This window comes from Melanerpes formicivorus, unplaced genomic scaffold (assembly GCF_026170545.1).
Source record: "Melanerpes formicivorus ecotype bairdi unplaced genomic scaffold, bMelFor1.0.p_v2 SCAF_80, whole genome shotgun sequence".
Taxonomy (NCBI): domain Eukaryota; kingdom Metazoa; phylum Chordata; class Aves; order Piciformes; family Picidae; genus Melanerpes; species Melanerpes formicivorus.
The window spans coordinates 1296393-1435547 of record NW_027142432.1 but is presented as its reverse complement, the minus strand read 5'-3'; the positions used below and the strand labels follow the sequence as shown (position 1 = coordinate 1435547).

The following is a 139155-nucleotide window of genomic DNA, read 5'->3' as shown; positions in this document are numbered from 1 at the left end:
CACACCAGCCCCACACCTCACCGAGCCCTCCTCAAGCCCAGCTCCACGGCCATCCCAATGCCAACCCCACGAGCCGCTCCCCCAAGCCCCAAGGGATCCCCACACCAGCAGCCCCCACTCTGCCCCGCACCTGCCCACACCTACCCCACAGCCCAGGCCAAAGGGGCGCACAGCAGCAGGAAGAGGAAGGACCAAGAGCTCGGAGCAGAGGCAGCTGCCGACTGCCGTCCCCTGCAGCCTCCTGGCAGCCTGGGCGAGCAGAGAGCGATGCAATGGAGGCCCCGAACCGCCCACGTTGCAGCCCAGCCCAGGCGGGGGCTGGGGCCGCAGAGGAAGCCCCGCCCACGCCCGGGCAGCCGCAGCCAATCAGAGATGCCGGATTACCCCAACCACGCCTCCAAGACCCAGCGGGGAGCTGCGGCCCTGGCTCCGCGCGGGGCATGCCGGGAGGTGCAGCTCTCAGCCAGGGCGGCGCCGTCTGGGCTGAGCTGCGCTGCGGGGGCAGGGCTGGGGCACAGCAGCTGCGCAACAGCTCTGACCCAGCAGCTGCGCACAGCTCCCAGGAGCTTTGGCTCAGCTCGGAAAGGCTGCGCAGAGGTTTCCAGGAGCTCTGCAGAGCTTCGGAGAAGTTTTTTCGCTGAGGATTCTCTGCAGGTTTGGGAACCCAAAACCTCCTCCCAGTCTCCCCCAAACTCTTGCAAAGAGATTTCGATGTCTCCCGAGGGGGCTTGGGGCAGCTCCAGGGGATCTGAACGGCTCGGGAAGAGCTTTTCTGTCACCTTCCAGAGTTTCCAGCAGGTGCTGAGGACTTTTCCGGCAGTTTTCAGCCTTTTGCAGCATTTCGGAAGGATGTTGAAGACTGCAAGAAGCCAGAGCCTGGCTGAGAGCTCTGCAGAATCAGTTTGCAGGAGCTTGGCAGCCATGGGGATGAGGTTCTGGAATTGGTTTAGATTGGTTTTGGCACTTTTAAGCATTTCCCGAAGCTCTGGGGATTATTTCCAGCCCCTTTTCCTTCCTTTTGAAGCGACTTGCCTTATCTTGGGATGATTTTGTTGGGGTTTGGGGAGACTTTGCTTAGCCTCAGACATTTTGAATGACTTTGAGTCATTTGAGTATTTTAATCTTATTTTTGATGATTACTGAAGACATTTTGATCATTTTCAGGCCTTTTCAATGATTTTTTGGGAGATATTTAGACCATTTTTAGGGTTTTTCTAATGATTTTTGAGGTATTTTCATTATTCCCAGGCCCTTTCAATGATTTTTGAAGTATCTTTATTCATTCCAGGCCCTTTTAGTGAGTTTTGAAGACATTTTGATTATTTTTGTGGATATTTGATTTTTTTTTTAACAAGATTTTGATTCTTTTCAGGCCCTTTGAATGATTTTCAGAGAGATTTGCATCATTTTAAAGCCATTTTTTACAAAGCATTTTGAGTGCCAAAGAAAACTCCTTCAAATCCTCAAGTCTTCAAACAGAGCTTTTAAAGCATGTTTAGGGAGGTTTAGGAGGTTCTAATAGTTTGGGAAATGTTAAAATCTTCTCCAAGTGCTGAAACAGGAATCCAGAGGCACAAAGCTGTCAGCTCCCTTGCAGCTCCCTTGAGCTGCAGCTATAGAATTTGGGGGGTTTGAGATGTGAAGCATCAGGACTGTGGAACCTGCTGCTCCTGGCAGAGTTGATCCAATCAGAGAAGAGTTTGGGTTGGGAAACCCCCAAATTCAGCTGGCAGCTGTGGGCAGGAGGAACATTGCCCTGCTTGAAGCAGAGCCTTTGAACTGCAGCTGAGGGTTCAGAGCTGCCTTAGGAGGAGACTTGAGCCCTGGGGATGTATCCCAATGGGAGTTGTGTTCTCAGTCCCTGAGTGCTGCTGGTATGCCACAGGGTTTCACAGACAGACTCACTAAGGTTGGAAAAGACCTCCAAGATCATCAAGTCCAACCTTCTACCCACATCTCCATGACCACCAGACCATGGCCCAGAGTGCCACCTCTACTCATTTCTGGAATACATCCAGGGACAGTGACTCTCCCACCCCCCTGGGCAGCCTGCTCCAATGCCTGAGCACTCTTGAAGCAAAGAGATTTTTCCTCCTCTCCAACCTAAATCTCCCCTGGTACAATTTCAGGGCATTTCCTCTTGTCCTGTCATTGGTTTCTTGGGAGCAGAGGCCAATATTGGCCTCACTGATTTCTTTTCAGGTCCATGTAGAGATCAATGAGGTCTCCTCTCATCCTTCTCTTCTTCACAATAAGCAATCCCAGCTCCCTCAGCCTCTCCTCACCAGACCTGCTCTCCAATCTCCTCACCAGCTTTGCTGCCCTTCTCTCTCCCTGCTCCAGCACCTCAGTGACTTTCTCATACTGTGATGCCCAAAGCCAAACACAGCACTTGAGATGCAGTCTCCCCAGTGCTGGGGCCAGAGAGACAATCACTTCCTGCTGCTCACAGCCCTTCTGATCCAGGCCAGGATGGTGGAGGTCTTCCTAACCACCTGGGTACACCCTGGCTCATGCTCAGCTGGCTGTCTGCCAACACCCCCAGGCCCTTTTCTGCTGGGCAGTTTCCAGCCACGCTGCCCCAAGCCTGCAGCCTTCACGGGGTGGTTGTGATGCTGGCACAAGAGCCAGTGCTTGGCCTTATGAAACCTTCTGGAACTGACCTGAGCCCAGCAGCCCAACCTCTCCAGACCTCTCTGCAGAGGCTTCCTACCCTGCAGCAGATCAAAACTCCCACTTCATGTTGTCTGCACCTTGCTCACTCTTTAATTGCTTGCTGTTTATGTGGCAGAAGATGCAGTCAGAAATCACCTGGAGTACCACCACCATCAGGGTTTGTCTAGTGAACATTGAAAGGCTTAGTAAATACAGACCAGGGGAAAAAAAACCCAAACCAACAAGAACACACCTAACAAACACTAAGGTGAGCATTAAAACTCCAGTTGAGTTCTAGCCACCCTGGGTTTCAAATGTTTCCATGAGCAATCATAGAATCGTTTCTGGGAGCTCTGTGCTTTGCCTTGGCAGGGAGGTGAGGGAGACAAATATCTGCTGCTCAGCACTGACTAGGTCCAGCCCATGGCTGTGGTCATAGCATCATAGTATCAGTCAGGGTTGGAAGGGACCACAAGGATCATCTAGTTCCAACCCCCCTGCCATGGGCAGGGACACCCCACACTAGATCAGCCTGGCCAGAGCCTCATCCAGCCTGGGCTTAAACACCTCCAGGGACGGGGCCTCAACCACCTCCCTGGACAACCCATTCCAGGGCTTCACCACTCTCATGGGGAAGAACTTCCTCCTCACCTCCAGCCTGAATCTCCCCACCTCCAGCTTCATTCCATTCCCCCTAGTCCTATCACTGCCTGAGATCCTGAGCAGTCCCTCCCCAGCCTTCCTGTAGCCCCCTTCAGATACTGGAAGGCCACAATGAGGTCACCTCAGAGCCTTCTCTTCTCCAGACTGAACAGCCCCAACTCCTTCAGTCTTTCCTCACAGGAGAGGAGCTCCAGCCCTCTGCTCATCCTCCTGGCCCTGCTCTGGACACCTTCCAGCACCTCCAGATCCCTCTTGTAATAGGGTCTCCAGAACTGGACACAGTACTCCAGGTGGGGTCTCCCCAGAGCTGAGCAGAGGGGGAGGATCACCTCCCTTGCCCTGCTGGCCACACTTCTCCTGCTGCAGCCCAGGATCTGATTGGCTTTGCGGGCTGCAAGTGCACACTGAGAGCTCCTGGTGAGCTTCTCCTCCCCCAGCACCCCCAAGTCTCTCTCCTCAGGGCTGCTTTCCAGCCAGTCACTGCCCAGCCTGGATTTGTGCCTGGGATTGCCTCGACCCAGCTGCAGGACCCTGCCCTTGGTCTTGTTGAACCTCCTGAGGTTGGCTTGTGCCCACCTCTCCAGCCTGTCCAGGTCCCTCTGGATGGATCCCTTCCCTCCAGCTGTCTGCTGCACCACACAGCTTGGTGTCAGACAGCTTGGGGTCATTGCATCATAGAATGCTGGGATGGTAGGGGCTGGAAAGGACCTCTGGAGAGGAGGTTCAATCCCCCTGCCAGAACAGGATCCCCTGGGGCAGGTCCCACAGGAACGCATCCGGCTGGCTCTGGAAGCTCTCCGGCAAGGGGCACTGCAGGGCCTCTCTGGGCAGCCTGCTGCAGGGCCCAGCACCCTTCCAGCCAAGAAGTTTCTCCCCATGGTGAGGTGGAGCTTGCTGTGTCCCACCTTGCATCCATTACCCCTTGTCCTGTCCCAGGACACCATTACAGAGAGCCTAGCACCACCTTCTTGACAGCCACCTGGATGTTTTTCCAGGCCTGGCCCTTCCCAGCCTAAAGGAGTAAGAATCAGAGAGTGCCTGTGGCTGGAGAAGACCTTTCAGGTGCAGGTCAGCCATGCCCTGACCCTGGCACTGTGCCAGAGCTGAAGAGGTCCTTTGGTCAATAGTATTTTGTTGTGGGCTGAGGACCATAGAGAAGATTCCTCCAGCAGTGCCAGAGAGCAGCAAGGGGCTGGGCAGTGCCCAGAGGGTGGGCACAGGACATGGTGAATTGTTCTGCCATCCCATAATCCCTGCAGCTGCCCTGGAAGCAGAATGCACAGCCAGCTCCTCCCCTCTGCTCCCTCATCTCTCCCCTGGCTGGGTGGCAGCTGTTGGCTCTCCTGGTTGGTAGGAGAGGGGTAGGAGAGGGGTAGGAGAGGGGTAGGAGAGGGGTAGGAGAGGGGTAGGAGAGGGGTAGGAGAGGGGTAGGAGAGGGGTAGGAGAGGGGTAGGAGAGGGGTAGGAGAGGGGTAGGAGAGGGGTAGGAGAGGGGTAGGAGAGGGGTAGGAGAGGGGTAGGAGAGGGGTAGGAGAGGGGTAGGAGAGGGGTAGGAGAGGGGTAGGAGAGGGGTAGGAGAGGGGTAGGAGAGGGGTAGGAGAGGGGTAGGAGAGGGGTAGGAGAGGGGTAGGAGAGGGGTAGGAGAGGGGTAGGAGAGGGGTAGGAGAGGGGTAGGAGAGGGGTAGGAGAGGGGTAGGAGAGGGGTAGGAGAGGGGTAGGAGAGGGGTAGGAGAGGGGTAGGAGAGGGGTAGGAGAGGGGTAGGAGAGGGGTAGGAGAGGGGTAGGAGAGGGGTAGGAGAGGGGTAGGAGAGGGGTAGGAGAGGGGTAGGAGAGGGGTAGGAGAGGGGTAGGAGAGGGGTAGGAGAGGGGTAGGAGAGGGGTAGGAGAGGGGTAGGAGAGGGGTAGGAGAGGGGTAGGAGAGGGGTAGGAGAGGGGTAGGAGAGGGGTAGGAGAGGGGTAGGAGAGGGGTAGGAGAGGGGTAGGAGAGGGGTAGGAGAGGGGTAGGAGAGGGGTAGGAGAGGGGTAGGAGAGGGGTAGGAGAGGGGTAGGAGAGGGGTAGGAGAGGGGTAGGAGAGGGGTAGGAGAGGGGTAGGAGAGGGGTAGGAGAGGGGTAGGAGAGGGGTAGGAGAGGGGTAGGAGAGGGGTAGGAGAGGGGTAGGAGAGGGGTAGGAGAGGGGTAGGAGAGGGGTAGGAGAGGGGTAGGAGAGGGGTAGGAGAGGGGTAGGAGAGGGGTAGGAGAGGGGTAGGAGAGGGGTAGGAGAGGGGTAGGAGAGGGGTAGGAGAGGGGTAGGAGAGGGGTAGGAGAGGGGTAGGAGAGGGGTAGGAGAGGGGTAGGAGAGGGGTAGGAGAGGGGTAGGAGAGGGGTAGGAGAGGGGTAGGAGAGGGGTAGGAGAGGGGTAGGAGAGGGGTAGGAGAGGGGTAGGAGAGGGGTAGGAGAGGGGTAGGAGAGGGGTAGGAGAGGGGTAGGAGAGGGGTAGGAGAGGGGTAGGAGAGGGGTAGGAGAGGGGTAGGAGAGGGGTAGGAGAGGGGTAGGAGAGGGGTAGGAGAGGATTAACCAGGTTGGAAGAGCCCTTTGAGATCATCAAGTCCAACCTCTCACCCAGCACCATCTGATCAACTAAACCATGGCACCAAGTGCCTCATCCAGGCTCTTCCTAAGCACCTCCAGGGATGGAGACTCCACCACCTCCCTGGGCAGCACATTCCCATGGCCAATCTCTCTCTCTTTCTGTGAAGAACTTCTTCCTAACATCCAGCCTAAACCTCCCCTGGCACAGCTTGAGACTGTGCCCTCTTGTTCTGGCTGCCTGGGAGAAGAGACCAACCCCCACCTGGCTCCAGCCTCCCTTCAGGGAGTTGTAGACAGCAATGAGGTCTCCCCTGAGCCTCCTCTTCTCCAGGCTCAGCAACCCCAGAGCTCCCTCAGCCTCTCCTCCCAGGGCTGTGCTCCACCCCCAGTGCCAGTGCCAGCCCCGCCTGGTGCTGAGTGCGGGCAGCAGGGCTGGGATGAGAGTTGCACTCTGGACCCCGTCCCTCCCGGCCGCTCTCTGACACCTCACCGCCCCCCCCCCATTGCTGTCCCAATGCACATCCTGCACAGCACAGACTGCAAACAGCCAAGAGCTTCAGGAGCCAACCCCGCGGCCCCCAGCCCCGCCGGCACCCCCCTGCCCCTGGCCAAAGCCAAACAGAACAATTCCTCACCCTCCCCGAGCCTGCCCCAGCCCCACGGAGCCCCCTGCCCCCCGCGCCCCTCCCGACCCCCAACTCCATACACGCCCCCGGCAGCCCCACGCAGCCAGAGCCTTCCCCGCTGCGCTGCCGCCGCCCTCAGCGCTCCCCGGCCCCCTCAGCCCCTCCCGCCCCGCCGCAGCTCACCAGCCGGCAGCTGCCGCTCGCCCGCCAGCACCTCCGGCACTTCTCCCGCGCTCCGGCCCCGCTGCCGCTCCCCACGGGGCAGCAACAATGGCGGCCGCGGCCGGCAGGGGCAGCTCCTGGCTGGGCCTCGGCAGCGCCCAGGGGGAGGAGCTGCCGCGCTCCCGCCGCCTCTCATTGGCTAAGGCTGCCCGGCCGTGGGCGGGGCTTCCTCTGCGGCCCCAGCCCCCGCCTGGGCTGGGCTGCAACGTGGGCGGTTCGGGGCCTCCATTGCATCGCTCTCTGCTCGCCCAGGCTGCCAGGAGGCTGCAGGGGACGGCAGTCGGCAGCTGCCTCTGCTCCGAGCTCTTCCTCCTTCCTCTTCCTGCTGCTGTGCGCCCCTTTGGCCTGGGCTGTGGGGTAGGTGTGAGCAGGCGCGGGGCAGAGTGGGGGCTGCTGGGGTGGGGATCCCTTGGGGCTTGGGGGAGCGGCTCGTGGGGTTGGCATTGGGCTGCGGTGGGGCTGAGGGCTGTGTCCTGGAGCTGGGCTTGAGGAGGGCTCGGTGAGGTGTGGGGCTGGTGTGGGTGGGGCTGTGGGGGGTGGTTGTTGGGGGCTGTGGAGTTGTGGGGGCGTGTGTAAGGTTGGGTGGGGGCTTGGGGTCCGAGAGGGGCGTGTGAGGGGCTGGTGAGGAGCCCGTGGGGCTGTGTGGGTTTGGTGGTAGGAGTTGGTGGTGGTGGGGGAGGCTGTGTGTGGGTGTGGTGTGGGTCGGGGTGGTGAGGCTTGGAGTGGGGAGTGGTGGGGTGGTGCGAGGGGGTGGGTGGGGTTGTGGGGAGCTGTGTGTGTCTGTGGGCAGTGTGTGGGGAGCTGTGGGGGTGTGTGGTGTTGGGGGTGGTGTGGGGAGTGCTGGGGAGGGTGTGTGGGGTTGTGGGTGCGTGGGTGGGGTCGGGGTGGGGTTGGGGGTTTGTGGGTTCGTTGTGGTGCTGTGCTGCTGCCTCCCCCTGGTGGGGGCAGCTGCAGGCCCCCTTTGGCTGCTGCTGTGTTGCAGGCGGAGCCATTGGTGGGCTGCAGGGGCTGTCCCTGGCCCTGTGTCCCTGTGTCCCTGTGCTGGGGGCTGGGCTGGCAGCAGAGCTGAGGTGGCAGCGGCGCTGTGGGGGCTGCTGTGTGCAGGAGAGGTGGTGGTGAGCGTGGGGTGTGGCTTGCAGCAGAGGCTGCTGTGGGGGTGTGTGGGGGAGCCCTGGGGGTTTGGAGGCTTTGTGGTGGCAGGTGCCGGGCGGCTGCTGTGCTGAAGGGCAGCGGCTGGGCTGAGGGCCAGGCGCGGGGGGGAGCTGTGGGCAGGCTGTGTGCTGGGTGCCGTGGGGGTGTCAGGCGTGGGTGCTGTGCTGAGCCTGAGCTTGGGAGCGCCTGGGGCTGGTGTCAGCTGTGGGGCGGTTTGGCTGTGCTGGGGGTGGTGGCATCCAAGGCCTCTGTGCTCTGCAATCTCTTGAGGCACAAAGATTCCCTGGGGGGTTGCAGAGTGGTTCTCAGTTTCTCTGCAGGCCTCCTGAGCACAGAAAGGCTCAGGGCAGGAGGAGCTTTTGCTGTGTGGCTGCAGGCTGAGAGCTGTGCAGAGCTTTTATCAGCTGTGCTGGCAGGAAGCATGGTCAGAAGCAGACTGCTGTGCTGCAGCTGCTCTGCCCCTGGGGAAATGCTTGCTGGCAGGCAGCCAAATGAGGCTGAGCTGTTGAGTGTCTGCCTGTGGCTGAGGAACTGCATTGAATTGGACTGAAAGGTTTGGCTTGGGCTGGGGGCAGCCTGTTGTTGATGGTTTTGGTGGTGAGAAGTCCTGCAGCTTCCTTGGAGGAGCTTCAGCAGCAGACAAAGCAATTCCCTTGCTGCTCTTTGCTGTGCAATGAGCTGGGAAGGGAAGGAAATGATTGCTGCAAGTGAGCAAAGCAATTGCAGTGCTCTGCAAGTCTCAGCAGTGCTGTGTCCAGCAGGACCAGGGCAGGGATTGTCCTCCTGTCCTGGGCCCTGGGGAGGCCACCCCTGGAATGCTGGGGTCAGTTTTGTGCCCCTGACTCCAAGAAGGACTTTGAGGGTCTGGAGCAGGTGCAGAGAAGGGCAATAAAGGTGGGGAAGGGTCTGGAGAGCAGGGCTGGTGAGGAGCAGGTGAGGGAGCTGTGGGTGTTTAGTGTGGAGAAGAAGAGGCTGAGGGGAGCCCTCCTTGGCCTCTGGAGTTCCCTGCAAGGAGGCTGCAGTGAGGTGGGGGTTGGGCTCTTGTGCCTAGTCTTAGGCGCTAGGAGGAGAGCAATTGGCCTGAAATTGTGGCAGGGGAGGCTCAGGTTGGAGAGGAGGAGGAATGAGTTTGGTGCCAGAGTGGTCAGGGCCTGGCAAAGGCTGCCCAGGGAGGCAGTGGAGTGGCCATGGCTGGAGGTGTTGCAGCAAGGTGTGGCCATGGGGCCATGGTTTGGTGTCCCTGGTGGTGTTGGGGCTGGCAGTTGGCCTCAGTGCTGAGAGAGGTCTTTTGCAGGCCAGGCAATTGTGTGGCTGTGTGAGGAAGCTGCCCCAGAGCAAATGCCTCTTAGGTGCTGGAGGTGCTGGGAAGAATGGGAAATGGGAGAGAGTCCTGTGGAGAGGGGAAAGGTTTGGGTTTTGCCTCTGGGCTCCTAGTCTGCCCTTGGAAGTGCCTGGGATTCTTGCAAGCAGTGCTGTCAGCTGGAGCCTTTTGGGGTTAGTTGGTGGTGTGCTGAGAGGGCCCAAGGGAGGTGAGGCTTGGGAAGAGAAGTGGTGAGCAGGAAGCTTGTTGGGTTGTGGGTGGCCAAGGGGTGTGGGTGTGGCTGAGAGGTGTGGAGTGCAGGAGAGCCTTCAAGGCCTTGTGGTGTTGCTGGAGCTGTGGGCTGAGGAAGTGCTGCTGCCAGGCAAGGGCTTGAAGAAGGTTGAAAGTCAAGTGGTGTGGATGGCTTGGTGTGGGGAAGTGTTTGGTTTCTTGTGGGCAAGTGAAGCTTTCCTTGTGCAGGAGGAGAGTGAGAGCCTGGGCTTTGCCTGGGGCCCTGGAGCCCTTCTGGAGTGGTTTTCTTCTGCAGAGCTTTGCAGCCCAGCTGCAGGTCTGCTGTTGCTTGAAGCTGTTGCTGGTTGTTTTGTGCAGCCTTGGGTGTTGGATCAGTGTCTTGGCTGAGTTTGGTCCTTTCTCTTGTGGCCAAGTTGAGGTCCCTTTGGTTTTGGCAGGTGAGCACAGCTTGAGGCTTTTGCTGCAATGGTTTTTGTGCTGGCAGCATTGTGTGCTGCCAGCTGGAGTGCTGTGTGCAGCTGTGGTGCCCCCAAGAGGGGCAGGAGGTTGAGCTATTGGAGGGGGTGTATAGGAGGTCATGGGGGTGGTGGGAGGGCTGTGGCAGCTCCCCTGTGGGGGTGGTCTGCGAGTCTTGTGTCTGTGGAGGGTGGAGAGGAGAAGGCTGTGGGGAGAGGTTGGAGCAGCCTTGTGGTAGCTGTTGGGGTCTGCAGGGGAGCTGTGGAGGGACTTTGGTGAGGGGCTGGGAGTGATGGGCTGAGGGGGACTGGATTGAATGTTGAGGAGGGCAGATTTGGAGTGGAGCTTGGGAGGAAATAGTTTGGAGCTGGGGTGGTGAGAGCCTGGAGCAGGTTGGGCAGGGAGGTGCTGGCTGCCCCCTCCCTGGAGGTGCTGAGGGTGAGGTTGGATGAGGGCTTGAGCAGCCTGGTGTGGTGGAAGGTGTCTGTGGGCATGGCAGGGGGTTGGAGCTGTCTGCTCTTTGGGGTCCCTTCTAGGCCAAAGCATTCTCTGACTGCTTCAATATGGACACTTAGCAGAAGTGCAATGAAGGGAACTTGAAATAAGCAAAGTTGTGAAACTGGCTCTGAGCCTGGGGCCTGGGTTTGAGGTTGTTTGCTGGTTCTTTGCTTGGGAGCTGCATCTGAGCTTGGGATCTGGGTCTGCACTTTTGATCTGGGCCTGACCTTGAGGACCTGTTCTGAACTTTGGAGCTGCTGGAGTGCTGTGTGCAGCTCTGGTGCCCCCAAGAGCTTGGGAGCTGGGTCTTGAGCTTGGGTGTGGGTCTGAGTTTGGGGGCTGGGTGTGGTGTTGGCTGATGATTCCTGAGCTTGGGAGCTGAGTCTGCACTTTTTATTTGAGTGTGAGCTCGAGGTCTGGTTGTTAAGCTCGAGAAGTGGTTCTGGTCTTAGTTGCTGGTTCTTGGGCTTGGGGGCTGGCTCTGGGCTAGGGAAGTGGTTCTGGGCTTGGCTGCTGCGTTTTAAGCTTGGGGGCTGGCTCTGACCTTGGGAATGACTTCTGACCTTAGTTGCTGGTTCTCAAGCTCAGGGCCTGGGGCTGGGCTCGGGATGTTGTTCTTGAGCTCTAGGCTCGGGGGCTGGCTCTGGGCTTGGGATGTGGTTCTGACCTTAGTTGCTGGCACTGAGCTGGGGGCTGGTGTTTGCACACAGGGACTGGCTGTGACCTTGGGAAGTGGTTCTGGCCTTAGTGGCAGGCTCTCGGGCTCGGGGGCTGGGTCTGAGCTTGGTGGCTTATTCTTGAGCTAGGGGGCAGCTTCTGAGCATGGGAGCTGGTTCTTGAGCTTGGGAAGTGGTTCTGACCTTAGTTGCTGGCTGTGAGCCTGGGTGCTGAGTCTGCACTTTTGGAGTGTGAGTTTGGGGTTTCTGACCTTAGTTGCTGGTTCTTGAGCTAGGGGTACTGGTGCTGGGCTTGGGAAGTGCTTCTGGGCTTGCGGTCTGGGTCTGATCTTGGGTACTGGCTCCTGAGCTTGGGAAGTGGTTCTGACCTTAGCTGCTGGCTCTGAGCCCAGGAGCTGAGTCTGCATGTTAGATTTGAGTGTGAGCTTGGGGGCTGGTGGGCTGGTTCTTGATCTGGAGAAGTTGTTCTGACCTTAGTTGCTGGTTCTAGAGCTTAGGAGCTGGCTCTGAGCTTGGGGGCTGTTTCTTGAGCTCAGGGATCAGGCTCTTGGTTCAGGGGCTGGCTCCTGAGCTCAGGCTGGGAAGTGCTTCTGACCTTAGTTGCTGGCTCTTGAGCTCACAGGCTGGTTCTGGGCTTGAGGGCTTGAGGGCTGGCTCTGGGCTTGGGAAGTGGTTCTTGAGCTAAGGAAATTGGTTCTTAACCTGGGGGTTGGCTTTGACCTTAGTTGCTGGCTCTTGAGCTTGGGGGTCAGGCTCTGGGCTTGGGAACTGCATCTGAGCTCAGGAAGTGGTTCTGGGCTTGGGGGTTGGTTCTTGAGCTTGGGAAGTAGTTCTGACCTTGGTTGCTGGTTTTAGAGCTCAGGGGCTGGCTCTGAGATTGGGAAGTAGTTCTGGGCTTGGGGTCTGGGTCTGAGCTCAGGAGATTGTTCCCTAAGCTCCGGGCTGCTTCTTGGGCTTGGGGGCTGGCTCTGGGCTCGGGGGCTGGTTCTTGAGCTTGGGAAGTGCTTCTGACCTTAGTGGCTGGCTCTAGAGCTCAGGGGCTAGTTCTGAGCTTGGGAAGTAGTTCTGACCTTAGGTGCTGGTTCTCAAGCTTGGGGGCTGGCCCTGAGCTCAGGGGCTGGCTGTCAAGCTTGGGAAGTGGCTCTGAGCTTAGTTGCTGGCTCTGAGCCCAGGAGCTGAGTCTGCATGTTAGATTTGAGTGTGAGCTTGGGGGCTGGTGGGCTGGTTCTTGATCTGGAGAAGTTGTTCTGACCTTAGTTGCTGGCTCTTGAGCTTGGGGGCTGGCTCTTGAGCTGGGAAGTGGTTCTGACCTTAGTTGCTGGCTCTTGAGGTTGCAGGCTGGTGCTGGGCTTGAAGGCTGGTGCTGGGCTTGGGAAGTGGTTCTTGAGCTAAGGAAATTGGTTCTGACCTTACTTGCTGGTTTTGGGTTCAGGGGTGAGGCTCTGGGCTTGGGGGTTGGTTCTTGAGCTTGGGAAGTAGTTCTAACTTTGCTTGCTGGTTCTAGAGCTTGGGGTCTGGGTCTGAGCTCAGGAGCTTGTTCCCTGAGCTCAGGGCTGCTTCTTGGGCTTGGGGGCTGGCTCTGGGCTCAGGGGATGGTTTTTAATCTCTGGGGCTGCCACTGAGCTTGGAGATTGGTTCTCGAGCTTGGGAAGTGGTTGTGACCTTAGTTGCTGGCGCTGAGCTTGGGAGCTGGCTTTGAACTTGGGAAGGGTTTCTGACCTTAATTGCTGGTTCTCAAGCTGAGGGGCTGGTGCTGAGCTTGGGGTCTGGTTGTTGAGCTTGGAAAGGGTTCTGACCTTAGTTGCTGGCTGTGGGCTTGGGGTGTGGTTCTTGACCTCAGGGCCTGTCTCTGAGGTCAGGGGCTGGTTCTTGAGCTTGGGGGCTGGTTATGAGCTTAGGGGCTGGCTCTGAGCTTGGAAAGTAGTTCTGACCTTACTGGCTGGCTCTTGAGCTTGTGGGGGCTGGCTCTGGAGCTTGGTTCTGACCTTTGTTGCTGGTACTGGAGCCTGGGGGCTGATTCCTGAGCTTGGAAAGGGTTTTGACCTTAGATGCTGGCTTGGGAGCTTGGGAGCTGTTTCTTGAGCTTGGGGGCTGGGTGTGAGCTTGGGAAGTGGTTGTGATCTTAGTTGCTGGTTCTGAGCTTGGGAGCTGAGTCTGCACTTTTGATCTAGGTTCTGAAGCTTGGGTGCTGGTTCTTGAGCTTAGGAAGTGGTTCTGACCTTAGTTGCTGGTTCTGGAGCTTAGGGGCTGGCTCTTGAAATTGGGGGCTGGCTCTTGAAATTGGGGGCTGGCTCTGAGCTTGGGAAGTGGTTCTGAGCTTGGGGGCTGGCTCTGAGCTTAGCTGCTGGTTCTTGAGCTTGGGAAGTGGTTCTGATTTTATTTTCTGGCTCTTGAGCTTGGGGTCTGGGTGTGAGCTTGGAAAAGGGTTTTGAGCTTAGTTGCTCACTCTGGGCTTGGGGTCTGGTTCTTGATCTCAGGGCCTGTCTGTGAGGTCAGGGGCTGGTTCTTGAGCTTGGGAAGTGATTCTGAGCTTAGTTGCTGGCATGGGAGCGGAGTCTGCACTTTTGATCTAGGTTCTGGACCTTAGTGGCTGACTCTTGAGCTTGGGGGCTGGCTCTTGAGCTTGAAATGTGGTTCTGACCTTATTTGCTGGCTTGTGAGCTTGGGGCCTGGGTGTGAGCTCTGGAGGTGGCTCTCAGCTTGGGAAGTGTTCTGACCTTAATTGCTGGTTCTTGAGCTCAGGGGCTGGCTCTGAGCTTGGGAAGTGTTCTGATCTTAGCTGCTGGTTCTTGAGCTTGGGGCCTGGATGTGAACTTAGGAGCTGGCTCTGAGCCTGGGGGCTGGCTCTGCATTTCTGATCTGGATTCTTGTACTTGGGAGCTGGCTCTGACCTTAGTTGCTGGTTCTTGAGCTTGGGGGCTGGGTGTGAGCTTGGCCCCTGTCTTGAGTTTAAAATGTGAGAGTTCAGGCAGTTGGAAGTTGAAGCTGAGCTGCTTTGCACTGCAGTGCTTCAGAGTTTGTGGTGCTCCAAAGGCAGATCTCAAAGAGCTGCTGCAAGAGTTGAGCTGAAGTGGCACAGTGCCCTGCAGAGGCAAAAGCTTTTCCCTGCCAGTCAGCCATTGGAATCCTCTCCCCAGGGCAGTGGTGGATTGCCCTGCAGGGCAGAGTTGGAAGGCTCAGCTTGGCAGGGGGCTGGGCCAGCTCCTTCCCAGGCCAGTGTCAGCTGGCAAGGTTGGAGCAGCTGAGCCTTGGGGTCCCTTGCAGCCTGGCATTGTGTGGCAGCAGAGCTGCGCTGCTGGTTTTGAGGGCACTTGGAAAGCTTCTGGAGCATTTGTGCAGAGTGTGCAAGACATCCCTGAGCCTAGCAACTCCCTCAGCTCTCTTCAGAATGAACTCTGCAGAGCTGGAAGAGCTTTCCAGGAATTTGGCAGAGTTTGGGAGGAGTTTGGAAGGGATTTTGGTTCTCCTCCTCCTTGTCCTCCTCCTTGTCCTCCTCTGCCTCCTCTTTTTCCTGCTCTCCCTGGAGGCTGCCCTTAGACTCCTAGAATCCTAGAGTGGTTTGGGTTGTCAGGGAGCTGCAAAGGTGCTGCAGTCCAAGCCCCTCTGCAGTCAGCAGGGACATCCTGCACTAGCTCAGGTTGCCCAGAGCCCTGTCCAGCCTCACCTTGAACCTCTGCAGGGCTGGGACCTCAAGCCCCTCCCTGGGCAACCTGTTGCAGTGTTCCAGTAGCCTCCTGGTGCAGAACTTGTTCCTCACCTCCAATCTCAATCTGCTCTGCTCTAGTTTGAAGCCATTGCCTCTGGTGCTGTCCCTGCAGGCTTTGCAAAGAGTCCCTCTGCAGCCTTCTTGTAGCCTCCTTCAGGTACCAGAAGGTCACTCTTAGGTCTCCCCAGAGTCTTCTCTTCTCCTCTCCAGTCTGAACACCCCCAGCTCCCTCAGCCTGTCCTGGGAGCAGAGCTGCTCCAAGCCCCTGATCATTTTTGTGTCCCTCCTCTGGGCCCTCTCCATCAGGTCCATGTCCTTCCTGTGTTGATGGTTCCAGAGCTGGCTGCAGTGCTGCAGGTGAAGTCTCAGCAGAGCAGAGCCAAGTGCCAGGATGGCCTCTGTCCATCTCTGGCCATGCTGCTTTTGGTGCAGCCCAGGCTGCCCTTGGCCTTGTGGGCTGCAGGCTCCCCCTGTCTGTTCCTGTCCAGCTTCTTGTCCAGCAGCACCCCCCAGTGCTTTTCTGCAGGGCTGCTTCCTATCCCCTCCTCCCCCAGCCTGTCCTGATTGTGAGGATTGTGCCAGGCCAGGGGCAGGACCCTGCCCTTGCTCTTGTTGAAGCTCAGGAGGTAGCCCTGGGCCCCCTCTGCAGCTTGTCCCCTTGAGCTCCTCCAACTTGTTCTGCAGGGTATTGCCTTAGGTTTCAGGAGGCAGAGAAGCTCTCTTTGAGCCTTGTGAAAGGAGTTGATGCCAAGCTGCGGCCAGAGGGTTGGATAGAATTGGGCAGTTTCCATGGCTGTGCTGTTCAGAGCTGCATCCTACAGTGCAAAGCATCCAATCCACAACAATCCATAGTGTGCCTGGGCCACGGGAGCCAAGCAACCTCCCTAGGCCAAAGCTTCCTCCAGAGCTCCACCAAAGCAGGCCAGAACCCCAGGCCCCAAATGCCTTCCCCCTCCCCCATGCCTCTCTGCCCCTCCTCCCCCCATCCCCAAGAGCTGCAGTTACAGTTCTGGTAGGCAGCTCCCAGGTGAGCCAGGCCGCTGCAGGCCGCAGTTGGCAGCATTGCCAAGGCCTCAAAGCTCCTCTGCAGAGAGAGATCCCAGAAGATGTTGCTGGGAGCAGAGAGGAAGGGCAAAGGAGGTTGGAGATCCTGTGCTGTTCCTTTGTAGAGAGTGGGTGCAGGCCTTGTGGGAATGAACTAAGCTAGATGGCACTTTGTGGTGTCCCTCTGGACTCTGCTGTCCCTGCTGGCAGTCTCTGATCTCTGCTGTAAGACATCCCAGTGCCTTACTCCGACAACAAGGATCCTCATCCATGCTCTCATCCAGGGGCTTCTGTTGGGCCCTGATGGATGTGTAGATCAGCCCTGGAGACTTGGTGGGGCCCTGGGGACTCTGAGAGGGCAGCAAGTGAGTGGAGATGGAGCACTGGATGGAGAGATGGAGGGTGAAGGCTGCAGGGGTGGGAGGGCTTAGTTCAGCAGCTGTGTGGCTCTGCCTGGCTCCTGCCTCCAATGGTGCTGGCAGCAGCTGACCTCTGAAGCTCAAAGCCCCAAATCCTGCCTGGCTCAGGACAGTCCCCTGACCCCTCCTGACATCCAGCACAGCCCAAGCAGGCACTCAGGGCTCCTAGCCACACAGCCCAGCCATCCCCCATGGCAGGAGTCACCTGAGGTCTCACTGCCTCTCTGTCCCCCTTGCTCTCATCAGTTGCTGCCTGAGGTGTCTGCAGGGTCCCTCCCCAGCCCCCATCTGTAACCCCCCCTTGGCTTGGTGCTGTTGTTTCAGCCCTCCAGCTGATCCCAGCCTTTAGTCTCAGGCCCCTTCCATACTTGTGCTGCTGCTTCCAGCCCAGTTCCTTAGGTGCTTCCTCAGCCACAGCATTTCCCACTCCACCCTTCCAGCTGCAGTGGCAGTAGAGATGAGGGACCCAGGGCCATGGGACACCCAAGGCAGCAGGGCCATGGATGTGGTGGGAATGAGGGAAGGGCCTGGGAGTGGTCAGGCAGGAATTAGGCCTTGTCCCCCCAAAAAGGGGAGAGGATCCAGGGCCCAGGTAGCAAATGAGTGTGCAGGGAATGGCAGAATCTGGCAGCATTTCAGGAGGTGAAAGGAGTGAATTGTGCTGCAGCTCTGCATGTGTCAGCTGGGAGATGAACAGCAGCCCATGGGCACTGTGCCCTCCCACCAAACCTCATTTTCTCTTGGGGATGTGGAGTGGCAGCTCCAGGAGAACTGCAAAGAGCAAGCTGAGAGAAATGGTCAGGGACAGAAGGAAGCAAAACTCTTTCCAGTGAGTCTCTTTGGACTGCAGGTGTGTGAAGGGTGCTGGAGGTGTGAGGTTTGGGCAGGAACCAGAGACTCCTCCAGCATTCCAGTGAGGGCTGAAGAGGTTTAGCAAGAAGCTGCCCAAGTCCCTTCCCCCTTTGATGCACCTTCAGAAAGCATGAAGCTCCCTTTGTGTGTGTCCTGAGGGCTGCTGTTATCTTCTCTTGGGGAGTGGGCAGCAGAGAGGTGTGTGCAGGGCAGAGCTGAGCACAGAGTGGGTGTGGTGGGTGCCTGGGTAGGCAGTGGGAGGAAGCTTTAGGCAATGCCTGGGAGAGGCTGTGTGGAGGCAGCTGTGTTGTGGTGCTGGCCTGCAGCTGCAGCAAGGAGCTGAGTCTGCACTTGTTGAGGCCTCCCATCTTGAGCAGCCCTGTCTGTGTGCTGTGGCTGTGCTGCTGGGCTTGGGAGCTGCCCCCAGCAAGGCTGAGCTGTGCTGCCTGGTCCTGGGCAGTGCTGAGCCATCCATTGCAGGTCAGTCCTCTCTGAGACCTTTGCTTCTCTGTGGCAGGAGTTGTGTCCCTCTCTCTCCATCATCCCTGCCCCTGTGTGCTGTGGAAAAGCAGAGTTTGCAGATCTGTCCCTTGGAGCAGCCCTGCAGATAAGAAACCCAGAGTGGGGCAACAGCAGGACCCCAGCCCCCAGAATCCTAGAGTCCCAGGGCACCTCCCAGCCTCTTCCACCTCCTCCTGCCCACCACATTACATCCCTCCAGGGGTCCTGAGGCACATCAGGTGTTGGAGTTTAGGAACTCCCCAGGCTTGTGGGGGTCAGTTGTGTGGCAGGAGGTGACTGGGGTTCGGATGTGGTGGGTGGTGGGAGAAGGTTGAAGGTGGTTTGTTCTTCCTTGGTCAATGCTGCTGCCTCCATTGCCTGAACCAGGAGAGATTGGGCCAGGATCCCCCCTGCCAATGCCACCAGGCTCGAGGAGAATGGGACCACTGGTAAGCCCCAGGGAACCTCAGGGCACTGATCACAGGAACCTGGGGTCTCAGTACAGGTATTAAAGGTCTGAACCCACACTGTGGCAGAAACTGAGGGTTTGAGGTCCCCTCTGCATTCTCTCCTCTAGCTGGGTGTTGGGAGTCAGGGAGTGTCATGACCCAGGCAGGATCTGAGGGTTTGAGGTCCTGGGCTCAGGTGCTTCCATCTTCCCTATTGCAGAGCTGTGACCCCTTCCTGCCACAGCATGGCCTCACAGAAGGACCCAGACAAGAGCTGGGAGGAGAAGCAGCACCCAGAGATCAAGTTGGAGAAGCCAATGTGCAGTGCCAAGGTAGAGGAGGATGAGGAGGAAAAAGAGGAGAAGATGGAGGATGATGCTGAGAATGACAACTATGAAGAGGAGGATAATGATGATGAAGGTGACCAGGATGAGGGGGAGGAATGTATGGAGGAGGATGAAGCCAGAGCAGGTCCCTCAGTGTCACCCAAAGAGCTGAATCAGTGCCCTGAGTGTGGGCAGAGCTTCCCAGGTAGCTCAGAGCTAGTGAAGCACCACTGCCCGCAGCCTGGCACCCGGCCCTTCGTTTGTGGTGACTGTGGCAAGAGGTTCCGCTGGAACTCTGAGCTCATCCAGCACCGCCGCACCCACACTGGAGAGAAACCTTTCACATGTGCTGACTGCGGCCAGAGCTTCACCCGGCGCGGCACTCTCACTCGGCACCGCCGCACCCACACTGGAGAGAAGCCCTTCTTCTGTGTGGACTGTGGCCAGAGCTTCACCCAGCGCGGTCATCTCACCCAGCACCGCCGCACCCACACTGGAGAGAAACCTTTCACCTGTGCTGACTGCGGTCAGCGCTTTACCCTGCGCGGCGAGCTCACCCAGCACTGCCTCACTCACACTGGAGAGAAGCCCTTCTCTTGTGACAGCTGTGGCAAGCGCTTCAGACAGCTCTCTCATCTTAGGCAACACCACCTCACCCACAGCAGTGAGAAGGCCTTCACCTGCAGGGACTGCGGCAAGAGCTTCAAACACAGGTCCACTCTCACCATCCATCGCCGCATCCACACTGGAGAGCACCTGTTCCCCTGTGCTGAGTGTGGCAAGAGCTTCACCACGAGTAATCGATACATCCGGCACCAACTCATCCATAATGGTGAGTAGCCATACAGCTGTGCTGACTGCGGCAAGAGCTTCACCCAGGCGGCAGGCTTCATCGATCATCGTCGCGTGCACACTGGTGATAAGTCTTTCAGCTGTGCTGAGTGTGGCCAGGCCTTCAGACACAGGAGCACTCTCACTGAGCACCACCGCACCCACACCGGTGATAAACCTTTCACCTGTGCTGACTGTGGGAAGAGCTTCAGATGGCGCCAAAGTCTCACTCGGCACCGCCGCACCCACACTGGTGAGATGCCCTTCACGTGTGGCGCTTGCGGTCAGTTTCACCCAGAAGCGATCCCTCAGCAGTCACCGCTGCACCCACAACTGAGAGCAGCCTGCACTGGAGGGGAGGCATAAATCCACCTAAAATCTGTTGGGTAATCGTGACCCATCTTTGAGGGCCTTTCCAGCATCAAAATCATCTCTTTTTCCTTTGCAGTTCTCAGGGACTGGGGACACCAGCAGCAACAAACACCTCCTGCCCTTCTGAACACCAATTGTTGCTAATGAGAACAATTACAGTGCTCAGTTGGCTCAGCTGGAGCTCCCAGTGAAGCTGGGAAGGGCTTTGCCAGGGTCTGTCTGGTTCTTCCCCAATGCTTTGTGTCTCCCTGGGGTAAGAAATCCTCTCTGTATATTCACCAATCATGTCAATAAAACCCAAAAGTTACCCAAATCCTGTCTGTTTGCTTTTATTTCAGATATCCCTGCCTCAATGCCTGAATTTTGGGGGCATTTCCTCCCAAGGGATGGGGTGGAGCTGTGTGCCCTGTTCAGGGAGGGGAAAATGAAGCTCTCAGAGAAGTCTTGAGGGGCATCTCAGAGGCATTCTTCAGGGGCTTTCAGGTGATCTTAGGTGTTTGGGATTTGGATGGTCCTAGGACTGACTCTAGGGATCTTTGGAGGGTGTAGGGGGAAGCTCATGGAGATCTTTGGAAGAACTCAGAAAGCTTCTGTTGGCTTTCCACTCGGGCTGGAACAGGTTGAAGAGCTGAGAAGAGGTTAAGCTGCCTGTTCCCCCCCAAAACAGAAGGAAGGGAAAAATAACACACATGAATCAAAAAACCCTCTGGGCTGGGATAAGGACTTGAGATAAGATCAAAAGAGTTGAATCCAAAGGAGATCCCATAATACACACTGACCTGAGGCTGTTTGCAGAAAGAAGCACAGCAGTGAGCAGCAGCAGCCAGGAGTTAAACCCCTGCAGCCCTGCCCCTCAGCAAAGAATCAGCACCTGAGAGCCAGAACCCAACAGCAGCAAACAGAACAGGAAGCCTCTCATGTTGCCATCTGAACTTCAAGCCCTGTAGTCCTTTGCTCCAGCCAGCACTGTCCCTGTGAAGGTGACATGAGGCAGGATGGAGTAATGGCAGCAAATTTTCAACTTAACCTTTGATATTGCCAAGCCCTCATTCTGTGCCACCTGCACCATGCCCAGCAGCAATCAACAGCACACCTCAGGCACTGTCCATTCTCACTCCACAGGAGGTTGCTTTGCAGTACCCAGAGGGCTGCTCACTGCAGGTGCTCTGCAGTTCCACTCTGTTCCAGGACAGTCTGGATCAGTCCATGCCCAGTCCAAATGCTGCAAATGTTGGAGCTGTGTTTCCAGCTCTGGGACAATCGAGCCCAGTGACTCCTTTCATGCCTCCAAGTGAAAGCAAACTGTGGCTTGCATCCCAGTACTCAGCTTCCAACACATCCAGGTGTGGGGATCCTCCTGTCACATCAGAAACACAGATGGGTTCCACCCCTCATGGTATGGTGGTGTCAGAGCACTCTGGGCACCTGTATCTACTAAAGCTTTATCCTCTCATGGGTTCAACTTGCCAGGCCATTGGTTCTGTACAGTCCAACAAACCAATTTGTCTCTCCATTCCATCTGCTTGGAGGCAGAGCCCCTCTAATTCTGCCTTGGGTCCCTTGTATCTTGTGAAGATGCTTTGGGAGTCCCTTCAGGAGGACCAGAAGCAGTTTCAACTTCCCTGCTCTTCTTAGGCCATTTCCCACTGGAAACTGAGGCAGCATCTCTGGGGGGACAATTCCCTTGTAAGTCACAGACTCCTGCAGCCAGGACTGGATTGGGTTTTCCTTTCCACTTCCTCACATCCTCCCCATGGTCACACAAGTAAAGCAGAGGGTGTGCTGTGGTGTGTGCCTCCCAGATTCTCTCCCTTGGACAGGGGAGCAGCTGCTCCTCCTGGCTGAAACACAGGACTGTACAGGTGGGGAACAAAAACTTCTTCTGGAGCTGATGGAACTCCTGGGACAGTTCCTTCACAGCTGAAACACAGGCCTGGACAGAGGAGCAGAGATGTCCTTTGCCTTGCTGGGGCCTGCTGCTTGTTTCATCCACTGTTTGTCCTTGGTCATCTTCCAAAGCCAGAGATAAGAACCAAGCCAGCAGCCGTGGCTCTTTCTCTTGTTCCCATGGGAACCCTGATCCCTCCTGGTCCTTTGCAGGATCAGCTGCTTTCCTTGTAAACTTCTTTTTCCCTACAGGAGTGTTGCAGATGTGCCCTGGGGAATGAGCAGCAAGGATATCAATGAATAGATATATTGGTAGTCTATTGATATACAAACTATGCAGCAGGGGATTTAGTTTCTATTCACAGGCAGCAGTATTGGGTTGGTGGAACCACCTCTGCAGAACGTTTGTGCCTGGGCACTTCAGAGGAACCAAATGAGTTCTAGAATTTAGAGTTGAAACTGATTGGAAAAGCAGCGGGGGAGGGGTTGGTCGGTGACCGGCAAACCCTCAACCCAGGACAGTTTCAGCACTACCTGAACCCAAATTCTATAAAGCAAAGGTTTGGCTTCCTCACGAGCTGAGAACCTCATGAAATCTTTCCTTGGTGATGTGTTTAGAGTCCTGACAGCGCAGCACGGCTGTGCCCTCATGAGGAACTAGAGAACGGCGCCGACCGCGTGGCTGTGCCACGGGGTTGCTGCTTCTCCCAGAGCACAAAGGTCCTGGAGCCTCCCAGGGGAAGCTTCAGAGGCTTTTGCCGCTGGCTCCACGACGCGCAGCACCTGGCAAAGGTTCCCCGCTCTGGGGGCTGGAGCGCTTCAGGACCGGTGGTGCACAGGGGCTGCCATGGTTTCCTCCCGTGGCGATGGCTCATGCGGCAGTTGACCCCACGCTCCACGGCACTGCCCCCAGCCGGGCAACAGTGGCAATGTGCAGCGAGGCCTTCTGGAGCTGCTTCAAGTCCTGTGCACGAGCACCAGCGTGGGGGGCACTTGTTTACCAAACAACTCCTATTTACCATTTGCCCCAAAGAATACTGCTCCAGTCAGCACCCACTGCTAACACAATAATTAACCAATCAGCTGATACTTTGCCAAATGAGCATAAGCACATGCCGTAAACAGGGCAAACAAACATGTAGCCTGGGCCTTGTTTGCCACAGGGGTGGAAACATGCCCAGGCAGATTGTTGACCTGGACTCAGTGGTGCCAAGGTGCCCCCGCCCAACTCCAGAAGGGAGGGAGGACAAAGGGGGTTTGAGTCACACACACAGAAGCATGTTCTGGTAATATTTGGGGCACAATCCTGGTCATAAGCACCATTCACTATGAGGGGCAGCTGATCCTGGCACAGGCTGCTTCTCTGACACAGCTGCCATGCCTGTGGCACTGTCTGTAGGTCCAGAGACCTTCTCTTGTCCCTGAGCCCTCTGCACAGTGATGAGCAGGGCTTGAGAGGCATGGGCCAGGCCCAAATACATTGCAGTGATTTCTGTCTCTCAGGAACAACAGGCTTTCCCCAAGCCTTTCCCCAGGTGGGGAGGATTTTGCACTTGCTCAGGGCTGAAATTCCAAAGCATCAGAGGTGACCACCAGCCTAAGAATTTGCCCCTTCCCTCCCCCACCCCCTGTCACTCCTCAGCATCCAGTATCTGGGCAGATCTCACAGTGGTTTCCTTGGGAGTGTCCTGTATTGCTTTGGATGAAACCAGAGCAAGCTGCCCAGCAGTGGACAGCACAGCTCTGAGCCATTGCCCTAAGCTAATACTCAGCACCATCAACAGTACAAACAGGACTGCAGCTCATCAGACCCCCCAAAGAAAATCCATCAACAAAGTGAACACACCACAGGAAAGAAAATTTCTTTCTAACTCTGTTGACAAGCCTCAAGCCTTAATTGAATCCTCTTCTCTTCTCCTCTCTTTTTGTTGCCTCAATCCTGCCAAAATCTGTCCTCATTAAGGCAGCTGCTTTCCTGCCCAACGTTGGGCTCCAGAGAAAGAATGTAATGGGTTCAGCTGAACCAGCAGCTTAAGCTCTCTGCCTCCCCCAACACAGAACTGGGGGGAAAGAACACCACACAAAACCTCTTTGTGTTGATACAGAAACAAATGAGAGAAGAGTTTCCTGAGCAAATCAGATCATCAGAATACAAAAGTACAGTGACCTCAGCCTGTGTGCAGAAAAGGCACAGTGGAAAGCAGCGGCAAGCAGCAGCAAGCAAGGCAAAAGCCCAAACCAGGGAGCTGCTCCCCTACCCCTCCCTGTCCCACTGCCATCCCAGCAGAGCAGCCAACACCCAAAAAATCCCAGGACCCAGAAGCAGCAACTGGAACAGGGAGCCTCCCATGGTGCAATCTGAACTTCAAGCCCCATCATCCTTTGCTCCAGCCAGCACTTTCATTTCTGAGGCTGGCATGGCTGCAGCATGGTCTGGATAACAGCAGCAGAGTCAACTCAACCCATGACAATCAGGAGCCCTCCAAGTGAAATGGAAAGAGCCTCTCAGCTTCTGTGAACAACTTACACTGCTTTGAAGGCAGCTGGACTTGCCACATGGATGCATTAGCTGAGAGCCCAGAAGAGCCCAAGGGGGCAGTGGAAGGTGACTTCAGAAGGATCCTTGAAGATGAAGCTCAGACAGACTTCATGATTTGTAGCTGGAGCCTTGGTATTTCCTACTGGGATCTCCTTTGGATTCAGAGCCCTGTGACAATTCACAGGGTCACAGGTGACAGGATGTTAGGGGTTGGAAGGGACCTCTGGAGATCTCTGAGTCCCCCTGCCAGAACAGGACCATAGAATCTAGTGCAGGTCTCACAGGAACACATCCAGACAGGGCTGGCAAGTCTCCAGAGAAGGAGACTCCACAACCTCTCTGGGCAGCCTGTTCCAGGGCTCTGTCAGCCTTACAGTAAAGAACTTCTTCCTGCTGTTGAAGTGGAACTTCCTGTGCTGCAGTTTCCATCCATTGCCCCTTGTCCTATCCCAGGGCACAAGTGATCAGAGGCTGTCCCTGCCTCTTGCCTCCTGACCCCCAGCCCTCAGATATTGATAAACATTGATCAGATGCCCTCTCAGCCTTCTCCTCTCCAGATTAAACAGCCCAAGGCCTCTCAGCCTCTCCTCATCAGGCAGTGCTGCAGTCCCTTCAGCATCCTCACAGCCTCTGCAGCAGATCCCTGTCCCTCTGGAACTGGGGAGCCCAGAACTGGATGCAATATTCCAGGTGGGGCCTCCCCAGGGCAGAGTAGAGGGGGAGGAGAACCTCCCTGGATCTGCTGACCACACTCTTCCAAATGCATCCCAGGATCCCATCGGCCTTCTTGGCCACCAGGGCACATTGCTGTCCCATGCAGAACTTGCTGCCCACCAGAACTCCCAGGTCCTTCAAGGGGCTGCTCTCTAACTATTTCGTCCCTTGAGTGCTGTAGGGTTCACATTGCTCTGGACATTGCATGGTGCAGATCACCTCTAGTGAATCTGAGGCTCCCCAGAAATTGCCAGTGGGTTCCTCTTAATCACAGGGATCCTGTCCCAGCAGGCACTAGTGCAGGAGAAGGAACACCAGACTGAAGAGAAGGAGAAAGGGAACTGAAAATCTCATCACCTGAATCTAGAAAGAAAGCCCTTGGTAGCAAATGTCCATTCTGGATGGACACAGAACACAACAGAGAGAGCTGATGAGAGCAACTGCTGGGGGTGCACCAACTGCCCTGAGAGCCCTAAGGAAGGGCTGGAGGGGGGAGGGCATTCACTGGAATTCCAGTACCTGATAATACCTCTTGGACATACTGAGAATCACAGAATTGTCAGGGTTGGAAGGGACCTCAAGGATCATCCAGCTCGAAGCCCCCTCCCATGGGCAGGGACACCTCACACCAGATCAGGTTGCTCACAGCCACATCCAGCATGGCTTTCAAAGCCACCAGGGATGAGACTTCCACCACCTCCCTGGGCAACCTGTTCCAGTGTCTCTCCACCCTCATGGGGAAGAATTTCTTCCTAACATCCAATCTGAATCTCCCCACTTCAAGTTTTGCTCCATTCTCTCCCAGTCCTATCCCTACCCAACACCCTAAGAAGTCCCTCCCCAGCTTTCTTGTAGCCTCCTTCAGATACTGGAAGGCCACAAGAAGGACTCCATGGAGCCTTCTCTTCCCGAAGCTGAACAGCCCCAACTCCTTCAGTCTGTCCTCATAGCAGAGCAGCTCCAGCCCTCTACTCAGCCCCATGGTCCTTCTCTGGACACCTTCCAGCCCCTACAGATCCTTCTTGTAATAGATGCTCCAGAACTGGACACAGAGCTCCAGGTGGGGTCTCACCAGGGTGGAGCAGAGTGGGAGAATCACCTCCCTGGCCCTGCTGGCCACATTGCTCTTGCTGCAGCCCAGGATACAGTTTGCTCTCTGGGCTGCAAGTGCACACTGGTGGCTCCTGTTGAGCTTGTGGATGAACACTTCCCTTAAGGATAATCCAGAATTAGAAGCACAGGATGGGGATGGAAGAGGCTCCTGATCCAAAGAAGAGACATTCCAAATGTGTCCAGAGATGCAACCTAACTGATTAGCAAACATTGACTGCCTGAAGTCAAGGCACCTCTGTGGGAAAAACACTCAGGCTGTGCATCCATCCAGGCAGTCCCCATCCAATAATAAGGAACAAACACACAGGGTGGGCAGCACCAGGAGGAAGGGAAAGTCTTGGAGATGTGGCAGAAAAGGCAGGAAAAGATTAACCCTCAGCTGGTCAGGAATCTGTGCCCCTGGGGCTGTGCTCCCAAATACAACTGTGGCTGATCAGTGAGAGACTCAAAGTTGGGTCCAAGGAGATGTGAAATGGCACAAATGAAACAATGCTGCAAAGGAAAGGGCCTCTGCTTGGCACAGCTTAGCTTGATGGTTTCTGCCTTGCTCAGGAGAAAGTGAAGCAGAAAAGGCCATGGTGAAGATCTCTGCTCTCCCAGTCCTCTGGAATAGGACTGCAGGTGCAGGATCAGCTTCCCAGGGAGGAGGGAAACAGGTTGCAGAAAGAGCTGCTCAGGAGGAAATGGCTCCAGGCATGGTCTTTGCCTCAGAAGGAGGAATGGGCACAGCACTGAACACAAGGTGTTGTGTTTCCATGGATCAGAGAGGAAGGAGATCCATAGACATGGGTGAGAGATGGGAACAAAGCAGGATTGTGCAGGAAGGAGGAGCCAGCACAAGTTCTGCCCCATGAGGGTAATGGAACACTGGAACAGGTTGCCCAGGGAGGGGGTTGGGGTCCCATCCCTGGAGAGATTCAAGGTGAGGCTTGACAGGGCTCTGGGCAACCTGATCTAGTTGAGGATGTCCCTGGGAAGGTTGAACAAGATAACCTTTGGAGGTCCCTTCCAGCCCAGCCCATTCTGTGATCAGTGAGATATGGGAACCAAGCAGATTCTGCATGGAGTGCAAAAGGAAGACACCACCTGGGGCTTCTCAGAGCTCTGGGCCTGGCTATGGTTGTGGATTCCTGACTTGGGCTTCAGTCTCAAGAAGTTGGTTGGAGCACTAACCCTGAGCTTGTTCCCCTTTGTTTACATGGCTGTTATAGTGCAGGGCATGTGTGAGTGCTGGTCTGCTTGAGGGAGCAGAACAGGGGACAGCAAGGACCTCTCTGGGAAGAGCTGGGGCAAATGTTGCCTTCAAGAGCAGGCCCTAAGCCTCTGTATTCTCCTAAGCTCCCATTTCAAGGACCAGGCCTAAGGCCTGTCTGCATTTCATAGAGCAATACTGAGCAAGACTTTCCTGAGGTTCTTCTCCCTATTCCAAATGCCCTGGGATGGAACAAACCCTGCACACAGGGAAGAAGGCCAACTGCAGATGGGTTGTGGCAGGAGAAAAGTGGCCAGACACAGGAATTGTCCTCCCCCAGACTCAACATTGCTGTGGCCACATCTGGATTCCTGGTATCTGGGTGCAGAGTTCAGAAGTCCAAAGGGGAAGCCAGGAACTGGGGAGGCTGCAGAGGAGATTTCCCAGGATGGGGATTGACATCTCTGTGGAGAGGCTGAGTGCTGGGCTGCTTCAGCCTGCTGAATGGAGGCTCAGGGCACTGCCATAGCAGTGTGCACATGGCTGAAGGGTGGTTTCAGAGAGGATGGAGCTCTTCTGGAGAGTGGAAAGAGACCAAAACCTTCAGAAAGTGCAGCTTGGAAGGTTCAGAGTGGAGAGGAGGCCAAAGAAATGTCCCTCAAAGGGCAGAGCTGCTATGCATGAGGCCATCCAGAGATGTCAGGAAATGGCAGGGAGAGCTGAGACAGCTCAAGGAAGGGATGGAAATAGCAGGGGCAGAGCTGGATGGGGAAGCAGGATTGGTGTCAGCAGCCTGAAGGGAAAGAGCTGCAGGCATGGGACAGTGTAGGAGAGGCTGCAGTAGGGATGGCCAAGGGCCCTGGCAAGGCTGAGAGGCTCAACAGGGCCAAGGTCTTTATTCCCTTGGCTCTGGCAGGTGCCTCTGCCACCAAGGCCTGTGAGGAGAAACTTGGCTTTGAGGCTATGAGGTTCTTCTAGTCCAAGGGCAGTGGTCAGGGCTTGGCCTTTCTGCTTCCTAGACCAAAGGCAAGTTTTTCTCCCCTGCACTTTGCCTTTGTCTCCCTGCAATCCTGGCCTCTAACAAGCTGCTCTAACGAGTCCCTGGGGAGCCTTTGTCAGTAACCAGCCTCAGTGAGGCCAATCAGTGCTTCAAGGTACTTTGGAGTTTGCTTCTGACTTGGACTTCTTGAGAGGCTTCTTGGCAGTACCTTGGCAGAGTCTCCTGGCAGTACCTAAGGATGATGTAATCAGCCCCAAATACTCCATGGGGCTCATTAAATACTGCTGAACCTCTAATTATTGTCAAAGTTTTTGCAGCTAATTGGAGAGGTTTTTATTGCACAAAGCATCTGATGAAAATTATTTCACAGGGTGAATCAGAGACCTGAGCCACAGGTGAGGGACAGGATCTGCCTTGCCAGGGGCTGGGGGTCAGGGCTTGGCCCTTTGGATCAGTGAAACCCCTCCAGGTTTCCTCAGCAGCAGAGCCACCTTGAGCTGCTTGTCCTGACCTGTCAGCACTGCCTCAGTTCTCTGCTCTCACCACAGCCTGGAGATGCTTCAATGCCTCCAGTGATGCTTCCCTTGCATCCACTGTCTCCTTCTGCTCTAACCAGACCCTGGGGACCCTTTCCCAGTATGCTTCACTGGGACCCATTAAGAGTAGAAGAAACTTCAGAGTTTGAATCTGACTTTGACTTCTGGAGAGGTTTCATCAGCTTCTCAGTCTCTGAGGTTCATGGACATGGCACCAAAGCCACCAGAGGGCTCCTTTAAATACCTGGGCTGGTCCTTTTGTGCTGAGCCAGGCCAGGCTCCTGGGCTGGAAGGTGTTGCTGGCAAGCAGGCAGCGCTGCAGAGAGACAGGTCTGTCCAGGAGCAGCTCCTCTGCACAGCACAGTAGGACTGATGACACTGCCAGAGGATCTCAGGGAGATGAGGAAGGCAGAAACTGCTTTGAGGTGTCCAGGACTGGAAGAGTGACTGAGAGCTCGCTGGAGGAAAAGTCACTGCTGTAGCTCCTGCAGGCATTTCCATCTCAGCAGCTGACATTCAGCGGAAGGCTCCTGGAGTGTGCACACAGAAGGATGACCAAAGCCCTTCAGTTCCATCCTGTGAGCAGCAGTGAGCAGAGCTGGGTAAGGAGAAGGCTTCACCCCCAGCCCCTCTGCCTTTCTCTCTTCCCTTCACTGTCCCTGTAGCACTGCAGGCCTGCTCCCTGTTTCTCCACCTCTCCATGTGACTCTTATTACCTGGGATTGGGCTGTTGGTCACTTGCTGTTCTGACACCAGAGGAATCTTCATGGCAATTCTGGGTCCCTGCTGTGTTTGAAGTTGTCATGAATTCTGCCATTGGGTTGGTAGTGATGGGGAATGAGTTGATCCATTCCTCATGCACCTCAGGGACAGGGCTTACAATGAGGTTGAGAGAAGTGTGCCCTAACTTGTCTCTGTCTTTCCCTCCTTGCACAGGTCTCCATGGCCAGAGGCAGCAGATGGCCAACAGCAGCTCCATCACCCACTTCCTCCTCCTCCCATTCCCAGGCACAAGGCAGCTGCAGCTCCTGCACTTCTGCCTCTTCCTGGCCGTCTACCTGGCTGCCCTGCTGGGCAATGGCCTCATCATCACCACCATAGCCTGGGACCACCACCTCCACACCCCCATGTACTTCTTCCTCCTCAACCTCGCCCTCCTTGACCTGGGTACCATCTCCACCATTATCCCCAAATCCATGGCCAATTCCCTGAGGGACAGCAGGGACATCTCCTATGCTGGGTGTGTTCTTCAACTGTTCTTTATAGTATTCCTAATTGATGCAGAGTATTTTCTCCTCACCACCATGTCCTACGATCGCTACATTGCCATCTGCAGACCCCTGCACTATGAGACCCTCCTGGGCAGCAGAGTTTGTCTCCACCTGGCAGCAGCTGCCTGGGCCTGTGGCTTTCTCTTTGCTCTGCTGCACACAGCCAATACATTTTCCTTGCCCCTCTGCCAGGGCAATGTTGTGGACCAGTTCTTCTGTGAAATCCCCCAGATCCTCAAGCTCTCCTGCTCCACATCCTACCTCAGGGAACTTTGGCTTCTTGTGGCCAGTGTCTGTTTAATCTTTCTCTGCTTTGTGTTCATTGTGGTGTCCTATGTGCAGATCTTCAGGGCAGTGCTGAGGATGCCGTCTCAGCAGGGACGCCACAAAGCCTTTGCCACCTGCCTCCCTCACCTGGCTGTGGTCTCTCTGTTTCTCAGCACTGGCTCCATTGCCTACCTGAAGCCTTCATCCGTCTCCTCCCTGTCCCTGGACCTGGTTTTGTCAGTTCTGTACTCAGTGGTGCCTCCAGCAGTGAACCCTCTCATCTACAGCCTGAGGAACCAGGAGCTCAAGGCTGCCCTGAGCCAACTGATCCCTGGATGGTTTCAGAAGCAATAAACTCTTTGTCTTCTCCTGCAGAGCAGTTCTGATGTCACTCAGTGCAGGCCCAGCCTGGTTGTTCAAGTTCTGGCTGCTGTTGGTGCTGTTCCCCTTGTGAGAATGTTGTTTCCCCACAAATATCTCTCTTCAGACCATTTCTGGTTCCTTGTTGGTCTGTTTGATGTGACCCAGAGACTGTGTATGTGAGGAGCTGTGCTCCCTGTGTGTGCTGAACATAATAAAGGACCCTGCAGGGAGTTGTTTCTCTGAGTTCCTTCCTCCAAGGCTTCTGTGGAAATCAGGGCAGTGCCTATGTGTAGAGGTGGAGGGGCAGAGTCCCAGCACAGCAGCAGTGCCAGGGAGCCCCAGAGCTTGGGCTGTCCTCAGCTGTTCTTCCTTCCCTTCCACCCTCTCCCACTGTGCCTCTGTGCTGGGACAAGGCCTGGGTGCTCTGGCAGCTTGGGCACTGTGCTGCTGTGTGGCAGTGCTGGCACTCCAGGCAGGCACAGGTCTGGGCTGCTTGTGGGACAGAGCTGGGCAGCACTGCCATCCGAACAGGAGGTCTCCTTATGCCTTCATGCCCCAACCCCCTCCCATTACACACTGCACCTCCTCAGAGTCCAAACTGGATACCCTGACCCTCTTCCAGTATAGACTCAGCCCAAACATGGTTCCTTAAACCCCTCCCAGTACAGATGTGGCCTCATCCCAGCAGAAATTGGATCCTACTGTCCTCTAGCACTGCAGCCTGGGTCCCATCCCAGCACAGAATATATCCCCTGGCTTCCTTCCCAGTGCCATCTGCATCCATCCCTGTACAAACTGCACACCCTCATGCCCTCCCAGTACAGCCTGGGCCTTGTCCCAGTCCAAACAGGATCCCTTTAATCCATCCTACTACACATTAGGCCATGTCTCAATGAAAACTTGATCCCCTTATGCACTCCCAGTACAGCCTGGATCTCATTCCAGTACAGTCTGGTCCCCACACAGTACAATTGGGAACCATTTGTCCCCTCCCAGTACAGACCTGGTCACATCTCAGTACAAACTGCATTTCCTGAACCCCTCCCAGCTCAGATGTGCTCTTATCTCAGTACAAACTGCATCACTTTGCCATCTCCCATACAGTTTCCTGTGCCACTACAAAGTGCATCCTTTGGACCCCTTCTCAGTTCCTAATGCATCCCTCCACATGTTAACTGTGTACTCCTGTTACAATCCAGTACAGACTGGGCTCACTCCCAGTACAAACTGCATCTCCTGACTCCCTCCCAGTACAGACTAGGCCCTGTCCAAGACAAACTGGTGCCCTGATCCCAGCCCAGTAAAGTGCAGGTCCTGTCCCGGAGGAAATGGATCCAATGGCGTCACCCAGTACAGACTGGGAACCTGCCCAGTGCAAACTGCATCTCCTAATCTCCTCCCAGTACAGACAGGGTCTCATCCCACAGCAGAGTTGAAGCTCTGACCTCCTCCAAGTACTAAGTGCTTCGCTCCCACTGCAAACTAGAGAACAGGACTCCTTCCCAGTACAGACTATGCCTGCTTCCAGGAAAAGCTGCACCAGCTGAACCCCTCCCAGGACAAGACTGGAACCACTCCCAGTACAAGCTGTATTCCTTAACCACCTCCCAGACAGACTGGCCCCATCCCAGTACAACCTGAGTCCCCTGGACACATCCCAATACAGTCTGGGACTCATCCCAGTACGTATTGGGGTCCTTAATACCCTCCCACCACAGGCTGTGCCCTGTCACAGTCACAATTCCATACCCTAATCACACCAGAGTCCAGTCTGGGCCATCTCCCATTTCAAAGTGGGTCCCATTACATCTCCAAGTACAGCCCAGGCCTTGTCCCAGGAAAAACTGATTCCACTCATCCCATCCTGTGCTGGTTGATATTTTTATCAGTGCTATAGACAGAGGGATGAAGACACCACCAGCAAGTGTGCAGATGGCACCAAGCTGAGTGGTACTCTTGATATGCCAGAGGGCCAGGATGGTATCCAGAGGGCCCTGGACAAGCTGGAGAGGTGGTGCCCAGGTGACCCTCATGAAGTTCACCAAGCGCAAGAGCAGGGTCCTGCAGCTGGGCTGGAACAATCCTCACTTTCAATACAGGCTGGGGGAGGAGGTGATAGAAAACAGCCCTGAGGAGAAGGTCTTGGGGGTGCTGGTGGGGGAGAAGCTGGACAGGAGCAGGCAGTGTGAGCTTGCATCCCAGAAGGCCAATGGGCCTGGGCTGTATTCTAAGCAGCATGGCCTGAGATGGAGAGAGAGGATCCTGCCACTTTGCTCTGGTAAGACCTCCCCTGAAGCCTTCAACACAGGAAAGACATGGAGCTGATGGAGCACATCCACAGGAGGGCCACAGAAATGATCACGGGCTTGCAGCAGCTCTGCTATGATGACAGGCTGAGGGAACTGGGGGTGTTCAGCCTGGAGAAGAGGAGGCTCTGGGGAGACCTAATAGCAGCCTTCTAGTACCTGAATAGGGATACAAGAAGGATGGAGAGGGACTGTTTGCAGAGGCCTGCAGGGACAGGATGAGAGGCAATGGCATCAAGCTAGAAAAAAGTAGATTCAAATTGGATATGAGGAAGAACTCCTTCATTATGAGGGTGGTGGAACACTGAAACAGGTGGCCCAAGGAGGTGATTGAGGCCTCTTCTTGGAGATATTCAAGGTGAGGCTCCCACTTCAGACTTCCTGTGTTCTGACCCTCACCTGCATCCCCTCCCACCCCTGAATGACCCTGATTGGCACCTGACACAGGGCAGGAGCTGGGAGCTGCCAGAGGAAGAGGAGCAGGAGGTGGCCTATGGCTTAGAAGCTCATGGACACCAGGAAAAGATGGGTGGCAATGCCATGGGCAGCTCAGCTCTGCCTCAGGATCTCCTGCACAGCAGCAGGCACAAGGCTGGGCTGGGGCTGGGAGGTCACCGCTGGCTCAGCAGCTGAGAGGGCAGCAGCAGGGAGAGGGCAGGAAAGGGACTGGGAGGTCACTTCTTGCTGCAGCAGCTGAGAGGGCAGCCCCTGGCTCCTGTCTGGCCTATGTGCTTTTGGCCTCCCAGCTGCCAGAGTCCCCAGCAGGGCATCAGAAGGCATGTGGTGGACAAGGGACTTGTGTGACTCCCTGTCCCTAAGCACCTGGTTGCCCCTGCAGGAAGAGCCTTGGAGCTGGGTTGTCACCTCCTTGACACCTGATGGCCTGAGGCGACAGCAGCAGGGACAGGGCTTGGCTGTGGCTGCTGGAGAAGCTGAGAGGCAGCAGCAGGGACCTGCCCTGGAAGGCCCTGGAGAGGTTTCTTGTGGCTGTTCAGCTGCCAGGCCACAAGCAGGCTGAGGCCCTGGGCCAGCATTGGGACATCAGGGATGGCTGAGAAGCTCCTAGGGCAGGAGGAGCCACATGGCCATGAGGTGAGTGTGAGGTCACTGCAAACGTCAATCCCTTTATGCCATTGGCCAGCAGCAGGCCGAGGGCTGGGCTGGGGACTGTGCCATCCCTTGTGCATGCCAAACTGAGCGGCAGCATCAGGGAGGTGCCTTGGGTGCTGGTTTAGAGCTGGAGGTTTTGCTCTGTGCCCAGGCAGAAAGGCCTCTGGCAGGGACCATTGCCACTGCCCTAGGATGGAGCAGAGCCTGAGCAGAGTGCAGAAGGCCAAGTGCAGCTGGGCTGTGGTAGGAGGAGTGTGGCCACCCAGACAGAGGAGTTGTCCTCCCCATGCACTCAGCACTGCTGTGACCACATCTGCAAAATTGGTGTCTGGCTGGGGAGTTCCTTAGTCTGGAGGAATGGAGAGGTAATGGAGAAGCTGTGTCGGAGATCTGCCTGGAAGGAGTTTGGAGTCTCTATCTAGAAACTGAAGCTGCTGAGCTTCGTTAGCCTGGTGAAGTGAAGGCTCAGGGGTGATGTGCACCTGCTTGAAGGGGGGTGTCAGGTGATGGAGCTTTTCTTGCTTGTGGACACAGAAGGAAGCCTTCAGAAGGTGCAACTTAAAGGCTCAGACTGGAGGCCAGGAGAAAGAAATGTCACTCAAAGTGGAGAGCTGTGGTGCAAGAGGTGATCCAGAAGGAGTCTGGACAGCCCATGTCTGCCTTTGTGTGTCAAGGAACAAGCAGCAAGAGTGGAGAGCCCTGAGTGAAGGTGTGGAAATGTCAGGGGGAGAGATGGCTGGGGAAGCCAGATGGATGTCAACAGCCTGAAGGGAAAGAGCTGCAGGCATGGGACAGGGTAGCGCAGCCTGCAGGAGGGATGGCCAAGGGCTCTGGCAGGGCTGAAAGGCTCAACAGGGACAAGGTCTTGATCCTCTTCCTTCTGGCAGCAGCTTCTGCCACCATGGCTGCTGAGACGAAGTTGTAGTTGGAGGCTCTCAGGATCTGCCTTTCCAAGGCCTGAGGGTCAGAGCTTGGCCTTTCTCTTTCAGAAACCAAGGCCAGGGTTTGTTCAGCTGCACTTTGCCTTTGTCTGCCTTCAATCATGACCTTCATTGAGCTTCTCTAACCACCCCTGGGAGGCTTTGTTGCTAATGGCCCTCAGTGAGGCCAATTAATACTTGAAGGCACTCTTTGTTTTTCTTCTGACTTCTTGAGCAGATTCCTTCAGTCTCCTCTCAGTGTGTGAGGCTCAGGCAATGATCCCCAAGTGCCCTAAGAGCTATTTGTGTCTTTGTGGTTTTCTTCAGGATTTCAAAGTGCTCCTCACAAAGCTCCTTTATTATTTACTTCATATCAGAGGTAGAATATTCTGTTAGCTTTCAGTTCAGAGCAGAGATGATAATTCACCAAATGACAATGACCCAGGCTGCCTCACCAGGACATCTGCACTTGCAGGGAAATCTGTCCTTCAGGTCTGACATTGAATGGACAACTTTGCTCCTCACCCTCCCCAGCCTCCCCATTGCTGTCCCTGCCCAATCCCAATCCCATCCAAGGCTTCCCAGGCATAGAAGCCTCTGGGTTTTGCCAATATCATGGGCACAATGCCAAAGGACAGAAGCTTCACTGGTACAGGTTGTGCTAGGGATTTACTCCTCTGTCCATCAGGTCCATGGGCAGTAGCCATGGGACTAAATGATTGAATTTTGGGGCTTCCATATATTCCTCATCAGCTGCTGACAGTAAAAACTGCTTCTGCCAACTGTGTGTCCCAGCTGTGCCTTGAGCTATCAGCATGTCTTGTAATAAGACCATTGGTCTGTTCAGCTACACCATTAGCCTGAGGATAATATGGGGTAGGGAACACTCCTTTAATTCATTCTCCTTGCACTCAGTCTTGCACTGTGCTCACTGTGAAGTGTGATCCATTGGCACTTTGGACACACTCAGACATAGGTAGAATGCTGAACCATTTCTCCAGAGCTTCAATCCTTTGAGCTCCTGTGGCAGTACTGAGAGCTGTGGCCATGGTTCCTCCTGAAACCACTTCTGCTCCTACCAGGATATAAATTTTCCCAGGAGAGGTCTTCAAAGGGCCAACATAATCAATTTGCCAGGGGCTCCACAGAGTCTTCTGGTGTCTGGAGTGTTGAGTAGAGACTTGGTTTGGGTGGTTGGCCTTAAGCCTTACCCAACATTGTGGATAAGATATAAGAATTGTTTCAAACTGACTATCCTTGAGGCTGACACTCAGAATAGAGGTTGGCCTTCCCTGGGTGGCCTCTTCAGATATGCAGCCACTCAGCCAATCTTGCTCAATCTTTCCCTTCATTGTTCACCACAGGAATTTTTGCTGGGTGAGCTGCCTGCTGGTTCCAATTTGCAGCAGCTCTTCCCTTCTGTGCATGGCCATTGACCAATCCTACCTTTGAGGGGCTTGACTGACCTATTTCTCAGAATCATGGCCAGTCTCCAGCTCTCCAGATTGATTAGATTCCCCCTGACACATCCATTCAGTGGCACCCTTGTAGGCTGCACAGGAATCAGTGTGAATAGCAGTGGCACCATTCTCTGCTGCCAACATGAGTGCAGGGCAATTCTTCTACCTGTGCACCACCTTCCTCTGTCACAGTCTTCCCAGTGCCAACCTCCAGCACTGCAGCTTGCTGTTGCCATTTGCATCCCATACAGTAGGTGAATGCAGCTGTGAACCACACTCCTCCTGCATTTGAGTCTGTGGTCAGCTCAGTTGCTGCCTTAGTTGCAGACAGTTCATAGGGCAGACCTAACAGCACTGTGTCTGCAGTCCCAGGCTGTGGTAGGTTGGAAACTTCTGCTGGAGGCTTTTTCATTTTCCAGTGACTGTCCAGTGAGCAGCACTCAAGCCAAGAAAGACAAGGCAAAAAGAAGACATCAGGAATCTATTCAAGATCCATTCTTGGCCAGCCCTGCAGCTTGCTTCTCATCAGGGGATCGTTGTCTTCCTTCACCAGGCATGGGTGCGGGGCTCCTTGGCAGGAAAGTGTATCCCTCCCTCCCCACCCAGCCCTCCTCCACTGTGTGGGGGACTCCTCAGGGTCTGAATTGAAGCTGACACACCTCCCATTACAGACTGAATGCTTTTATCCCCTCCCAGTGCATGCTGGATCCTAGGATGCACTCCCAGTACAGCCTGGGCCCCTCCCATCCTCTCTACTCAGTCCTATGCTCCAATGCAGTGGAGCAGAGCCAATTCCTCACCTCCCCCCTTACAGTTCAGCACTTCCCAAACCCACTTCTAATAAACAGCACAAGGACCCCCCCAGCCAAGGACCAGGGGAAGATACTGGCTTCTCCCTCCCTGGCTCCCCCTTATCCCCCTGCACAAAAGGGACAAGAGAAAGGAGCAGATAAGTTAGGCTTAGCCAAGGTCAGCCAGAGCACATTATCTCTCCTGAGTGAAGCAAAACAGCCAAGAGAAGAGGTGGTGGAGTCACCATCATTGGAGGTGTTCAGGAGGAGACTTGATGGGGTGCTTGGTGCCATGGTTTAGTTGTTTAGGTGGGTTGGACTGGTTGATGGGTTGGACACGATGATCTTGATAGTCTCTTCCAATCTGGTTTATTCTATTAAATTCTATTAAGAGAGAAGAGAGAAGAAAGAGAGAAGAGAGAAGGGAGAAGGGAGAAGAGAGAAGGGAGAAGGGAGAAGAGAGAAGGGAGAAGGTAGAAGAGAGAGGAGAGGAGAGGAGAGGAGAGGAGAGGAGAGGAGAGGAGAGGAGAGGAGAGGAGAGGAGAGGAGAGGAGAGGAGAGGAGAGGAGAGGAGAGGAGAGGAGAGGAGAGGAGAGGAGAGGAGAGGAGAGGAGAGGAGAGGAGAGGAGAGGAGAGGAGAGGAGAGGAGAGGAGAGGAGAGGAGAGGAGAGGAGAGGAGAGGAGAGGAGAGGAGAGGAGAGGAGAGGAGAGGAGAGGAGAGGAGAGGAGAGGAGAGGAGAGGAGAGGAGAGGAGAGGAGAGGAGAGGAGAGGAGAGGAGAGGAGAGGAGAGGAGAGGAGAGGAGAGGAGAGGAGAGGAGAGGAGAGGAGAGGAGAGGAGAGGAGAGAATTTTTATGATACAATGAATTTGTTTAGAATAATCTTTTGTTCTCCTTTTAACACCCAATAGTGATTTATTTCTATTTTTCTACTTTTCTGCTCAAAATCTGTAACTAAATTTTAAAGGCATAAAACCACCACACATGCGTGCCAGGAACAACATCCTGTTGCAGTTTGAGCTGGGTGCCCTCTGCTGTGTTTACTTCCTGTGTCCAGAAGTCCAGCCCAGAGGGGTGGACACAGGAAATTAGGTATTTCCTACCATGATTCTTTGCACCACTATAAGATCCAGTGCGGGGTCTAGCACTTCCTCTTTCTTCCTCCTCTATTAGCAGGTAACTGGGGGAGATGTCTCCTCGCTTTGGGCCTGGCTAGGCCCAAGGCCACAGGGGGATGGGCAGTCTCAGACCTGGCCAGCTGAGACTAGCTTAGCGGGGGGGGGGGGCACGAAGAAGGAGCTCTGGGGGTTTTGGGTGTACCCCCAGGTGGGGATGGGATCTCTCTGGGTCTATTTTTGGGATCTTTCTTTGTCACTGTGCTTTTCTGGTTCTCTGTAAACATTCACTGCTTTTCTATTTAAACTTTCCATCACTTTTGCAATCCGTTTTGTCTGAGTTATTATTTCTGCCCATCGTGGGGGCTGCCTCAACCCAGCACACATCCTTACATCCTTTGATTGGAACAGGCTGCAGAAGACACCTCCTTGACACACTGGCACCTCTTATTGGGAAATGCTTTTTAGCTTATACATGTGGTTAGGTTTTATTGGTTAAGTTATTGATAAGAAAGAGAACTGAAGCAGCTACTCAGAGCAATACTGGAGATTGGGGGTTAGGGATATACTGCTAGGGAATATTTGGGACTTCTGCTTTGCTTAGCTACTTTGTTAAGGGCTTCTGGGACTTCATCTGATAAAGACATTCTGAAACTCTAATGCTGGGGATTCTACAACACAGTAATAAAGAACTTCTGGGAGGACTTCTAAGATTCTCTGCATTTCTGGAATTCTGCTTGAAGCAGCAGCAGGGTTCATGCCCCTGTATTCATCACCCTAAGAGACCTCGTTATAAGGGGCTACTACTACTACTATGGAAACAGGGGGAGCAATAACCACACCTCCCAATACAGACTGAATATCTTGAGCACCTCCCAGATCCTATGATGCCCTCCAACTGCAACCTGAGCCCTTCCCATCCTCTCTACTCTGCCCCCTGTTCTAACAGTGAAACTGAGCCCATGTCTCAGCTAACCCCTTACAGTTCAGCTCCTCTCAAATCCACCACTGATCCTGACTCTGCCCCCATTGCTCAGCCTGGCTCCAGCCTTTACCCTTGGCATTGACCCTTGGGTGTTAACCCCAGGCCTCAACCCAGCCACAACCCAACCTCTCAGAACTGACCTTCACCTCAGCCCTTCCCAGAACACTCAGCAGGACATCTGATGGAAGGAGACTTCTGAACTTTCTCACTAACTGGTAGAAACTCTCCCACTGGTTCAGAGCTTAGCTTTCTGACATCAAGAAAGTAAACCTGGAGCTTGGGAGAACAAATGGAGATAGAGCAGCAGATGGCAGCTCTAGACAGAGAGAGAAATAAGGCTGAGTCTGGAAAGCAGGCTGGGTTCTCATACCCCTGGGCCTCACTAACAAGAGAAGGACAGTTCTGTGGGATTGGCAGAGGACCAACAGGAACAATACAAGACAGAAGCCATGGGGACTGCAATGTTGTTAAAAGGACAGGAGGTGGTAGCAAAGACCAAGACATGGAAGGACATTATCAAATAAGATTTTATCCTTCGAATGCCTGTGTGTTACTGAGTCCTAGATGAGGACCATGGTTAACCTTTTCAGCACAGGTACATTTTGGAGCCATCATTCCATGTCAATGCAGGTTAGTGAAGGATACTGCTGTATGGCTGTGGGAGGCACTGAGTTTGAGTTCCTCACTTCACATTCAAGATCCTCCCAGGACCCCTCAAGGACAGCTCCCTGCAGTGAGCACATGGCTTCATCCCTGGCCCTGGGGAAGAAATATCCCCAAAAGTGGCCTTTTGGGACAGAAATATCAAAGAAAAACCAACCAAAGACAATACTTTATTAGGGTTGGGGTTTCCATTCTAATTAGGCATTATCCTTGGGATGAGTTTTTTCTTTTCCCTCTAGGAAACCCAAAGTGTTGGGGGGAAAGCAGCAAATCCCAGTCCAGCTGCAGAGGTGGCAGTGGCTGTGCTGACTCAGCACTGTTATTACTCTCCTCAGCACTGGCTGGTGCTGAGAAGGGCAGGAGCACATTTGCTTCTGAGGAAAGAAGGTGTAAAAGAGGAGATTTCAGTTCAATCTGCTGGAAAAAGCTCCCCAGGGGGGTCACATTTGGCCTGGCAGAGCCAGAGTCAGTGTATTGCTGTGTCCCCTGGGGCATGCTGGTCACTGGTGTGGGGGTGAATATGCCAGGTGAGGGAGGAGCTGTGGCTGAAGCCCTTGCTGAAGCCTGTGCAGATGAAGGGCTGGCACCCTTGTGGGTGCAGCAGTATTGTCTGAGAGAGGCCATCTGAGTGAAGCTCTTGGCTCAGGCAGCTCAGAGGAGCAGCTGCTTCTGGCTTTGGATGCAGCAGTGCCGGGTGAGGTTGGAGCTGAGGGTGAAGCTCACAGCACAGTCACCACAGACAGAGGGCTGGGCACTGGGCTGGGGGCAGTGGGGCTTCACCAGCTCCAGTAGCTGGGTGGGAAGCTTTGCCCACCCTCAGGACACTAATGTGGCTGCATGTGTGGCACAGAGGGGCTGATATGGGTTTCCCATCTTCCTCCTCTTCATATTCCTCCTCCTTCTCTTCTTTGTCCTATTCCATATCATCCTCCTCTTATTCCACATCATCCCCTTTGTCCTCATAATTATTGTCATCCTCCTCCTAATCCTCATATACTTCATCCTTGCTATCCTCATCCATCTCTTCATCAACCACTTCTCCTCTTCCTCAAGGCCAAGATTTGTCTCCTTCAAATTATTCTCCAGGAAATTCTTCTTCTCCAAGATCTTGTCCAGATCCTTCTGGGAGTCCATGCTGATAAGAGGAATGGTCACCCCTGGGCTCTTGGGCAAATACTTGGGGACCAAGTGACTGAGAAGTAAGGACACTGTGTGTGACTTCTTGCAATGGAGGGATCAGAGCCCTAACTCCTGTGCTGAGTCCCCTGGTTGTAGTGCTGATGGGGCTGACACCCCCAGGATGTAGTCATCCCAATCATCCCCCTCTGGCCATGCAACTTATACCTGACCACCTGGGGTTCAGGGAGATGAAATCCTCAATTCTCATCACAACCAATGACCCTCAAAGCTCTACAAGTGGTGAAGTGTGGTTTGGGAGGAGGGTCTGGAGAGGGTAGGGAGGTGCTTAGCAGTCATCAGGAGCCTGGGACCTTGTTGCTGCTCCAAAGTTGGGTTCTTTACCTTCTGGCCTGTTCCAAGGAGCAGATCTGCAAACTTTCCTCCTGCCCAGCACAAAGGAGCAGGGCTGATGGAGAGAAGAGAAGGATATGACCCCAGGCAGAGAGAAGCAAAGGCTTCAGAGGAGAGGACTGATCTGCAAGGAATGGCTCAGTGCTGACCAGGGCTCTCCCAGCCTTGTTTTTCTCTCCCTGTGGCTTGGGGGTTTGTCACCTCCTGCCAGCTCAGTGCATCTGTGCTTGGATCACAGCCAACAGGGAGCTGATAGAAAACTCTGAAAGTCAAAAACTTCAGGGTCTGTGCAAGTGGCAGAAGATCCCAGGATGATTCAGCATCCAAGGTTCCCCAGATCAGAGAAACACCTGATGAAAGTCAAGGATCTCCACCTCTAAATACAGTGACCCTAGAGTCAGAGCCTTGGAGCTCTCCTGGATCACAGCAGCTGTGTCCAGCATCTCCCCCAGTGAGACATCTCCCAGGCACAACCTGCACCAAGGGCCAGCACCAAGTCAGACTTCTCCAGGCTCAGTTCTCATCCTCTGAGAATGTTGAAGCTTTGTGAGTGTTTGCCCTGATCTCCAGCAGAAGGAAACTGAACTCCAGGGCAGCCTCTCTGCCAGCCACCTCTCCACCTCTCTGTGTCTTTGGACAGACACCTTTGCTGTCACCATGTTGGGGGGCTCTGTGTGGTGCACAGCCATAGAAAGAGATTTGAATTCAGGATTGGTTCATGAGGAAGGGCGACTTGGATCCAAACTTTTCATCTGCTCACTCTCAAGAACTCTTGACTGGCTGAGAAATCACAGCTATGTCAGAACTTGTTGGCTTTGCCTCATCCTTGTGGACAGGCAAGCTGCTGAGAGACAGCTTGTGCTGAGCAGATGGTCCCAGAGGGCTTGGATTGCTGAGGGAATTTTCTCAGCCATGGCTTTGCTTAGCATTGAAAGAGCAACAATTCTTCTGTGGCTGTGTGCAGGCAGCTCTCTAAGGAAAGCAGGGGGCAGGTGTGCCATGGAGCTGTAAGCTCCAGCTGCAGAGAGCAGTGGAGAAGTCTGATGCAAAGAGCAGGGATGTAAGGCCCAGGTGGGCAGTGACAACAACAGGGAGGTTGGGGAAAGTGAGGAGCAAAGATGTCCACTCCATGTCAGCCCTCAAAGGACAGCTTCTCCTCCCAGTCCAGACCTCCTGAGCAGACAGCCTGCATCATTCTGGCTTGGTGGATGCTGCTGTCACCTCTGCCCTCATCTGAGAAAGAATCAAATAGCTTACCATCAAAATCTGAGCTTTGTGAGGTGCACTTGGAAAGCTTGAAGTCAACAACAAAGACACAAAGAGCTCCTTAGGGCACTTGGGAATCATTCCATGAACCTCAGGTACTGAGAGAAGAGTGAAGAAACTCTGCAAGAAGCAAGAAGCAAAACACAAAGTACCTTGAAGCATTGATTGGCCCCACTGAGGCTTGTTACTGCCAAAGCCTCCCCAGGGACTCGTTGGAGCAGCTCAGGAGAGGCTGTGATTGCAGCAGACAAAGGCAAAGTGCAGGAGAGCAAACTCTGGCTCTGCTTTCTGCAGCACAAAGGCCAAGGCCTGGCCACAGCCCCTGGGCAGGCAGACCCTGTCCCACATGTGTGGGTCAAGGCTCTTCAGGTGCAGTGGGGGTGGGGTGTGGGTTTCATAGCAGCATAGCATGGCCTAGGTTGGAAGGGACCTCAGAGCTCCTCTGCTCCAACCTCCCTGCCATAGGCAGGGATGCCTCTCCAATAGACTCAGCTGCTCAAGGCTTCATCCAGCCTGGCCTTCAACATCCTCAGGAGAGGGCATCCTACCTGGGTAGCCTATTCCAGAGTCCCACAACCCTCATACTGAAGAACTTTCTTCCTGAGACCCAGTCTAAACCTCCTTTTCCTCACCTTCAAACCTTTTCCTCCTGTCCTGTCACCAGACACCCTCATGAAAAGTTCCTCTCCAGCCTTCCTTTAGGATCCCTGCAGGGTTTGTGATGCTGAGTGGAGGACAAGGGCCTGACAGTCCCCAGCCTTCCTGGGGCTGTGGAAAGAGGCAGTGAGTTCCTCCCAGTACCTTAGGACAACATCTCCTCACAGGCCTCAGGGGCAGAGTATTGCCATAGTCAAGAGGGCACAGCCTTGGCTTCTCTTCATCACTCCCACCACTGCCATTGCCCTTTGCCAGCTCTCCCACAGCTTTGTCCTGCACTGTCTCACAGCTGCTTCTCCTGCCCTGCAGGCTGCAGACACTCATCTCACTTCCCCACCTTGGCCTTTCCATGCCTTCACTGACACCTGCCCACACTCACACTCTGCTCCTTGGGACACAAAGAGAAGGGCTGATCCCAGACTCCTGCTGAAGAACTTCCCAGGCCACAGCACTACCCTTTGAGAGAGGTTTCTTGCTCCTCATGGCCAGGCTGCACCATCTGGCAGTGTTCCTCTCTCCTGCTCTTTCCTACCTCACCAGGAGCTCGCAAGGCTGCTGGCCTTGCAGTTTCTTGCAGAGACAGCACCAAGCCCTGTGCCTGTTGCTGTCCCATCAGGTACTCAGGCAGCAGAGACACAGCAACCAACCCATCAGCCCCTTCCTGCAGTCAGCCCAGGCCCTTTGGCAGAGGGCATCTCCCAGATCACTGTGCCCATCTGCCAGCCATGAGCCCAGGGCTGCCCTATCAGCTCCTGCAGACACAGCTGACCTCACAGTCCCTTTCCCAGCTGTGTTCCTGCTGTTGGCCAATCCTCTCAGGAGGCAGAAGTGGCCTCCCCTCCCCCTTCACAGTCCTTGGCTTCCTACTGAATGATGAGTTCCTGAGACACAACTGAGCACAGGATTGCACACTCAGCCCTCAGCCTTCTTGTGGCCAGAGCCTGAGCAGATCAAAGTTTCACCAGATCCATCTGGGAGATTTCCTACCAAGGCTTTGAGTGGAGGAGCTGCTGGCTCTGTCCTGCTGCATTTGTGGAGGAGCCTCCTGCACATCCTCTTCTCCAATGATCCTGCTCAGGGCAGGGTTAAGCAGATGAGGTCCCTCAAGGGCTCTGCCCAGTTTGGCTTCATCTCCAGAGGATCTGCAAAGGCCCTGGGTCAGATGGTGCGGGGAGTTCATGAAGACATTGCACAGTTCTGGCCCAAGGGCTTGCCCTGAGGGATGCCACTGGGAAGTGTCTGACAGGAGGACTCTCCACTGATGATATTTGGGCTTCCTCCACCACCCAGCCACCACCTCACCCATTTCTGCTCTCCAGCTCTCAGCAGTCTGGCTCTAAGGAGGCTATGGGGGACCATGGCAAAGCTCTGGCTAAGGTCCAGGGACAAAACCTTCCCTTTTTGCCCCTACCCATATGGCTTCAGCAATACCTCTCTTGTCCTGCAAGGGCCTGCAAATGGCTGCAGAGGTGTTTGAGCCTTCACCTTCCCAGGGACTGTGATGAGGGTGACCAGCCTGCAATGTTCCCCACCCTCCTTTTTGGTGTTCTTGAAGGAGGCCTTTTCCAAGGAGCCCAGAACCTCTGGGATGGCTCTGTGCACATCTCAGGGCACAGTCCAGAAAGGATGATGTGAGCAGACAGCAGCCTGCCCAAGACATCTGAGATGAATCTCCCTGGGCCAGTAGGGTTTGTTCTGGAGTGACACACAGCAATGTCCCAGCTCTGTCAGGTGTCCACAACTGAGCTGGCCTCACAGACCCCTAATGGAGTGTGGGATGTTCAGAGACAGAGTCTTTCCCCATCACTCACACAGACCCTGCCCTGCAGCAGTCAGACAGTCTCCCTGGCCTCCTGCTGCCCCTGCCAGAGGCTGGGAGGCTTCTCACACCTCCAGTGCCCTGGTACCTCCAGCAATAGCTGATGATGTATGCTCACTCAGATTCACCTCACCTCATCTGCTGACATCTCATCTGCACAATGCAAACAGGCACTGCTGACCTCCTGAGGCCATGTCCTCCTGTGGAAGGACACAGAGTCTATCCAAGCTGAGGTGTGAGGCTGCTGCTGGAAACAGTGGTTGTGAAGCCCAGTCTAGGATGACTGCCCTGGGACAGCTTCCCAGGGTGTCCAGTGAACACAGACACAGTCCAGACCCTTCTCTGCTGATCCTTCAGGTCACTTGCAGGAGGCCTGGCTGTGTGAGGACACTGCTGTGTGCCCCAGCCCTGCACACTCACACACTTTAGCTGTTCCCTGCTGTTTGCATCTGGTGGACAATTTCTTGGGCATGCTCTTGAAGGAAATTTTGGAAGAAGGCCTAAGCCTTCAGGCACTGCCCCAAGCAGATCAGCTCTCTGTGTGGAACTGCTCTTGTGGAGGCCATCTGAGCCAAAGAAGTTCCCATGGCCTGTGTCTACCTGTGGTCATGGGACTGCCACACAGCAGGATGGTGCCCAAGCTGCCAGAGCATTCAGGCCTTGCCCCAACACAGGGGCTCAGCAGGAGAGTGTGGAAGTGGAAGGAGAAGAGCCCTGGCAAAACAAGTGGCCAATGGCCAATGGGCACTGTCGTAAACAACCGGCTGCAGCCTATGGGAGGTGTGAAGCTGGAATTATGCCATGCTTGGCATCAGCACCAGCATCCAATGCCATGGGTGTGTGCAGGGGTCTGTACCACCTGGTTCACACCTTGGCCTTTGCTCTCCTCATGAAAGGAGGGGGAACTTGTCCATGTGCAGGGACAAGTTTCAGTATCTGGGCATAATTCTGGGCATAATGTGCCTTCCCCACATGGGGTCAGGAAGGCCAAGCTATGGCTGGAGCTGAACCTTCCTAGGCATGCAAAGAACAAGAAGCAGATTCTCCAGGCCTGCCAGCCAGAGAAGGAAAGTCAAAGGAAGGATGTTCTTTGTGATGAGCCAGACTGGACAGCTGGTAGCAGCACATGAGGAGAAGGCTGAGCTACACAAACACATTTTGCTTCAGTCTTCCCTGGCAGATTCTCTCCTCACATCTCCTCAGCTGTTGGACCTCAAGTCGGACTGTGGGTCAAAGCCTGTGGAATCCTGATCTAAATCCCTGCATTGATTGTAACCAGCTGTTGGGGTTTGACTTGTGAAGTGCTGCTATGAAATCCCACAGCCTGAGCTCATGATTCACCAGAACTGTTGAAAGGATTTCAAACTGCTGCTGCTGCTACCTTCAAGTTCTACAGGAGCCACAGTGCCTTGGGAAAGCACTGCCCCTGAAATCCCTGCACCCAAACTCTGAGTCATAAACCAGGGACTAGGAATGGATTTAACCTCAGACAGGCTTCTCTCTCAAGTTGTTTAGAGAGTGAGGGAGTCCATTAAAAACCTTGTGAGTCAACAGAAGGGCTTCCTTGAGGCCTTTATTCTCAGGCTCCATGTAAAATCCTTCCAGCCCCAGGAGATTTTCCTTTCACAGTCTTTCTAATCCTCCCCCAAACTGATTTTCCTCTGCAGGATTCTCCCATGGTGAAGGTGAGAGAGTGAAAACTTGACACCAAACTGAACCTGTTGACATCTCTGTTCCCTTTGCTGAATTCCATCCAATTCATTCCAATGTCTCAGATGCTCCTCCTGCCTCAGCAGAACTCATTGCTGCTTTCCCTTCTGAGGGAGGTGCCTTTGAGATTGGATTGGATTTGCCCAAGCCATTGCCATTCATGGCCAGGAATGGCAACAATTTCCTTTGTATGGGGATGCAGGGGCCTAGGGGAGATGCAAACACCCCCATGGTGTAGGGGGGTAGCTGCAGCCCTGTGGAGAAGGGGTTGGGGATATTGGAATAAAAGAATCCTGGAATGGTTTGGATTGGCAGAGATGGAACAGAGCATTGAGTCCAACACCCTGACCATGGCCAGGGACATCTCCCACTAGGTTGGGCTGCTGAAACTCCTGACTTTGGAGACTTCCAGGGATGGACATCCCCTTCTCTGGGCACCCTGTTCCAGTGTCCTGCCACCCTCCTTGCAAAATGTTTCTTCCTTCTATCCAATCTCAGTCTCCTCTTTCAGTTCAAAACCACTTCCCCTTGTCCACCCACTACAGCACTTGGTCAAAAGTCTCTTTGTTGTCCTATGAGCACCACATCTCCATCTGCAAAGACCTTGGAGAGTGCCCAGAGATCTCCCAAGATGTGCTTGGGAGGCCTCAGGCACATGACCAGTAGATAGAGGCTGAAGGCCATGGGCTCAATGGTGTGAAGAGTGAGGACAGGAGCAGAGTAGCCTGAGAGTGCTTGGGGAGTGGTTTGAGACACGGAGAAACTTTTCCGCACAGTGACAAAGTGCAAGAGAAAGAAACAAAGCCACAAAGTGCAGCTGGGGAGGTCCAGACTGGGCATGAGGAGAAAGAAATGTCACTGCAAGACATCCCCCAGCTGCAGCCTGGAGCACTCCAAGGCTTGGAGTCTCAAGGAACAGCCAGGGAGGATGGAGAGAGAGCAACAAAGGAAGGTGCCAGCAAGGTGGGGCAGCTGGCTGGGTGACTACAGCCTGCAGGGAAAGAGGCTCAGCTGATGCAGCAGCAGAGGACAGCCTGAGGGGCAGATGACAGAGGGCTGTGGGAGAGCTGAAAGGCTCATGGCAGAACCAAGCTCTTCATGCCTTTGGTTCTGGCTGTGGTCTGTGTCACTGATGCCTCTGAGGAGACAACTCCTCCTTCCAGCCTTGGGGCCTCATTGCCTCCTTTTCCATCCTCAGGAGCCTGGGAGGGGTTGTGCCATAATCCTGCCCTTGATATCGGTCCTCTTCACATCTCACTGCTCCAGGAGTCACCCTGAGGGACAGGATCTGCTAGTGGAGGAGCCAGGGGTCAGGGCTTGACCCTTTGCATTAATGAAACACCTCCAGGTTTGCTCAGCATCAGAGACATCTTCCTCTGCTTCTCCTGACCTCTCAGCACTGCCTCCACTTCTCTGCTCCAACCACAGCCTGGAGACACTTTCCCAGCAGTGTCCTCACTGGGACCCTTCAACAAGAGAAGAAACTTTAGAGTTTGAAAGTGACTTCAACTTCTGGAGAGGTTTCATCATCTCCCTCTCAGTCTCTGATGTTTACATGGCACCAAAGCCACCAGAGGGTCACTAAAATGCCCTTGGGTTGGTCCTCTGCTGCTCAGCTGGGCTGAGCTCCCTGGCTGGAGGGAGCTGCTGGAAAGTAGGCAGCAATGAAAAGTGTCAGCTGTGCCCAGGAGCAGCTCCTCTGCACAGCACAGCAGGGCTGAGGGCGCTGCCAGTGGATCTAAGCGAGATGAGGAAGGCAGAGAGAGCTTGGAGGTGTCCAGGAGGGTGACTGAGAGCTGACAGGAGGAGAAGTCACTGCAGGCACTGACACGGTGAGTCTGTGGGGGCAGGGCAGTGCAGGTGCAGCTCCTGGAGGCATCTCCTAAAGCTGGCACAGCCACAGCTGGTGGGGGCTGGAAGGAAATCTTCCTGTGCAGAGGCTCTTTTCAGGCTTTTCTGAAGAGCTGTGGAGCTCTGGGGTGCAGGCAGGGGTGGTCAGGGCTGTCCTTCAGAGCAGGGTCCCTGCAGCCCAGGGTCTGTGTGCTGGGGCAGGGACTCTGCTGCCTGCCAGGCTCAGGTCTCAGCCTGCCCAGAGAGCTCCACACAGTGCTGTGGGGAGAAGCTGTGAGTGGCAGGAGACAGCCCTGGCATAGCAGGGCAGGGCAGGGCAGGGCAGGGCAGGGTCCTTGTGCTGTGGGGAGGGAGCTATGTTGGCCAGAGCTGCTCACAGTTCTAGCTCCCCCCTGGGCATTTCTGAGGAGGCTTTCCAGAAGAGCATCAAGGCAGCATTTTGCTGGAAGGGAAGGAGTCTTGGCTTTGAATGTTGACCTCCTTGGTGTGCTGGGTGGGCTGTGTGAGACTAGAGCTTGTTTCTCCACTCTGGAGAAGACTTTCATTAGCCTTTGAGCTGCTTCTGAGCCCCTGCACACTCAGAGCTGGCCCTGGGCAGTGTCCTGCTGCTGGGAGGGGTCTGCAGGGCAGAGCTGAGCACACAGCAGGTGGGATGAGCTCTGTCAGCAGGGACAGGGAGGAGAGCTGGGCACAGAGATGCAGCTTCTGGCAGGGACAGCTGCAGGCAGCAGGGACTAGGGCAGCGGGAGGAGAGGGATCTTGTGGCAGAGATGCCCTGGCAAGGGGGATCAGGCACCTCTGTGCCATTCTCTGCACTGCAGACACATTTCCCAATGCAACCTTTTGCTCTCCTCTCCTACCCAGCAGAGGCAGTGCCCTCAAAGCTATGGGCTCCAGGTCAGGAGTCACAACCTTGGCAGCTGACATTCATCTGAAGGCTCCTGGAGTGTGCACCCAAAAGGAGGACAAAAGCTCTGCAGTTCCATCCTGTGTGCAGCAGTGAGCAGAGCTTGGTAAGGAGAAGGCTTCACCCCCAGCCCGTCTGCCTTTCTCTCTTCCCTTCATTGTCTCTGCAGCACTGCAGAGCTGTTCCCTGTTTCTCCACCTCTCCATGGGACTCTCATCCCTGGGATTGGGCTGTTGGTCATTTTCTGTTCAGACACCAGAGGAATCTTCATGGCAATTCTGGGTCCCTGCTGTGTTTGAAGTGGTGATGAACCATCACTGGTTGGGAGTGATGGGGAATAAGCTGATCCATTCCTCATGCAGCTCAGGGAGGGAGGTTACAATGATGCTGAGAGAAGTGTGCCCTAACTTGTCACTGCCTTTCCATCCTTGGACAGGTCTCCATGGCCAGAGGCAGCAGATGGCCAACAGCAGCTCCATCACCCACTTCCTCCTCCTGCCATTCTCAGGCACAAGGCAGCTGCAGCTCCTGCACTTCTGCCTCTTCCTGGCCATCTACCTGGCTGCCCTGCTGGGCAATGGCCTCATCATCACCACCATAGCCTGGCACCACCACCTCCACACCCCCATGTACTTCTTCCTCCTCAGCCTCGCCCTCCTTGACCTGGGTACCATCTCTACCACTGTTCCCAAATCCATGGTAAATTCCCTGATGGACACCAGGGACATCTCTTACACAGGATGTGTTGTCCAGGTGGCCTTTTTCATATTCCTAATTCAGGCAGAGTATTTTCTTCTCACCACCATGTCCTACGATCGCTACATTGCTATCTGCAGACCCCTGCACTATGAGACCCTCCTGAGCAGCAGAGTTTGTGTCCACCTGGCAGCAGCTGCCTGGGGCTGTGGAGCTCTCAATGCTCTGCTGCACACAGCCAATACATTTTCCCTGCCCCTCTGCCAGGGCAATGCTGTGGAGCAGTTCTTCTGTGAAATCCCCAGATCCTCAAACTCTCCTGCTCCACATCCTACCTCAGGGAACTTTGGCTTCTTATGTTCAATATCTGTTTAGTCTTTGTCTGTTTTGTGTTCATGGTGGTGTCCTATGTGCAGATCTTCAGGGCAGTGCTGAGGATCCCCTCTCAGCAGGGACGCCACAAAGCCTTTGCCACCTGCCTCCCTCACCTGGCTGTGGTCTCCCTGTTTATCACCACTGCCATCTTTGCCTACCTGAAGCCCTCCTCCATCTCCTCCCCATCCCTGGACCTGGTGGTGTCAGTTCTGTACTCAGTGGTGCCTCCAGCAGTGAATCCTCTCATCTACAGCTTGAGGAACCAGGAGCTGAAGGATGCCTTGAGCAAACTGATCACTGGATGCTATCAGAAGCAATAAACTCTTTGTCTTCTCCTGCAGAGCAGTTCTGATGTCACTCAGTGCAGGCCCAGCCTGGCTGCTGGAGTTCTGGCTGCTGCTGGTGCTGTTCCCCTTGGGAGAATGTTGTTCCCACACAAATATCTTTCTTCAGGCCAGTTCTGGTTCAGTGTTGTCCTGTCTGGTGTGACCCAGAGGCTGCAGACATGAGGAGCTGTGCCCCCTGTGTGGTCAGTAATAAAGGACCTTGCAGGGAGTTGTTTCTCTGAGTGCCTTCCTCCTAGGCTTCTGTGGAGCTGCAGGGCAGTGCCTGTGTGCAGAAGTGGAGGGGCAGACTCCCAGCACAGCAGCAGTGCCAGGGAGCCCCAGAGCTTGGGCTGTTCTCAGCTGCTCTTTCTTCCCTTCCACTCTCTCCTGCTGAGCCTCTCTGCTGGGGCAAGGCCTGAGTGCTCTGGCAGCTTGGGCACTGTGCTGCTGTGTGGCAGTGCTGGGACTGCAGGTAGGGACAGTCCAGGGCTGCTTCTGGTACAGAGCTGTGCTCCAGAGCAGCACTGCCATCAGAACAGGAGGTCTCCTCATGCCTTCATACCCCAACCCCCTCCCATTACAGACTGCACCTACTCAGTCAATATTGGATGCCCTGACCGCCTTCCAGTATAGACTCAGTCTAAACATGGTTCCTTTAACCCCTCCCAGTACGGATGTGGCCTCATTCCAGTTCAAACTGGATCCTACTGTCCTCTAGCACTGCAGCCTGGGTCCCATCCCAGCACAGAATATATCCCCTGGCTCCCTTCCCAGTACCATCTGGATCCATCCCATTAGAAACTGCACACTCTCATGCCCTCCCGGTACAGTCTGGGCCCTGTCCCACTCCTTTTAATTCTTCCAGGTACACATTAGGCTTTGTCCCAATAAAAACTGAATCCCCTTGTGCCCTCCCAATGCAGATTGGAACTCTTTCCAGTACAAGCTGCATTTCCTGGGCCCATTCCAGTGCACAGTGGACTATTGATGTCTGAATGAGGTGACACCACCACTGAGTGCTGCTGTGCCAGACATGCTGGAGCTCCAGGAGGAGCTGGAGTCAAAGGCAGCCAAGAGGTTCTCTGCAATCAACATTGCCAATGCTGCCTTGTCAATTCCATTGTCAGAAGAGTGCAGGCCACAATTTGCTGTCACCTGGAGGGCTGTGCAATACACCTGGAATTGACTGCCCCAGGGGAGGAAGCAGAGCTCCACCATTTGTTGTGGACTAATCCAGACTGCACTGGGAAGGCTGATGCCCCTGAACATCTCCAGTACATCCATGACATCATTGTGTGGGGCCACAAGGCAGAAGAAGTGTTGGAGAAGGGAGAAAAAATTATTCAGATAGTTCTGAAGGCTGAATTTGCCATAAAGAAAAGCAAGGTCAAAGAACCTGCACAGGAAATTCAGTTCTTGGCAAGAAAATGGCAGGCTGGATGCTGTCATGTACCTATGGACATGGTCAACAGGATAGCAACCATGTCTCCACCATCCAACAAGAAGCAGACACAGTGTGTCCTAGGCCTTGTGGGGCTCTGCAGAATGCCTGCCCCAGGCTGTGGTCAGCCTGTGAGCCCTCTCTATCGAGTAACCTTAAAAAAGAATCATTGTGAGTGGGGCAGTGAGCAACAAGGCTTTGAGCAGATCAAAGAGGCGGGAGCTGTGCAGTGGCACTTGGGCCTATCTGAATAGCACCATTGGTGCAGAATATCCTCTACAGTGCAGCTAGGGAGTGTGGAGCACTTGGAATCACTGGCACAAGGCATCAGGTGAAACCTGAGGTCAGCCACTGGGGTTTTGGAGTAGGAATATGTGGTGATGCCAGCAATGAGCAGTGTGAGCAATCTGGCAGTGTAGGCCTAGAGCCTGACATGGTGGTAGGCCATTCTCAACATAAGTGCAGAAGTGGCTAGCAGTGTAGCAGAACAGTGCTGTGCCTGCAGCATTTAACTAAAGCAGGGCTATAAACACAGAGTGTTATCTGGGAATAATAGGATGCACACCTGCATCAACAACCTTGCGTGTCATTAGTAGTTTGACCAATAATCTATAATAGTGCGATGTGTGGTCACTCGTGGGGAACCAATGAAGCTATGCCAACGATGCTCTCTGAGTCTATATAAACTGTAGAAGTTCCATTAATAAAGGACCAATACTAGATCACATTGGTCGTTCATATTGACTCCGTCCTCTGTGGCCGACATCTGACACCTGAACTCATGATGGGATCCTCAGACTACGATGCTGCTCAACTCAGCATAAGAGCTACGCTCCAAGAGATATGGAAAGCCGCTCGAACCAGCACTGCCCCAGTGCTGAGAAAATAAGCAGCACGCGCTCAGAAAAGGAAGCGAATCTCATCAGGATCCGGTGAAGCAGCCAGGGAGGGTACGGGGACGCACTCCGCAAACAAGAAGAGGCTGTGCTAAAAGCCCTCCAAGGTATCCTCTCCATGAGAGGTATTCCTTACGATTCTGGAATTTTAAAGGGGCTGTTAGCCTGGGCCCGGGATCATGATTTTATCCCCACAGCAACTGAAGCTTTCACTTACAAAGCATGGGACAAAATTGCAGCCCAGCTGTGGGATGAGGTGCCTAAAGGCTCAAAAAGAAGCTTTTCACTATAGCACCGTGTGGCACATTGTCACATACACTGCAATCTATAAAAGCAGAGCAGTCTACTCTCGATTCAGCTCCTGTGGTGTAGGTTCTAACCCAGATGAAAAAGGGAGATTCAGAAGGCTCTGCACCCTCCGGCCCCCCTCCCTCCCTGCAGCGTCTGCCGCTTCATCAGCATCCTTGTCACCATTCCTATTTCAATCACCTGCTATCCCTCCTCCTACGTGAATCACAGCTCCCTATTACCATCCTCTTCCAAGAAAAAATCTCTTGCCACTGCATCAGTAGCGACAGAGGCAAATTCTGACCTGCCTGAGGAGATGTCAACAGAAAAAATGGAGGCCACAACGCATGAAAATTCAACGCAAGAAGATGCCAGGCCCGCCATCTTGGCAAACACACTGCGTTCACCAGACATCACGGCTGCTGTTTGTCCCAAGCAGAAGAAAAGCGATAAAAAGGCAGTGAAACCTGTGGTTCAGTGTCTTCAATCCCCTTCTTCCTCTAATACTGTCGAGGGTTGGGGGGAAGGCCAGGCCTTCTCCCCACCCTGTAAAGTGAAGGGAAGAAAATTGAAAGGAACAAAAACCCACAGCTGGATTAGCAAAGGGCTTGTGTGCTGTATTTACAAAGCAGTTTAGGGAATGCAGGTTTATATACAGAATTTACAATATTTACAATATATACACAGAAATATACAACAAAGTAACACAGAATGAGATTCCCTTCCCCCATCTGGAGGAAGGGTTTCCCCCTGTACCCCCTTCTCTCCCCTTTTTCCCCAAAGAGGGTTAGAAAGAGAGAAAAAAGAGCAAATGTTAATTAAAAGCAGTTACGTGTCGGAAGAGGCCTTATCTGCTCCAAGGTCAGCCTGGCCGAAAGCCCAGAAGCTGTGAGCTGCAGGAAGGAGGGGAAAAAGTGCAAGACTGAACTGAGGGCAGTGCTTCTGCTTCTCCACCAATGAAATTAGTTTAGACCTGTCTTGTTTATAAAACATTCAGCCATGGTGTCCCCTTGTTAAAGGCACTGCCTCAAACGGTCACAAATACCAACAGTGATGGCTCGGATTCAGAAGACGAAAAATACTACCCTAAGAAATCTAACAGTACCGACTCTGTTTCACACCTCCTCTTAGGAAAAATGGAGCGCTTGGAGGCTCATGATTATGGCATCTTTATGCCCAGACCCCTCTTGCTAGCCCCGGCAGCCCCAGTGGCCCCGACCAGGGCGGCCTGGACCAACACACCACTGACACCGGCAGCACAAACCACGGCAGCGGTCCCCCCAGTGCTGGCCCCCACAGTGGTGGCCCCCACAGCAGTGCCCCCCCCAGCGGCTCCAGCTGCACTACCCTCCTTGCCCCTTAGATCCCAGGCATTATCAGCAGGTGATATCACTGTGATGGAGGCTACAGTCGAATTATGAAGGGACAATAGTGTAAGGGATCGAGAGGTGGGAGGGACAGGGAGATGCTCCGCTGCACCGGTGGAAAGGCATTGTGAGAAATGCAGTAATAGATGGAGAATCTGTAGATTTCCTGTGGTATTAGAAGGTCAACAAAGAATATGGCAATCTCTGGACTGGAAAATGTTAAAAGAAGCTAAACAAGCCATAACTACCTACAGGTCAAAGTCAGGATACACAACTGCTATAACTGATCATTTGTTTTCAGCACACACTTGCTAACATCTGGAGGATTCAGAAAAGTTTGCATTTACTGGGCCATCAATTAACAAGGGAGAACCTGCCCAATGATATCAATGGGTAACCTTGCCTCAAGGCCTGCAGAATTCTCCCACCCTGTGCCACATGTATGTGGCTTGGGCTTTGTCCCTATTTAGACAGACTCGTAGTGACTTTGTCACCTATCATTATGGAATAGAATGGAATAAACCAGGTTGGAAAAGACCTTTGAGATCATCAAGTCCAACCCATCATCCAACACCATCTAATCAACTAAACCGTTGCACCAAGCACCCCATCCAGTCTCTTCCTAAACATCTCCAGTGATGGTAACTCCACCACCTCCCTGGGCAGCACATTCCAATGGCCAATCTCTCTCTCTGGGAAGAACTTGCTCCTCACCTCCAGCCTAAACCTCCCCTGGCACAGCTTGAGACTGTGATGGATGATATGGATGATATTCTAATTACAAAAAAAGTTAGATCTTAAGACAATTCTCTCTGAGCTTCAACCCATGTTGGAAAGCAGAGGGTTGAAAATAGCACCACAGCAGAGCTTGCAATTTCTAGTCTGCAAATGGTTAAGACCCTAGTGCAGAAACAATTGCAATTAGGGCACAACTAGCCATCCTCCCCCCTCAGCCCCCCGCCCCCCTTCCCTTTTATGGTATGACTCTAGTCTACCAAAGCTCTGTTCTGATTTAAAGCAACAGTGCTAATTTAGTAGTTTCTGATTGTAATGTCTTTCAGAGATTTGTTACTTAGAGTTTTGCTAAGTCTTCCTGGTAAGAATAATGAATAGTAAGCATTTGGTATTTACAGGTGCTTAGTATGCAATAATTGCAGTAAGGTGTAAGTACTTAGCAATGAGTTCACACTGTAAGATTTTCTTTTGGTTCCAACCTGCTTAGTTGTGTGCCATGGCATTTCAAAGGAGCTCCATGTCATATAGTTAAGGTTTGTAATAAATAGGTATTCATTTTTAAAACTATTCCTTAGCTAATGAAATGTCTTTCTATTTCCTTCTTAGACATTGACGAGAAAAAATGAAAAATACAAAAAGAAAAAAGTAAACTTAAAAAACAAAAACCAAACAAAAAAATTACAAATTAGATAAAAAATACCATAAAAAATAAAAAAATGACCAAAAAAATTAGATACAAAAAATAAAGTACAAAACAACAAAATAATAACAATAATAATAATAAAAAAACAAAATTAAAATAGGAATATAATAAAAACAATAAATAATAAATAATCAAACAGAATAATAATTGAAAAAAGCAAAAAAAACAACAAAATAAGGATTACTAACAAAAAATAACTATAAACAAAACCCGTAAGGATTATTAGCAAAAAAAATTATAAGGATTATTAAGATAGGGATTACTAGATTAAAACAAAATACATAAATATATAAAAAAATTTAAAAATTTAAATGAAAAATAAGGACAAAAAATTAAATGCAAAAAGGGTTTTAAAAAATATTAAAAAGGGGAAAAACTAAAACAAAAAACAATTAAAAATATTTTTAAATTAAATTTAAAAAAATTAAAAAGTCAGATTACAAAACAAAATAACATAAAAATAATTAATAAAAATTCAATCATATTAAATAAAAATCAAGGCATAAATAAACAGATAAATAATAGATTAAAAAAATTAAATTTAAAAAAAAAAATTAAAAATTATAGACCAAAAAATACATATAATGACAAAAGGAAAATATTTAAAAGGCATATTAAAAATTAGTTGAATTAAAAATTAGATTTAAAAATTAAATGAAAAAATAATTAAAATAAATTCTTTTTAAAAATAAAAATAACAATGAAAATAAAAATTATAAAAATGTAAAATTAAAATTAGATTTAAAAAATAAAATAAAATAACAAAAACAAAACAAAATTTAAAAAGAAATAAATTGATTAAATAAAAAGATAAAAAAATTTAGAAATTCGTTAATTTTTTTTGTTAAATTGCAATAAAAATATTACAATTTTTAAAAAAATAGATTAAACAAACATACAAAAAATTAAAATAATATTTAAAAAATATAAGATAAAAATATTTGTTAAAATATTAAAATTAAGAAGAAATACTAAAAGACATTTAAAAAATAAATTAAATTAAAAAATTTAAAATAATAAAATTCAAAAAGAAAAAAAATAGTTAAAAATATGTCAAGGAAAAAAATAACAAAAAAAAGAAGAGGATACATATTGTATAGCTAAGGGGGTTTAGTGATAGCAGTCAGAGATAACTAACTGCATGTCAGCTGCAACCATCGCAATAAACAAGGGCAGAAGAATCAAGACTATGAAGGAACAGCATTTCCCATGCAGCCGAACATCCATCACAATAACTGTTAGGATAATCTGAGGTCAAAAGCATCAGTCAGAAAAATGTACCAAAAAAAACAGACATCTGAATTAGGACTGAACATTATGGTGGTTTGATTGTTGTGTGATTAGAGGAAATGTTCACATGGATTTATTTGTCACCTCACCGGTTTGCCATAATCTTAGATAGTTAAAGGGAAAGTCAAAATTAATTGTAACACAACATACATTTTCATCTTAGGTAAAAAACAACAATGGTGCTGGAGATGCTCTGCTCCATGCCCTGCCCTGCTACCCAGCTCACACTGCCAGCTCTGTAGTTTCCTGGGTCCTCCTTTCTTCCTTTCTTGGAGCTGGGTGTCACATTTGCTCCTCTCCAATGCCCTGGGACCTCCCCAGTGAACCAGGACTCCTGGTCAACAATGGATAGTGGCTTGGCCACAGAGATGTTTGAGTCCCTTCCTCATCCCCATAGCCTCTGGTGGACTCTCTCCAGCAGATCTCTTGACCTGGGGAGCCCCAAACTGAAGGGATCCAGTTTGGACAGGAAGGGCCCAGTCTGTGCTGGGAGAGGATTAGGGTTTCAGAGTGTCCTGGTATAAGGCCCAGTGTTACTGGGAGAGGCCATGGGGTCAGCTTTTACAGGGAGGTGTCCAAGACTTTACTAGGAGGCACCAGGGGCTCCTGTTAGTACTGGGAGAGACCTCAGTCTGTACTGGGAGTGGGACAGGGGTGCAAGTTAGTAGTGGGAGAGAGCCAAGTCTGAACTGGGAGGGGCAAAAGCAAAGCAGTTTGTGTTGGCACATGGCCCAGTCTAGACTGAGAGGGGACCATGAGATCTGATTTCTACAAGAAGAGGTTGCAGAGTGAACTGGGATGGGTCCAGTTTGTGCTGGGAGAGAGCACAGTGTGTGCTGACAGGAGGGCTGTGGATGCATTCTGCACTGGGAGGGAGTTCAGTCTGTCCTGCACCCATTTTGCCCTTGGAGAGATCCAGGTGGTGCTGAGAGGGGGTGAGGGGATCCAGTTTTACTTCATTGAGGCCCAATCTGTACTGGGATCATAGAATCATAGAATGGTTTGGGTTGAAAGGGACCTCCAAAAGTCATCCAGTACAACCTCCTGCAGTCAGCAAAGGACATCCTCAACTAGATCAGGTTGCCCATAGTCCTGTCCAGCCTGACTTTGAATATCTGCAGAGAAAGAGCTGCAACCACCTCCTTGGGCAACCTGTTGCAGTGTTCCACCACCCTCATGATAAAAAACTTCTTCACATCCAATCTAAATCTGCTCTGCTTTATTTTGATGCCATTGCCTCTGTCCCTGTCCCTACAGACATTTGCTGCAGGACTCTGCTCTTGCTCTTGTTGAACCTCATGAGGGTCACCTGGGCACCACCTCTCCAGCTTGTCCAGGGCCCTCTGGATGCCATCCTGTCCATCTGGTGTCTCAACAGCACCACTCAACTTGGTGCAATCTGCACACTTGCTGATGGTGTCTCCATCCCTCTGTCTATAGCACTGATAAAAATATCAGCAGCACAGGATGGGATGAGTGGAATCAGTTTGTACTGGGACAGGGCTGGGACTGATCTTGGAGATGTTAATGCGAGACAGTTTGAAATGGGAGATGGCCCAGACTGGACTCTGGTGTGCTTAGGGTATGGAGTTGTGACTGTGACAGGGCCCAGTCTGCACTGGGAGTGCATAAAGAGATATAGATTTTGCTGAGAAAAGGCCCAGTGTACATTTGGAGGGATGAAAGGGATCCTGTTTGGACTGGGACAGGGTGCAGGCTGTAATGGGAGGGCATGAGGGTGTGAAGTTTGTACTGGGATGGATGCAGATGGTACTGGGAAGGGAGCCAGGGGATACATTCTGTGCTGGGATGGGACACAGTCTGTAGAGGAAGAAGACAATATGATCTAGCTTGTCCTGGGATGAGGCCACATCTGTACTGGGAGGGGATAACGGAACCATGTTTGGACTGAGTCTATACTGGAAGGGGGTCAGGGTATCCAGTTTGGACTCTGAGTAGGTGCAGTCTGTAATGGGAGGGGGTTGGGGTATGAAGGCATGAGGAGACCTCCTGTTCTGATGGCAGTGCTGCTCTGGAGCCCAGCTCTCTCCCACAAGCAGCCCTGGCTTGTCCCTGCTGGCAATCCCAGCACTGCCACACAGCAGCACAGTGCCCAAGCTGCCAGAGCACTTAGGCCTTGCCCCAGCACAGAGGCTCAGCAGGAGAGGGTGGAAGGGCAGAAAGAGCAGCTGAGGACAGACCAAGCTCTGGGGCTGCCTGGCACTGCTGCTGTGCTGGGAGTCTGCCCCTCCACCTCTGCACACAGGCACTGCCCTGCAGCTCCACAGAAGCCTGTAGGAAGAAGCTCAAAGAAACAACTCCCTGCAGGGTCCTTTATTGTGTTGAACACAAAGGGAGCACAGCTCCTCATGTCTGCAGCCTCTGGGTCACACCAGACAGGACAACACTGAACCAGAAATGGTCTGAGGAAAGATATTTGTGTGGGAACAACATTCTCACAAGGGGAACAGCACCAGCAGCAGCCAGAACTCCAGCAGCCAGGCTGGACCTGCACTGAGTGACATCAGAACTGCTCTGCAGGAGAAGACAAAGAGTTTATTGCTTCTGATAGCATACAGTGATCAGTTTGCTCAGGGCAGCCTTGAGCTCCTGGTTCCTCAGGCTGTAGATGAGAGGGTTCACTGCTGGAGGCACCACTGAGTACAGAACTGACATCCCCAGGTCCAGGGATGGGGAGGAGATGGAGGAGGGCTTCAGGTAGGCAAAGAAGGCAGTGCTGATAAACAGGGAGACCACAGCCAGGTGAGGGAGGCAGGTGGCAAAGGCTTTGTGGCGTCCCTGCTGAGAGGGGATCCTCAGCACTGCCCTGAAGATCTGCACATAGGACACCACAATGAACACAAAGCAGACAGATGCAAAACAGACACTGGCCACAAGAAGCCAAAGTTCCCTGAGGTAGGATGTGGAGCAGGAGAGCTTGAGGATCTGGGGCACTTCACAGAAGAACTGGTCCACAGCATTGCCCTGGCAGAGGGGCAGGGAAAATGTATTGGCTGTGTGCAGCAGAGCATTGAGAAAGCCACAGGCCCAGGCAGCTGTTGCCATGTGGAGACAAACTCTGCTGCCCAGGAGGGTCTCATAGTGCAGGGGTCTGCAGATGGCAACGTAGCGATCGTAGGACATGGTGGTGAGGAGAAAATACTCTGCATCAATTAGGAACATGAAAAAGAAGACCTGGAGTACACATCCTGCATAGGAGATGTCCCTGGAGTCCCTCAGAGAATTGATGATGGATTTGGGGACAGTGGTAGAGATGGCACCCAGGTCAAGGAAGGCGAGTTTGAGGAGGAAGAAGTACATGGGGGTGTGGAGGTGGTGGTGCCAGGCTATGGTGGTGATGATGAGGCCATTGCCCAGCAGGGCAGCCAGGTAGATGGCCAGGAAGAGGCAGAAGTGCAGGAGCTGCAGCTGCCTTGTGCCTGAGAATGGCAAGAGGAGGAAGTGGGTGATGGAGCTGCTGTTGGCCATCTGCTGCCTGTGGCCATGGAGACCTGTCCAAGGAGGGAAAGGCAGTGACAAGTTAGGGTTCACTTCTCTCAGCCTCATCGTAACCTCCCTCCCTGAGCTGCATGAAGAGTGGATCAGCTCAGTCCCATCACTACCAACCCATGGCAGAGTTCATCACAGCTTCAAATGCATCAGGGAGACAGAATTTTGCCATGAAGATTTCCTCCGGTGTCAGAACAGAAAGTGACCAACCGCCCAATCCCAGAGAACAAGAGTCCCATTGTGGTGGATTGAAATTTCCCCCAAGCATTAGCATTGCCAGAGCAGCTCAGTTAGAAGCAAATGAAGCTGTATTGACAAGCAAGTGCTACACTCTACAATGGAATGCAATGAACAGGTACAAAACATCCAGGAGTGACAATATGAGACAGGTATTTACAATTACCAAATGACATGAAACCCCCCTGGTCAGAGACCAGGGAAGCAGTGGAACAGCTAAACCCTAATCCCCTGTTCCAAGAGAGAAAGGAGGAGTGGAGCAAGAAAAAAGCAGTGGGTTAGACTTAGCCAAGGCCAGCCAAAGCAGGTGATCGCTCCTAAAGAGAAGCAAAACAGCTGAGATGAGAAGAGAAGAGAAGGGAAGAGAGAGAATTGTTATGGTACAGCTCCTCTGGTTCCAGAGATTTATCCAAACAATTTGTTTAGAATAATCTTTTCTTTTCCTTTTTACAACCAGGAGTGATCTATTTATTTTGTTTCTACTTTTCTGCTCAAAATCTGTAACTAAATTTTAAAGGCATAGCCTAAAACCACCACACCCATGGAGAGGTGGAGAAACAGGGAGCAGGTCTGCAGTGCTGCAGAGACACTGAAGGGAAGAGAGAAAGGCAGAGGGGCTGGGGCTGAAGCCTCCTCCTTACCAAGCTCTGCTCACTGCTGCCCACAGGATGGAACTGAAGGGCTTTTGTTCTCCTTCTGTGTGCACACTCCAGGAGCCTTCAGCTGAGCATCAGCTGCTGAGATGGAGATGCCTCCAGGAGCTACAGTTGCAGTGTCCTGCACCCACAGCCTCACTGTGTCAGTGACTGCAGTGACTTCTCCGCCAGCGAATTCTCAGTCACCTTCCCAAGTCCTGGCCACCTTGTAGCTCTCTCTGCCTTCCTCATCTCCCTGAGATCCTCTGGCAGTGTCCTCAGCCCTGCTGTGCTGTTCTGCTCCTGGCCAGAGCTGTCTCCTGCAGTGCTGCCTGCTTGCCAGTAGTTCCTTCCAGCCCAGGAGTCCAGCCCAAGGTGTTTTAATGACTCTTCGAGTGGCTTTTGGTGCCCTGTAACCCTTAGAGATTGAGAAGAAGCTGATGAAACCTCTCCAGAAGTCAAAGTCAGATTCAAACTCTGAAGTTTCTTCTACTCTTAATGGGTCCCAGTGAAGCATACTGGGAATGTGCCCTCAGGGTCTGCTTAGAGCAGAAGGAGAGAGTGGATGCAAGAGAAGCATCACTGGAGGCACTGAAGCATCTCCAGGCTCTGGTGAGAGCAGAGAACTGAGGCAGTGCTGACAGGTTAGGACAAGCAGCTCAAGGTGGCTCTGCTGCTGAGGAAACCTGGAGAGGTTTCATTGATCCAAAGGGCCAAGCCCTGACCCCCAGGCCCTGGCAAGGCAGATCCTGTCCCTCACCTGTGGATCTGGGCTCTACTGGGGGCAGTAGGGAGTGAGGATGAGCAGTGACCAGGGTAGAACCTTGTCAGGTTTTGCTGTGGTTTGCTTGCAAAGAGACAACTCCTGCTGAAAAGGAATGGAATGTACCTTTAAAAATAATTTTTATCAGATGCTTTGTGCAATAAAAACCTCTCCAATTATCTGCAGAAACCTTGGCAATAATTAGAGGTTCAGCAGTATTTAATGAGCCCCATGGAGTATTTGGGGCTGATGACATCATCCTTAGGTACTGCCAGGAGACTCTGCCAAGGTACTGCCAGGAAGACTCTCAAGAAGTCCAAGTATGAAGCAAACTCCAAAGTACCTTGAAGCACTGATTGGCCTCCCTGAGGCTTGTTACTGACAAAGGCTCCCCAGGGACTCGTTAGAGCAGCTTGTTAGAGGCCAGGATTGCAGGGAGACAAAGGCAAAGTGCAGGGGAGAAAAACTTGCCTTTGGTCTAGGAAGCAGAAAGGCCAAGCCCTGACCACTGACCTTGGAATAGTAGATCCTGAAAGCCTCAAAGCAAAGTTTCTCCTAACAGTCCTTGGTGGCAGAGGCAACTGTCAGAGCCAAGGGAATAAAGGCCTTGGTCCTGTTGGGCCTCTCAGCCTTGCCAGAGCCCTTGGCCGTTCCTACTGCAGCCTCTCCTACACTGTCCCATGCCTGCAGCTCTTTCCCTTCAGGCTGCTGACACCAATCTTGCTTCCCCAGCCAGCTCTCCCCCTGCCACTTCCATCCCTTCCCTGAGCTGTCTCAGCTCTCCCTGCCATTTCCTGACACCCCTGGATGGCCTCATGCATAGCAGCTCTGCCCTTTGAGGGACATTTCCTTGGCCTCACCTCCAGTCTTAACTTTCTGAGCTGTGCTTTGTGAAGGTTTTGGACAAGTCTGAACACAGCTGGTGACCAAACCAATGTCATGTGATAAAACCAAGAGATTCCAAAACAGGCAGTGAAAGGTGAGGAGAACTTCTCCTGGCTAGCTGATGGAAGGGAAAACTCAAGGTTCTCCAAACCAACAACAGGAAGAAGGGACTCAGAGAACTGGAAAAACACAACAGCTAAGGCTGTGCAGTGTTGGTGGCCAAGAAAAAGGATGACACCAAGATGTGCTCAAGCACCAGCCCCCAGCAGAGGGCACTTGATTAATGCACATCATGGCTTATATCTTTTTCTTTCTGTGTCCATGTGCCCTTTGTACTCAAGTGATTGGTTTAGGCTTGGTGTCCAGGCACCTCGCTCCCCCTTTTGGTAGCCTGGGAAGGTCTCTCTGTTTCTTCCTTTGCTGTTCACAGATCTTCCCTGGAGTTGTTTACATTCCTGATTCAAGGGCAGAGCTCTGCTTAGTTCAAGGTTAAAGCTGCCCATGGCCACCTGCTTTATCTACAATTCCTCCTTTTTGCCCAGGGCTCATTCTCTTCTGCAGGGCCCTTTGCAGACATGAGAATGAACAGGACACTGCCAACACCAGGATTAATCCAATCAGCAATATTCACAGCCCAGTTTGTAATACTCTTATGTCTATGTTTAGAATGATCACTTCAGTGTGTACCACACAGACCATCAAATTCTGCCCAGCCCTGACTGTGAGCTGATAACAAAGAACCAACAGCAGCTCAATTTTGCAGCCTGGCAGGGCTGACACTGTCCTCATCAGTGGCTCATTCAAGCAAGACTTTTGATGTTTCCTTGTCTTGTTTTGCAACCCAAGATGCCAGTTCCCTTAGCTGAGCTGGTGCTTTGCTGTAGCAATTTGAAGCAAGATTACCCTGGCTGCTATGTATTCAGCTTTGTTCTTCATACCTCCATGATCATCTCATTCAGCTGTTAAGCTAAGCCTGCATGGCTTTAAGGCAAAGGGAGTGTGGTTAAAGATCATAGTACTAGATCAGCTCCAGATCTATGCTGCAGGTACACACAGCTTTCTGTTTGGAAAGTCCCTGAAATATCTAATTCTTGAGGCTCTAATGGGGCCAAGAGCAAATTATCATCCCACATGTCCTGATGCTCAAAACACCTTACTGTTGTGTTACAATTGAATTTTGACAGGCATTTAAATTCCAGGTTTGATTTACTGCATGCAGCAGTGCTGCCCAAATGTTTTGTTATCCCTTGGAGTTAGTTGGTGTGGGCTGAGGGCGTTGTTTCCATTGATCATGCTCTGGAGTAGGCCAAACACAACAAGCAGAGACCTGCTGGACCCTGGCACCTGTAGAAACACAAGCATAGCCATGGCCCCCGGTCACAAGATCCCAGGGGCCTTCCCAATCAAGGGTCTGTAAATTGCAGACCCACACTGGGGCCTTATATTGCCAAAGGATTGCTCACAGACTGCGATGACAAGGAATGAGTTACTGTGAGAGGGTTCATACCACTCAGAGAGATGGTTAAAGAATTCAGGGTATAGACAGCTTTCCATAGCCTGCTGTGTGGTGTCTCCCCCAGGATTCCCCCTTTCTGTTTTTCAAGCATAGTTTGAAGAGTGTGATAGGCAGGTTCAGATATGGCCTGGCCTGTGGGGCAGTGGGGTGTGCTGGGAACATGAGGAACCCCCCACTGGCATACAAACACTTGTGATCTAGAGGCGATATAGCTGGGACAAACATCAGCTCTGATTTGCTGTGGAATGCCTGAGGCAGAAAAAGCTTTTCTCCAGTGCATAATTCCATCTCAGGCCTTTTCACCACCATGTGGTGTAGCCCATATCCCAGCAGAGAATGTGTCAACTGAGACATGGACATATTGCAAAGGCCCAGACTCGGGCATGTGAGTAACATCAGATTGCCATAGCTGTAGGCTCTGTAATCCCCTGGGATTGACACCAGCTGGCTGGGTGGGGGAGAAATGTTGACAATCTGCACAAGAGGCCACAATATCTCTTGCTCAAGACAACAATATGCCAAATTGCCTCTGCAGTGTGTGAGTCCCTTGGTGAAAAAAGGCATGGGATTGAGCTGCTTGCTGCCACAGCAGGCTTAGGTGCAGGCCAGGCAGGCACCATCAGGGCATCAGCTGTGTTGTTTCCCTAGGACACAAATCCTGGCAGCCCTGTGTGGCTATGAGCATGCAGCACATAGAATGGTTCTGTTTGACTTTGCAGCACAAGCCATAGGCCTTTTAGCAAATTAAACAAAGATTTGTTGTTAACCTCCCTCAGCAGTGCCTGGTCCAACCACTGCACAAGGTTACAAGCACACAGTGAGTCAGTGACAATGGTTATGGGCTTGTTGGGCCACTTAGTAAAGGTTATTGCCACAGCTTTTAACTCCAGGAGCTGAGGTGAACCATCCTGATAGGCTAGGAGCTCCTGCCATTTCCCCTTTTGTTTCCAGGCAGCAACTGCTTTCCCTGTTTTCCCTGAGCCATCAGTAAAGATTGTCTTTCCTGGGACTGGTGTCAGAGAGAACCAAGTTGGTTCCACTCCTTGCAGCCCTCCACGTAGCTGCAAAAATTGATGTGCCTAGCATGCAGCAAAACCTTCCCTGGGGAATCTATCAGGGCCATTTGCAACTCAGGGCTGTGTGCCATACACCAGTCCAGATATTCTGACATTAAAGACAATGTCAGAGTGGCAGGGTCTGGTCCTAAGAGTTGAACACACCGTTGCCTGACTTTGCACACAACCCCAGCAACCAGCTCCATTTGAGTGCTCACTGTTTGCTTTGGGTGAAATGGTAAAAATACCCAGTCCAGAAAATGCAAAGGATGTGGCCAGTGTTCATTCCACTGTGCTGTGAGAGCTAGAGGATGACCTTGGGAGATAAGCACATAAATGCTGAGAGGTGCTGCTTCTGCTACCCGATGGGCTTGTTCCCATGGCGATGGTGAGCTCCACTTGCTTCAGTGCAGGTTGTGCTTTTGCAGTCAAGCGTCGAGGAGATAAAAGGGCAGGGTCTCCCTTCAGTAAGTCAAATAAGAGAACTAGCAGAGTTGTGCTGAGACCTAGCAAGGGTCTTACCCAGTTTATGGTTCCCAGTAATTTCTGGAAATCATGAAGGATGGTCACAGATTGCCGAATTTGTATCATTTGTGGATGAATTGCTTGATCTAAGAGCTTGCCTTTGGCTCAGAGAGGGCTAAGGGCCTCTCATATGCTCTGTTGCCAGGCTGTAGCCTCTTCTGGGATTCAGTTCTCTTGGAGCTTTTCCCATTTCTGTCTTGGTCCAGGTGTGAGGCCTGGGTGTAGTTGCTGCCTGTTGGTGCAGGCTCTTCAGCTGCAACTCTGGCAGCATTTGGCTCTTGGTGCTGTCTGGGTGAGAACAAGGCAAGTTGTCTAACTCCTTGGCTGGTTTAAATATTGTCCCAAGGCAATTCATTCCCTTTGGTAACACAGAACCCTGAAAACTGCATCTATAGGATGGGGCATAACCAGGCATGGCCAGGGGCACACAGATTTCACAGCTGTCTGGGCTAGGGCCTGTTCTGGGGTTTGACTTTCAGGACACCCTCCAAACACCTAGCATCCCTTGACACCCCCCTGAAAAAAACCCTCTGAGATACCCCTGAGACTGCCACTAGCAATACACTCTCAAGACTCTTCTGAGAACCTCACTTTGACCTCCCTGAACTGAGCACACAGCTCCAGCCCCATTCCTAGGGAACAAATGTCTAAAATAAAAGCAAACAGACAAGATTTGGTGAGTTTGGGATTTTTATTGACACAACTGGGCAATGGACAAAGAGGCTTTTACCCCAAGGAGACACAAAGAAAGGGGGAAGAACCATTCAAACCCTGGCAAAGCTCAGCCCAGCTCCAGTGGCTGTGCCAACTCAGCACTGCAATTGTTCTCATCAGCACTAATTGGTGTTCAGAAGGGCAGGAGGTGTGTGTTCCTGCTGGAGCTCCCAGCCTCTGAGAAATGCAGAGGGAAAAGAGGTGATTTTGGTGCTGGAAAAGCCTTCTCAGGGGATCATGATTACCCCAGTAGACCCTGGGTAGATCTATTTGTACCTCCCCTGCTCCTGGGGCTGGTCACTGGTGTGGCTGAGGCGATGCTTGGTTAGACAGGGACTGCTGCTGAAGCTCTGGCCTCAGTCATCACAGGTGAAAGCTTTCTCCCCCGTGTGCACACGATGGTGCCTGGAGAGGTTGTAGTTGCAGGTGAAACTCTTGCCGCAGTCGGCACAGCTGTAGGGTTTCTCAGCGCTGTGGATGAGTTGATGCTGGGTGAATCCAGTGCTCGTGGTAAAGCTCTTGCCACACTCAGCACAAGGAAACAACTTCTCTCCGGTGTGGAGGCGGCAGTGGATGGTGAGGCTGGAGGTGGTTTTGAAGCTCTTGCCACAGTCCTTGCAGGTGAAGGCCTTCTCAGTGCTGTGCACACTGCGGTGCCGGGTAAGGGACGATTTCTGAGTGAAACTCTTGCCACAGTCAGCACAGCTGTAAGGTCTCTCACCCGTGTGGGTGCGGTGGTGACTGGTTAGGTCGGAGCTGCGGCCGAATCGCTTGCCGCAGTCAGCACATCGGTACAGTTTATCGCCACTGTGGATGAGTTGGTGCTGGATCAAGAGAGTGCTCGTGGTGAAGCTCTTGCCGCACTCAGCACAGGGGAACAACTTCTCTCCAGTGTGAATGCGGCGGTGGATGGTGAGGGAGGAACTGTGCCTGAAGCTCTTGCCACAGTCCCTGCAGGTGACGGCCTTCTCTTTGCTGTGCACACTGCGGTGTTGCCAGAGGGAAGACTTGCGAGTGAAGCTCTTGCCGCAGTCGGCACAGTTGTACGGCCTCTCACCGCGGTGGGTGCGGCAGTGGTTGGTGAGGACAGAGCTATGTCTGAAGCACTGTCCGCAAGCAGCACAGCTGTAAGGCTTCTCCCCGGTGTGGATGCGGCGGTGGATTGTGAGATCAGCGCATCGTCTAAAGCTGTGGCCGCAGTCAGCACAGGTGAAAGGTTTCTTGCCAGTGTGGGTCAGGCAGTGTCGGATGACGCTTGAGCTCTGTCTGAACTTCTTGCCACAGTCACCACAGACAAAGGGCCGGGTGCCAGGGTGGGGGCAGTGGTGCTTCAGTGTCTCTGAGCCAGCTGGGAAGATCTGCCCACACTCAGGGCACTGATTCAGTTGCTTGAGTGGCACAGAGGGACCTGCTCTGGCTTCATCCTCCTCTACATATTCCTTCTCCTCCTCATCCTGGTCACCTTCCTCCTCATCATCATCCTCATCCTCATAGTCATCATTCTCCTCCTCATCATCATCCCTCATGATGCCCTCCTCCTCATCATCATCATAGATGTTGCCCTTCTCCTCCTCCTCCTGTCCCTTGCGGCTGCAGTTTTTCTGCTCCAACTTGTATCTTTGGGAACTTCTTGTCCCAACTCTTGTCTGGGTCCTTCCAAGAGGCCATGCTGATGGGGGAAGAGGTCACAGCTGTGATATAAGGACCATGAAAGCACTTGAGCCTAGGAGTTCAAACCCTGAGATCCTGCCTGGGTCATGATGGCCTCTGACACCTCCCGATACTCAGCACCTGGATGGGGCAAGCAATGGAGAAAGGCTCTCAAAAACTCCCAGTTATTGCCATGCTGGGGGAGTCAGATCTGTAATACCTGTGCTGAGACCCTGGCTTCCTGTGCTGGGGGTGCTGAGACACCCTGGGACTTATGGAGCTCTCTCACTCACCCTGTTCCCAAGCTCTGCAACACTGGCAGGGTGGTTCCCAGCCCAGGCCCTTTCCTTCAGTCCCTCATGGCTCAGACAGCAGAGGCAGCAGCACTGACCCACACAACCAACCCTCACCTGCCTGTGGGGCCCCAGACTCCCACCACAGCTGATGTCACTCAGAGCCCCCAGAAGGCTGAAATGTGCTGGGTAGGAGACTCTGGAGGAGGTTGGGAGGCACCAAAGGAGTCACTGTGGGGCTGTGGTCCCAACTGTTGACCCAGTCTGTGTTCTTCACTTGCTGGGCTGTCCCAAGGAGCAGAGCTGCAAACTCTGCAGTTGCTCAGCCCCGAAGTGGAGATATGATGGAGAGAGAAGAACCACTTGAAGCATTCAACACCCATCAAAAATGCTTCACAATGCTCACAACCACCTGCAAGATCATCCAAATCTCTTCACAAACTGTTCAAAGCTCTTCAGGAGTCATTCAAATCTGTTCAGAACTCTTCCAACTCATTTCAAAGAGATTTTGGGGAGTCTCCCAGCTCCTTTCATGCTTCAAAAACACTGAGAAATGTTTAAAACTGCCTGAAACCTCTCCAGAATCTCTTCATTACTCCAAAAAAACTCTGCAGGAGTGAAGAAAATCTCTTCAGAGCTCAGAAAACTCCTTGGGTGGAGATTTTCATGAGTTCCTGCCCTGCTTTAGCCTTCAAGACTCTAGAAAAAGTCTTCAACAGGCTTCAAACTGCATTAAAAATCATCAACATCTCTCTGAGCTTCTTAAAGGCAGCTAAAAATCATTAAAAACTCTTCCTACCTCCTAGAAGTTCCCAAAGCCACCCAGAGAAGCTTGGGACTCTCTCTTTCAAGATCAATGGAGAGATTTAAATGATGTTTGTGGTCTCAAAACTCTTCAAATATGCCTGAAGAAATCATCCAAATGTATTCAAAACTCCCCCAAATATCTTCAGAAGTCAATAAATGCCTTCAGGACTGTTCAACACTTCTGGAAATGTCATGAAATCTCTGACAGACTCTTAGCAACTCAGAGGAGTTTTGATATTGATCTGTTTGTGTTAATCTGTTTAGAATCATAGAACTGTTGGGGTTGGAAGGGACCTCAAGGATCATCTGGTTCCAAACCCCTGCCATGGGCAGGGACCTCAGAGTAATTGGAGATTTACCTCCAGTAAAACAAGGGATTAAAGCAGAAAGCAGGAGCTGGAGCGAGGGCCGGGAGCAGCGCTGCGGGGGCTGGAGCAAGGGCCAGGAGCCTCAATAACAGGAACTCAATGAACGTATGGAAGCCCAGAGGTCTGAGGGACAGGACTTGGATCCTGATGTGCTTCTCATCTGAGAGCTGAAAGAAGGCAAGACAGGAACCTTGCACTGTGTGTTTAGAGGCTCCAGGGCTGCTTGCCCTGCAGGAAGGAAGCTGTCAAGCACAAAGGCAATGCTCAGAGGCAGGCAGTGCTTATCTAAGACCATGGACAGACAACAGGAAACAGGCCAGGGACAGCTCAGCATCTTCCTGCAGGAGTGAGCAGAGGAACAGGACAAAAACAACCATAAGAGGTTTTAGCCAGGTGGGGGTTGGTCTCTTCTCCCACGTAATCAGTACCAGAACAAGAGAACACAGGCTCAAGCTGTACCAGGGGAGGTTTAGGCTGGAGGTGAGGAGAGAGTTCTTCACAGAAAGAATTCTTAGCCATTGGGATGTGCTGCCCAGGAAGGTGGTGGAGTCACCATCCCTGGAGGTGTTCAGGGTGGGATTGGATGTGACACTTGAGGCTGTGGTTTAGTTAGTTGTGAGGTATTAGGTGACAGGTTGGACTTGATGATCTCTGAGGTCTCTTCTAACCTTATGGATGCTGCAAAAACAGGCCTAGTTTCTGTGATAAGAGCAGAGGTGGAGAGCAAAAATGCAAGTAAGGAAGAGCCTCCCAAGCTCATTGCAAAAGCCACTGCCAGGGGTGGGCAGGAGGAGCCAATATAAATGGGTCTTGCTTTAAAGAGAAATAATTTGACTCCCAAAGGAAGTAAAATGAAAAGGCTCTACAGGAATTGGAAGAGAAATGCAGAGCTGGATCTAAACATCCAGCAGAGCCCAGTTGGGGGACACACAGAGGCCTGCAGAGAGATGGATACAGCCCTGTGCCCGAGGGCAGGCAGAGGAACCCCTGCCACAAAGGCACAGCAGAGCCCCACAGGAAGGGGCTGGGGGGCACAGAGGCCTTGGATGCCACCACCCCCAGCACAGCCAAACCGCCCCACAGCTGACACCAGCCCCAGGTGCTCCCAAGCTCAGGCTCAGCACAGCACCCACGCCTGACACCCCCACGGCACCCAGCACACAGCCTGCCCACAGCTCCCCCCCGCGCCTGGCCCTCAGCCCAGCCGCTGCCCTTCAGCACAGCAGCCGCCCGGCACCTGCCACCACAAAGCCTCCAAACCCCCAGGGCTCCCCCACACACCCCCACAGCAGCCTCTGCTGCAAGCCACACCCCACGCTCACCACCACCTCTCCTGCACACAGCAGCCCCCACAGCTCTGCAATAGGGAAGATGGAAGCACCTGAGCCCAGGACCTCAAACCCTCAGATCCTGCCTCGGTCATAACAGTCCCTGACTCCCAGCACCTCCCAGCAGCCAGCTGGAGAGAATGCAGAGGGAACCTCAAACATTCCGTTTCTGCCACAGTGTAGGCTCAGACCTCTAATACCTGTGCTAAGACTCCAGGTTCCTGCGATCAGTGCCCTGAGATATCTTGGGACTTCGAAGTGGTCTTGTCCCACTCTCGAGCCTGGCGGCATTGGCAGGGTGGTTCCTAGCTCAGACTCTGTCCTTTGATCTCCCCTGGCTCAGACAATGGAGGCAGCAGCACTGACCAAGGAAAACCAAACCACCTTCAACCTTTGCATCAACTCCTTTGACAGGGCTCAAAGAGAGCTTCTCTAACTCCTTAAACTTAAAACAATACCTTGCAGAACAAGGTGGAGGACCTCAAGGGGACAAGCTGCAGAGGGGGCCCAGGGCAACCTCCTGAGCTTCAACAAGAGCAAGGGCAGGGTCCTGCCCCTGGCCTGGGACAGTCCTCACAATCAGGACAGGCTGGGGGAGGAGGGGATAGGAAGCAGCCCTGCAGAAGAGGACTGGGGGGTGCTGCTGGACAAGAAGCTGGACAGGAACAGACAGGGGGAGCCTGCAGCCCACAAGGCCAAGGCCAGCCTGGGCTGCACCAAAAGCAGCATGGCCAGAGATGGACAGAGGCCATCCTGGCACTTGGCTCTGCTCTGATGTGACTTCACCTGCAGCACTGCAGCCAGCTCTGGAGCCCTCAACACAGGAAGGTCATGGACCTGATGGAGAGGGTCCAGAGGAGGGACACAAAAATGATCAGGGGCTTGGAGCAGCTCTGTTACCAGGACAGGCTGAGGGAGCTGGGGGTGATCAGCCTGGAGAGGAGAATAGAAGGCTCTGGGGAGTGCTAAGAGTGACCTTCTGGTACCTGAAGGGGGCTACAAGAAGGCTGCAGAGGGACTCTTTGCAAAGCCTGCAGGGACAGCACCAGAGGCAATGGCTTCAAACTAGAGCAGAGCAGATTGAGATTGGAGGTGAGGAACAAGTTCTGCACCAAGAGGCTGCTGGAACACTGCAACAGGTTGCCCAGGGAGGGGGTTGAGGTCCCAGCCCTGGAGAGGTTCAAGGTCAGGCTGGACAGGGCTCTGGGCAACCTGAGCTAGTGCAGGATGTCCCTGCTGACTGCAGAGGGGCTTGGACTGCAGCACCTTTGCAGCTCCCTGCCAACCGAAACCACTCCAGGATTCTAGGAGTCTAAGTGCAGCCTCCAGGGAGAGCAGGAAAAAGATGAGGCAGAGGAGGACAAGGAAGAGGACAAGGAGGAGGAGAACCAAAATCCCTTCCTAACTCCTCCAAACCTCTGCCAAATTCCTGGAAAGCTCTTCCAGCTCTGCAGAGTTCATTCTGAAGAGAGCTGAGGGAGTTGCTAGGCTCAGGGATGTCTTGCACACTCTGCACAAATGCTCCAGAAGCTTTCCAAGTGCCCTCAAAACCAGCAGCACAGCTCTGCTGCCACACAATGCCAGGCTGCAAGGGACCCCAAGGCTCAGCTGCTCCAACCTTGCCAGATGACACTGGACTGGAAAGGAGCTGGCCCAGCCCCCTGCCAAGCTGAGCCTTCCAACTCTGCCCTGCAGGGGAATCCACCACTGCCCTGGGGAGATGATTCCAATGGCTGACTGGCAGGGAAAAGCTTTTGCCTCTGCAGGGCACTGTGCCACTTCAGCTCAACTCTTGCAGCAGCTCTTTGAGATCTGCCTTTGGAGCACCACAAACTCCGAAGCACTGCAGTGCAAAGCAGCTCAGCTTCAACTTCCAACTGCCTGAACTCTCTCATTTTAAATTCAAGGCAGGGGCCAAGCTCAGACACAGCCCTCAAGCTCAAGAACCAGCCACTAAGGTCAGAGTCAGCTCCCAAGCACAAGAATCCAGGTCAGAAATGCAGAACCAGCCCCCAGGCTCAGAGCCAGCTCCTAAGTTCACATCCAGGCCCCAAGCTCAAGAACCAGCAATTAAGGTCAGAACACTTCCCAAGCTCAGAGCCACCTCCAGAGCTCACACCCAGGCCCCAAGCTCACAAGCCAGCAAATAAGGTCAGAACCACATTCCAAGCTTAAGAGCCAGCCCCCAAGCTCAGAGCCAGCAACTAAGGTCAGAGTATTTCCCAAGCTCAGAGCCAGCCCCCAAGCTCAGAGCCAGCCACTAAGGTCCAGAGCCTAGATCAAAAGCGCAGACTCAGCTCCTAAGCCACCAACTAAGGTCAGAATCACTTCCCAAGCTCAAGAACCAGCCCCTGACCTCAGAGACAGGCCCTGAGATCAAGAACCACACTCCAAGCCCAGAGCCAGCAACTAAGCTCAAAACCCCTTTCCAAGCTCACATCCCAAGCTCACACTGAGATCCCAAGCTCAAGAGCCAGAAAATAAAATCAGATCCACTTCCCAAGCTCAAGAACCAGCAGCTAAGGTCAGAACCACATCCAAGCTCAGAGCCAGCCCCCAAGCTCAGAGCCAGCAACTAAGGTCAGAGCATTTCCCAAGCTCAGAGCCAGTCCCCAATTTCAAGAGCCAGCCCCCAAGCTCAGAGCCAGCAACTAAGGTCAGAACCACTTCCTAAGCTCAAGAACCAGCACCCAAGCTTCAGAACCTAGATCAAAAGTGCAGACTCAGCTCCCAAGCTCAGAACCAGCAACTAACATCCCAACCACTTCCCAAGCTCACACCCATCCCCCAAGCTCAAGAAACAGCTCCCAAGCTCCCAAGCCAGCACCTAATGTCAAAACTCTTTCCAAGCTCAGGAATCAGCCCCCAGGCTCCAGTACCAGCAACAAAGGTCAGAACCAACCTCCAGAGCCAGCCCCCACAAGCTCAAGAGCCAGTCAGTAAGGTCAGAACCATTTCCCAAGCTCAGAGCCAGCCCCCAAGCTCAGAGCCAGCCCCAAAGCTCACAACCAGCCCCCAAGCTCAAGAACCAGCCCCCAAGCTCAAGAACCAGCCCCTGACCACAGAAACAGGCCCTGAGGTCAAGAAGCAGACCCTAATCTCAAGAGCCAGCAGCTAAGATCAGAGCCAGCAGCTAAGGTCAGAACACTTCCCAAGCTCAGAGCCAGCTCCTAAGTTCACATCCAGGCCAAAAGCTCAAGAGCCAGCAGCTAAGGTCAGAACCACTTCCCAAGCTCACACCCAGACCCCAGGCTCAGAGCCAGTTTCACAACTTTGCTTATTTCAAGTTCCCTTCATTGCACTTCTGCTAAGTGTCCAAATTGAAGCAGTCAGAGAATGCTTTGGGCTGGAATGGACCCCAAAGATCAGACAGCTCCAACCCCCTGCCATGCCCACAGACACCTTCCACCACACCAGGCTGCTCAAGCCCTCATCCAACCTCACCCTCAGCACCTCCAGGGAGGGGGCAGCCAGCACCTCCCTGGCCAACCTGCTCTAGGCTCTCACCACCCCCACTCCAAACTATTTCCTCCTAAACTCCACTCCAAATCTGCCCTCCTCAACCTTCAATCCACTCCCCCTCAGCCCATCACTCCCAGCCCCTCACAAAAGTCCCTCCCCAGCTCTCCTGCAGCCCCCAGCAGCTGCCACAAGGCTGCTCCAACCTCTCCCCACAGCCTTCTCCTCTCCAGCCTCAACAGACACAGCTCATACAGCCAACCCCCACAGGGGAGCTGCCACAGCCCTCCCACCACCCCCATGGCCTCCTCTGCACCCCCTCCAACAGCTCAACCTCCTGCCCCTCTTGGGGGCACCACAGCTGCACACAGCACTCCAGCTGGCAGCACACAATGCTGCCAGCACAAAAACCACTGCAGCAAAAGCCTCAACCTGTGCTCAGCTGCCAAAACCAAAGTGACCTCAACTTGGCCACAAGAGAAAGGACCAAACTCAGCCAAGACACTGATCCAACACCCAAGGCTGCACAAAACAACCAGCAACAGCTTCCAGCAACAGCAGACCTGCAGCTGGACTGCAAAGCTCTGCAGAAGAAAACCACTCCAGAAGGGCTCCAGGGCCCCACGGATTGCAAAGCCCAGGCTCTCACTCTCCTCCTGCACAAGGAAAGCTTCACTTGCCCACAAGAAGCCAAACACTTCCCCACACCAAGCCATCCACACCACTTGACTTTCAACCTCCTTCAAGCCCTTGCCTGGCAGCAGCACTTCCTCAGCCCACAGCTCCAGCAACACCACAAGGCCTTGAAGGCTCTCCTGCACTCCATACCTCTCAGCCACACCCACACCCCTTGGCCACCCACAACCCAACAAGCTTCCTGCTCACCACTTCTCTTGCCAAGCCTCACCTCCCTTGGGCCCTCTCAGCACACCACCAACTAACCCCAAAAGGCTCCAGCTGACAGCACTGCTTGCAAGAATCCCAGGCACTTCCAAGGGCAGACTATGAGCCCAGAGGCAAAACCCAAACCTTTCCCCTCTCCACAGGACTCTCTCCCATTTCCCATTCTTCCCAGCACCTCCAGCACCTAAGATGCATTTGCTCTGGGGCAGCTTCCTCACACAGCCACACAATTGCCTGGCCTGCAAAAGACCTCTCTCAGCACTGAGGCCAACTGCCAGCCCCAACACCACCAGGGACACCAAACCATGGCCCCATGGTCACACCTTGCTGCAACACCTCCAGCCATGGCCACTCCACTGCCTCCCTGGGCAGCCTCTGCCAGGCCCTGACCACTCTGGCACCAAACTCATTCCTCCTCCTCTCCAACCTAAGCCTCCCCTGCCACAATTTCAGGACACTTCCTCTCCTTCTACCACCTGAGACTAGGCACAAGAGCCCAACCCCCACCTCACTGCAGCCTCCTTGCAGGCAGCTCCAGAGGCCAAGAGGTCTCCCCTCAGCCTCCTCTTCTCCACACTAAACACTCACAGCTCCCTCACCTGCTCCTCTCAGCCCTGCTCTCCAGACCCTTCCCCAGCTCTCTTGCTCTTCTCTGCACCTGCTCCAGACCCTCAAAGTCCTTCTTGGAGTCTGGGGCCCAAAACCGACCCCAGCATTCCAGGGGTGGCCTCCCCAGGGCGCAGGGCTGGAGGACAATCCCTGCCCTGGCCCTGCTGGACACAGCACTGCTGAGACTTGCAGAGCACTGCAATTGCTTTGCTCACTTGCAGCAATCATTTCCTTCCCTTCCCAGCTCATTGCACAGCAAACAGCAGCAAGGGAATTGCTTTGGCTTCTGCTGAAGCTCCTGCAAGGAAGCTGCAGGACTTCTCACCACCAAAACCATCAACAACAGGCTGCCCCCAGGCCAAGCCAAACCTTTCAGTCCAAGTCAATGCAGTTCCTCAGCCACAAGCAGACACTCAACAGCTCAGCCTCATTTGGCTGCCTGCCAGCAAGCATTTCCCCAGAGGCAGAGCAGTTGCAGCACAGCACTCTGCTTCTGACCATGCTTCCTGCCAGCACAGCTGACAAGAGCTCTGCACAGCTCTCAGCCTGCAGCCACACAGCAAAAGCTCCTCCTGCCCTGAGCCTTTCTGTGCTCAGGAGGCCTGCAGAGAAACTGAGAACCACTCTGCAACCCCCCAGGGAATCTTTGTGCCTCAAGAGATTGCAGAGCACAGAGGCCTTGGAGGGGTGTTCTGGGCAGGGGGGCTGTGGGTTTGGGGTGGTTCTGACACCTCTCTGCCCAGCTCTGCAGAAGGCCCAGCACCAGAGGCAGGCATTTTGCTGCCAGCCCAAGGGCTGAGGCAGGAGCACCCCTGGCTGCTGGCCCAGCACAGCCAGATGCAGACATTGGCATTCTGGGGCGGGATAAAGCCCTGAACCCCCCAAGCAGCCTCCCCCAACTCCCTGTACCACCCCAGGCAGCCCATGCTGGACCCTGCTAAAAGCACTAGGAGCCAGAGTCCAGCCCAAAATGTCCCCAGGGAAACCACAACAGCAGCCTGAGAGTTCAAAATGCCTCCCTGGGACCCTCAGTTACCTCCCTGCACCCCAAAGCTCTCCCAAAGGAACCAACAATGGTCCCAAACACCCAGGCAGCAGGAAAGGACTCCCCGACCCCCAAGGGACCCAGCACTGGGGTGTGTGGGGGGGGTGTAGAGGGATTCTGGGGGTCAGGGCCCATGGCTGTGCCATTTGGGACCCTGCCTGACCTGGGGGCAAAGAAGACTTAGGGGGGCAGCAACATTTGGGGACCCTCCTGTTCTTCCCTCCCCACTCCAGCTGGGCACTCCTCCAGTACCACCCAAGGTCGGGACCCCATTGCCCTGGGGGTACCCCCCCACACCTCCAGGCCTCCTCTCACCAGTAGCCTTTCTCTCCAAATGGGGGCTCCTGCCCAGGAGGCCACCCCAGCCCCAAGCCCTGGGCTCACAGACCAGGCCAGGCCAGGCTCTGAGGTGCTCTATGGCCAAGCCAAGCTGAGTCCAGCACCAAGCCACTGCTGGACCCCACTGGACTCTTCCTTGGACCCCCCCAGCAAGGGCAGCGCTCAAGGAGATGTCCTGCAGCTTGTGCAGGGATGAGAGCAGCTGAGGAGAGAGGGGAGAAGGCAAAGAGAGGGCAGAGAATGACCAGCAGAGAGCTCAGCACCACCCCAGGCTCCCATCCAGGCTGCCAAGGCGCTGCTGGGCACCCACCAGGCTTGGCTGGGGGCAGGGCACCACTGCCAGCTGCAAGTAGCCAAAGGGGCAAGCTGGGCACACTGGGCATAGAGGCTTAGCTTCCTGAGGGCAGGGACAAAAGGCAGAGCCCAGCTGGGGTCAGAGAGAGGCCTGCAGAGAGATGGACACAGCCCTGTGCCCGAGGGCAGGCAGAGGCACCCCTGGCACAAGGGCACAGCAGAGCCCCACAGGAAGGGGCTGGGGGGCACAGAGGCCTTGGATGCCACCACCCCCAGCACAGCCAAACCGCCCCACAGCTGACACCAGCCCCAGGTGCTCCCAAGCTCAGGCTCAGCACAGCACCCACGCCTGACACCCCCACGGCACCCAGCACACAGCCTGCCCACAGCTCCCCCCCGCGCCTGGCCCTCAGCCCAGCCGCTGCCCTTCAGCACAGCAGCCGCCCGGCACCTGCCACCACAAAGCCTCCAAACCCCCAGGGCTCCCCCACACACCCCCACAGCAGCCTCTGCTGCAAGCCACACCCCACGCTCACCACCACCTCTCCTGCACACAGCAGCCCCCACAGCGCCGCTGCCACCTCAGCTCTGCTGCCAGCCCAGCCCCCAGCACAGGGACACAGGGACACAGGGCCAGGGACAGCCCCTGCAGCCCACCAATGGCTCCGCCTGCAACACAGCAGCAGCCAAAGGGGGCCTGCAGCTGCCCCCACCAGGGGGAGGCAGCAGCACAGCACCACAACGAACCCCCAAACACACCCACCCCGACCCAGACCCACACACAGCTCCCCACAACCGCACCCACCCCCCTCGCACCACCCCACCACTCCCCACTCCAAGCCTCACCACCCCGACCCACACCACACCCACACACAGCCTCCCCCACCACCACCAACTCCTACCCCCAAACCCACACAGCCCCACGGGCTCCTCACCAGCCCCTCACACGCCCCTCTCGGACCCCAAGCCCCCACCCAACCTCACACACGCCCCCACAACTCCACAGCCCCCAACAACCACCCCCCACAGCCCCACCCACACCAGCCCCACACCTCACCGAGCCCTCCTCAAGCCCAGCTCCACGACACAGCCCTCAGCCCCAGGCCATCCCAATGCCAACCCCACGAGCCGCTCCCCCAAGCCCCAAGGGATCCCCACCCCAGCAGCCCCCACTCTGCCCCGCGCCTGCTCACACCTACCCCACAGCCCAGGACAAAGGGGCGCACAGCAGCAGGAAGAGGAAAGAGGAAGAGCGGAGCAGAGGCAGCTGCCGACTGCCGTCCCCTGCAGCCTCCTGCCAGCCTGGGCGAGCAGAGAGCGATGCAATGGAGGCAATGGAGGAGAGAGACTTGGGGGTGCTGGTGGACAAGGAGCTCAACAGGAGCTCTCAGTGTGCACTTGCAGCCCGCAAAGCCAATCAGATCCTGGGCTGCATCAGGAGAAGTGTGGCCAGCAGGGCAAGGGAGGTGATCCTCCCCCTCTACTCAGCTCTGGGGAGACCCCACCTGGAGTACTGTGTCCAGTTCTGGAGCCCCTATGACAAGAGGGATCTGGAGGTGCTGAAAGGTGTCCAGAGCAGGGCCAGGAGGATGATCAGAGGGCTGGAGCACCTCTCCTATGAGGACAGACTGAAGGAATTGGGGCTGTTCAGTCTGGAGAAGAGAAGGCTCTGAGGTGACCTCATTGTGGCCTTCCAGTATCTGAAGGGGGCTACAGGAAGGCTGGGGAGGGACTGCTCAGGATCTCAGGGAGTGATAGGACTAGGGGGAATGGAATGAAGCTGGAGGTGGGGAGATTCAGGCTGGAGGTGAGGAGGAAGTTCTTCCCCATGAGAGTGGTGAAGCCCTGGAATGGGTTGTCCAGGGAGGTGGTTGGGGCCCTGTCCCTGGAGGTGTTTAAGCCCAGGCTGGATGAGGCTCTGGGCAGCCTGATCTAGTGTGGGGTGTCCCTGCCCATGGCAGGAGAGTTGGAACTAGATGATCCTTGTGGTCCCTCCCAACCCTGACTGATTCTATGATACTATGATGCTATGACCACAGCCATGGGCTGGACCTAGTCAGTGCTGAGCAGCAGATATTTGTCTCCCTCACCTCCCTGCCAAGGCAAAGCACAGAGCTCCCAGAACCGATTCTATGATTGCTCATGGAAACATTTGAAACCCAGGGTGGCTAGAACTCAACTGGAGTTTTAATGCTCATCTAAGTGTTTGTTAGGTGTGTTCTTGTTGGTTTGGGTTTTTTTTCCCCTGGTCTGTATTTACTAAGCCTTTCAATGTTCACTAGACAAACCCTGATGGTGGTGGTACTCCAGGTGATTTCTGACTGCATCTTCTGCCACATAAACAGCAAGCAATTACAGAGTGAGCAAGGTGCAGACAACATGAAGTGGGAGTGTTGATGTGCTGCAGGGTAGGAAGCCTCTGCAGAGAGGTCTGGATAGGTTGGGCTGCTGGGCTAAGGTCAGTTCCAGAAGGTTTAATAAGGCCAAGCACTGGCTCTTGTGCTAGCATCACAACCACCCCGTGAAGGCTGCAGGCTTGGGGCAGCGTGGCTGGAAACTGCCCAGCAGAAAAGGGCCTGGGGGTGTTGGTAGACAGCCAGCTGAGCATGAGCCAGTGTGTACCCAGGTGGTTAGGAAGACCTCCACCATCCTGGCCTGGATCAGAAGGGCTGTGACCAGCAGGAAGTGATTGTCTCTCTGGCCCCAGCACTGGTGAGACTGCATCTCAAGTGCTGTGTTTGGCTTTGGGCATCACAGTATGAGAAAGTCACTGAGGTGCTGGAGCAGGGAGAGAGAAGGGCAGCAAAGCTGGTGAGGAGATTGGAGAGCAGGTCTGGTGAGTGGACAGCACAGCTCTGAGCCATTGCCCTAAGCTAACACCCAGCATCATCAGCAGCACAAACAGGACTGAAACTCATCAGCCCTCCGAAAGCAAATCCTTCAACACAGCAAGTGCAGCGTCCTGCATCTGGGTCGAGGCAATCCCAGGCACAAATACAGGCTGGGCAGTGACTGGCTGGAAAGCAGCCCTGAGGAGAGAGACTTCGGGGTGATGGTGGACAAGAAGCTCAACAGGAGCTCTCAGTGTGCACTTGCAGCCCACAAAGCCAATCAGATCCTGAGCTGCATCAGGAGAAGTGTGGCTATCAGGTCGAGGGAGGTGATCCTCCCCCTCTACTCAGCCCTGGTGAGACCCCACCTGGAGTACTGTGTCCAGTTCTGGAGCCCCTATTCCAAGAGGGATCTGGAGGTGCTGGAACATGTCCAGAGAAGGGCCACAAGGATGATCAGAGGGCTGGAGCACCTCTCCTATGAGGACAGACTGAAGGAGTTGGGGCTGATCAGTCTGCAGAAGAGAAGGCTCCCAGGTGACCTAATTGTGGCCTTCCAGTATCTGAAGGGGGCCTACAGGAAGGCTGGGGAAGGACTTCTCAGGATCTCAGGTAGTGATAGGACTAGGGGGAATGGAATGAAGCTGGAGGTGGGGAGATTCAGGCTAGATGTGAGGAGGAGGTTCTTCCCCATGAGAGTGGTGAGACCCTGGAATGTGTTGTCCAGGGAGGTGGTCGAGGCCCCGTCCCTGGGGGTGTTTAAGCCCAGGCTGGATGAGGCTCTGACCAGCCTGATCTAGTGTGGGGTGTCCCTGCCCGTGGCAGGGGCGTTGGAACTAGATGATCCTTGTGGTCCCTTCCAACCCTGAATGAAACTATGAAACTATGAAACTATAAGTGTTCTGACTTTAGTTGCTGACTCTGGTCTTAGCTGCTGGTTCTTGAGCTTGGGAAGTGGTTCTGATTTTATTTTCTGTCTCTTGAGCTTGGGGGCTGGGTGTGAGCTTGGAAAGGAGTTTTGAGCTTAGTTGCTCACTCTGGGCTTGGGGTCTGGTTCTTGATCTCAGGGCTTGTCTCTGAGGTCAGGGGTTGGTTCTTGAGTTTGGGAAGTGGTTCTGATCTTACTGTCTGGCTCTTGAGCTTGTGGGGGCTGGCTCTGGAGCTTGGTTCTGACCTTTGTGGCTGGTACTGGAGCCTGGGGGCTGGTTCTTGAGGTTGGAAAGTGGTTCTGACCTTAGTTGCTGGCTTGGGAGCTGTTTCTTGAGCTTGGGGTCTGGGTGTGAGCTTAGGAAGTGGTTCTGACCTTAGTTGCTGGTTCTGAGCTCAGGGGCTGGTCCTTGAGCTTGGGAAGTGGTTCTGATTTTATTTTCTGGCTCTTGAGCTTGGGGTCTGGGTGTGAACTTGGAAAGGGGTTTTGAGCTTAGTTGCTCACTCTGGGCTTGGGGTGTGGTTCTTGATCTCAGGGCCTATCTGTGAGGTCAGGGGCTGGTTTTTGAGCTTGGGAAGTGATTCTGACCTTAGTTGGTGGCTTGGGAGCTGAGTCTGCACTTTTGATCTAGGTTCTGGACTTTAGTGGCTGGCTCTTGAGCTAGGGGGCTGGGTGTGAGCTCTGGAGGTGGCTCTCAGCTTGGGAAGTGTTCTGACCTTAATTGCTGGTTCTTGAGCTCAGGGGCTGGCTCTGAGCTTGGGAAGTGTTCTGATCTTAGCTGCTGCTTCTTGAGCTTGGGGCCTGTATGCGAACTTAGGAGCTGGCTCTGAGCCTGGGGGCTGGCTCTGCATTTCTGACCTGGATTCTTGTGCTTGGGAGCTGACTCTGACCTTAGTGGCTGGTTCTTGAGCTTGGGGGCTGGGTGTGAGCTTGGCCCCTGCCTTGAATTTAAAATGTGAGAGTTCAGGCAGTTGGGAGTTGAAGCTACGCTGCTTTGCACTGCAGTGCTTCGGAGTTTGTGGTGCTCCAAAGGCAGATCTCAAAGAGCTGCTGCAAGAGTTGAGCTGAAGTGGCACAGTGCCCTGCAGAGGCAAAAGCTTTTCCCTGCCAGTCAGCCATTGGAATCCTCTCCCCAGGGCAGTGGTGGATTGCCCTGCAGGGCAGAGTTGGAAGGCTCAGCTTGGCAGGGGGCTGGGCCAGCTCCTTTCCAGTCCAGTGTCATCTGGCAAGGTTGGAGCAGCTGAGCCTTGGGGTCCCTTGCAGCCTGGCATTGTGTGGCAGCAGAGCTGTGCTGCTGGTTTTGAGGGCACTTGGAAAGCTTCTGGAGCATTTGTGCAGAGTGTGCAAGACATCCCTGAGCCTAGCAACTCCCTCAGCTCTCTTCAGAATGAACTCTGCAGAGCTGGAAGAGCTTTCCAGGAATTTGGCAGAGGTTTGGAGGAGTTAGGAAGGGATTTTGGTTCTCCTCCTCCTTGTCCTCTTCCTTGTCCTCCTCTGCCTCATCTTTTTCCTGCTCTCCCTGGAGGCTGCACTTAGACTCCTAGAATCCTGGAGTGGTTTCGGTTGGCAGGGAGCTGCAAAGGTGCTGCAGTCCAAGCCCCTCTGCAGTCAGCAGGGACATCCTGCACTAGCTCAGGTTGCCCAGAGCCCTGTCCAGCCTGACCTTGAACCTCTCCAGGGCTGGGACCTCAACCCCCTCCCTGGGCAACCTGTTGCAGTGTTCCAGCAGCCTCCTGGTGCAGAACTTGTTCCTCACCTCCAATCTCAATCTGCTCTGCTCTAGTTTGCAAAGCCTGCAGAGACAGGACCAGAGGCAATGGCTTCAAAGAGTCCCTCTGCAGCCTTCTTGTAGCCCCCTTCAAGTACCAGAAGGTCACTCTTAGGTCTCCACAGAGTATTCTCCTCTCCAGGCTGATCACCCCCAGCTCCCTCAGCCTGTCCTGGTAACAGAGCTGCTCCAAGCCCCTGATCATTTTTTTGTCCCTCCTCTGGGCCTTCTCTGTCAGGTCCATGTCCTTCCTGTGTTGATGGTTCCAGAGCTGGCTGCAGTGCTGCAGGTGAAATCTCAGCAGAGCAGAGCCAAGTGCCAGGATGGCCTCTGTCCATCTCTGGCCATGCTGCTTTTGGTGCAGCCCAGGCTGGCCTTGGCCTTGTGGGCTGCAGGCTCCCTCTGTCTGTTCCTGTCCAGCTTCTTGTCCAGCAGCACCCCCCAGTCCTTTTCTGCAGGGCTGCTTCCTATCCCCTCCTCCCCCAGCCTGTCCTGATTGTGAGGATTGTGCCAGGCCAGGGGCAGGACCCTGCCCTTGCTCTTGTTGAAGCTCAGGAGGTTGCCCTGGGCCCCCTCTGCAGCTTGTCCCCTTGAGCTCCTCCAACTTGTTCTGCAGGGTATTGCCTTAGGTTTCAGGAGCCAGAGAAGCTCTCTTTGAGCCTTGTGAAAGGAGCTGATGCCAAGCTGTGGCCAGAGGGTTGGATAGAATTGGGCAGTTTCCATGGCTGTGCTGTTCAGAGCTGCATCCTACAGTGCAAAGCATCCAATCCACAACAATCCATAGTGCGCCTGGGCCACGGGACCCAAGCAACCTCCCTAGGCCAAAGCTTCCTCCAGACCTCCACCAAAGCAGGCCAGAACCCCAGGCCCCAAATGCCTTCCCCCTCCCCCATGCCTCTCTGCCCCTCCTCCCCCATACCCAAGAGCTGCAGTTACAGATTCTGGTAGGCAGCTCCCAGGTGAGCCAGGCACTGCAGCCCACAGTTGGCAGCATTGCCAAGGCCTCAAAGCTCCTCTGCAGAGAGAGATCCCAGAAGATGTTGCTGGGAGCAGAGGGGAAGGGCAAAGGAGGTTGGAGATCCTGTGCTGTTCCTTTGTAAAGAGTGAGTGCAGGCCTTGTGGGGATGAACTAAACTAGATGGCACTTTGTGGTGTCCCTCTGGTCTCTGCTGTCCCTGCTGGCAGTCTCTGATCTCTGGTGTAAGACATCCCAGTTCCTTACTCCGACAACAAGGATCCTCATCCATGCTCTCATCCAGGGGCTTCTGTTGGGCCCTGCTGGATGTGTAGATCAGCCCTGGTGACGTTGTAGGACCCTGGTGACTCTGAGAGGGCACCAAGTGAGTGGAGCTGGAGCACTGGATGGAGAGATGGAGGGTGAAGGCTGCAGGGGGTGGGAGGGCTTAGTTCAGCAGCTGTGTGGCTCTGCCTGGCTCCTACCTCCAATGGTGCTGGCAGCAGCTGACCCCAGAAGCTCAAAGCCCCAAACCCTGCCTGGCTCAGGACAGTCCCCTGACCTCTAGTACTGCCCAAGCAGGCACTCAGGGCTCCTAGCCACACAGCCCAGCCATCCCCCATGGCAGGAGTCATCTGAAGTCTCACTCCCTCTCTGTCCCCCTTGCTCTCATCAGTTGCTGCATGAGGTGTCTGCAGGGTCCCTCCCCAGCCCTCATCTGTAACCCCCCTTGGCTTCCAGCCCAGTTCCTTAGATGCTTCCTCAGCCACAGCATTTCCCACTCCACCCTTCCAGCTGCAGTGCCAGTGGAGATGGGGTCCACAGGACCGTGGGACAGTCAAGGCAGCAGGGCCATGGATGGGCTGGGACTGAGGGAAGGGCCTGGGAGTGGTCAGGCAGGAATTAGGCCTTGTCCCCCCAAAAGGAGGAGAGGATCCAGGTCCCAGGTGGCAAATGTGTGTGCAGGGAATGGCAGAATCTGGCAGCATTTGAGGAGCTGAAAGGAGTGAATTGTGCTGCAGCTCTGCCTGTGTCAGCTGGGAGATGAACAGCAGCCCATGGGCACTGTGCCCTCCCACGAAACCTCATTTTCTCTTGGGGATGTGGAGTGGCAGCTCCAGGAGAACTGCAAAGAGCAAGCTGAGAGAAATGGTCAGGGAGAGAAGGAAGCCAAACCCTTTCCAGTGAGTCTCTTTGGGCTGCAGGTGTGTGAAGGGTGCTGGAGGTGTGAGGTTTGGGCAGGAGACAGAGACTTCTCCAGCATCTCAATGAGGGCTGAAGAGGTTTAGCAAGAAGCTGAGGAAGTCACTTCCCCCTTTGATGCACCTCCAGAAAGCATGAAGCTCCCTTTGTGTGTGTCCTGAGGGCTGCTGTGGTCTTCTCTTGGGGAGTGAGCAGCAGAGTTGTATTCAGGGCAAAGGTGAGCACAGAGTGAGTGTGGTGCGGGTAGGGCTAGGGAGGAGATCTGTGGCCAGAGCAAGATCTGCTGTCAAATGCAGCTGCAGGCAGCAGAGCCCTGGGCAGGCAGTAGGAGGAAGCTTTAGGCAAGGGCTGGGAGAGGCTGTGTGTAGGCAGCTGTGTTGTGGTGCTGGCCTGCAGCTGTGTGCTGGGGGCTGTGTGCTGGGCAAGGAGCTGAGTCTGTACTTGCTGAGGCCTCCCATCTTGATCAGCCCTGGCTGTGTGCTGTGGCTGTGCTGCTGGGCTTGGGAGCTGCCCCCAGGAAGGCTGAGCTGTGCTGCCTGGTCCTGGGCAGTGCTGAGCCATCCCTTGCAGATCAGTGCTCCCCTCTGAGCCCTTTTCTTCTCTGTAGCAGGAGTTGTGTCCCTCTCTCTCCATCATCCCTGCCCCTGTGTGCTGTGGAAGAGCAGAGTTTGCAGATCTGCCCCTTGGAGCAGCCCAGCAGGTAAGGAACCCAGAGTGGGGCAACAGCAGGACCCCAGCCCTCAGAATCCTAGAGTCCCAGGGCACCTCCCAGCCTCCTCCACCTCCTCCTACCCACCACATTTCGCCCCTCCAGGGCCTCTGAGGCACATCAGGTGTTGGTGTTTGGGAACTCCCCAGGCTTGGGATCAGTTGTGTGGCAGGAGGTGATGTTTGTAGTTGGCACGTGGAGGGTGGTGGAAGGTTGGAGGTGGTTTGGTCTTTAATTGGTCAATGCTGCTGCCTCCATTGCCTGAGCCAGAAGAGATCAAAGGACAGAGCCTGGGCCAGGAACCACCCTGCCAATGCTACCAGGCTCGAGGAGAGTGGGACCAGACCACTTTTAAGTCCCAGGGTACCTCAGGGCACTGATCACAGGAACCTGGGGTCTCAGCACAGATATTAGAGGTCTGAGCCCACACTGTGGCAGAAACTGAAGGTTTCTGCATTCTCTCCTCCAGCTGGGTGTTGGGAAGTGCTGGAAGTCAGGGACTGTCTTGTCCCAGGCAGGATGTGAGGTTTTGTGATCCTGGGCTCAGGTGCTTCCATGTTCCTAATCTCTCTGCTGTAACCCCTTCCTGCTACAGTATGGCCTCACAGAAGGACCCAGGCAAAAGCTGGGAGGAGAAGCAGCAGCCAGAGATGAAGTTCGAGCAGCCAAAGTGCAGCCTGGAGGGTGTTGAGAAGGAAGAGAAAGAGGACAAGATGGAGGATGGTGATGCTGAGGAGAAGGATGACTATGATAATGATGAGTATGAAGAGGTGGATAACCATGAGGATGAAGGTGATCAGGATGAAGAGGAAAAGGAATTTGAAGAGAATGAAGCCAGAGCAGGTCCCTCTGTGCCACCCAAGCAGCTGAATCAGTGTCCTGAGTGTGGGCAGAGCTTCCCACCTGGCTCAGAGCAGGTGAAGCAGCACTGCCCCCACCCTGGCCCCCGGCCCTTCATCTGTGGTGACTGTGGCAAGAGGTTCAGCAAGAGCTCTGAGCATATCCAGCATTGCCGCACCCACACTGCTGAGAGGAAGTACATCTGTGCTCAGTGTGGCAAGAGCTTCTCTCACAAGACTTCCCTCACCCGGCACTGCAGTGTGCACAGCACTGAGAAGTCCTTCCCCTGCGGCGACTGCGGCAAGAGCTTCAAACACAGCTCCTATCTCACTATCCACCGCCGCATCCACACTGGAGAGCATCTGTTTCCCTGTGCTGCGTGCGGCAAGAGCTTCACCAGGAGCAATGGATTCATCCAACACCAACTCATCCACAGCGGTGAGAAGCCGTACAGCTGTGCCGACTGCGGTAAGAGCTTCACCCAGAAGGGAAACCTCACAGAGCACCGTCGTGCGCACACTGCCGAGAAGTCTTTCAGCTGTCCGGAGTGTGGCCAGGCCTTTAGTCATAGGAGCGCTCTCATTCGCCACCACCGCACCCACACCGGTGAGAAAGCTTTCAGCTGTCCTGACTGTGGCAAGCGCTTCAGCCGCAGAGACAATCTCATTGATCACCTCACGAGCCACACTGGTGAGAAGCCTTTCACCTGTGCTGATTGTGGCAAGAGCTTCAGCCACAGGAGCACTCTCATTGCTCACCGCCGCACCCACAGCAGTGAGAAGGCTTTAAATTGTGCTGATTGCGGTAAGAGCTTCATCCAGAAAACACTCCTCAGCAATCACCGCTGCACTCACACCAGAAAGCATCTTGCACTGGAGGGGAGGCATAAGCCCACCTAGAATCTGTTGGGTAATCGTGATCTTTCTGAGAGGGCCTTTCCAGCACCAAAATCATCCCTTTTTCCTTTGCACTTCTCAGGGACTGGGGACACCAGCAGCAACAAACACCTCCTGCCCTTCTGAACACCAATTATTACTAATGAGAACAATTACAGTGCTGAGTTGGCACAGCTGGAGCTCCCAGTGGAGCTCTGTCCATTGACCTATTGTGTCAATAAAACCCAAAAGTTACCCAAATCCTGTCTGTTTGCTTTTATTTCAGATATCCCTGCCTCAATGCCTGAATTTTGGGGGCATTTGCTCCCAAGGGATGGGGTGGAGCTGTGTGCCCAGTTCAGGGAGGGGAAAATGAGGTTCTCAGAGGAGTCTTGAGGGGCATCTCAGAGGCATTCTTCAGGGGCTTTCAGGTGATCTTAGGTGTTTGGGATTTGGATGGTCCTAGGATGGACTTTTGGGATCTTTGGAGGGTGTAGGGGGAAGCTGATGGAGATCTTTGGAAGAACTCAGAAAGCTTCTGTTGGCTTTCCACTCTGGGGCTGGAACAGGTTGAAGAGCTGAGAAGAGGTTAAGCTGCCCGTGCCCCCCAAAACAGAAGTGAGGGGAAAATAACACACACAGGAACCAAAAACCCCTCTGGGCTGAGATAAGGACTTGAGACAACATCAACAGAGCTGAATCCAAATGAGATCCCATAATGCACACTGACCTGAGGCTGTTTGCAGAAAGAAGCACAGCAGTCAGCAGCATCAGCCAGGAGTTAAACCCCTTCAGCCCTCCCCCTCAGCAAAGAGCCAGCATTTGAGAGCCAGAACCCAACAGCAGCAACCAGAACAGGAAGCCTCTCATGTTGCCATCTGAACTTCAAGCCCTGTAGTCCTTTGCTCCAGCCAGCACTGTCCCTGTGAAGGTGGCATCAGGCAGGATGGTGTGGAGTAATGGCAGCAAATTTTCAACTTAACCTTTGACATTCCCAAGCCCTCATTCTGTGCCACCTGCACCATGCCCAGCAGCAATCAGCAGCACACCTCAGGCACTGTCCATTCTCACTCCACAGGAGGTTGCTTTGCAGTACACAGAGGGCTGCTCACTGCAGGTGCTCTGCAGCTCCACTCTGTTCCAGCACAATGTGGATCAGTCCATGCCCAGTCCAAATGCTGCAAATGCTGGGGCTGTGTTTCCACCTCTGGGGCAATCGAGTTCAGTGACTCCTTCCACACCTCCAAGTGAAAGCAAACTGTGGCTTGCATCCCAGTACTCAGCTTCCAACACATCCAGGTGTGGGGATCCTCCTGTCATACCAGAAACACAAATGTGTTCAACCACTTGTGCTTTGATGGTGTCAGAGCACTCTGGGCACCTGTATCTACTAAAACTTTATCCTCTCATGGGTTCAACTTGCCAGGCTATTGGTTCTGTGTGGTCCAACAAACCAATTTGTCTCTCCCTTCCATCTGGTTGGAGGCAGAGCCCCTCTAATTCTGCCTTGGGTCCCTTGCATCTTGTGAAGATGCTTTGGGAGTCCTTCAGGAGGACCAGAAGCAGTTTCAGCTTCCCTGCTCTTCTTAGGCCATTTCCCACTGGAAACTGAGGCAGCATCTCTGGGGGGACAATTCCCCTGTAAGTCACAGACTCCTGCAGCCAGGACTGGATTGGGTTTTCCTTTCCACTTCCTCACATCCTCCCCATGGTCACACAAGTAAAGCAGAGGGTGTGCTGTGCTGTGTGCCTCCCTGATTCTCTCCCTTGGACAGGGGAGCAACTGCTCCTCATGGCTGAAACACAGGACTGTACAGGTGGGGAATAAAAGCTTCTTCTGGAGCTGATGGAACTCCTGGGGCAGTTCCTTCACAGCTGAGACACAGGCCTGGACAGAGGAGCAGAGATTTCCTTTGCCTTGCTGGGGCCTGCTGCTTGTTTCACCCACTGTTTGTCCTTGGTCAACTTCCAAAGCCAGAGATAAGAACCAAGACAGCAGCCGTGGCTCTTTCTCTTGTTCCCATGGGGACCCTGATCCCTCCTGGTCCTTTGAAGGATCAGCTGCTTTCCTTGTAGGCTTCTTTATCCCTACAGGAGTGTTGTAGATGTGCCCTCGGGAATGAGCAGCAAGGATATCAATGAATAGATATATTGGTAGTCTATTGATATACAAACTATGCAGCAGGGGATTTAGTTTCTATTCACAGGCAGCAGTATTGGGTTGGTGGAACCACCTCTGCAGAACGTTTGTGCCTGGGCACTTCAGAGGAACCAAATGAGTTCTAGAATTTAGAGTTGAAACTGATTGGAGAAGCAGTGGGGGAGGGGTTTGTCGGTGACCAGCAAACCCTCAACCCAGGACAGTTTCAGCACTACCTGAACCCAAATTCTATAAAGCAAAGATTTGGCTTCCTCACGAGCTGAGAAGGTCATGAAATCTTTCCTTGGTGATGTGTTTAGAGTCCTGACAGCGCAGCACAGCTGTGCCCTCATGAGGAACTAGAGAACGGCGCCGACCGCGTGGCTGTGCCGCGGGGTTGCTGCTTCTCCCAGAGCACAAAGGTCCTGGAGCCTCCCAGGGGAAGCTTCAGAGGCTTTTGCCGCTGGCTCCACGAAGCGCAGCACCTGGCAAAGGTTCCCCGCTCTGGGGGCTGTAGCGCTTCAGGACCGGTGGTGCACAGGGGCTGCCATGGTTTCCTCCCGTGGCGATGGCTCATGCGGCAGTTGACCCCACGCTCCACGGCACTGCCCCCAGCCGGGCAACAGTGGCAATGTGCAGCGAGGCCTTCTGGAGCTGCTTCAAGTCCCGGGCGAGGCGGACCATAGCGGCACAGAGACGCACGCAGGCATAGGCATGGACACCAGCGTGGGGGGCACTTGTTTACCAAACAACTCCTATTTACCATTTGCCCCAAAGAATACTGCTCCAGTCAGCACCCACTGCTAACACAATAATTAACCAATCAACTGATACTTTGCCAAATGAGCATAAGCACATGCCGTAAACAGGGCAAACAAACATGTAGCCTGGGCCTTGTTTACCACAGGGGTGGAAACATGCCCAGGCAGATTGTTGACCTGGACTCAGTGGTGCCAAGATCCCCCCACCCAACTCCAGAAGGGAGGGGGGACAAAGGGGGTTTGAGTCACACACACAGAAGCATGTTCTGGTAATATTTGGGGCATAATCCTGGTCATAAGCACCATTCACTATGAGGGGCAGCTGATCCTGGCATGAACTGGTTCTCTGACCCAGCTGCCATGCCTGTGGCACTGTCTGTAGGTCCAGAGAGCTTCTCTTGCTCCTGAGCCCTCTGCACAGAGATGAGAAGGGCTCGAGAGGCATGGGCCAGGCCCAAGCACATTGCAGTGATTTCTGTCTCTCAGGAACTCCCAGGCTGACAACAGACTTTTCCCAAACCTTTCCCCAGCTGGGGAGGATTTTTCACTTGCTCAGAGCTGAAATTCCAAAGCACCAGAGGTGACCACCAGCCTAAGAATTTGCCCCTTCCCTCCCCCACCCCCTGCCACTCCTCAGCATCCAGCATCTGGGCAGATCTCACAGTGGTTTCCTTGGGAGTGTCCTGGATGAAACCAGAGCAAGCTGCCCAGCAGTGGACAGCACAGCTCTGAGCCATTGCCCTAAGCTAACACTCAGCACCATCAACAGTACAAACAGGACTGCAGCTCATCAGATCCCCCAAAGCAAATCCATCAACATAGTGAACACACCACAGGAAAGAAGACTTCTGTCAAACACTGTTGACAAGCCTCAAGCCTTAATTGAATCCTCTTCTCTTCTCCTCTCTTTTTGTTGCCTCAATCCTGCCAAAATCTGCCCTCATTAAGGCAGCTGCTTTCCTGCCCCACGTTGGGCTCCAGAAAAAGAATGTAATGGGTTCAGCTGAACCAGCAGCTTAACCTCTCTGCCTCCCCCAACACAGAACTGGGGGGAAAGAACACCACACAAAACCTCTTTGTGTTGATACAGAAACAAATGAGAGAAGAGTTTCCTGAGCAAATCAGATCATCAGAATACAAAAGTACAGTGACCTCAGCCTGTGTGCAGAAAAGGCACAGTGGAAAGCAGCAGCAAGCAGCAGCAAGCAAGGCAAAAGCCCAAAGCAGTGAGCTGCTCCCCTATCCCTCCCTGTCCCACTGCCATCCCAGAGGAGCAGCCAACACCCAAAAAACCCCAGAACCCAGAAGCAGCAACTGGACCAGGGAGCCTCCCATGCTGCAATCTGAACTTCAAGCCCCACAATCCTTTGCTCCAGCCAGCACTTTCATTTCTGAGGCTGGCATGACTGCAGCATGGTCTGGATAACAGCAGCAGAGTCAACTCAACCCATGACAATCAGGAGCCCTCCAAGTGAAATGGAAAGAGCCTCTCAGCTTCTGTGAACAACTTACGCTGCTTTGAAGGCAGCTGGACTTGCTACATGGATGCATCATCAGAGAGCCCAGAAGAGCCCAAGGGGGCAGTGGAAGGTGACTTCAGAAGGATCCTTGAAGATGAAGCTCAGACAGACTTCATGATTTGTAGTTGGAACCTTGGTATTTCCTACTGGGATCTCCTTTGGATTCAGAGCCCTGTGACAACTCACAGGGTCACAGGTGACAGGATGTTAGGGGTTGGGAGGGACCTCTGGAGATCTCTGAGTCCCCCTGCCAGAACAGGACCATAGAATCCAATGCAGGTCTCACAGGAACACATCCAGACAGGGCTGGAAAGCCTCCAGAGAAGGAGACTCCACAACCACACTGGGCAGCCTGTTCCAGGGCTCTGTCACCCTTACAGTAAAGAAGTTCTTCCTCCTGTTGAAGTGGAACTTCCTGTGCTGCAGTTTCCATCTTTTGCTCCTTGTCCTATCCCAGGGCACAAGTGAGCAGAGGCTGTCCCTGCCTCTTGCTTCCTGACCCCCAGCCCTCAGATATTGATAAACATTGATCAGATTCCACCTCAGTCTTCTCCTTTCCAGACTAAACCGACCCAGGGCTCTCAGCCTCTCCTCATCAGGCAGTGCTGCAGTCCCTTCAGCATCCTCACAGCCTCTGCAGCAGGTCCCTGTCCCTCTTGAACTGGGGAGCCCAGAACTGGATGCAATATTCCAGGTGGGGCCTCCCCAGGGCAGAGTAGAGGGGGAGGAGAACCTCCCTGGATCTGCTGGCCACACTCTTCCAAATGCACCCCAGCATCCCATTGGCCTTCTTGGCCACCAGGGCACATTGCTGTCCCATGCAGAACTTGCTGTCCACCAGAACTCCCAGGTCCTCCATGGGGCTGCTCTCTAACTATTTGTTCCCTTGAGTGCTGTAAAGTTCACATTGCTCTGGACATTGCATGGTGCAGATCACCTCCAGTGAATTTGAGACTCCCCAGAAATTGCCACTGGGTTCCTCTTAATCACATGGATCCTGTCCCAGCAGGCACTAGTGCAGGAGAAGGAACAGCAGACTGAAGAGAAGGAGAAAGAGAACTGAAAATCTCATCACCTGCATCTAGAAATAAATCCCTTGGTAGCAAATGTCCATTCTGGATGGACACAGAACACAACACAGAGAGCTGATGAGAGCAACTGCTGGGGTTGCACCAACTGCCCTGAGAGCCCTAAGGAAGGGCTGGAGAGGGGAGGGCATTCACTGGAATTCCAATACCTGACAATACCTCTTGGACATACTGAGAATCACAGAATTGTCAGGGTTGGAAGGGACCTCAAGGATCATCCAGCTCCAACCCCCCTGCCATGGGCAGGGACACCTCACACCAGAGCAGGTTGCTCAGAGTCACATCCAGCCTGGCATCAAAACCCTTCAGGGATGAGACTTCCACCACCTCCCTGGGCAACCTGTGCCAGTGTCTCACCACCCTCATGGGGAAGAATTTCTTCCTAACATCCAATCTGAATCTCCCCACTTCTAGTTTTGCTCCATTCCCCCCAGTCCTATCCCTGCCCAACACCCTAAAAAGTCCCTCCCCAGTTTTCTTGTAGCCTCCTCCAGATATTGGAAAGCCACAGGAAGGACTCCTTGGAGCCTTCTCTTCTCCAGACTGAATGACCCCAACTCCCTCAGTCTGTCCTCATAGTAGAGCACCTCCAGCCCTCTGCTCACGCTGGTGGCCCTTGTCTGGAGACCTTCCAGCACCTCCAGATCCTTCTCGTAACAGATGCTCCAGAACTGGACACAGAGCTCCAGGTGGGGTCTCACCAGGATGGAGCAGGGGCTGAGAATCACCTCCCAGACCCTGCTGGTCACATTTCTCTTGATGCAGCCCAGGATGCAATTGGCTCTCTGGGCTGCAAGTGCACACTGGTGGCTTCTGTTGAGCTTGTGGATGAACACTTCCCTTAAGGATAACCCAGAACTAGAAGCACAGGATGGGGATGGAAGAGGCTCCTGATCCAAAAAAAGAGAGATTCCAAATGTCTCCAGAGATGCAACCTAACTGATTTGCAAACACACGGGGTGGGCAGTACCAGGAGGATAGGGAAAGTATTGGAGATGTGGCAGTAAAGGCAGGAAAAGATTACCCCTCAGCTGGTCAGGAATCTGTCCCCCTGGGGCAGTGCTCCCAAATGCAACTGTGGCTGATCAGTGAGAGACTCAAAGTTGGGTCCAGGGTGATGTGAAATGGCACAAATGAAACAATGCTGCAAAGGAAAGGGCCTCTGCTTGGCATAGCTTTGTCTGATGCTTTCTGCCTTGCTCAGGAGAAAGTGAAGCAGAAAAGGCCATGGTGAAGATCTCTGCTCTCCCAGTCCTCTGCAATAGGACTGCAGGTGCAGGATCAGCTTCCCAGGGAGGAGGGAAACAGGTTGCAGAAATAGCTGCTCAGGAGGGAATGGCTCCAGGCATGGTCTTTGCCTCAGAAGGAGGAGTGGGCACAGCACTGAACACAAGCTGTTGTGTTTCCATGGATCAGAGAGGAAGGACATCCATAGACATGGGTGAGAGATGGGAACAAAGCAGGATTGTGCAGGAAGGAGGAGCCAGCACAAGTTCTGCCCCATGAGGGTAGTGGAACACTGGAACAGGTTGCCCAGGGAGGGGGTTGGGGTCCCATCCCTGGAGAGATTGAAGGTGAGGCTTGACAGGGCTCTGGGTAACCTGATCTAGTTGAGGATGTCCCTGGGAAGGTTGGACAAGATAACCTTTGGAGGTCCCTTCCAGCCCAGCCCATTCTATGATCAATGAGATATGGGAACCAAGCAGATTCTGCATGAAGTGCAAAAGGAAGACACCACCTGGGGCTTCTCAGAGCTCTGGGCCTGGCTACGGTTGTGGATTCCTGCCTTGGGCTTCAGTCTCAAGAAGTTGGTTGGAGCAATAACCCTGAGCTTGTTCCCCTTTGCTTGCATGACTGTTATAGTGCAGGGCATGTGTGAGTGCTGGTCTGCTTGAGGGAGCAGAAGAGGGGACAGCAAGGACCTCTCTGGGAAGAGCTGGGGCAAAGGTCACCTTCAAGAGCAGGCCCTAAGCCTCTGTATTCTCCTAAGCTCCCATTGCAAGGACCCGGCCTAAGGCCTGTCTGCAGTTCATAGAGCAATATTGAGCAAGACTTTCCTGAGGTTCTTTTCCCTTCTTTCTGTTGCCTTTTTGAGACTCTTGAGTTTCTCATTCCTTCATCTGGGCAGGAGATGTTCTCCTCACCTTTCACTACATGTTTTGGAATCTCTTGGGTTTGTCACCAGACATTGGTTTGGTCACCAGCTGTGTTCAGACTTTTCCCTCCACCTTCTAATCACAGAAACAGAGAATCAACCAGGTTGGAAAACATCTCAGAGATCAAGTCCAACCTACCACCAAACACCCCCTGACAGCTAAACCATGGCTCCAAGTGCCACATCCAATCTTTTTTTGAACACCTCCAGGGATGGTGACTCCACCACCTCCCTGGGCAGCAAATTCCATTGGTCAGTTCCTCTTTTTGGGAAGAACTTTCTCCTCACCCTGAGCCTAAACTTCCCCTGGTGTGGCCAATTATTAAATATTAATAACAACCATAACAGGACTCCTTCCCAGTACAGATTGTGTCCATACCCAGCAAATGCTGCACCACCTGAAGCCTTCTAACCACTTCTCTGGGACTCCTCCCAGTACCACCTATATTCCCTTTCCTACTTCATGACAGATTGGGACCCATCCCACTACAAACTGTCTGCCTGTTGTTTGGAGCTGGAGGTTCTGGTGTGTCCCATTCCCAGTCAGAAAGGCACTACAGGGTTTGAGAGGAACCATTCAAAATAACTGGGATGGACAAACACTGCACACAGTGAAGAAGGCCAACTGCAGCTGGGCTATGGCAGGAGGAGTGTGGCCACCCAGACACTGGAGTTGTCCTCCCCGAGGACTGAGCGCTGCTGTGGCCACATCTGGATGCTTGGTGACTGGGTGTGGGAATGTCCAGTCTGAAGGAATTGAGAGGAACTGCAGGGATTGCAGAGGAGATCTGCCAGGATGGGAGCTGACATCTCTGTGGGGAGGCTGAGGGACCTGGGCTGCTTCAGCCTGTGGAATGGAGGCTCAGGGCACTGCCAGTGCAGTGTGCACATCACTGAAGGGTGGTTTCAGAGAGGATGGAGCTCTTCTGGGGAGTGGGAAGAGAACAAAACCTCCACACAGTGCAGCTTGGAAGGTTCAGAGTGGAGAGGAGGCCAAAGAAATGTCCCTCAAAGGGCAGAGCTGCTATGCATGAGGCCATCCAGAGGTGTCAGGAAACGGCAGGGAGAGCTGAGACAGCTCAGGGAAGGGATGGAAATGGCAGGAGGAGAGCTGGCTGGGGAAGCAAGATTGGTGTCAACAGCCTGAAGGGAAAGAGCTGCAGGCATGAGACAGTGTAGGACAGGCTGCAGGAGGGATGGCCAAGGGCTCTGTCAGAGCTGAGAGGCCCAACAGGACCAAGGGCTTTTTGCCCTTGGCTCTAGCAGTTGCCTCTGCCACCAAGGCCTGTGAGGAGAAACTTGGCTTTGAGGCTTTGAGGTGGTTCTATTGGAAGGGCAGTGGTCAGGGCTTGGCCTTTCTGCTTCCTAGACCAAAGGCAAGTTTTTCTGCCCTGTACTTTGCCTTTGTCTCCCTGCAATCATGGCCTCTAACAAGCTGCTCTAACGAGTCCCTGGGGAGCCTTTGTCAGTAACAAGGCTCAGTGAGGCCAATCAGTGCTTCAAGGTACTTTGGAGTTTGCTTCTGACTTGGACTTCTTGAGAGGCTTCTTGGCAGTGCCTTGGCAGAGTCTCCTGGCAGTACCTAAGGATGATGTAATCAGCCCTAAATACTCCATGGGGCTCATTAAATACTGCTGAACCCTTAATTATTGCCAAGGTTTCAGCAGCTAATTATCATAGTATCATAAGATCTGCCTTGCCAGGGGCTTGGGGTCAGGGCTTGGCCCTTTGGATCAGTGAAACCCCTCCAGGTTCACTCAGCAGCAGAGCCACTTTGAGCTGCTTGTCCTGACCTCTCAGCACTGCCTCAGTTCTCTGCTCTCACCAGAGCCTGGAGATGCTTCAGTGCCTCCAGTGATGCTTCCCTTGCATCCATTGTCTCCTTCTGCTCTAAGCAGACCCTGGGGACCCTTTCCCAGTATGCTTCACTGGGACCCATTAAGAGTAGAAGAAACTTCAGAGTTTGAATCTGACTTTGACTTCTGGAGAGGTTTCATCAGCTTCCTCTCAGTCCCTGAGGTTTACAGGGCACCAAAAGCCAACAAGGGAATTGATCAAGAGAATTAATCAAGGGAATTAATCAATTGATCAATGAAACTGATCAAGGAAATGAATCAATGAAATTGATCAAGGAAATTGATCAAGGAAATGAATCAATGAAATTGATCCAGGAAATTAATCAAGGAAATTAATCAATGAGATGTATCAAGGAAAGTAATCAATGAAATCAATCAATGAAGTTAATCAATGCAATTAATCAATTAAGGAAATTATTCAAGGATATTCATCAATGAAATGAATCAAGGAAATTGATCAAGGGAATGAGTCTATGGGGTTAATCTATTAAATTAATCAATGAAATTCATCCTGGACATGGATCAATGAAATTAATCAAGGAAAGGAATCGATGAAATTGATCAAAGGAAGTACTCAATGAAATTAATCAATTAATCAATGAAATAATCAATTAATCAAGGAAATTAATCAACAAAATTAATCAATGCCATTAATTGGGGAAATCAATCAATTAATCAAGGAATTAATCAATCAAATTGATCAGGGAAACTGATCAAAGGAATTGATCAAGGGAATTAATCAATTAATCAAGGACATTAATCAAGGAAATTAATCCCGGGAATTAATCAATGAAATTGAGCTAGGAAATGAATCAATTAAGTTGATGAAGGAATTTGATCTAGGAAATTGATCAAGAGAATCAATCAATTGATCAATGAAATTAATCAAGGACATTAATCAAGCAAACTAATCAAGGAAATTGATCAATCAAATGAATCAACATGATTAATCAAGGAAAGGAATCAATGAAATGAATGAATGAACTTAATCAATTAATCGAGGAAATTCATGGAGGAAATTAATGAAGGGAATTAATCAAGGGAGTTAAACAATGAATCAATCAATGAATCAAGGAAATTAATCAAGGAAAGTAATTAAATTAATCAATTCATCAAGGAAATGAAGGAAATTAATCAATGAATCAAGGAAATTAATCAAGGGAATGAATCAATTAATCAATGAAATGAGTCCATTACATTAATCAATGAATCAAGGAAATTAATCAATTGATCAATGAAATCAGTCCATGACATTAATCAATTAATCAAGGAAATGAATCAAAGGAATTAATCAATGAATCAAGGAAATTAGTCCATGACAATAATCAATTATTCAAGGAAATGAATCAATTGATCAATGAAATTAGTCCATTACATTAATCAATGAATCAAGGAAATGAATCAAGGAAATGAATCAATTAATCAATGAAATTTCTCAATGACAATCGATTAATCAAGGAAATCAATCAAGGGAATGAATCAATTAACCAATGAAATTAGTCAATGACATTAATCAATTAATCAAGGAAATGAATGAAGGAAATGAATCAATTAATCAATGAACTTAGTCCATGACATTAATCAATGAAATGAATCAATTAAATTGATCAACAAGATTAATCCATTAAATGAATCCAGGAAATGAATCAATGAAATGAATGAATGAACTTGATTAAGTTGATCGAGGAAATTGATCGAGGAAATTAATCGAGGAAATTAATCAAGGGAATTAGTCAATGAATCAATCAATGAATCAGGGAAATTAATCAAGGAAATGAATAAAGGGAATGAATCAATGAAGTTAATCAAGGAAGTTAATTAAGTTAATCAAGGAAATGAATCAATGAGGTTAATTAAGGAAATTGATCAAGGGAATTAATCAAGGGAATTCATCAAGGGAATTAATTAAATTAATCAAGGAAATTAATCAATGAAATTAATCAAGGACATTAATCAACAAAATTAATCAATTAATCAATTAAAGTAATCAAGGGAATTAACAATTAAATTGATCAACTCAATTAATAAAGGAAATTAATGAATCAAGGAAATTAATCAAGGAAATTAATGAAATTAATCAATCAAGGAAATTAATCAATTTAGTTAGTCAATGAAGTTAATCAAGGAAATCAATCAATGAAGTTACTTAAGGAAATTGATCTGGGAAATTGGTCAAGGGAATTCATCAAGGGAATTGATTGGCTGCCCACTCCCCGGTCCCTAGCCTGCAGGGGCCATAATCTGCCTAGCAACGCGTCGCTCATTGGCTATCAGCGCTATAGCCAGCTGGGCTGTAATCCGGCTACCAACGCCTTGCTGATTGGCTGCCGCTCCCCGCTACCTACCCTGCAGGGTCCATAATCTACCTAGCAACGCGTCTCCCATTGGCTGTCCCTCCCAGCTCCCCTCCGGCCGGCTCCCTAATCTGCCTAGCAACTCTTCGCCCATTGGCTTTCCCCTTCCCCAAGCCTTCCCCGCTCCCTCGTCGGCACTGCCCTTAACCCTCCTACCAACGCGTCGCTGCTTGGCCGCCCGCTGCCCGCTCCCTAGACTGCAGGGTCCATAATCTGCCTAGCAATGCGTCGCTGATTGACTCCCAGCGCTATAGCCAGCTGGGCTGTAATCAGCCTGCCAATGCGTCGCCTCGATTGGCCTCCCGCTCCCCGCTCCTCAACCTGCTGGGTCCATAATCTACCTAACAACGCGTCGCTGATTGGCTATCATTCCCCGCTCCCCTCCGTCTGGCTCCCTAATCTGCCTAGCAACGCTTCACCCATTGGCTGCCCGCTTCCCCAAACCCTCCCCGCTCCCTCGCTGGGACTGCCCTTAATCAGTCACCAAGGCGTCTCTGGATTGGCCGCCCGCTCCCCGCTCCCGAGCTTGCAGGGGCCATAATCTACCTAGCAACGCGTCGCTGATTGGCTCCCAGCGCTGTAGCAGGCTGAGCTTTAATCAGCCTACCAACGCGCCTCCCGATTTGCCGCTCGCTCCCCGCTGCCTAGCCTGAAGGGGCCATAATCTGCCTAGCAACGCGTCGCCCATTGGCTTTCCCCTTCCCCAAGCCCTTCCCGTTCCCTCTCCGGCACTGCCTTTAATCGGCCTACCAACGCGTCTGCGGATTGGCCGCCCGCTCCCCGCTCCCTAGCCTGCAGGGGCCATAATCTACCTAGCAACGCGTCTCCCATTGGCTATCATTCCCCTCTTCCCCCCGTCCAGCTCCCTAATCTGCCTAGCAACGCTTCGCCCATTGGCTCCCATCGCTGCAGCCCGCCCGACCCGGAAGCGGGGCCGCGGCGGTTTCCTTAGGGACGGCGCCGTGGATGAAGGAGGCCGCGGGGGGGTGGGGCTGGGGTTTGGGGCTTGGTTCCTTTTCCCTTTAGCACCCACCGGGGGTTTTGACCTGGAGGAGGGAGGAGAAGAGACCTCTGTTATTCTGTTAATGAGACTTTTCTGTTCATCCATTCCCCCCTTTCTTACAGCCAACAGTATATTCCTATACTATATTTTCTTACGTCAAACTTTGGACCCAGGCTTTCTGAGCTCTCTTTCCCATGCTGACAATTGTGGAAGTTACTATCAGCTGTAGTCACCCAGTCTGATGGCCCCCAAGTCCAATTCATTGAGGCTACCCCAAATAAAGGGGTCCTCATTTGGCCTCGAGGAAGTTCAGTGCATATCCAACAGTTAGAGAGATTACTTTGCAAAGCCAATTCTTGCCTAACATTTAAGTACATATTGCCTTCCCATCCCTCAATAGTAACAACCAACAAACAAATCACAATTATCGATACAGCTTGAGCTTCAGGGGTCCCTGGGATTCGAGTTTCCATTCTTTTGCTGAAGTCTTCTTGACTCTGGTGTGGTGAATCCAAGCAGCTTGTTCCTTGATTTTGATGGCTGTGAGGGCTGTCAGTAACACCTGATATGGTCCTGTCCCCTTGGGCTCCAGAGGGCTCTCTGAAAGAGATCTGACACAGACATAATCTCCAGGTTCCACATCACGGACTGGTCTGTCTAACCCTCTCACATTGGTTCCAATCACCTGTTTGTTAACAATGCTCAGGTTCTTATCAATCTGCTGAACATACTTGTTCAACCTTTCCTCTCTACATTGCCCTGGTTCAGAAGGGTCCATAGTTCCTACTGCATAAGGTCTTCCAAACAGGATTTCGAATGGGCTCAACCCTTCCTTTATTCTTTGCTTAGTTCGAATTCGCAGCAGGGCAATTGGTGATGCTTGTGGCCAAGGCAGGTTTGCTTCCTCTCCAATGTTTACTATCTGGTTTTTGATTAAATGGTTCATTTTCTCCACTTGCCCACTCCAATGTGGATTGTAGGGGGTGTGGAGTTGCCAATCAATCCCTAAAGTTTTGCTCACTTGTTGTAGCACCTTGGCCACAAAATGAGGTCCCCTGTCTGAGGAAATAGCAGCAGGTACCCCAAAACGAGGTGTTATCTCTTGTGACACTGCCTTAGTAACCTCCCGTGCTTTGTTTGTGCGACAGGGAAATGCTTCTGGCCAACCAGAGAAGGTGTCAGTGAGTACCAACAGGTGCCTGGATCCCCCCTTTCGTGGGGGCTCAGTAAAATCAATTTGCCATTGTTGTCCTGGATCATTTCCTTTGCTAATGTGTCCCAGTCTAACTCCTCTTCTTACTTTGGGGTTAGCCTTAAGACACACCTCACATTGCCGGGCTGCCTGTTCAACCGTGGTGCATAACTTCCGTGCTATACACTCCTGAACCAATTTTCGATACAGGGCTTCTGTTCCCCAGTGAGTCTTTGCCTGTTCCATCTGAACAAAAGCCCAGAGAAGGTCAGTGGGAATGATTAATTTCCCATCCGGTGTCCTGGCCCAGCCCTTTCCTGTCCTATTCCCCAAAAGGTCTTTAATTAATGTCTGATCCTCTGTGCTATACACAGGTTCTGGCTCTTTTTGCTCAATTGGCAGTTTACCATCTGGGATCAAAACAAACTCTGACACCTTCCTCCCCTCCCTGGCCGCCCTTTTAGCTGTTTCATCTGCCAGTCTGTTGCCTCTTTCTTGACCAGTATTCCCTTTTTGGTGTGCTTTGCAGTGCATTATGGCTACTTTGCTTGGCTTCTGCACTGCTTCTAGCAGCCTCAGTATTTCTTCTGCATGTTTAATACCTTTTCCTTGAGATGTCAACAGTCCTCTTTCTTTCCAAATGGCTCCATGGGCATGTACCACCCCAAAGGCATACTTGGAGTCAGTCCATATGTTTGCTCTTTTCCCTCAGGAAAGCTCAAGGGCTCTGGTGAGTGCTATTATCTCTGCCTTTGGAGCGGAGGTGTTACTGGGTAGGGCTTCTGCCTCGATTACCTCTTCTCCTGTAGTTACAGCGTACCCAGCTTTTCTTTCTCCCTGGATCACAAAACTGCTTCCATCAGTCTACCAGTTATGGTCTGCCTTTTCTAGGGGTTCTTCCTTCAGGTCAGGTCTGCTGGAATAAGTGGCCTCAATTGTTTCCAAACAATCGTGAATAACTGGTTCTCCATCACCACCCTGGAGGAAAGAGGCTGGATTGACAAAGTTAGCAACTTTAATTTCTACATCATCCTGCTCCACTAGGATGCCTTGGGATTTAAGAAATCGTTGTGGAGACAGCCAGTGTCCTCCCTTGGCTTCTAGAACAGCAGAGCTGGTGTGTGATACTAGGACTGTGATCTTCTGCCCCATTGTGAATTTGCCAGACTCTTGAATGTTAATTGCAACTGCTGCCACAGCCCTCAGGCATCCTGGCCATCCCTTGCTTACCTCATCCAGTTGTTTAGAGAGGTAGGCCACCGCCCTTCGGTAGGGTCCTAAGGTTTGTGCTAGGACTCCGAGCGCTATCCCTTGGCTTTCATGGGAATACAATCGAAAAGGTTGAGTGACATCAGGTAGGCCTAGTGCTGGTGCCCTCATCAATTCCTTCTTTAAGGTACAGGAAGCTTGTTCAGCTTCTCCATTCCATTGCAAGTCCTTATCAGTCTCTTTCAGTAATTCACAGAGGGGTTTCACAAGCAGGCCATCATTATAAATCCACAACCGGCACCACCCTGTCGTTCCCAAAAAGGTTCGGAGTGCCTTTACTGTGTTTGGAAGTGGAATAGAACAGATGGCCTCCTTTCTTTCAGGGCCCAGCACTCGTTGTCCTGCTGTTAATTCATATCCCAAGTAGGTTACTTGCTGCTGTACTCTTTGGGCCTTCTGCGGGGAAACTCGGTACCCATGAAGTCCCAGGAAATTCAGCATACTCACAGTCCAGCTTTCACAATCCGCTCTGGTCTGGGTGGCCAGCAGGATGTCATCTACACACTGTAGCAGAGCTCCGTTGCCTTCTGGCCTGGTCCACTTCTCTAATTCTTTTGAGAGCTGATTTCCAAAGACAGTAGGGCTGTTCTTAAATCCTTGGGGCAAGACTGTCCAAGCTAATTGACACTTTCAGTTAGCTTCTGGGTTCTCCCATTCAAAGGCAAACAGTGGCTGGCTCTCAGGGGCCAGGGGTAAACAGAAAAAGGCATCTTTTAGATCCAAGAAGGTAAACCATTCTAATTCTGTTCTCAATTGAGTCAAGAGGGTACATGGGTTTGCCACCACAGGATGGATATCCTTTGTTATTGTATTTATAGCCCTTAGGTCCTGCACTAACTGATACCCTCCAGCTGCTTTCCTTACAGGTAAAACTGGAGTATTGTAAGCTGATTCACACTCTTAGCAGCCCATACTTTAAGAATTTTTCTACAATAGACAAAACTCCTTCCCTATCTCCTTTCCTTAAAGGATATTGTTTTAATCTAACAGGTTGAGCTCCAGGCTTAAGATCTATTATCACAGGTAGGGCATTTTTGGCCCTTCCAGGCTGCTCAGTGTCCCAAGCCCCAGGATATACTTGATCTTTTATGCTTTCTCTTATTCTGTTTTTCTCTTGTTGAGGGCTCATTAATGCCAGACTTAAAACCTCAACCAACTGTTCCTCCCTTACTCTGAATTCTACCTTCCCCTTATTAAATTTAATTTCAGCTCCCAATGCTTCCAACAAATCCCTCCCAGCAATGACTTTGGGGCATTTGGCATCTATAAAAATTTATGTAAGCCCCAAGTTTTATCATATTTATATCTAAGAGGTTTAAAAGAATATGCCTTCTCAGTTTGACCTGTAGCCCCTACCACAGAAACACAGCTCTCATCCAGAGGCAGCAGTGCTTGATTTAAGACTGAAAAGGTTGCTCCCGTGTCAACTAGGAATTCCAGTTTATTTTCTTGTTCCCCTAGCTTCATTATAACCAGAGGATCTGCTAGGGTATTTATAGTCTCCTCCGCTCCTCCCTAATCATCCTCTTCTAGTTGTGCCTGTATTCTGTTTTTCTTGTTCCTCTCTGGACATTCTCTTTCCCAGTGTCCCTTCTTTCTGCAAATCGCACACTGATCCTTTTCCAACCACACTCTATTAGTCCCTTTAGTCTCCTTACTTTCCTGCAACGCTGCTACCAACATTCTCTTCTCTTTTCTCCTACTTTCTTCTTCCCTGTTAGAAAATACTCTCCATGCTACATCCAAAAGTGCCTCTAAATCCCTTCACTGCGGGGGTGACAACTTTTGCAGCTTCTTTCTGATGTCACTAGCAGATTGCCCAATAAATAGGTGTGGCAATGCCAGCGACGAGCAGTGTGAGCAATCTGGCAGTGCAGGCCTAGAGCCTGACATGGTGGTAGGCCATGCTCAGCATAAATGCAGAGCCAGCTAGCAGTGGAGCAAAACAGTGCTGTGCCTGCAGCATGTAACTAAAACAAGACACTGGTAGCTATAAACATGGACAGTTATCTTGGGACAACAGGACATGCACCTGCATCAACAACCTCGTTGTGTCATTAGTAGTTGGACCAATAATCTGTAATAGTGCAATGTGTGGTCATCATAGGGAACCAATGAAGCCATGCCAACAGGGCACTCCGAGTTTATATAAGTTGTAGCAGTTGCCTTGCTATGCACTTCTGCCTTTCCTGTCTCCTGTTTCTTCTACACTTTACAGTGCTATACTTGCACTACAGGCCTGCTCTACAGGCCTGCACCTCAGGCCTGCACCATCGGCCTGCAACACTGGAACAATAAAGGAACAATACTCGATCATATTGGTCAGCCGTATTGATTCCCATCTCCATCACCCTGATAAATAGGGATACCAGTTGTTGTATACCTACTTCTGATCCAGGGTCAAGAGAGGTGTTTTTCCTCATGGCTTCCCTCAGCTTATCTAAGAATTCTGAGGGTGATTCACCAGGTCCTTGTCTGACTGAGTATAACACAGACCAGTTATTGCTTTCAGAATGGCTTTTTCTGTTCCCCTGGCTACAAACTCCCGGTATTCCTCCAATCTAGTCCTTTGCAGGGCATTGTTTGTATTCCATTCCGGATTTTGGAGTGGAAATACATCTCCAATGTTTGCCCCCCCTCCCCGGGTTTGAATTCTTTCTGTTGCTAGCTCCAATCCATGTTTTTCAAGTCATTGTTTCTCTGTTTCAGTCATTTGTTCTAATAATAACTGGATATCCTCTGTCCCAGTCTGGATTGTGCTGCCTGACCATGAATCAAAAATGTGTAGCTGTCCCTGTGGGATCATTACGATAATTTTTAGCCTTTTCTCTCCAACTATCCATGACTTGTAAAAGGCACCTTAATCCAGACTGGGTCCCCCTCAGGTCCTACTGCTTGTCGCAGGGGGGCTTGAATGAGTACCTGGGAAGCCGGGGCATTTGCTTGCTGTCCTCGGGTCCTTCTTGCCACTGGGCTTCCCTGAGCATAGCTCTGGGAACTGACTCCAGCATCACTCTCTGAATTGCTGCCACTCCCAGAACTTCCTACATTATTTTCCGAACTCTCTGTCACTACCTCTTGCAATTTTCCTGGAGATTGATACAATTCAGGCAGGCCTTTTAATTCCTCAAGTTTCAGACACCTCTGCCCTATGCTACACGCAGAGCAACACCTTTTCAACTGTGTCTGCCTCTTATTCTTGGCCTTGTTTTCTTTTTCTAGGGCCAAACCCATTGGATCTGAGGGAGCTCTAACACCACAGTCCCTTTGAAACTCCGGATGCTCTCGGAGATAGACAAACATATCAGCATCTATTGTCTCATCCCATTTCTTTTCTCCTCTTAAAAACAACATCAATTGCAGTAAAGTATCATACTCCAGACTCCCATTTACAGGCCATTTCTCTCCACCATCTAACTTATATAATGGCCACCACCGGGCACAAAATTTAATTAGAGTCTTTTGATTTGTTGACCCTCCTGGGGGGCCTCCAATTTCCCCCCAGTGGGCAAGTATACAACCAAGTGGGCTATGTCTTGGGATCTCACTACTTTGTCTCCCTCCCATTTTACACAATACGACACAGTACTTTCCTTTTACAGCACACAGAACACAAAACAAATGCCAATACAACTACAACAATAATGACCGGTCCTTAGCACACAGTTATTGGCCACACACACTCAGCCACACATTCAAAACCTCTAGTACTTTATGTTCTTTAGGGACCCTCTTGGCCCCTCGCACACTTAAACAGTACTAATAATTCCCTTTGGGACCCCCCTGGTCCCACACTACAGACAATGTTCATAATACATAAACAATGCTTATAGTTACCTGTGGGACCCCCCTGGTCCCAGCCCAAGAGCTCTTTTACCTAGGGGTGCAATAAATGCCTCTCTCCCGCGCAGGGCGTCCCCTCACGACCTACAGAGTTACCCCTTTTATAGAAGCATACCTTCTCTGTGCTGGCAGTCTTGTCTGTTCCTGCAGCGATCTGATGAGCAGCGGAGCTCTCCTCGAGAGTTTCTCGGCGGGCCCTGAGAGGTCCGACTCCTCAGCAGGTCCTGCAGCCAAACAGAGTCGTCCTGCCGCGGTTGCCAAATTGACTTAGAGAATGACACACAAGAGACTCAGTAAGTTTCTTGTATCTTGCTTCTATTCTGATGCCTGACACAGGTAGAATCATTTCAAAAGACCTGTGTGTCTTCAGAGAGTTTTGGGCAAACTTTAATACAAAAAGTTATCTGTCTATAATGACAGAGGTCCAGATGCTTCCTATCTATGCACAGCTTATCTAGCTAAAAATAGCAGAAGTACACATATCATGCAGGTGTCCTTTATCTTATACAAAAGATCATCTTGTCCAAGACTAACAGAAGTGAATCACTGACAAATCCTGTTACTCCTTATCTACCCAAAGGCTGTCTGCCAACCCCTCTCCCCCTCCCTGCATTCCAGCATTTCAGCTAACAAGCAGAAAATTCTTATCAACTCTGTTATTCTGTTAATGAGAATTTTCTGTTCATCACCATCCTCTCCCCGCTCCTCCTCTCCCTTTCCCTCCCCTCCTATCCCATCCTATCCTATCCCTCCCCCACAAACCAAGAGAGCCAACAGCTTCCACCCACCCAGGGGAGAGATGAGGGAGCAGAGGGGAGGAGCTGGCTGTGCATTCCAGGGCAGCTGCAGGGATTATGGGATGGCAGAACAATTCACCATGTCCTGTGCCCACCCTCTGGCCACTGCCCAGCCCCTTGCTGCTCTCTGGCACTGCTGGAGGAATCATCTCTATGGTCCTCAGCCCACAGCAAAATACTATTGACCAAAGGACCTCTTCAGCTCTGGCACAGTGCCAGGGTCAGGGCATGGCTGACCTGCACCTGAAAGGTCTTCTCCAGCCACAGGCACTCTGTGATTCTTACTCCTTTAGGCTGGGAAGGGCCAGGCCTGCAAAAACATCCAGCTGGCTGTCAAGAAGGTGGTGCCAGGCTCTCTGGAATGGTGTCCTGGGACAGGACAAGGGGCAATGGATACAAGCTGGGACACAGCAAGCTCCACCTCACCATGAGGAGAAACTTCTTGGCTGGAAGGGTGCTGGAGCCCTGCAGCAGGCTGCCCAGAGAGGCCCTGCAGTGCCCCTTGCCGGAGAGCTTCCAGAGCCAGCCAGATGCGTTCCTGTGGGACCTGCCCCAGGGGATCCTGCTCTGGCAGGGGGATTGAACCTCCTCTCCAGAGCTCCTTTCCAGCCCCTACCATCCCAGCAGTCTATGATGCAATGACCCCAAGCTGTCTGACACCAAGCTGTGTGGTGCAGCAGACAGGCTGGAGGGAAGGGATCCATCCAGAGGGAGCTGGACAGGCTGGAGAGGTGGGCACAAGCCAACCTCAGGAGGTTCAACAAGAGCAAGGGCAGGGTCCTGCAGCTGGGTCGAGGCAATCCCAGGCACAAATCCAGGCTGGGTAGGGACTGGCTGGAAAGCAGCCCTGAGGAGAGAGACTTGGGGGTGCTGGGGGAGGAGAAGCTCACCAGGAGCTCTCAGTGTGCACTTGCAGCCTGCAAAGCCAATCAGCTCCTGGGCTGCATCAGGAGAAGTGTGGCCAGCAGGGCAAGGGAGGTGATTCTCCCCCTCTGCTCAGCTCTGGGGAGACCCCACCTGGAGTACTGCCTCCAGTTCTGGAGCCCCTATGACAAGAGGGATCTGGAGGTGCTGGAAGGTGTCCAGAGCAGGGCCAGGAGGATGATCAGAGGGCTGGAGCACCTCTCCTATGAGGACAGACTGAAGGAGTTGGGGCTGTTCAGTCTGGAGAAGAGAAGGCTCCCAGGTGACCTCAATGTGGCCTTCCAGTATCTGAAGGGGGGTACAGGAAGGCTGGGGAGGGACTGCTCAGGATCTCAGGCAGTGATAGGACTAGGGGGAATGGAATGAAGCTGGAGGTGGGGAGATTGAGGCTGGAGGTGAGGAGGAGGTTCTTCCCCATGAGAGTGGTGAAGCCCTGGAATGGGTTGTCCAGGGAGGTGGTTGGGGCCCTGTCCCTGGAGGTGTTTAAGCCCAGGCTGGATGAGGCTCTGGGCAGCCTGATCCAGTGTGGGGTGTCCCTGCCCATGGCAGGGGGGCTGGAACTAGATGATCCTTGTGGTCCCTCCCAACCCTGACTGATTCTATGATACTATGATGCTATGACCACAGCCATGGGCTGGACCTAGTCAGTGCTGAGCAGCAGATATTTGTCTCCCTCACCTCCCTGCCAAGGCAAAGCACAGAGCTCCCAGAACCGATTCTATGATTGCTCATGGAAACATTTGAAACCCAGGGTGGCTATAACTCAGCTGGAGTTTTAATGCTCATCTTAGTGTTTGTTAGGTGTGCTCTTGTTGGTTTGGGTTTTTTTTCCCCTGGTCTGTATTTTCTAAGCCTTTCAATGTTCACCAGACAAACCCTGATGGTGGTGGCACTTCAGGTGATTTCTGCCTGCATCTTCTGCCACATAAACAGCAAGAAATGAAAGAGTGAGCAAGGTGCAGACAACATGAAGTGGGAGTGTTGATGTGCTGCAGGGTAGGAAGGCTCTGCAGAGAGGTCTGGAGAGGTTGGGCTGCTGGGCTCAGGTCAGTTCCAGAAGGTTTCAGAAGGCCAAGCACTGGCTCTTGTGCTAGCATCACAACAACCCCGTGAAGGCTGCAGGCTTGGGGCAGCGTGGCTGGAAACTGCCCAGCAGAAAAGGGCCTGGGGGTGTTGGTAGACAGCCAGCTGAGCATGAGCCAGTGTGCACCCAGGTGGTTAGGAAGACCTCCATCACCCTGGCCTGGATCAGAAGGGCTGTGACCAGCAGGAAGTGATTGTCTCTCTGGCCCCAGCACTGGGGAGACTGCATCTCAAGTGCTGTGTTTGGCTTTGGGCATCACAGTATGAGAAAGTCACTGAGGTGCTGGAGCAGGGAGAGAGAAGGGCAGCAAAGCTGGTGAGGAGATTGGAGAGCAGGTCTGGTGAGGAGAGGCTGAGGGAGCTGGGATTGCTTATTGTGAAGAAGAGAAGGATGAGAGGAGACCTCATTGATCTCTACATGGACCTGAAAGGAGATCAGAGTGAGGCCAATATTGGCCTCTTCTCCCAAGTAACCAATGAGAGGACAAGAGGAAATGCCCTGAAATTGTACCAGGGGAGATTTAGGTTGGAGAGGAGGGAAAATTTCATTGCTTCAAGAGTGCTCAGGCATTGGAGCAGGCTGCCCAGGGGGGTGGGAGAGTCACTGTCCCTGGGTGTATTCAAGAAATGAGTAGAGGTGGCACTCTGGGACATGGTCTGGTGGTCATGGAGATGTGGGTAGAAGGTTGGACTTGATGATCTTGGAGGTCTTTTCCAACCTTAGGGAGTCTGTCTGTGAAACCCTGTGGCAAACCAGCAGCACTCAGGGGCTGAGAACACAACTCCCATTGGGATACATCCCCAGGGCTCAAGTCTCCTCCTAAGGCAGCTCTGAACCCTCAGCTGCAGTTCAAAGGCTCTGCTTCAAGCAGGGCAATGTTCCTCCTGCCCACAGCTGCCAGCTGAATTTGGGGGTTTCCCAACCCAAACTCTTCTCTGATTGGATCAACTCTGCCAGGAGCAGCAGGTTCCACAGTCCTGATGCTTCACCTCTCAAACCCCCCAAATTCTATAGCTGCAGCTCAAGGGAGCTGACAGCTTTGTGCCTCTGGATTCCTGTTTCAGCACTTGGAGAAGATTTTAACATTTTCCAAACTATTAGAACCTCCTAAACCTCCCTAAAGATGCTTCAAAAGCTCTGTTTGAAGACTTGAGGATTTGAAGGAGGTTTTTTTTGGCACTCAAAATGCTTTGTAAAAAATGGCTTAAAAATGATCCAAATCTCTCTGAAGATCATTCAAAGGGCCTGAAAAGAATCAAAATCTTGCAGAAAAACATTAAAAATGGCCAAAAATAATCAAAATGTCTTCAAAACTCACTAAAAGGGCCTGGAATGAGTAAAGATACTTCAAAAATCATTGAAAGGGCCTGAGGATAATGAAAATACTTCAAAAATCATTAGAAAAACCTAAAAATAGTCTAAATATCTCCCAAAAAATCATTAAAAAGGCCTGAAAATGATCAAAATGTCTTCAGTAATCATGAAAAAGGAGATTAAAATACTCAAACTATCCTCAGAAGTCATTCAAAATGCCTGAGGCTAAGCAAAGTCTCCCCAAAACCCATTAAAATCAGCCCAAAATGAGGAAAATAGCTTCAAAAGGAAGGAAAAGGGGCTGGAAATAATCCACAGAGCTGCGGGAAATGATTCAAAGTGCCAAAACGAACCCAAACCAATTCCAGAACCTCATCCCCATGGCTGCCAAGCTCCTGCAAACTGATTCTGCAGAGCTCTCAGCCAGGCTCTGGCTTCTTGCAGTCTCCAACATCCTTCAGAAATGCTGCAAAAGGCTGAAAAGTGCCGGAAAAGTCCTCAGCACCTGCTGGAAACTCTGGAAGGCGACAGAAAAACTCTTCCCGAGCCGTTCAGATCCCCTGGAGCTGCCCCAAGCCCCCTCGGGAGGCATCGAAATCTCTTTGCAAGAGTTTGGGAGAGGCTGGGAGGAGGTTTTGGGTTCCCAACCCCTCAGAGAATCCTCAGCGAAAAAAATCCTCCGAAGCTCTCCGGAGCTCCTGGAAACCTCTGCGCAAGCTTTCCGAGCTGAGCCAAAGCTCCTGGGAGCTGTGCGCAGCTGCTGGGTCAGAGCTGTTGCGGAGCTGCTGTGCCCCAGCCCTGCCCCCGCAGCGCAGCTCAGCCCAGACGGCGCCGCCCTGGCTGAGAGCTGCACCTCCCGGCATGCCCCGCGCGGAGCCAGGGCCGCAGCTCCCCGCTGGGACTTGGAGGCGTGGTTGGGGTAATCCGGCGTCTGTGATTGGCTGCGGCTGCCCGGCCGTGGGCGGGGCTTCCCCTGCGGCCCCAGCCCCCGCCTGGGCTGGGCTGCAACGTGGGCGGTTCGGGGCCTCCATTGCATCGCTCTCTGCTCGCCCAGGCTGCCAGGAGGCTGCAGGGGACGGCAGTCGGCAGCTGCCTCTGCTCCGAGCTCTTGGTCCTTCCTCTTCCTGCTGCTGTGCGCCCCTTTGGCCTGGGCTGTGGGGTAGGTGTGAGCAGGCGCGGGGCAGAGTGGGGGCTGCTGGGGTGGGGATCCCTTGGGGCTTGGGGGAGCGGCTGGTGGGGTTGGCATTGGGCTGCGGTGGGGCTGAGGGCTGTGTCCTGGAGCTGGGCTTGAGGAGGGCTCGGTGAGGTGTGGGGCTGGTGTGGGTGGGGCTGTGGGGGGTGGTTGTTGGGGGGCTGTGGAGTTGTGGGGGCGTGTGAGAAGGTTGGGTGGGGGCTTGGGGTCGGAGAGGGGCGTGTGAGGGGCTGGTGAGGAGCCCGTGGGGCTGTGTGGGTTTGGGGGTAGGAGTTGGTGGTGGTGGGGGAGGCTGTGTGTGAGTGTGGTGTGGGTCGGGGTGGTGAGGCTTGGAGTGGGGAGTGGTGGGGTGGTGCGAGGGCGTGGGTGCGGTTGTGGGGAGCTGTGTTGTGGGTCTGGGTCGGGGTGGGTGTGTTTGGGGGTTCGTTGTGGTGCTGTGCTGCTGCCTCCCCCTGGTGGGGGCAGCTGCAGGCCCCCTTTGGCTGCTGCTGTGTTGCAGGCGGAGCCATTGGTGGGCTGCAGGGGCTGTCCCTGGCCCTGTGTCCCTGTGTCCCTGTGCTGGGGGCTGGGCTGGCAGCAGAGCTGAGGTGGCAGCGGCGCTGTGGGGGCTGCTGTGTGCAGGAGAGGTGGTGGTGAGCGTGGGGTGTGGCTTGCAGCAGAGGCTGCTGTGGGGGTGTGTGGGGGAGCCCTGGGGGTTTGGAGGCTTTGTGGTGGCAGGTGCCGGGCGGCTGCTGTGCTGAAGGGCAGCGGCTGGGCTGAGGGCCAGGCGCGGGGGGGAGCTGTGGGCAGGCTGTGTGCTGGGTGCCGTGGGGGTGTCAGGCGTGGGTGCTGTGCTGAGCCTGAGCTTGGGAGCGCCTGGGGCTGGTGTCAGCTGTGGGGCGGTTTGGCTGTGCTGGGGGTGGTGGCATCCAAGGCCTCTGTGCTCTGCAATCTCTTGAGGCACAAAGATTCCCTGGGGGGTTGCAGAGTGATTCTCAGTTTCTCTGCAGGCCTCCTGAGCACAGAAAGGCTCAGGGCAGGAGGAGCTTTTGCTGTGTGGCTGCAGGCTGAGAGCTGTGCAGAGCTTTTGTCAGCTGTGCTGGCAGGAAGCATGGTCAGAAGCAGACTGCTGTGCTGCAGCTGCTCTGCCCCTGGGGAAATGCTTGCTGGCAGGCAGCCAAATGAGGCTGAGCTGTTGAGTGTCTGCTTGTGGCTGAGGAACTGCATTGACTTGGACTGAAAGGTTTGGCTTGGGCTGGGGGCAGCCTGTTCTTGATGGTTTTGGTGGTGAGAAGTCCTGCAGCTTCCTTGGAGGAGCTTCAGCAGAAGCCAAAGCAATTCCCTTGCTGCTCTTTGCTGTGCAATGAGCTGGGAAGGGAAGGAAATGATTGCTGCAAGTGAGCAAAGCAATTGCAGTGCTCTGCAAGTCTCAGCAGTGCTGTGTCCAGCAGGGCCAGGGCAGGGATTGTCCTCCTGTCCTGCGCCCTGGGGAGGCCACCCCTGGAATGCTGAGGTCAGTTTTGGGCCCCTGAATCCAAGAAGGACTTTGAGGGTCTGAAGCAGGTGCAGAGAGGGGTTTTGCCTCTGGGCTCCTAGTCTGCCCTTGGAAGTGCCTGGGATTCTTGCAAGCAGTGCTGTCAGCTGGAGCCTTCTGGGGTCAGTTGGTGCTGAGAGGGCCAAAGGGAGGTGAGGCTTGGGAAGAGAAGTGGTGAGCAGGAAGCTTGTTGGGTTGTGGGTGGCCAAGGGGTGTGGGTGTGGCTGAGAGGTGTGGAGTGCAGGAGAGCCTTCAAGGCCTTGTGGTGTTGCTGGAGCTGTGGGCTGAGGAAGTGGTGCTGGCAGGCAAGGGCTTGAAGGAGGTTGAAAGTCAAGTGGTGTGGATGGCTTGGTGTGGGGCAGTGTTTGGCTTCTTGTGGGCAAGTCAAGCTTTCCTTGTGCAGGAGGAGAGTGAGAGCCTGGGCTTTGCAATCCCTGGGGCCCTGGAGCCCTTCTGGAGTGGTTTTCTTCTGCAGAGCTTTGCAGCCCAGCTGCAGGTCTGCTGTTGCTGGAAGCTGTTGCTGGTTGTGTTGTGCAGCCTTGGGTGTTGGATCAGTGTCTTGGCTGAGTTTGGTTCTTTCTCTTGTGGCCAAGTTGAGGTCCCTTTGGTTTTGGCAGCTGAGCACAGCTTGAGGCTTTTGCTGCAATGGTTTTTGTGCTGGCAGCATTGTGTGCTGGCAGCTGGAGTGCTGTGTGCAGCTGTGGTGCCCCCAAGAGGGGCAGGAGGTTGAGCTGTTGGAGGGGGTGCAGAGGAGGCCATGGGGGTGGTGGGAGGGCTGTGGCAGCTCCCCTGTGTGGGTTGGCTGTGAGAGTTGTGTCTGTTGAGTCTGGAGAGGAGAAGGCTGTGGGGAGAGGTTGGAGCAGCCTTGTGGTAGCTGCTGGGGGCTGCAGGAGAGCTGGGGAGGGACTTTGGTGAGGGGCTGGGAGTGATGGGCTGAGGGGGAGTGGATTGAAGGTTGAGGAGGGCAGATTTGGAGTGGAGCTTGGGAGGCAATAGTTTGGAGTGGGGGTGGTGAGAGCCTGGAGCAGGTTGGGCAGGGAGGTGCTGGCTGCTCCCTCCCTGGAGGTGCTGCGGGTGAGGTTGGATGAGGGCTTGAGCAGCCTGGTGTGGTGGAAGGTGTCTGTGGGCATGGCAGGGGGTTGGAGCTGTCTGATCTTTGGGGTCCCTTCCAGCCCAAAGCATTCTCTGACTGCTTCAATTTGGACACTTAGCAGAACTGCAATGAAGGGAACTTGAAATAAGCAAAGTTGTGAAACTGGCTCTGAGCCTGGGGGCTGGGGGTGAGCTTGGGAAGTGGTTCTGACCTTAGCTGCTGGCTCTGGGCTTGGGGTGTGGTTCTTGACCTCAGGGTCTGTCTCTGAGGTCAGGGCCTGGTTCCTGAGCTTGTAAATGGCTCTGACCTTGGTTGCTGGCTCTGGAGCTTGGTTCTGGCCTTTGTTGCTGGTTCTGGAGCATAGGGGCTGGTTCTTGAACTTGGGGGCTCGCTGTGAGCTTGGGAATTGTTCTGACCTTAGTTGCTGGTTCTTGAGCTTGGGAAGTGGTTCTGATCTTAGCTGCTGCTTCTTGAGCTTGGGAAGTGGTTCTGACCTTAGTTGCTGGCTCTGAGCTTGGGAGCTGAGTCTGCACTTTTGGTTTAGGTTGCTTGGGTGCTGGTTCTGGAGCTTGGGGGTTGGCTGTGATCTTGGGAAGTGTTCTGACCTTAGTTGCTGGCTCTGGTCTTAGCTGCTGGTTCTTGAGCTTGGGGTCTGGGTGTGAGCTCTGGAGGTGGCTCTCAGCTTGGGAAGTGTTCTGACCTTAATTGCTGGTTCTTGAGCTCAGGGGCTGGCTCTGAGCTTGGGAAGTGTTCTGATTTTAGTTGTTGGCTCTGATCTTAGCTGCTGGCTCTTGAGCTTGGGGTCTGGGTGTGAGCTTGGAAAGCAATTCTGACCTTAGTTGCTGGCTCTGGGCTTGGGGTGTGGTTCTTGATCTCAGGGCCTGTCTGTGAAGTCAGGGACTGGTTCTTGAGCTTGGGAAGTGGTTCTGACCTTACTTCCTGGCTCTGAGCGTGGGAGCTCAGTCTGCACTTCAGATCTAGGTTCTGGATCTTAGTGACTGGCTCTTGAGCTTGGGGCCTGGATGTGAACTTAGGAGCTGGCTCTGAGCCTGGGGGCTGGTTCTGCATTTCTGATCTGGATTCTTGTGCTTGGGAGCTGACTCTGACCTTAGTTGCTGGTTCCTGAGCTTGGGGGCTGGGTGTGAGCTTGGCCCCTGTCTTGAATTTAAAATGAGAGAGTTCAGCCAGTTGGAAGTTGAAGCTGAGCTGATTTGCACTGCAGTGCTTCAGAGTTTGTGGTGCTCCAAAGGCAGATCTCAAAGAGCTGCTGCAAGAGTTGAGCTGAAGTGGCACAGTGCCCTGCAGAGGCAAAAGCTTTTCCCTCCCAATCAGCCATTGGAATCCTCTCCCCAGGGCAGAGTTGGAAGGCTCAGCTTGGCAGGGGGCTGGGCCAGCTCCTTTCCAGGGCAGTGTCAGCTGGCAAGGTTGGAGCAGCTGAGCCTTGGGGTCCCTTGCAGCCTGGCATTGTGTGGCAGCAGAGCTGTGCTGCTGGTTTTGAGGGCACTTGGAAAGCTTCTGGAGCATTTGTGCAGAGTGTGCAAGACATCCCTGAGCCTAGCAACTCCCTCAGCTCTCTTCAGAATGAACTCTGCAGAGCTGGAAGAGCTTTCCAGGAATTTGGCAGAGGTTTGGAGGAGTTTGGAAGGGATTTTGGTTCTCCTCCTCCTTGTCCTCTTCCTTGTCCTCCTCTGCCTCATCTTTTTCCTGCTCTCCCTGGAGGCTGCACTTAGACTCCTAGAATCCTGGAGTGGTTTGGGTTGTCAGGGAGCTGCAAAGGTGCTGCAGTCGAAGCCCCTCTGCAGTCATCAGGGACATCCTGCACTAGCTCAGGTTGCCCAGAGCCCTGTCCAGCCTCACCTTGAACCTCTGCAGGGCTGGGACCTCAACTCCCTCCCTGGGCAACCTGTTGCAGTGTTCCAGCAGGCTCCTGGTGCAGAACTTGTTCCTCACCTCCAATCTCAATCTGCTCTACTCTAGTTTGAAGCCATTGCCTCTGGTGCTGTCGCTGCAGGCTTTGCAAAGAGTCCCTCTGCAGCCTTCTTGCAGCCCCCTTCAGGTACCAGAAGGTCACTCTTAGGTCTCCCCAGAGCCTTCTCTTCTCCTTTGCAGGCTGATCACCCCCAGCTCCCTCAGCCTGTCCTGGTAGCAGAGCTGCTCCAAGCCCCTGATCATTTTTGTGTCCCTCCTCTGGGCCCTCTCCATCAGGTCCATGTCCTTCCTGTGTTGAGGGCTCCAGAGCTGGCTGCAGTGCTGCAGGTGAAGTCTCAGCAGAGCAGAGCCAAGTGCCAGGATGGCCTCTGTCCATCTCTGCCCTTGCTGCTTTTGGTGCAGCCCAGGCCCCAAATGCCTTCCCCCTCCCCCATGCCTCTCTGCCCCTCCTCCCCCCATACCCAAGAGCTGCAGTTACAGATTCTGGTAGGCAGCTCCCAGGTGAGCCAGGCCGCTCCAGGCCACAGTTGGCAGCATTGCCAAGGCCTCAAAGCTCCTCTGCAGAGAGAGATGCCAGAAGATGTTGCTGGGAGCAGAGAGGAAGGGCAAAGGAGGTTGGAGATCCTGTGCTGTTCCTTTGTAGAGCATGGGTGCAGGCCTTGTGGGAATGAAGTAAGATAGATGACACTTTGTGGTGTCCCCCTGGACTCTGCTGTCCCTGCTGGCAGTCTCTACTCTCTGGTGTAAGACATCCCAGTGCCTTCCACCCACCACAGGGATTCTCCTCCATGTTCTCATCCAGGGGCTTCTGTTGGGCCCTGTTGGCTGTGTAGGTCAGCCCTGGTGATGTTGTGGGACCCTGGGTACTCTGAGAGGGCAGCAAGTGAGTGGAGATGGAGCAATGGATGGAGAGATGGAGGGTGAAGGCTGCAGGGGGTGGGAGGGCTTAGTTCAGCAGCTGTGTGGCTTTGCCTGGCTCCTGCCTACAATGGTGCTGGCAGCAGCTGACCCCAGAAGCTCAAAGCCCCAAACCCTGCCTGGCTCAGGACAGTCCCCTGACCCCTCCTGACATCCAGCACAGCCCAAGCAGGCACTCAGGGCTCCTAGCCACACAGCCCAGCCATCCCCCATGGCAGGAGTCACCTGAGGTCTCACTCCCTCTCTGTCCCCCTTCCCCTCATCAGTTGCTGCCTGAGGTGTCTGCAGGGTCCCTCCCCAGCCCTCATCTGTAACCCCCCCTTGGCTTGGTGCTGTCCTTTCAGGCCTCCAGCTGATCCCAGCCTTTAGTCTCAGGCCCCTTCCATTCTTGTGCTGCTGCTTCCAGCCCAGTTCCTTAGATGCTTCCTCAGCCACAGCATTTCCCACTCCACCCTTCCAGCTGCAGTGGCAGTGGAGGTGGGGGACACAGGGCCATGGGACACCCAAGGCAGCAGGGCCATGGATGTGCTGGAAATGAGGGAAGGGCCTGGGAGTGGCCAGGCAGGAATTAGGCCTTGTCCCCCAAAAAAGGGGAGAGGATGCAGGGCCCAGGTAGCAAATGAGTGTGCAGGGAATGGCAGAATCTGGCAGCATTTGAGGAGGTGAAAGGAGTGAATTGTGCTGCAGCTCTGCCTGTGTCAGCTGGGAGATGAACAGCAGCCCATGGGCACTGTGCCCTCCCATCCAACCTCATTTTTCTCTTGGGGATGTGGAGTGGCAGCTCCAGGGAACTGGAAAGAGCAAGGTGAGAGAAATGGTCAGGGAGAGAAGGAAGCCAAACCCTTTCCAGTGAGTCTCTTTGGGCTGCAGGTGTGTGAAGGGTGCTGGAGGTGTGAGGTTTGGGCAGGAGCCAGAGACTCCTCCAGCATACCTGTGAGGGCTGAAGAGGTTTAGCAAGAAGCTGCCCATGTCCCTTCCCCCTTTGCTGCATCTGCAGAGATCATGAAGCTCCCTTTGTGTGTGTCCTGAGGGCTGCTGTGATCTTCTGTTGGGGAGTGGGCAGCAGAGAGGTGTGTGCAGGGCAGAGCTGAGCACAGAGTGTGTGGGGTGGGGGCAGGACCTGGGAGGAGAGCTGTGGCCAGAGCAAGATCTGCTGGCAAAGGCAGGTGCAGGCAGCAGAGGCCTGGGCAGGCAGTGGGAGGAAGCTTTAGGCAAGGGCTGGGAGAGGCTGTGTGGAGGCAGCTGTGTTGTGGTGCTGGCCTGCAGCTGTGTGCTGGGCTTGGGAGCTGAGCCTGCACTTAGTCTCATAGTATCATAGTATCAGTCAGGGTTGGAAGGGACCACAAGGATCATCTAGTTCCAACCCCCCTGCCATGGGCAGGAACACCCCACACTAGATCAGCCTGGCCAGAGCCTCATTCAGCCTGGGCTTAAACACCTCCAGGAATGGGCCCTCAACCACCTCCCTGGAGAACCCATTTCAGGGCTTCACCACTCTCATGGGGAAGAACCTCCTTCTCACATCCGGACTCAACCTTGTTGAGGTCTCCCATCTTGATCAGCCCTGGCTGTGTGCTGTGGCTGTGCTGCTGGGCTTGGGAGCTGCCCCCAGCAAGGCTGAGCTGTGCTGCCTGGTCCTGGGCAGTGCTGAGTCATCCCTTGCAGATCAGTGCTCTCCCCTGAGCCCTTTGCTTCTCTCTGTCAGGGGCTGAGTCCTCTCTCCATCATCCCTGCCCCTGTGTGCTGTGGAAGAGCAGAATTTGCAGTCCTGCCCCTTGGAGCAGCCCAAGAGGTAAGAAACCCAGAGTGGGTTAACAGCAGGACCCCAGCCCCAAGAGCAGCTCCCAGCCTCCACCTCCTCCTGTCCAGCATATTTCACTTCTCCAGGAGCTCTGAGGCACATCAGGTGTTGTGGGAGTTCAGGAATGCTCCAGGCTGCTGGGAGTGTGTTGTGAGCAGGAGGTGATGTTTGGGGGTTGGGATCTGGAAGGTGGTGGGAGAAGGTTGGAGGTGGTTTGTTCTTCCTTGGTCAGTGCTGCTGCCTCCATTGTCTGAGCCAGGGGAGATCAAAGGACAGGGCCTGGTCCAGGAACCACCCTGCCAATGCCACCAGGCTCGAGCAGAGTAGGACAAGACCATGTGTAAGTCCCTGGGTACCTCAGGGCACTGATCACAGGAACCTGGGGTCTTAGCACAGGTATTAGAGGTCTGTGCCCACACTGTGGCAGAAACTGAAGGTTTGAGGTCCCCTCTGCATTCTCTTCTGCAGCTGGGTGTTGGGAGTCAGGGACTGTCATGACCCAGGCAGGATCTGAGGGTTTGAGGTCCTGGGCTCAGGTGCTTCCATCTTCCCTATTGCAGAGCTGTGACCCCTTCCTGCCACAGCATGGCCTCACAGAAGGACCCAGACAAGAGCTGGGAGGAGGAGCAACACCCAGAGATCAAGTTAGAGAAGCCAATGTGCAGTGCCAAGGTAGAGGAGGATGAGGAGGAAAGAGAGGAGAAGATGGAGGATGATGCTGAGAATGACAACTATGAAGAGGAGGATAATGAGGATGATGAAGGTGACCAGGATGAGGGGGAGGAATGTATGGAGGAGGATGAAGCCAGAGCAGGTCCCTCAGTGTCACCCAAAGAGCTGAATCAGTGCTCTGAGTGTGGGCAGAGCTTCCCAGGTAGGTCAGAGCTAGTGAAGCACCACTGCCCGCAGCCTGGCACCCGGCCCTTCGTTTGTGGTGACTGTGGCAAGAGGTTCCGCTGGAACTCTGATCTCATCCAGCACCGCCGCACCCACACCGGAGAGAAACCTTTCACCTGTGCTGACTGCGGCCAGAGCTTCACCCAGCGCGGCCATCTCACTCGGCACCGCCGCACCCACACTGGAGAGAAGCCGTTCTTCTGTGTGGCCTGTGGTCAGAGCTTCACCCAGCGCGGTCATCTCACCCATCACCGCCACACCCACACTGGAGAGAAACCGTTCACCTGTGCTGACTGCGGCCGGAGCTTCACCCGGCGCGGCGCTCTCACCCAGCACCGCCACACCCACACTGGACAGAAACCTTTCATCTGTGTAGACTGCGGTCAGCGCTTTACCCTGCGCGGCCAACTCACCCAGCACTGCCTCACTCACACTGGAGAGAAGCCCTTCTCTTGTGACAGCTGTGGCAAGCGCTTCAGACAGCTCTCTCACCTTAGGCAACACCACCTCACCCACACCAGTGAGAAGGCCTTTACCTGCAGGGACTGCGGCAAGAGCTTCAAACGCAACTCCACTCTCACCATCCATCGCCGCATCCACACGGGAGAGCATCTGTTCCCCTGTGCTGAGTGCGGGAAGAGCTTCACCACGAGTACTCGATACATCCAGCACCAACTCATCCATAATGGTGAGAAGCCTTACAGCTGTACTGACTGCGGCAAGAGCTTCACCAACAAGCGAGCTCTCACGGAGCACCGTGGTGTGCACACTGGCGAGAAGTCGTTCAGCTGTGCTGCGTGCGGTCAGGCCTTCAGCCGTAGGGGCAATCTCATTCGCCACCACCGCACCCACACCGGTGAGAAACCTTTCACCTGTGCTAACTGTGGGAAGAGCTTCAGCCAGAGGAGCCATCTCATTGCTCACTGCCGCGCCCACACTGGTGAGAAGCGTTTCACTTGTGCTGATTGCGGTAAGAGCTTCAGCGAGAGGCGATCCCTCAACAAGCACCGCTGCACTCACACCAGAGAGCAGCCTGCACTGGAGGGGAGGCATAAATACACTTAGAATCTGTTGGGTAATCGCGGCCCCTCTGAGAGGGCCTTTCCAGCACCAAAATCATCCCTTTTTCCTTTGCATTTCTCAGGGACTGGGGACACCAGCAGCAACAAACACCTCCTGCCCTTCTGAACACCAATTATTGCTAATGAGAACAATTACAGTGCTGAGCCGGCACAGCTGGAGCTCCCAGTGGAGCTGGGCAGGGCTTTGCCAGGGTCTGTCTGGTTCTTCCCCAATGCTTTGTGTCTCCCTGGGGTAAGAAATCCTCTGTCCATTGACCAATTGTCTCAATAAAACCCAAAAGTTACCCAAATCCTGTCTGTTTGCTTTTATTTCAGATATCTCTGCCTCAATGCCTGAATTTTGGGGGCATTTGTTCCCAAGGGATGGGGTGGAGCTATGTACCCAGTTCAGGGAGGGGAAAATGAGGTTCTCAGAGGAGTCTTGAGGAGCATCTCAGAGGCATTCTGCAGGGGCTCTCAGGTGATCTTAGGTGTTTGGGATTTGGATGGTCCTAGGACTGACTTTTGGGATCTTTGGAGGGTGTAGGGGGAAGCTCATGGAGATCTTTGGAAGAACTCAGAAAGCTTCTGTTGGCTTTCCACTCTGGGGCTGGAACAGGTTGAAGAGCTGAGAAGAGGTTAAGCTGCCTGTTCCCCCCCAAAACAGAAGTGAGGGAAACATACACACGAATCAAAAAACCCTCTGGGTTGAGATAAGGACTTGAGATAAGAACAAAAGAGTTGAATCCAAAGGAGATCCCATAATGCACACTGACCTGAGCCTGTTTGCAGAAAGAAGCACAGCAGTCAGCAGCAGCAGCCAGGAGTTAAACCCCTACAGCCCTCCCCCTCAGCAAAGAGCCAGCACCTGAGAGCCAGAACCCAACAGCAGCAACCAGAACAGGAAGCCTCTCATGTTGCCATCTGAATTTCAAGCCCTGTAGTCCTTTGCTCCAGCCAGCACTGTCCCTGTGAAGGTGGCATGAGGCAGGATGGTGTGGAGTAATGGCAGCAAATTTCCAGCTTAACCTTTTATATTCCCAAGCCCTCATTCTGTGCCACCTGCACCATGCCCAGCAGCAATCAGCAGCACACCTCAGGCACTGTCCATTCTCACTCCACAGGAGGTCGCTTCGCAGTACCCAGAGGGCTGCTCACTGCAGGTGCTCTGCAGCTCCACTCTGTTCCAGCACAGTCTGGATCAGTCGATGCCCAGTCCAAATGCTGCAAATGCTGGGGCTGTGTTTCCAGCTCTGGGATAATTGAGTCCAGTGACTCCTTCCCTGCCTCCAAGTGAAAGCAAACTGTGGCTTGCATCCCAGTACTCAGCTTCCAACACATCCAGGTGTGGGGATCCTCCTGTCACACCAGAAACACAGATGGGTTCCACCCCTCGTGGTTTGATGGTGTCAGAGCACTCTGGGCACCTGTATCTACTAAAGCTTTATCCTCTCATGGCTTCAACTTGCCAGGCCATTGGTTCTCTACAGTCAAACAAACCAATTTGTCTCTCCCCTCCATCTGGTTGGAGGCAGAGCCCCTCTAAGTGCCAGGTGCTGCTCTTTGGCCACAACAACCCCATGCAGTGCTACAGGCTGTGGTCAGAGTGGCTGGAGATCAGTGAGACAGAAAGTGACCTTGGTGGTAGTGGTTGATAGTAGGCTGAACATGAGCCAGCAGTGCACCCAGGTGGCCAAGAAGGCCAATGGCATCCTGGCCTGCATCAGGAATAGTGTGGCCAGAAGGAGCAGGTAGGTCATTCTGCCCCTGTACACTGCACTGGTTAGGCCACACCTTGAGTACTGCGTCCAGTTCTGGGCCCCTCAGTTTAGGAAGGATGTTTACTTGCTGAAACGTGTCCAGAGAAGGGCAACAAAGCTGGGGAGGGGTTTGGAGTACAAGCCCTATGAGGAGAAGCTGAGGGAAACTAAGGTTGCTTAGCCTGGAGAAGAGGCGGCTCAGGGGAGACCTTATTGCTGTCTATAACTACCTGAAGGGAGGTGGTAGATAGGTGGGGGCTGGTCTCTTCTCTCAGGCAACCAGAACCAGAACAAGAGGACACAGTCTCAGGCTGCACCAGGGGAGCTTTAGACTGGGTGTTAGGAAGAAGTTCTTCATAGAGAGAGTGATTGCCCTTGGAATGGGCTGCCTGGGGAGGTGGTGGAGTTGCCATCATTGGGGGTGTTTAGGAGGAGACTTGATAGGTTGCTTGATGCCATGGTTTAGTTGATTAGATGGTGTTGGATGATGGGTTGGATGTGATGATCTTGATGGTCTCTTCCAACATGGCCTATTCTATTCTATTCTATTCTATTCTATTCTATTCTATTCTATTCTATTCTATTCTATTCTAAGTGGACAGAACAAAGGGTTGGTGCCTGAGCAAAAAGAAGGGCAGAGTAAAAAAGGGTTGGTGCCTGAGAATAAAGAAGCGCAGGAAGCACTAGGAAAAAAAGATCTGGTGCCCAAGAATAAAGCCCAGAGAATAAAAGTTTTGGTGCCTGAGATAAAAGGGGATCAGAGAAGAAAGAAGTGCATAGAATAACAGGGTTGGTGCCCGAGAAAAAGTAAGCACAGGGAAAAAAATGGGTTGGTGCCTGAGAAAAAAGAAGAGCAGAAGAAAAATGTCTTGGTGCCCACGAGATAGAAAGTGAAGAGAAAAAAAGGTTGATGCCTGAGAAAAAGGAAATGAAGAAAATAAATGTTCAGTGCCCGAGAAGAAAGAAGCACAGAGAATAAATGGGTTGGTGACAGAAAAGAGAAGTGCAGGGAGTAAAAATGTGAGTGCCCGAGGAAAAAGGAGCAGGGAATAAAAGAGCTGGTGCCCAAGAAGTAAGAAGTGCAGAGAAAAAAAAGGATGGTGCACAAGAAAAAAGAAGTACAGAGAAAAATGTGTTGGTGCTGAAAGAAAACAAGAGCAGAGAATAAAATTGCTTGTGCTCAAGAAATAAGAAGCACAGAGCAAAAAAGGGTCTGTGCACAAAAATAAGACTCTCAGAGATAAAAAGGGTTGGTGCCCAAGAAAAAGCAGCACAGGGAAAAAGGGTTAGTGCCTGATAAAAAAGAAGCCTAGAGGAAAAAAGGGTTGGTGTCCACAAAAAAAGAAGTGCAGAGAATTATAGTGTCAGTGCCCAAGAAAAGAGAAGTGCAGGGAAAAAAAGACTTGGTGTTCAAGAAAAAAGAAGTGCAGAGAAAAAAAAGCATTGCTGCATGAGAAAAAAGAAGTACAGAGGAAAAAAATGATTGGTGCCCAAGGAAAAAGGAGCAGAGAATAAAATAGTTTGTGCCTGACAAATAAGAAGCACAGAGAGAAAAAGAGTTGGTGGCCGAGAGAAAAGAAGTACAGGGGAACACCGGGTTGGTGCCTGAGAGAAAAGAAGTGCAGACAAAAATGTGATGGTACCTGAAAGAAACCAAGGGCAGAGAACAATATTGTTGGTGCCCAAGAAATAAGAAGTGTAGGGAATAAAAGTGTTGGTGCCCAAGGAAAAACAAGTGTGGAGAAAAAATGTGTTTGTGCCCAAGAGATAAAAAGCAAAGAGAAACAAAGGGTTGGTGCCTGAGTGAGAAGAAGTGCAGAGGAAAAAAGGGTTGGTGCCTGAGGAAACAGATGTACAGAGGAAGAAATGGTTGGTGCCCGAGGGAAAATAAGGGCAGAGGACAAAAGCTTTGGTGCCCAAGAAAAAAGAAGCACAGAGAAAAAATTGTTGCTGCCTGAGAAGAAAGAAGTGCAGGGAATAAAAGGGTTGGTGCCTGAGAGAAAAGAAGCCCAAAGAAAAAAAATGGTTGGTGCACAAAGGAAAAAGAAGCTCAGAGAAAAAAAGTGTTGGTGCCTGAGAGAAAAGAGGAGCAGAGTAGAAAAGGGTCTGTGCCCAAGAAAAAAGAAGTGCAGAGAAGAAAAGGGTTGGCCCCCAAGAAAAAAAGAAGTGCTGAGGAAATAAGTGTTGGTGCTGGAGGAAAAAAAAAAGGGAAGGGGGAAAAAAGGGTTGGTGCCCTAGAGAAAAGAAGTGTAGAGATAAAAATGATTGGTGGCTGAGAAAAAAGAAGCCAGAGGAGAAAAGGCTGGTGCCCAAGGGAAAGGAAGTGCAGAGGGAAAAAGGTTGGTGCTAGAGCAAAAAGAAGATGAGAGGAACAAAGGGTTGGTGCCCGAGAACAAAGCAGCACAGAAAATAAAGGTTGGTACCCAGAAGAAAAGAAGCACAGAGTAAAACCAGGGTGGTTCCCAAAAAAAACCAAGATCAGAGAAACAAAGGGTTGGTGCCCGAGGAAAAAGAAGGCCAGAGGAAAGAAGGGTTGGTGCCCAAGAAAAAGAAGCATAGAGAAAAAAGTGTTGGTGCCTGAGAAAAAAGAAGTGCAGGGAATAAAAGGGGAGGTGCCCAGATAAAAAGAACTGCAGAGGGAAAAGGGTTGGTGGCTGAGCAAAACGAAACAGAAAGAATAGAAATAATGGGTGCCCAAGAAAAAAGGAGTGCAGGGAATAAAGGGGTTGGTGCCAGAGAAAAAGGAGGCACAGAGAAAAAAGGGTTGATGCCTGAGAAAAAAGATAGTAGAGGAAAAAATGTTTGGTGTGTGAGAAAAAAGAAGTGCAGGGAACAAAATGGTTGGTGCCCAAGAGAATAAAAGCACAGGGAATAAAAGGGTTGGTGAGCGAGAAAAAGGGAGCGCAGGGAATAAAAGGGTTGGTGCCTGAGAGAAAAGAAGTGCAGAGGGAAAAATGGTTGGTGCCCAAGAAAAAAGAAGTACACAGAAAAACGTGTTTGTGCTCAAAAGATAGCAAGAGCAGAGAGCAAAATGGTTGGTGCCCAAGGAAAAAGAAGCACAGAGGAAAAAATGGTTGGTGCCTGAGAATAAAGAAGTACAGAGGAAAATGTGTTGTTGCTTGAAAGAAAACAAGAGCAGAGAATAAAAGGGTTGGTGCCTGAGGAAAAAGACTTGCAGGAAAAAAAAATGGTTGATGCCTGAGAGAAAAAAGCACCTAGGAAAAATGGGTTGGTGCCCAAGAAAAAAGAAGTGCAGAGGGAAAAGGGGTTGGTTGTGGGAAGAGGGCTGTTTTTGGTTAGCTTGAGAAGACTATAGGGAAGATTTGCCTTTGCTTGAATTAGAGAGAGCTATGTTTTGTCTTTGAGAGAAGCTGGGCAGCGTTTGGTGGGATGTGTTAAAACATTGTTTTGTTGTTTTGACCTACTGTCAGCCTGTGGTGGGCTATGCCCATCCTGGAAAAAAACAGGGGAGGAGGGCTCGTGAGAGTTTTTTTGCCCTCCCTGGGGGGTGTGTTTCCTCCCCTGGGAAACTGACTTGGTCTGTTCCACTTCCCCCCTCCTTCTCCAGCAGGGTTATGTCGTGGGTTTGAAAGGAAGGCCCAGCTCACAAAGAGAAAAAAGAATTAAAAACCACAGCTAGCCACAGCCAGAGAAGCAAAAAGGGAAATGCTATATTTACAAGCAATTTTTAGGGAATGCAGGATGCATATACACAATTTACAGTGTTTACAATATATACACAGAGATATACAGCAAAGTAAAAAAACAATAATACAGGAATGAAATTCCTCCCCCCTCTGGAGGAGGGTTCCCCCCCTGTACCCCCTTCTCTCCCCTTTTTCCCCAAAGGGGGTTAGAAAGAGAGAAAAAGAGCAGTTGTTAATAAAAGCAGTTATAAATTAAAGCAAAGTGTTAGTAGGCCGCACGCTTATCTGTCCAAGGTCAGTCTGGCAGAGAGCCTAGAGGCGGACGAGCTGCAAAGAGGGAGGAGGGAAGAGCGAACTGAGGAAAATCTCAGCTACACTCAAAACTTAAAGTTGCATTCTACCAATCTAGCAATGAAATTCGTTTAGACCTGTCTTTTGTTTACAAAACATTCAGCCACAGTGCCCCAGTACTGTCCTCTTCTTAAAGGCACAGCCTCAAACGGTCACAGGGTATAAGAGGGAGGATAATTGCAGACATTGCTCTCATAGAATAGAATAGAATAGAATAGAATAGAATAGAATAGAATAGAATAGAATGGAATAGAATAGAATAGAATAGAATAGAATAGAATAGAATAGAATAGAATAGAATAGAATAGAATAGAATAGAACAGGTTGGAGGAGAACTTCAAGATCATCGAGTCCAACCTATTATCCAACACCACCTAATCAACTAACCCATGGCACCAAGCACCACATCAAGTCTCCTCCTGAACACCCCCAGTGATGGTGACCCCACCACCTCCTCGGGCAGCCCATTCCATTCCCATTATTGGGGAAAATGTGTTAATTCAAAGCCTATGCTAAGGGATGAAAAAAAAGAATTAGCTTCTTACCTCATTAGTTGAAAGTCAGCCAAGCACAGAGAGAGAAGCAGTTGTCCAGGCAGACTGAAGCAGACAGACTGGCTGAGAAAAACAGACTGAGGCATTGCCTGATACCCCTGTGTCATCCTGTTTTAAAACATCCTTGCTGGATAGTAGTCTAAGATTGATTGGCCTCACTCTGTCACTGACTGCAGTGACTTCTCCTCCAGTGAGGTCTCAGACACCCTCCCAGTCACAGCATCACAGTATAACTTAGGTTGGAAAGGACCTCGAGGATCATCAAGTCCAACCTATCAACACAGACCCATGACTAGACCATGGCACCAAGTGCCACGTCCAATCTCCTCTTGAACGCCTCCAGGGACGGTGACTCAACCACCTCCCTGGGCAGCCCGTTCCAATGACGAATGACTCGCTTGGTGAAGAACTTCCTCCTCACCTTGAGTCTAAACTTCCCCTGGCGCAGCTTGAGACCGTGTCCCCTTGTTCTAGTGCTGGTTGCCTGGGAGAAGAGACCAACCCCCTCCCGGCCACAACCACCCCTCAGGTAGTTGTAGTTGTAGTCCTGGCAGACTTGGAGCTTTCTCTGCCTTCCTTCTCTCCGTGAGATCCTCTGGCAGTGTCCTCAGCCCTGCTGTGCTGTGCAGAGGAGCTGCTCCTGGCCAGAGCTGTCTCCTGCAGTGCTGCCTGCTTGCCAGCAGCTCCCTCCAACCCAGAAGCCTGGCCTGGCTCAGCAACAGAGGACCAGCCCAAGGCATTTAAAGGAGCCCTCTGGTGGCTTTGGTGCCAAGTCCATGAACCTCAGAGACTGAGAAGCAGTACCCGAGTACCCTCAGGTCCCTCTCTGCCTGGCCGTTCTCCAGACACTCAGACCCCAGCCTCTGGCACTGCATGGGGTTGCTGTGGCCAATGTGCAGATATATATTGGCTGTTAGGTATTGCCTGATACCCCTGTGTCATCCTGGTTTAAAACATCCTTGCTGGATAGTAGTCTAAGGCTGTGACTGGAATCTCAGGAGTAATGTGATCTACTGTATTCTGATTGTCCCCTGGTACTCCACTCTGGTGAGGCCACAGCTCAAGTGTTGTGTCCAGGTTTGGGCATCACAAAACAAGAGAGATGTGGAGATGCTGGAGCCAGTGCAGAGGAGGGCAGGGAAGCTGGGGAAGGGCCTGGAGAATAAATTCTGATGAAGACTGACTGATGGAGGCTGAGGGAAGACCTCGTGGCTCTCTACAGGTGCCTGAAAGGACATTGTGGAGAGATGCTGATGTTGGTCTCTTCTCACAGGTAATCAGCAACAGAAGAAGAGGGAACAGCCTCAAGCTGCAACAGGGGAGGCTTGGACTGGACAGTATGAAATATTTTTTGTCACTGGAAGAGTGGTCAGGGACCAGAATGTGCTTCCCAGGGAGGTGGTGGAGTCCCCAGCCCTGGATGTATTTAAAGCTGGTTTGGATGTGGTGCTTGGAGGTAGGATTCATGGGTGACACTTGTAGAGCAGGGTTCTGGGTGGGACTTGGTGATCCTGAGAGTCTTTTGCAACCTGAATGTTTCTGTGAGTCTGTGACACTTCTACCAATTTCTAAGACTGTTAGTGATTCTGTTTGCTGGTTTTAGCCAGTAGTTTATTGTCCCTGTGCTGGTAGATGGCATCTTACATGTGCCTCACTTGCTGAAACTTCATCTTCTGTTCACTCTGCTAGGGTTGTTCTTGGAGGGGTTTACACTTCAGAGGCTGTGCACACTTAATTTGTCTTCTAAAATCTATTTGTGCATTCATGCCAGCTATTGAAGGGAAAGAGCAGCAGGCATGGGAGAGTGAAGGAGAGGCTGCAGTAAGGATGGCCAAGGGCTCTGGCAAGGTTGAGAGGCCCAACAGGACCAAGGGCTTTGTCCCCTTGGCTCTGGCAGTTGCCTCTGACACCAAGGCCTGTGAGAAGAAACTTGACTTTGAGGCTTTGAGGTTCTTCTATTGCAAGGGCAGTGGTCAGGGCTTGGCCTTTCTGCTTCCTAGACCAAAGGCAAGTTTTTCTCCCTTGTACTTTGCCTTTGTCTCCCTGCAATCATGGCCTCTAACAAGCTGCTCTAACGAGTCCCTGGGGAGCCTTTGTCAGTAACAAGCCTCAGTGAGGCCAATCAGTGCTTCAAGGTACTTTGGAGTTTGCTTCTGCCTTGGACTTCTTGAGAGGCTTCTTGGCAGTAGCTTGGCAGAGTCTCCTGGCAGTACCTAAGGATGATGTAATCAGCCCCAAATACTCCATGGGGCTCATTAAATACTGCTGAACCTCTAATTATTGCCAAGGTTTCTGCAGCTAATTGGAGAGTTTTTTATTGCACAAAGCATCTGATAAAAAGTATTTTTAAAGGTACATTTCATCCCTTTTCAGCAGGAGTTGTCTCTTTGCAAGCAAACCACTGCAAAACCTGACAAGGTCCTACCCTGCTCACTGTTCATCCTCACTCCCCACTGCCCCCTAAGGAGCCCAGAACCACAGGTGAGGGACACGATCTGCCTTGCCAGGGGCTGGGGGTCAGGGCTTGGCCCTTTGGATCAATGAAACCCCTCCAGCTTTCCTCAGCAGCAGAGCCACCTTGAGCTGCTTGTCCTGACCTGTCAGCACTTCCTCAGTTCTCTGCTCTCTCCACAGCCTGGAGATGCTTCGGTGCCTCCAGTGATGCTTCCCTTGCATCCACTGTATCCTTCTGCTCTAACCAGCCCCTGGGGACCCTTTCCCAGTATGCTTCATTGGGACCCATTAAGAGTAGAAGAAACTTCAGAGTTTGAATCTGACTTTGACTTCTGGAAAGATTTCATCACCTTCTCAGTCTCTGAGGTTCATGGACTTGACAGCAAAGCCACCAGAGGGCTCCTTTAAATGCCTTGGGCTGGTCCTTTTGTGCTGAGCCAGGCCAGGCTCTTGGGCTGATGGGAGCTGCTGGCAAGCAGACAGCACTGCAGGACGCACCTCTGTCCAGGAGCAGCTCCTTTGCACCACAAAGCAGGACTGAGGACACTGCCAGAGGATCTCAGGATGATGAGGAAGGCAGAGAGAGCTTCAAGGTCGCCAGGACTGGGAGGATGCTGAGAGCTCACTGGAGGAGAAGTCACTGCTGTCACTGACACAGTGAGGCTGTGGGTGCAGGACATTGCAGCTGTAGCTCCTGGAGGCATCTCCATCTCAGCACCTGAGGCTCAGCTGAAGACTCCTGGAGTGTGCACATAGAAGGAGGACCAAAGCCCTTCAGTTCCATCCTGTGAGCAACAGTGAGAAGAGTTGGATAAGGAGAAGGCTTCACCCCCAGTCTCCCTGCCTTTCTCTCCTCCCTTCACTGTCTGTAGCACTGCAGAGCTGGTCCCTGTTCCTCCACCTCTCCATGGGACTCTTGTTCCATGGGATTGGGCTGTTGGTCACCTTCTGTTCTGACACCAGAGGAATCTTCAGGGCAATTCTGGGTGGTCCCTGCTGCATTTGAAGCTGTGATAAACTCTGCCATAGATTGGTAGTGATGGGACTGAGCTGATCCATTGCTCATGCAGCTCAGGGTCAGGGGTTATAATGAGGCTGAGAGAAGTGTGCCCTAACTTGTCACTGTCTATGCCTCCTTGGACAGGTTTCCATGGCCAGAGGCAGCAGATGACCAACAGCAGCTCCATCACCCACTTCCTCCTCCTGCCATTCTCAGGCACAAGGCAGCTGCAGCTCCTGCACTTCTGGCTCTTCCTGGCCATCTACCTGGCTGCCCTGCTGGGCAATGGCCTCATCATCACCACCATAGCCTGGGACCACCACCTCCACACCCCCATGTACTTCTTCCTCCTCAACCTCGCCCTCACTGACCTGGGTGCCATCTCCACCACTGTTCCCAAATCCATGGCCAATTCCCTGAGGGACACCAGGGAAATCTCCTATGCAGGATGTGTACTTCAGCTCTTCTTTTTTGTATTCCTAATTGATGCAGAGTATTTTCTCCTCACCACCATGTCCTACGATCGCTACGTTGCCATCTGCAGACCCCTGCACTATGAGACCCTCCTGGGCAGCAGAGTTTGTGTCCACCTGGCAGCAGCTGTCTGGGCCTGTGGCTTTCTCAATGCTCTGCTGCACACAGCCAATACATTTTCCTTGCCCCTCTGCCAGGGCAATGCTGTGGAGCAGTTCTTCTGTGAAATCCCCCAGATCCTCAAACTCTCCTGCTCCACATCCTACCTCAGGGAACTTTGGCTTCTTGTGGTCAGTGTCTCTTTTTTCTTTGTCTGTTTTGTGTTGATTGTGGTGTCCTATGTGCAGATCTTCAGGGCAGTGCTGAGGATCCCCTCTCAGCAGGGACGCCACAAAGCCTTTGCCACCTGCCTCCCACACCTGGCTGTGGTCTCTCTGTTTCTCAGCACTGGCTCCATTGCCTACCTGAAGCCTTCATCCGTCTCCTCCCTGTCCCTGGACCTGGTTTTGTCAGTTCTGTACTCAGTGGTGCCTCCAGCAGTGAACCCTCTCATCTACAGCCTGAGGAACCAGGAGCTCAAGGCTGCCCTCAGCCAACTGATCCCTGGATGCTTTCAGAAGCAATAAACTCTTTGTCTTCTCCTGCAGAGCAGTTCTGATGTCACTCAGTGCAGGCCCAGCCTGGCTGCTGGAGTTCTGGCTGCTGCTGGGTGCTGTTCCCCTTGTGAGAATGTTGTTCCTATGCAAATGTCTTTCTTCAGACCATTTCTGGTTCAGTGTTGTCCTGTCTGCTGTGACCCAGAGGCTGCAGACATGAGGAGCTGTGCCCCCTGTGCGTTCAACACAATAAAGGACCCTGCAGGGAGTTGTTTCTCTGAGTTCCTTCCTCCAAGGCTTCTGTGGAGCTGCATGGCAGTGCCTGTGTGCAGAGGTGGAGGGGCAGAGTCCCAGCACAGCAGCAGTGCCAGGGAGCCCCAGAGCTTGGGCTGTCCTCAGCTGCTCTTTCTTCCCTTCCACCCTCTCCTGCTGAGCCTCTGTGCTGGGGCAAGGCCTGAGTGCTCTGGCAGCTTGGGCACTGTGCTGCTGTGTGGAAGTGCTGGGACTGCAGGCAGGGACAGGGCAGTGCTGCCTGTGGAACAGAGCTGGGCTGCAGAGCAGCACTGCCATCAGAACAGGAGGTCTCCTCATGCCTTCACACCCCAACCCCCTCCCATCACAGACTGCACCTACTCAGATTCCATGCTGGATACCCTGACCCCCTTCCAGTATAGACTCAGTCCAAACATGGTTCCTTTAACCCCTCCCAGTACAGATGTGGCCTCATCCCAGTCCAAACTGGATCCTACTGTCCTCTAGCACTGCAGCCTGGGTCCCATCCCAGCACAGAATGTATCCCCTGGGTGTCTTCCCAGTACCATCTTCATCCATCCCAGTGCAAACTGCACACCCTCATGCCCTCCCCGTACAGTCTGGGCCCTGTCCCAGTCCAAACAGGATCCCTATCATCCCTCCTGGTACACATTACGGCTTATCTCAATAAAAAGTGAATCCCCTTATCCCCTTCCAGTGCAGCCTGGACCCTGTTCCAGTACAAGCTGTGTTCCCTGGGCACATTCCACTACAGTCTGGTCCCCACATAGTACAGTTGGGAACCATTTATCCCCTCCCAGTACAGACCTGGTCACATCTCAGTACAAACTGCATTTCCTGAACCCTTCCCAGCTCAGATGTGCTCTTATCCCAGGACAAACTGCATCACTTTGCCATCTCCCATACAGTTTCCTGTGCCACTACAAAGTGCATCCCTTGGACCCTTTCCCAGTTCCTAATGCATCCCTCCACATGTTAACTGTGTACTCTGGTTCCAATCCAGTACAGACTGGGCCCACTCCCAGTACAAGCTGCATCTCCTGACTCCCTCCCAGTACAGACTAGGCCCTGCCCAAGACAAACTGGTGCCCTGATCCCAGCCCAGTATAGTCCAAGATCTATCCCAGAGGAAATAGATCCCATGGCATCACCCAGTACAGACTGGGGACCTTCCCAGTGCAAGCTGCATCTCCTGATCTCCTCCAAGTACAGACAGGGTCTCATCCCACAGCAAAGTTGAAGCTCTGACCCCCCTCCAAGTACCAAGTGCTTTGCTCCCACTGCAAACCAGAGAGCAGGACTCCTTCCCAGTAGACTGTGCCTGCTCCCAGGAAAAGCTGCACCACCTGAACCCCTCCCAGGACAAGACTGGAACCACTCCCAGTACAAACTGTATTCCTTAACCGTGCCCCAGGCAGACTGGGAACCATCCCAGAAAAGCCTGAGTCCCCTGGACACATCCCAATACAGTCTGGGACTCCCCCCAGTACATATTTGGGTCCTTATTCCCTCCCACCACAGGCTGGGCCCTGTCACAGTCACAATTCCATACCCTAATCAAACCAGAGTCCAGTATTGGCCAACTCCCATTTCAAAGTGGGTGCCATTAACATCTTCAAGTACAGCCCAGGCCTTGTCCCAGGAAAAACTGATTCCACTCATCCCATCCTGTGCTTTTTAATACTTTTATCAGTGCTATAGACAGAGGGATGGAGACACCATCAGCAAGTGTGCAGATGGCACCAAGCTGAGTGGTGCTGTTGAGATGCCAGAGGGACAGGATGGCATCCAGAGGGCCCTGGACAAGCTGGAGAGGTGGTGCCCAGGTGACCCTCATGAGGTTCACCAAGAGCAAGAGCAGGGTCCTGCAGCTGGGCTGGAACAATCCTCACTATCAATACAGGCTGGGAGAGGAGGTGGTAGAAAGCAGCCCTGAGGAGAAGGTCTTGGGGGTGCTGGTGGAGGAGAAGCTGGCCAGGAGCAGGTAATGTGAGCTTGCATCCCAGAAGGCCAATGGGAGCCTAGGCTGTATGCTAAGCTGCATGGCCTGAGATGGAGAGAGAGGATCCTGCCTCTTGGCTCTGGTAAGACCTCCCCTGAAGCCCTCAACACAGGAAGGACATGGAGCTGATGGAGCAGATCAGCAGATCCACAGGAGGGCCACAGAAATGATCAGGGGCTTGCAGCAGCTCTGCTGTGAGGACAGGCTGAGGGAACTGGGGGTGTTCAGCCTGGAGAAGAGGAGGCTCTGGGGAGACCTAATAGCAGCCTTCTAGTACCTGGATAGGGATACAAGAAGGATGGAGAGGGACTGTTTGCAGAGGCTTGAAGGGACAGGATGAGAGGCAATGGCATCAAACTAGAGAAAAGTAGATTCAAATTGGATATGAGGAAGAACTCCTTCATTATGAGGGTGGTGGAACACTGGAACAGGTGGCCCAGGGAGGTGATTGAGGCCTCTTCCTGGAGATATTCAAGGTGAGGCTCCCAGTTCAGACTTCCTGTGCTCTGACCCTCACCTGCATCCCCTCCCACTCCTGAATGACCCCACTTGGCACCTGGCACAGGGCAGGAGCTGGGAGCTGCCAGAGGAAGAGGAGCAGGAGGTGGCCTGTGGCTTAGATGCTCATGGACACCAGGAGCAGATGGGTGGCAATGCCATGGGCACCTCAGCTGTGGCCTCAGGATCTCCTGCACAGCAGCAGGCACAAGGCTGGGCAGGGGCTGGGAGGTCACTGCTGGCTCAGCAGCTGAGAGGGCAGCAGCAGGGAGAGGGCAGGAAAGGGACTGGGAGGTCACTTCTTGCTGCAGCAGCTGAGAGGGCAGCCCCTGGCTCCTGCCTGGCCTCTGTGCTGTAGGCCTTCCAGCTGCCAGAGTCCCCAGCAGGGCATCAGAAGGCATGTGGTGGACAAGGGACTTGTGTGACTCCCTGTCCCTAAGCATCTGGCAGCCCCTGCGGGAATAGCCTTGGAGCTGGGTTGTCACCTCCCTGCCACCTGAGGGTCTGAGGGGACAGCAGCAGGGACAAGGCTTGGCTGTGGCTGCTGGAGAAGCTGAAAGGCAGCAGCAGGGACCTGCCTTGGCAGGCCAGGGAAAGGTTTCTTTTGCCTGTGAGCTGCCAGGCCACAAGCAGTCTGAGACCTTGGGCCAGCATTGGGACATCAGGGATGGCTGAGAAGCTCCTAGGGCAGGAGGAGGCACATGGTCAGGAGGTGAGTGTGAGGTCACTGAAAACTCCAATCCCTTTGTATCATTGGCCAGCAGCAGGCCCAGGGCTGGGCTGGGGACTGTGCCATCCTTTGTGCCTGCCAAGCAGAAAGGCAGCAGCAGGGAGGTGCCTTGACTGTTGCTTTGCAGCTGGAGGTTCTGCTCTGTGCCCAGGCAGAAAGGCCTCTGGCAGGGACCATTCCCAATGGCCTGGGCTGAAGCAGAGACTGAGGAGAGTGCAGAAGGCCAAGTGCAGCTGGGCTGTGGCAGGAAGAGTGTGGCCACCCAGACACAGAGGTTGTCCTCCCCTGCACTCAGCACTGCTGTGACCACATCTGCAATATTGGTGTCTGGCTGTGGAGTTCCTTAGTCTGGAGGAATGGAGAGGTACTGTAGAACCTCCCTAGGAGATCTGCCTGGATGGAGTTTGGAGTCTCTATCTAGAACCTGAAGCTGCTGAGCTTCTTTAGCCTGGTGAAGTGAAGGCTCAGGGGTGATGTGCACCTGCTTGAAGGGGGGTGTCAGGTGATGGAGCTTTTCTTGGTTGTGGCCACAGAAGGAAGCCTTCAGAAAGTGCAACTTAAAGGTTCAGAGTGGAGGTGAGGACAAATTCTAGAGCTGTGGTGCAAGAGGTGACCCAGAAGGAATTTGGACAGCCGATGTCTGCCTTTCTGTGTCAAGGAACAGGCAGCAGGAGTGGAGAGCCCTGAGTGAAGGTGTGGAAATGTCAGGGGGAGAGCTGGCTGGGGAAGCCAGATAGATGTCAACAGCCTGAAGGGAAAGAGCTGCAGGCATGGGATAGTGTAGCACAGCCTGCAGGAGGGATGGCCAAGGGCTCTGGCAGGGCTGAAAGGCTCAACAGGGACAAGGTCTTGATCCTGTTCCTTCTGGCAGCAGCTTCTGCCACCATGGCTGCTGAGAGGAAGTTTTAGTTGGAGGCTCTCAGGATCTGCCTTTCCAAGGCCTGAGGGTCAGAGCTTGGCCTTTCTCTTTCCTAAACCAAGGCCAGGGTTTGTTCAGCTGCACTTTGCCTTTGTCTGCCTTCAATCATGGCCTCCATTGAGCTTCTCTGACAACCCCTGGGAGGCTTTGTTGCTAATGGCCCTCAGTGAGGCCAATTAATACTTGAAGGAATATTTGTTATACTTCTGACTTCTTGAGCAGATTCCTTCAGTCTCCTCTCAGTGTGTGAGGCTCAGGTAATGATCCCCAAGTGTCCTAAGAGCTATTTGTGTCTTTGTAGTTCTCTTCAAGGTTTCAGAGTACACTTCACAAAGCTCCTTTATTATTTATTTTTTTCAGCCACCAAATGACAGAGTGGATAAGGACAAGGCTGACCCTGACTGACTGCAAGAGATCCTAGATTCAAATTTATTTCTATGGCTGTGCCTGGAGGGAAGCACAAAATATACAAACACAGGGACAGAGCTGGCTGGGTCCAGTGCAAGATAGAAACCTTGACCCTGGTGACAGCAAAGGTGTCTGTCCAAAGACACAGAAAGGTGGAGAGGTGGTTGGCAGAGGCTGCCCTGGAGTTCAGTTTCCTTCTGCTGGAGTTCAGGGCAAACACTTACAAAGCTTTAACATTCTCAGAGGATGAGAACTGAGCCTGGAGAAGTCTGACTTGGTGCTGGCCCTTGGTGCAGGTTGTGCCTGAGAGATGTCTGAGTGGGGGAGATGCTGGACACAGCTGCTGTGGTGTTCCAGAACTGTGACAAATATTGTGGTGCAGGCCCAGCGGGTTCCACCACCATGAACTGAGATACAAACTAACAGGGCTTCTGGGACTACACCTTCCCTTCCCTTCCCTTCCCTTCCCTTCCCTTCCCTTCCCTTCCCTTCCCTTCCCTTCCCTTCCCTTCCCTTCCCTTCCCTTCCCTTCCCTTCCCTTCCCTTCCCTTCCCTTCCCTTCCCTTCCCTTCCCTTCCCTTCCCTTCCCTTCCCTTCCCTTCCCTTCCCTTCCCTTCCCTTCCCTTCCCTTCCCTTCCCTTCCCTTCCCTTCCCTTCCCTTCCCTTCCCTTCCCTTCCCTTCCCTGTTTTGCTTCACTCAGGAGAGATAATGTGCTCTGGCTGACCTTGCCTAAGTCTAACTTCTCTGCTCCTTTCTCTTGTCCCTTTTGTGCAGGGGGAAACAGGGGAGACAGGGAGGGAGAGGCCACTAGCTTCTCCTGGTCCTTGGCTGGGGGTGGTCCTTGTGCAGTTTATTAGTTGTAAGTATCTGTGTACTATTGTAAATCCTGTATATTTTGCACACATTCATTGCATTCCATTGTAGAGTGAAGATTTTGCTTGTAAATGCAGATTCATTTGCTTCTAACTGAGTTGGTCTGGCAAAGTTAATGTTGGGGGAAAGCTTCAGCCCATCACAGAAAATATAAAATATTGGTGCCTATTCAGTGTGGAGCAATTGCTTGATTGATTAATTGCTGCTCAGA

At 52.9% G+C, this 139155-nt stretch overlaps 5 protein-coding genes and 2 pseudogenes across 5 annotated transcripts; 5 read left to right on the top strand and 2 right to left on the bottom strand.

Annotated features, from left to right (window-relative positions):
- Positions 1 to 18621: 18621 nt before the first annotated feature.
- Positions 18622 to 88724, top strand: LOC137454428 (zinc finger protein 135-like; annotated as a pseudogene).
- Positions 29510 to 30744, top strand: LOC137454399 (olfactory receptor 14A16-like). Its single transcript, XM_068164441.1, has 2 exons — positions 29510 to 30416; positions 30710 to 30744. Exons 1-2 carry the CDS (start codon positions 29510 to 29512, stop codon positions 30742 to 30744), a joined length of 942 nt encoding a protein of 313 aa, XP_068020542.1.
- LOC137454398 (olfactory receptor 14J1-like) lies at positions 50167 to 50930 on the top strand (annotated as a pseudogene).
- On the bottom strand, positions 60213 to 61160 carry LOC137454397 (olfactory receptor 14A16-like). The gene has a single exon (XM_068164440.1). The coding sequence runs from the start codon at positions 61143 to 61145 to the stop codon at positions 60213 to 60215; it is 933 nt and encodes a 310-aa protein (XP_068020541.1). The 5' UTR covers positions 61146 to 61160.
- LOC137454328 (zinc finger protein 85-like) lies at positions 67469 to 69574 on the bottom strand. Its single transcript, XM_068164379.1, has one exon. The coding sequence runs from the start codon at positions 69020 to 69022 to the stop codon at positions 67853 to 67855; it is 1170 nt and encodes a 389-aa protein (XP_068020480.1). The 5' UTR covers positions 69023 to 69574; the 3' UTR covers positions 67469 to 67852.
- Positions 88725 to 120782: 32058 nt separating the features above from the next.
- On the top strand, positions 120783 to 122548 carry LOC137454427 (zinc finger protein 135-like). Its single transcript, XM_068164466.1, has 2 exons — positions 120783 to 120786; positions 121336 to 122548. The coding sequence occupies exons 1-2, from the start codon at positions 120783 to 120785 to the stop codon at positions 122406 to 122408; spliced, it is 1077 nt and encodes a 358-aa protein (XP_068020567.1). The 3' UTR covers positions 122409 to 122548.
- A 9789-nt stretch (positions 122549 to 132337) lies between these two features.
- On the top strand, positions 132338 to 133282 carry LOC137454342 (olfactory receptor 14A16-like). Its single transcript, XM_068164392.1, has one exon. The coding sequence runs from the start codon at positions 132338 to 132340 to the stop codon at positions 133268 to 133270; it is 933 nt and encodes a 310-aa protein (XP_068020493.1). The 3' UTR covers positions 133271 to 133282.
- The last annotated feature ends 5873 nt before the right edge of the window (positions 133283 to 139155 follow it).

What these genes read in the sequence shown, in the direction of transcription:
- LOC137454397 (XM_068164440.1), bottom strand. Translation starts at nt 61,145, where the DNA reads ATGGCCAACAGCAGCTCCATCACCCACTTCCTCCTCTTGCCATTCTCA.
- LOC137454342 (XM_068164392.1), top strand. Translation starts at nt 132,338, where the DNA reads ATGACCAACAGCAGCTCCATCACCCACTTCCTCCTCCTGCCATTCTCA.
- LOC137454399 (XM_068164441.1), top strand. Translation starts at nt 29,510, where the DNA reads ATGGCCAACAGCAGCTCCATCACCCACTTCCTCCTCCTCCCATTCCCA. An exon ending in GGCTGCCCTGAGCCAACTGA is followed by an intron (nt 30,417 to 30,709) that starts TCCCTGGATGGT and finishes CCTTCCTCCAAG; the next exon opens with GCTTCTGTGGAAATCAGGGC.
- LOC137454328 (XM_068164379.1), bottom strand. Translation starts at nt 69,022, where the DNA reads ATGAGGGATGATGATGAGGAGGAGAATGATGACTATGAGGATGAGGAT.